This window comes from Cervus canadensis, chromosome 2, assembly GCF_019320065.1.
Source record: "Cervus canadensis isolate Bull #8, Minnesota chromosome 2, ASM1932006v1, whole genome shotgun sequence".
NCBI classification, from domain to species: domain Eukaryota; kingdom Metazoa; phylum Chordata; class Mammalia; order Artiodactyla; family Cervidae; genus Cervus; species Cervus canadensis.
The window spans coordinates 30,858,239-30,986,771 of record NC_057387.1 but is presented as its reverse complement, the minus strand read 5'-3'; the positions used below and the strand labels follow the sequence as shown (position 1 = coordinate 30,986,771).

Below are 128,533 nucleotides of genomic sequence, written 5' to 3'. Positions count from 1 at the left end.
TGGGGGGGTTGCCCAGTGAGGAAATCCCCATCCCTGTTCCCAGAAGGAGACAAGTGACAGGGCGTTGGAGGTGTCAGTGATTTATATCTCTTGCCCTTCACAATTCTCCCAGCTACCTGCGCTCTTCATCCACAGCACTGGGTGATCCAGTGCTAAAGATTGGCAGTTCCCGCCCCAGGGCGTCCTGTGTTGGCTTGAGCTGTCAAGGTCAGAATCCAAAGGTGGATTCTTGGCTGGAGGGAGCGCCCTGTCCTGGGTCCTGCCCTGGGAAAATCACCAGGGAAGTGAGGACCCTCTCAGCTGCAGGGCCCCTGGACTCCTAAGGCTGCTTGGTTCTGGCTGCTGGGGTTCCCTTCCAACCAGTCGATTTGGGCCACCACAGACTAGCCGGAGTGAGCTGCCACCATTTCCAGCAATGAGAAACAGGTGGGCCATACCCTGGCTAGAAAGAAAGAAAGTGAAGTTGCTCAGTCGTGTCCGACTCTTTGTAACCCTATGGACTATAGCCTACCAGGCTCCTCTATCCATGGAATTTTCCAGGCAAGAGTACTGGAGTGGCTTGCCATTTCCTTCTCCAGGGGCTCTTCCCAACTCAGGGATCGAACCCGGGTCTCCCGTATTGCAGGCAGACGCTTTACCGTCTGAGCCACCAGGGAAGGTGTTTTTAAAAAACCTCCTGGCTAGAAGCTCTGAGAACCCAGATGGAAGGCAGGAAGTCTATTGGACCAGGTGCTCAGACCTTGCCCATTATTCCTGACCATGGATGCTCACCTGCCCCACTCTTGTTCTCCTGTCTCTAGTTGCTCACTCCATCACCAGTTTTTTGTTTTTTTTAAATCAGCGTTATCATTTGGATCTGACAAGTGACTGTTCCAATCAGCTGCAGTATCTCACAAAACATGCACTGAAGAATACCAGTGGTTTGCAAACTGATAATAAACAGAACACATTTGGGGAAATGTATCCTATATTCATACTATGTGTAGGCCTCAGATTTGATTCTACATTTCTAGTAGCCAGTAAAAAATAGAAAAAGAAATTAGTTACACAATATATAATGTCTGAAAGATCAGAACAAACCAACAAGACAAGTCCAACTATTTTAGATTCTAAGAACAAAAACAGGCTTCTCCCCAGGATTTTCATAAAGAGAACACTGTATAACGGGAAGATGAACATCCTCCCAGTAAACACAAGGTCTTTTTTATAGACAATTGCCTCCTATGCTGCTGCTAAGTTGTTTCAGTCGCCTCCGACTCTGTGCGACCCCATAGATGGCAGCCCACCAGGCTCTGCCGTCTCTGGGATTCTCCAGGCAAGAACACTGGAGTGGGTTGCCATAGCCTTCTCCAATGCATGAAAGTGAAAAGTGAAAGTGAAGTCGCTCAGTCGTGTCCGACTCTCAGCAACCCCATGAACTGCAGCCTACCAGGCTCCTCCGTCCATGGGATTTTTTTCCAGGCAAGAGTACTGGAGTGTGATGCCATTGCTTTCTCCAATTGCCTCCTATCAGTTCAGTTCAGTTGCTCAGTTGTGTCCGACTGTTTGTGACCCCATGAATCGCAGCACGCCAGGCCTCCCTGTCCATCACCAACTCCCGGAGTCTACTCAAACCCATGTCCATCGAGTCGGTGATGCCATCCAACCATCTCATCCTCTGTCATCCCCTTCTCCTCCTGCCCCCAATCCCTCCCAGCATCAGGGTCTTTTCCAATGAGTCAGCTCTTTGCATGAGGTGGCCAAAGTATTGGAGTTTCAGCTTCAGCATCAGTCCTTCCAACGAACACCCAGGACTGATCTCCTTCAGGATGGACTGGTTGGATCTCCTGCAGTCCAAGGGACTCTCAAGATTCTTCTCCCACACCACAGTTCAAAAGCATCAATTTTTCGGCTCGCAGCTTAGTATCCCTCAAAAGAAGGGAAGGGCCTAAGTTGCAAATGCAATCAATCAGAGACAACCAATAGCAAGCCTGTAACATCAGAGCCAAACCTGGCCTTTCTGCTGGGCTCTCTGGAGATGGGCTGTCCAAAAATAGTAGCCATGAGTCACAGGTGACTACTCAGCACTTGAAACGTGGCTCATCCAAACTGAAATGTATATTTAAGCTGAAATACACACCAGCTTTGGAAGACTCACTAAAGGAAAAAAGAGTAAAATATCCGAGTGACTTTTATATAATTGACATAAATTAGTAGTCCCATGATAAAATGATATTATAGATCAATTAGATAAAATATTGTTAAATTAACTTTACCTGTTTCTTTTTACTTTTTTAATGTGGCTATTAAAAATTTTAGAGTTATATGTGGGGCTCCCAATATATTTCTATTAGACAGATGCAATATTACTTATACTATATTCTACATATAATGAATATAAAAATATATAATATGATATAATTATATATAATATATATGCACAGTGGTGTAATGAAAAGTTACATCTTACTGTTAATATATGTATGCTCTGGTATACAGATGTCATTTTGTTGTCACAGCACTACAGTGAAATACACAAATAAAAACTTAAATTAAAAAAAAATATATATATATATATGCAGCATTTCCCCAACATATTCAACCAAAGAACTTTTTTCATCTTGAACACAACACTCATTGACACAACTCTGAAGGGCCGTTGAGGGAACACTGGCCTAAACAATAAGTCTCACAGGACTTACCCTGGTCCTCAAGTCTCTTGTGTGGCTTGTAGTTTAACTCTGAAGTCTCTGCTCTTGCTGTTTCCTCCAACTAATATCTAAACCAATATTTTCACCAGATTTCAAGTCTTTATCCCAGACTTAATGAATCAAACCCTTTGAGACTACCCTTTTTATATCAGTTAACTTTTACTGCATGATAAACCTTCCTCAAATATAGTGGCTTATAATAGTGATCATTTTACATGCTACACCATGGGTGAACTTTGCGGAGTGAAATAAACCCATCACAAAAAGACAATGTATGTTTTCCCTTACAGGAGGTATCTAGAGTAGTCAAAAGTGTGGACACAGAAAGTAGACTGTGGTTACAGGGAACTGTAGGGAGGGGGAAATGGGGAGCTTTGTTCAGTTGGTATGGAGTTTCAACTTGGGAAAATGAACATTCTCTAGAGAGCTGTTATGTAACAAAGTGATTATAGTAAACACTACTGAACTGGACACTGAAATGTGGTTAAGAGGGTGAATATTACAGCACATGTTTTCTATCACAATTCAAAAAATTTAAATTAAAAAAAAAAACACCAGCAACAATGAATTTAGTTCTCAATTCTATGAATCAATGATTTGGGCTAGGATGGGCTGGGTATTCCTTCTACTGGTCTTGGCTGGGCTGACATATGCCTCTATGGTCAGCGGACAGTCAGCAGCCTGGCCCCATTGTTGGGGTTGCCTGGCTATCAGCTAAGGCCAGTAAAGTGACAGGCCACATGTTTCTTGTCTTCCCTCAGGCTAGCCCTGCTCACATGGCAGTCTCAGCATTCTAAGATTGTGAGAGAAAAAACCACATGGCCTCTTCAAAACTAGACCAGGAACTCACATTATTATCCCTCCAGCTGCTTTCTGTCAATCAAAGCAAATAGCAAGGCCAAATCAAATCCTGATGCAAACAGCTATAAACCAGCGTGGCTATTTTCACAATGGTCCACACTTGTTCTGTAGTCCCATTTTCCAGAATAATCCATTATTATCTGTTTCTTATGGTTTATATGTACAGAAGCACACTCTTTTGTATGTCACTTTTTTTGCTTTCTCAGACATATCATCTGTAGATTAGAGCTATTTAATTTTTTTAGTGGTGAATTTTTGCATTATCACTTTGTTAAGCTTCCCTTGCCCCCATCTTTCCTGGATCTCAGTAAATGCAGGATATTCTCAAGATGATCTTATCCAAATACATCTTATTGATTCCCTCTATCTACCTCTGTCCCTTTCCTTTGGAATCCTTAACTCCAGATGCAGAGCTGCCCACTCCTCAAGCTGGGCTCCCTTTTATTTGGCTCTAATAGTTGGACCCAATTAAATCCAGACCAATTTGTCTTATAGAACTTAATTCACCAGATCATAATTTCCCACTTATTTACCTATCTGTACCAGTGACAGTGAGCCCTATGTCTTGTTTACCTATATAACCAAGCATCCTCATGGTACCTGGCACAAGGTAGGCATTCGTTCAGTCGTTATTAAATAAATAAATGAACATTAATGAATAATTTGATACAGGTACAGACCCATGATTTTCACTGTGAGTACGGTGTCTCTCTACAAGGTTATAAGGGTTGGGAACTGCACCTCCTCCCTTTATTTCTTCCAACTTGTGACTAACCTTTTACTGGAAGAATGCCTTCTTTTAATACCTCTTACCTGGTTTCCCATATGCTCATTCCTATGGCAACACTTTCAGATTGCTGTGTACACATCTGTGAGTACCACCTGTTAGATTCTGTCTCTTTATCAGAATATTTCTTCTTTGGATGTACTTTAAATGATGGGAACTCTCTGGAAACAACTATCGCTACTCTCTTTATTCCTTCTTGTACACTTGGAAAGCATGATTGTGCAACTGTGGATGCAGTGATTTATGTATGCAAATTAGGTCAAATTTATTAATAATCCACTCAGATCTAGACACTGACTTTTCTATGTTCTGTTAAAGTGGAGAGATGCTTTAACATCTCACTGTGTATTGTGAACTGTCAATTTCTCCTTTCAGTTTTGTCATTTTATATATGATAGAGATTTTCAATTTTGATATCTTCTTGTTGGATCAATTATTATAATAATAGATCTAATATTTATTATTATTATACTAATTAATATTATATAATAATTCATAATAATTATAAAATGTCCTTCTTTATTCTCAAAGACTACTTATTATCTTAAAATCTACTCTTTCTGATAGCAATATAGCTATACCAACTTCCTTTGGCTAGTGTTTACATTGTATTTTTTTCCCATCCTTATACTTCAGTCTTGCTGTATATTTGTGGTATGTGTCTCATAAGCAGCATACTTTTAAGCAGTTTTAAAATAAGAAAATAAATGAACAATCTTTGACTTATGCCTAGAGTATTTAGCCCACTTACATTCACTGTGATTACTGATATAGTTAAGGTTTGCATGTGGCCTGCTAAGTCGCTTTAATCGTTTCCAACTCTTTGCAACCCTGTGGATTATAGCCTGCCAGGATCCTCTGTCCATGGGATTCTCCAGGCAAGAATACTGGAGTGGGTTGCCATGCCCTCCTCCAGGGGATCTTCCCAACCCAGGGATCAAACTCACGTGTCTTAGGTGTCCTGCATTGGCAGATGGGTTCTTTACCACTAGCGCCACCAGGGACGCCCCATAGTTAAGTTATAGTTAAGTTTAAATTTGCAATCCTTGTTTTTTGCTGCTCCAGTCAACTTAAAGGAAACTTTGTTGAGACCCAAGGCTAGTGGAATACCACCCTACTGAGCAGGAGGGGTTGTAATGGACCTTCTTCTTGAGGGGCAGGTTGTTGGTACAGCTTGTAACATTTGGCAGTGTAGGTGTGCAGATGAGGAAGCCCTTGGGACAGATTACCTTGTCAAAGTGATATTTCTGGTCTAACTAGTGGAAGTAATGCCACCTGGTAGGTGAAGGAACAAGTTCAGAGTGAATTTTTTCTGGATGTTGTAGTCTGAGTGAGTATTGAAACCCTCCAGCTGTTTGCCCATGGAAATTGAAAGCTGTTGGATAGGTGGGATGCCCTCTTTGTCTTGAATTTTGCCTTTGACATTCCTTTGACACCTTTGACATGGTCACTGGGCTCAACCTCAAGATCAAAGACCCCATCAGTATCTCAAAAAGATTTGCATCTCTGCGTCTTCTTACTGGCTGCCTCATTGAAGAGAAAGAGCTAAACCTACAATCTTTGTGACCCACATGCTTTATATTGTTTTCTTTCTCCATTGAGAAGAACAACAATTGTGAAAAGGGGGAAGCAAAGAAGGAAAATCTTCAGATTATAAACTTCATTTTCAGGCAGATGAATTCTAGTGGCAAGTACATAGGAAACTTGAGAATCTGGAATTTGTTCCATTCAAAAGTATTGTTAGATATTCTAGCATCAAAAGTGAAGGCACAGGGGAAAGGGAGACAGAGTGAAGCATGTTAATCTGCTTCTGGGACTATTAGTTGCTTCAGTCGTGTCCATTCTTTGCAACCACATGGATTTTAGCCCACCAGCCTCTCTGTCCATGGAATTCTCCAGGCAAGAATACTGGAATGGGTTGTCATTCCTTCTGAGAGGGACCATTGAGATAGTTTGCTACAAATGCGTGAGCTGGGAAGCCAGCAGGATTAAGTGACTTCCTCAAGTCCTCAGTGTTAGTGGTAGAGGTTGCACTAGACTTCTCGCAAATTCCAAGTCCAGGATGTGTTCTCATCCATTATACCTTGTACTTGGATTAAGGGTTTTACCTGCATATCGCCCTCCTCCCTCACCCTACCCCCATCTCCACTATAGTCCTAGTCCTTACAGTCCTTTGAGACTGCTCTAGAATCATACTCTGCTTTAGAATCATAGGCTGGCTTTACTGATGAAAAAAGGCCAGAATGAAAGAACATTAATAACCCTGTAAGGGCTTTCTCCTTTTTGCAAAATTCAGACTTAAATTGAAGAAAGTAGGGAAAACCACTAGGTCATTCAGATATGACCTCAATCAAATCTCTTATGATTATATGGTGAAAGTGACAAATAGATCCAAGGGATTAGCTCTGATAGACAGAGTGCCTGAAGAATTATGGACAGAGATTCATAACATTGTATGGGAGGCAGTGATCAAAACCATCTGCAAGAAAAAGAAATGCAACAAGGCAAAATAGTTGTCTGAGGAGGCCTTACAAATAGCTGAGAAAAGAAGAGAAGTAAAAGGAAAAGGAGAAAAGGAAAGATATAGACAACTGAATGCAGAGTTCCAAAGAACAGTAGGAAGAGATAAGAAAACCTTCCTAAGTGATCAATGCAAGGAAACAGAGGAAAACAGAATGGGAAAGAACAGAGATCTGTTCAAGAAAATTAGAGATGCCAAGGGAACATTTCATGCAAAGATGGGCACAATAAATGGTATGGACCTAAGGAAAAGAGAAGATATTAAGAAGAGGTGGCAAGAACACACAGAAGAATGATACAAAAAAGAAGATCTTAATGACCCAGATAACCAGGACAGTGTGATCACTCACCTAAAGCCATACATCCTAGAGTGTGAAGTCAAGTGGACCTTCAGTTCAGTTCAGTTCAGTCGCTCAGTCATGTCCGACTCTTTGGGACCCCATGAATCGCAGCACACCAGGCCTCCCTGTTCATCAACAACTCCCAGAGATTACTCAAACTCATGTCCATCGAGTCGGTGATGCCATCCAACTGTCTCATCCTCTGTCGTCCCCGTCTCCTCCTGCTCCCAATCCCTCCCAGCATCAGGGTCTTTTCCAATGAGGCAACTCTTTGCATGAGGTGGCCAAAGTATTGGAGTTTCAGCTTCTTTCACTTTCATCAAGAGGCTCTTTAGTTCTTCTTTACTTTCTGCCATAAGGGTGGTGTCATCTTCATATCTGAGGTTATTGGTATTTCTCCTGGCAATCTTGATTCCAGCTTGTGCTTCATCCAGCCCAGCGTTTCTCATGATGTTCTCTGCATACAAGTTAAATAAGCAGGGTGACAATATATAGCCTTGACCTACTCCTTTTCCTATTTGGAACCAGTCTGTTGTTCCAGTTCCAACTGTTGCTTCCTGACCTGCATATAGGTATCTCAAGAGGCAGGTCAGGTAGTCTGGTATTCCCATCTCTTCCAGAATTTTCCACAGTTTATTGTAATCCACACAGTCAAAGTCTTTGGCATAGTCAATAAAGCAGAAATAGGTGTTTTTCTGGAACTCTCTTGCTTTTTTGATGATCCAGCAGATGTTGGCAATTTGATCTCTGGTTCCTCTGCCTTTTCTAAAACCAGATTGAACATCTGGAAGTTCATGGTTCACATATTGCCGAAGCCTGGCTTGGAGAATTTTGAACATTACTTTACTAGTGTGCGAGATGAGTGCAATTGTGCAGTAGTTTGAGCCTTTTTTGGGATTGCCTTTCTTAGGGATTGGAATGAAAACTGACCTTTTCCAGTCCTGTGGCCACTGCTGAGTGTTCCAAATTTGCTGGCATATTGAGTGCAGCACTTTCACAGCATCATCTTTCAGGATTTGAAATGGCTCAACTGGAATCCCATCACCTCCACTAGCTTTGTTCATAGTGATGCTTCCTAAGGACCACTTGACTTCACATTCCAGGATGTCTGGCTCTAGGTCAGTGATCACACCATCGTGATTATCTGGGTCATGAAGATCTTTTTTGTACAGTTTCTCTGTGTATTCTTGCCACCTCTTCTTAATATCTTTTGCTTCTGTTAGGTCCTTATCATTTCTGTCCTTTATCGAACGTATCTTTGCATGAAATGCTCCCTTGGTATCCCTAATTTTCTTGAAGAGATCTCTAGTCTTTCCCATTCTGTTATTTTCCTCTATTTCTTTGCATTGATTGCTGAGGAAGGCTTTCTTGTCTCTCCTTGCTATTCTTTGGAACTCTGCATTCAAATGGGAATATCTTTCCTTTTCTCCTTTGCTTTTCACTTCTCTTCTTTTCACAGCTATTTGTGATGCCTCCTCAGACAGCCATTTTGCTTTTTTGCATTTCTTTTCCATGGAGATGGTCTTAATCACCTTCTCCTGTACAATGTCACAAACCTCCATCCATAGTTCATCAGGCACTCTGTTTATCAGATCTAGTCCCTTAAATCTATTTCTCACTTCCACTGGATAGTCATAAGGGATTTGGTTTAGGTCATACCTGGATGGTCTAGTGGTTTTCCCTACTTTCTTCAATTTAAGTCTGAATTTGGCAATAAGGAGTTCATGATTTGAGCCACAGTCAACTCCCGGTCTTGTTTTTGCTGACTGTATAGAGCTTCTCCGTCTTTGGCTGCAAAGAATATAATCAGTCTGATTTCGGTGTTGACCATCTGGTGATGTCCATGTGTAGAGTCTTCTCATGTGACAAACAAAGCTGGTGGAGGTGATCATGGAACTCCAGCTGAACTATTTCAAATCCTGAAAGATGATGCTGTGAAAGTGCTGCACTGCATATGCCAGCAAATATGGAAAACTCAGCAGTGGCCTCAGGACTGGAAAAGGTCAGTTTTCATTCCATTTGAAAAGAAGGGCAATGCCAAACAGTGTTCAAACTACCACACAACTGCACTCATTTCACATGCTAACAAGGTCATGCTCAAAGTCCTCCAAGCTAGGCTTCAACAGTACGTGAACTGAGAACTTCTAGATGTTCAAGCTGGATTTATAAAAGACGGAGGAACCAGATCAAATTGCCAACATCTGTAGGATCATAGAAAAAGCAAGAAAATTCCAGAAAAATATCTAGCTTTGCTTAATTGACTGTTTAGATCACAACAAATGGTGAAAATTTCTTTAAGAGATGGGAATACCAGACCACCTTACCTGCCTCCTGAAAAACCTGTATGCAGGTCAAGAAGCAGCAATTAATACTGGACATGGAACAACAGACTGGTTCAAAATTGGGAAAGGAGTACATCAAGGCTGTATATTGTCACCCTGCTTATTTAACTTCTATGCAGAGTACATCATGTGAAATGCCAGGCTGGATGAAGCACAAGCTGGAATCAAGATTACCAGGAGAAATATTAATAGCCTCAGATATGCAGATGACACGACCCTAATGGCAGAAAGCGAAGAGGAAATAAAAAGCCTCTTGATGAAGGTGAAAGTGGGGAGTGAAAAAGCTGGCTTAAAACTCAACATTCAAAAAATGAAGATCATGGCATCCAGTCCCATCACTTCATGGCAGATAAATGGGGAAACAATGGAAACAGTGGCAGACTTTATTTTCTTGGGTTCCAAAATCACTGAGGACAGTGACTGCAGCTATGTAATTAAAAGAAACTTGTTCCTCCTGGAGGAATCAACCTGACTTCAGACTATACTACAAAGCTATAGTCATCAAGACAGTATGGTACTGGCACAAAGACAGAAATATAGATCAATGGAACAAAATAGAAAGCCCAGAGATAAATCCACACACCTATTGACACCTTATCTTTGACAAAGGAGGCAAGAATGTAAAACGGAGAAAAGACGATCTGTTTAACAAGTGATGCTGAGAAAACTGGTCAACCACTTGTAAAAGAATGAAACTAGAACACGTTCTAACACCATACACAAAAATAAACTCATTTAACGATCTAAATGTAAGACCAGAAACTATAAAACTCCTAGAGGAAAACATAGGCAAAACACTCTTTGACATAAATCACAGCAGGATCCTCTATGACCCACCTCCCAGAGTAATGGAAATAAAAGCAAAACTAAACAAATGGGACCTAATTAAACTTACAAACTTTTGCACAACAAAGGAAACTATAAGCAAGGTGAAAAGACAGCCTTCAGAATGGGAGAAAATAGTAGCAAATGAAGCAACTGACAAAGAATTAATCTCAAAAATTACTTGTTCCTTGGAAGAAAAGCTATGACAAACCTAGACAGTGTATTAAGAAGTAGAGACATTACTTTGCCAATAAAGGTCCATAGAGTCAAAGCTATGGTTTTTTCCAGTAGTCATGTATGGATGTGAGAGTTGGACCATAAAGAAGGCTGAGGGCTGAAGGATTGATGTTTTGGAACTGCAGTGTTTCTAGAAGACTCTTGAGAGTCTCTTGGACTGCAAGCAGATCAAACTAGTCAATCCTAAAGGAAATCAACCCTGAATATTCATTGGAAGGACTGATGCTGAAGCTGAAGCTCCAATGCTTTGGCCACCTGATGCAAAAAGTCTACTTGGAAAAGACTCTGATGCTGGGAAAGGTTGAAGGTAGGAGGAGAAGGGGATGACAGAGAACAAGATGGTTGGATGGCATCACTGACTCAGTGGACATGAGTTTGAGCAAGCTCCGGGAGATGGTGAAGGACAGGGAAGCCTTGTGTGCTGCACTCCAGGGGGTCACAGAGTCACACATGACTGTGTGACTGAACAACAACAAAAGGCGAAGATGAGTCAGATAACTTGACCTTGGAAGTATGGGGAGTTCATGAAGTTACCATGGCAGAATCTATACCTAAAGCCAGGACTCTCAACCCCTACTGGATGATTCATTTTTGCCCTGAGTGAAATTACTCCTCAGGGAGATAGCTACAGCTATTAAATAGACATACACTATTATTCTTTCTATTTCCGTTTCCAAATGAGTAAAATGGGAGTAGTGGAGTAATGATAGTACCAACCACGTGGGATTTTAGCAACAGTTAATGAGTGAATTTAATTATTAATAATTTACTAATAATATTTATTTATTAATTTATTATTAATAATAATAATTTAATTATTAATAATTCAGAGCACTGCTTAGAACACAGCACATGCTGAGTAAGCATTAGTAATTGCTAATATTAGCATGTAAGGAAACTAGAGTACATTTAAATCAGAGTTTTCCAGTTTTAAGGTTTCATTTTAGCAAAAAGCATTGATTGATAAGGTTTAAAATTCCCTCTTGGAGAAACAGGGATACCTCTAAAAGATACCATCAGCCCTGAATTGCCTATAAATTACAGGTTTGCTGTAATACACAAGGATCTTATGCAGATCCTCCCCTTCCCTCTTCAGATTTAAACAGAAAAGTTATTTGGAAATATGTGGTTTCTTAAGCAATCTGCAACTCTCCAGGGAGCTTTCTCTGTGAGAGTTTCCCACTCTATTCCTTTGGGTAGTAGGTTCTGCCCACCAGCTGACCTACTACTTCACCTACTAGGCCAAGTACCTGCCAGGTCTGGGACACTTCAAGCTGGCCTCACCTCTGCCTTCATACTCATCTTATCTATGCCTTTGCTGGAACGTGGGAAATGAGATCACACCATCAAAAGAAAGGATGTGAATCTCTACCAAGCTCTCATTGACCTGAAAGACACGTAAATGATGAAAGGACTGTGAGTCAGAATCTTTTTACCTTCAAGAACAGGTTGAACAAAACCTTCCACAGCAGCCCCCAGGCAGAAATTCTAAACAGGCCAACAAGAAAGCACACAGATTCTTAGTATTTCCAGTACAGTGATGACTCTAACATAAGGGAAATTGCTGCCTCATAGGAGGTGGTTGTCAATTGAAATACAGCTCCATCGCCAAGGAAAATATAGAAAAGTCCAAGTGCCTGTGGACTCAGATGGAAACAATCTTCCACTCAGAATCCATCCAAAGCTGGCACTGATAAAGCACTCAGTGTCCTTAGTCATGGACTTCACTCCAAGGGGAGTAATTAGAACAGTAGAGACATTGAAACATAGCAACTTGAGGTCATCTACTCCAACCACTCTCACAATTTAGGAAATAAGGATGAGAATTAAAAAATCAGCATGAGAGGCAGTGTGAGACTCCTGGCTTTCCCATTACTCCAAAAGCTGATGTTGAAATGATCAGTCAATCTTTCTTTCCATTTGTTCTGATGCAGCAGTTTGCTTCTTTTTCCTCAGAAATAGACAAATGAACATTCTCCTGGCTCTTGGCAACTGGGGCTTTGGAACTGCTCCATTAATTTTTCAAGATGACTTTCTACTTTCATTTTACTACAAGGTGTTGGGGCCACCAAGTTCTTACCTTGCCTTCTTTGGGTTTCTCTTAGTTTTGCTGCCATGGTATCCACTCCTGAGAACCACTCAGACTTTTTTATTGGTTGGGTCATCAAATTCCTTCTCCACTACAAGTGTGAGGGGCTGGACTTTGGAAGCACCTTGACTCTTGTGGGAGTATTCTTTAGAATAATCATCTCTTCACTGTCCTGGTGCAGGTGAACTATGTTCCATATAATTTTGACTGGAAAGCAAACAATCAGTCACTTATGAAAGATCACTGAGACCATATAGAAAGCCTAAATCCCTACAATCTCAATTGGAGATGAAGGATCTGGAGACTCCATTCTGGTGAGAATGCTGAAGAATGAAGGATGGGAGAAATCAATGTAATGCACAAAATAGTAATGCAAGTCAGTTTAGAGTTGAAATTTATAGAATTTATTTTACTCACATACAGGAAATGTGTGAAGCTTTTGACTGGAAGGCTAAGTAGATCAACAAGCCGAAACTGATAGTCACCACTCCTGTAGTTGCTCACATCCTCACCAGCCAGTCAGCCTATGAGATTCCCCCTCCTGTCCCAGTGAACAATAACATGTCCCATAACTTCTCTGGGTATCGCTTATGCAGGAGACACTCACCTTGGGAGAGTTACACTGGAGAGATCAGCTGTCTCTACAAATACTCAACTGGAAGCAATGCCAACGTTAGTGTGATGAGTCCCTGCACAGACCAAAATACAGCCCAGGGATGTTATCAATTACATGGAGATACAGAGACAAAAGGGATCATAAATTTAGTGCAAGATTAACAAGATTAACAACCAGTGCATTTTTCATCTAAGAAAATGAAGTAACATTACTCATTTTTTCATAAATTATAAAATGTTTCTCCCACCTTTCCCTTCTTCCTGTTCCCTTTCTGCTTTGCCTATTTTCTGGTATTCTAACTCTTGGACATGTATGCTGTACAGACTTTCAGTCATTCACCAATGAATCATACCAGAAAAATTATGAAAAAAAAAAACCTTTAGTTCTTCTCCCATATATTTTTGGTGGGAAGGATATATCTAAAGTCTGTGTGTGTGTGTGTGTGTGTGTGTTAATTGCTCAGTCATTTCCAACTCTTGGTTTACATGGTCTGTAGCCTGAGAGGCTCATCTGTCCTTGGAATTCTCCAGGCAAGAATACTGGGGTGGGTAGCCATTACCTTCTCCAGGGGTTGAACCTGGGTCTCCTGCATTACAGGCAAATTCTTTACCATCTGAGCTACTAAGAAAGTCCAATAGCTTTTTGGTGCTTATTTGCTGGGAGTGCTTCCTAAGTAGCTTGAGTCAGGTCCAACTCTTTGTGACCTTATGGACTATAGCTCACCAGGCTCCTCTGTCCATGGGATTCTACACACAAGAATACTGGAGTGGGTTGCTATGCCCTCCTCCAGGGGATCTTCCCAATACAGGGATTAAACCCACGTCTCTTATGTTTCCTGCATTGGCAGGAGTGTTCTTTACCATTAGTGCCACCTGGGAAGCCCTTAGTGGGAAATTAAGCTGTTATAATTAATTAACTAGTTCTTATTTACTAAAAATTCACCAAATAATTACCCTGTACTGACAATTTTATCAGGTAAGAGACAAGAAAACAGCCAGTGCTTTTTTAATAAAAGAAAATGAAGCACAAACTCTTTTTTTCCCCATAAATTATAGAATGTTTCTTCCACCTCTCCTCTCTTTCTGTTCCCTTTCTGCTTTGCCTATTTTGTACCATTCCAGTTCTTGCACATGTACACTGTACAGAATTTCAGCCATTCACCAATGAATCATACCAGAAAAATCACTTAAAAAAAAAAAAAAAACACAAAACCCAACAAAACCCGTAGTGGGGGGTCCAACTAGAGCAGCCAATATGAGTGCTTATCTAGCCTCCCTGCCAAATAACCATGAGTGTCCTCTAGTAGCCTCAACCACTAGTTAAATGAACTAAGTCCTTCTCTTGTGTATTTTTGGTGCGAAGGGTATACCTAAATTGTGTATGTGTGTGTGTGTGTTAATTGCTCAGTTGTGTCCAACTCTTTGCTACCCCATGAACTGTAGCCCACAACTTTCCTCTGTCCTTGAAATTCTCTAAGCAAGAATGCTGGGGTGGGTAGCCATTCCCTTCTCCAGGGGATTTTTCTGATCCAGGGATCAAACCAGGTATCCTGCATTGTGGGCAGTTTCTTTACTGTCTTGAGCCACCAGTGAAGCCCCAAAGCCTATATATTGGTATGTTATTGTCCTTCCAGTAGTTCTTGAGGTAATCCAGCAATGGCAGGCAGCTTAGCTAGAGGCCCTATCCAGTTGATGGCCTAGTAATTAGGTATTAACCAAGCTTTTTGGTATAGCTTTCCTTGCTGTACAAATTTACCTGCTATAAAATACTTGCAATGCATTTTAGAGCATCACTGATGTAGCTCTTTTGAAATAGTATGCCTCTATCTCAAAAGGCTTCTTTTGATAACATAGCCACCCTACCAAAAAGTCTAGTTAATACCTAATTATTACTCCATCAACTGGGTGGGGCCTCAAGCTAAACTGCCTGTGATTGCAGGATTACACCAAGAACTGCTAGGAGGACAATGGGCCCCAGCTAAGAAGCTCATAGTTGGATTCCCAGTCTATGAACACACCATCATCCTGAGTATCCCTTGCAACCACAAAATTCATGCTCCTTCTGTTGGCCCTGGCTATCCCAGGTCCTCTACTAGGCAGTCTATGTTCTGGGCCTACTATGAGGTATGCTCCTGGAAACTATAGAGAGAAGAGAATAGGTGGGTCTCTCTTAGTTCTTAAATTTAACATGATAAACAATATTCAACACTTCTTGGTTCATTTAACTAGTGGTTGAGGCTACTAGTGGATACTCATGGTTATTTGGCAGGGAGGCTGGATAAGCACTCATATTGGCTGCTCTAGTTGGACCCCCCACTAAGGGCTCTCATAGGCTGGATTCCAAATAAGAGAAAGTAAGGAAAAAAGATATCATCAGTGAGATCATATCAATTTATAGATACTTCTAAGCAATTGCCAAGGTATTCTTTGATTTGAGAACTTCTCCCCAAAGTGAAAAAAATAATCCAAATATGAGAAAGAATCAAAATCCTAAATTAGCTTTGGTATTTTTTTCCTATTTCTAAAAAAAATGCCATTGAGATTTCAATAGGAATTACATTGAGTCTGTAGATTGCTTTAGGTAGTGTAGACATTTTAATACTACTAATTCTTCCAATTCATGAACACAGATGTGTTTATTTGTGTTTAATATCTTTCAGAAATGTTTTGTAATTTTCAGTGTACAAGCCTTTAGCTTCCTGGATTAAGTTTATTCCTCAATATTTTATTCTTTATGGTGATATTGTAAATGGGATATGTTTTCTTAATTTACTCTTCATGTTGCTTATTGTTCATGTATAGAAATGTAACTGATTTTTGTACATTGATTTTGTATCCTGCAGCATTGCGGGACTGGTTTGTTAGTGCTATTTGTGTGTGGGGGGGAGCAGTATTTTTGCTTCCCAGGTGCTTGTGGTAAAGAACCCACTTGCCAATGCAGGAGACAAAAGATTGAGGTTCAATCCTTAGATCAAGAAGATCGCCTGGAGGAGGGCATGGCAACCCATTCCAGTAATTTTGCCTGGAGAATCCCGTGGACAGAGGAGCCTGGTGAGCTACAGTCCATAAGGTCACAAAGAGTCAGACATGACTGAAGCTGCTTAGCAAGCACTCCCGGCAGATAAGTGCCAAAAAGCTATTGGACTTCCCTAGTGGCTCAGATGGTAAAGAATCTGCCTGTAATGCAGGAGACCCAGGTTAAAACCCTGGAGAAGGTAATGGCTACCCACCCCAGTATTCTTGCCTGGAGAATTCCAACAACAGAGGAGCCTCTCAGGCTACAGACCATGGTAAGCCAAGAGTTGGCTACAGTCCCATGGGGTCGCAAGAGCTGGACATGACTGAAGTGACTTAGCACACAGAAGGCATGTGGAATATTTTGGGTGGAAATATTGGGTTTCCTACATATAAGATTGTGCATCTGCAAACAAATAATTTTAATTCTTTCTTTTAAATTTGAATGCTTTTATTACTTCTTTTTTTATTGAGATATCATCAACACATAACACTGTGTAGGTTTAGAGGTCAAAGAAGGAGGGATGTGTGTGGTAGAAAACCAGCAGAGTCAGGTATCTGGAAAACCAAGGAAACAAATGTATTAGGAGAAGAAAGTGATCAATTGTGTCAAATACTACTGATATTTAAGTAAGATATTTAAGTAAGATGAGGTCTGAGAACTGACTGTTAGATTTAACAACATCACAATAAACTGTGGAAAATTCTGAAAGAGATGGGAACACCAGACCACCTGACCTGCCTCTTAAGAAATATGTATGCAGGTCAGGAAGCAAGAGTTAAAACTTAACATGGAACCACAGGCTGGTTCCAAATAGGAAAAGGAGTACATCAAGGCTGTATATTGTAACCCTGCTTATTTAACTTATATGTAGAGTACGTCATGAGAAACGCTGGGCTGGAGGAAGCACAAGCTGGAATCAAGATTGCTGGGAGAAATATCAATAAGCTCAGATATGCAGATGACACCACCCTTATGGCAGAAAGTGAAGAGGAACTAAAAAGTCTCTTGATGAAAGTGAAAGAGGAGAGTGAGAAAGTTGGCTTAAAGCTCAACATTCAGAAAACTAAGATCATGTCATCTGGTCCCATCGCTGCATGGCAAATAGGTGGGGAAACAGTGGTTGATTTTATTTTTGGGGGCTCCAAAATCACTGCATTGGTGACTGCAGCCATGAAATTAAAAGACACTTACTCCTTGGAAGGAAAGTTATGACCCTAGACAGCATATTAAAAAGCAGAGACATTACTTTGCCAACAAAGGTCCATCTAGTCAAGGCTATGGTTTTTCCAGTGGTCATGTATGGATGTGAGAGTTGGGACTATAAAGAAAGCTGAGCACCAAAGAATTAATGCTTTCAAAGTGTGGTGCTGGAGAAGACTCTTGAGAGTCCCTTGGACTGCAAAGAGATCCAACCAGTCCATCCAAAAAGGACATCAGTCCTGGGTGTTCATTGGAAGGACTGATGTTGAAGCTGAAACGCCAATACTTTGGCCACCTGATGTGAAGAGCTGACTCATTGGAAAAGACCCTGATGCTGGGAAAGATTGAGGGCAGGAGGAGAAGGGGACGACAGAGGATGAGATGGTTGGATGGCATCACCAACTCAATGGACATGGGTTTGGGTGGACTCCGGCAGTTGGTAATGGACAGCGAGGCCTGGCGTGCTGCTGTTCATGGGGTCACAAAGAGTCAGACACTACTGAGCGACTGAACTGAACTGAACTGAACTGAGGGTCATCAATAGGGCCCTTCCCTGGTGGCTCAGACAGTAAAGAATCTGGCTGCAATGCAGGAGACCTGTGTTCTATCCCTGAGTAGGGAAGGTCCCCAGAGGAAGAAATGGCAACTGACTCCAATATTCTTGCCTGGAGAATTCCATGGACAGAGGAGCCTGGCGGGCTACAGTCCATGGGGCAGCAAATAGACACAAGGGATCAACTCACACACACACACACACACACACACGCAGAGATCATCAATAAAAGTCAGTTTATTACATGGCTTGGTGGCAAAAGCCTGAGTAGACTAGGTTTAAGAGAGGATGAAAGTAAAAGGATAGAAGACAGAATACACAAACCTGTCTGAGTGTGTCTCAAAGGGAAGTGGTTAGAAGTAAAAGATAATGCAAACTAGAAGCTGAACTTACTGTTTTAACTCAGTTTTAAACAGACGAAAGATAAAAATTTAACACTTTTTCAATAGCTCTCACCTCCCAATTTTTATGTTACTATTATCATTCAGTCAAAAAATTTTAACATCACCTTTTTATGGTAGAGCTAAAGTCATATTTGAATTAATGTGTTGTCTCCCAGGGTCTTAGCAGCTAAAGAATATGCCCACCAATGCAGGAGAAAACAGGAGATACAGTTCAGTCCTTGGGTTGGGAAGATCCCCTGGAGGAAGGCATTGCAACCCACTGCACTATTCTTGCCTGAGAATTCCATGAACAGAAGAGCCTGTAGGCTACTGTCCATGGGATCACAAAGAGTCAAACGTGACTGAGTGACTAAACTTCCATGCATCACCAGTACTTTTACTACAGCTTCTTTAATACTGAATTCTCCCTTTGTTTTGGTTTTCTTTGCCGAGAAGGGTTTATGCTGCCTTCCATTTTTTTTTTTTTTTTTTTTTTTTGCATGTATGAAAAAGCCTGACTTTTGTCTTTTTACTTGATCATTAGTTTGTTGAACATAAAAGTTGTGGCTCACTTTTTTCCAAATTTTTTTTTCACAAGTTTTGTAAGTATTAATCCCCCACCCCCACCCCCCGGCATTACATATTAACTAGTTCTTTGTCTATGGTTGTTTTTGTTGTTTTTTTTTTTACTTTTTGTTATTGTTGTTGTTGACTGGTTTTGCAGTGAATAGTTTTCTTCAAATAGTGCTGCGGCTGCAACAGTCCTTGAGTTCATTCATATTTGAAACATCTTTCCCTTTATACTTGAAAACTTTCTGGTGGAGTCCAATAAGACAGGCTAATACTTTCTTTTCCTCAAAACTATTCTCTCTGCTTTACCCTTTACTTCAGCAACTCAGTCAGCAACCAGTTCTGCATAAGCTCAGTCACCTTTTGGAGTTGTAGACCTGTGTGTTGCACTTCTTGCTTCTCATCTTGGGGCTTCTCAGATACAGACTTCTACTGAAGCATGGACAACCTAGACGTCAGAGGAGTTAATGTCATTCCTGGGAGTCAGGGGAGCACGTTGTCTCCATCGTTCTTCCCTGATATTCTTAAAACACATTCCATAGGACGTCTAAGGGAATCCCAAGGGATTGAGCATCCTGCTATCCCAAATAGTGGCCAACTCAAAAATATACTTTTGTATTGGCCTTCCTTCTTCCTGTTTCATTCCTCTATCTATTCCTCCTGCTCCCTAAATTCCACTTTCAAATAATTTATTCTCACATGAGCTGCTTTCAGGTAAACTTGGTTTTAGACAGTAGGTGTTGGTCCATTGTGTTCTGGCATTGAATATAGTTGTGAGGATGTATGAGGCCAATGGATACTTACTATGCCTTTATCAATCCATATCTTCTAAATTATTAATACCTTTCTCCTTCTGGAGCCTGAGGAGTTACTTATTTATCCTTGAATTTCCATAACTCAACTAGGATACACTTTGATTAAGATAGTTCTTTATCAATTCCTCCTAGAAGACAGTTGAAAGGAAAGGGTTAATTTGATCAATACCCTGCAGTCTGGCTTCCTGGGAAAAAATTTAGCCTGCCACCTCTGAAAACCAGATGTAGCCTAGGGTTTGACACAATCTATCCTGTCAAAGAAGTGACATGTTAGACCAGGGCTTCAGCCAAGTTTCCACCAAGTAGCAGTGCTGTAATCCTAAGGGATATATTACACCAAGGAAAGGCCAAGGGTTCTCACAGTCAATCAACACTGAGACAGTGGGTAGAGCTGAAAGCCAAGGTTTTGCAACACCATTCTGCTATTAGGTTCTATCTATACCGTAATCTCACTAGGAAGACTTTGGTTTTTAAAAACTAAAAAGTTAAAAAATCACAGCATCCAAAGTCCAGGGTCTCCCTCTTAGACCTAGATTTGCTCTCCACTAGATTGTTGTGTGCTGCCTGAGAACAAGATGGTCACAGGAGGATCCATCACCTGCTGTTGCTTTAGTCTCTGGGTTTTCTGCCAATAAAAATCAGTTCCAGAAAGCCAGTTTACATGCTGCTTGATCAATCACCCTTAACTGCTTGACAGCTGGTGCAGAGATCTGGGTTTCTGCCTTGTGGCATCCAGCATGGCCTTCTAGAAGTAAACCAAGGGACTTGGGACTAAAAAAATCTGCTTGGAGTATTGTGGCCCATCACAGTCAAAGTTTTTGTGACGGTCATGAAGTCTAGTGTCCCAGATTTGAGGATCCAGAGAGATGAAAAGAGACTATGTAGTTAAGATCACGCAGCCTAATATTTGATGGTTGTTATTAATGATCTTGGAGGAAGTTGCTCAAAAGAGGCCTGAAGGAACCCTAAATTAGCATCTCTGATGAAATCACAACTTGAAATCTCTGATTAGTTAAATGTGAAATGGTTTCTTATATGGACATGTGCAGGTAGGATCAAACAAATAGGCCACTCCTCTGACTCTTTTCCTGTGACTAGTAAGGTCAATTTAAAATGGCATGGGTAATTTGCATGCCAGGGTGCTACACACCCCCAGTTAAATGGGGACAAAAGAGGGGACAGAATTACAGTATGTGACTTATATGATTAGTTTCCCACAGCAATTGAAGAATATAATCACAAGTAGGGGAGACTGAACCAACAGAACTTCTGGGTAATTTCCTACTGATATGTTACATCTTAGAAGCCTGTACTATTATGGCTTTTAAGTAAAGGGCTCAAGCACAATGAGTATTACGAAGGTACTGAAAGGTTGCTGCTGAACCATGAAAGACACCGGGATTCTTGCCCTCCGGAGGAGAAGAATTAAATCTGGGACCAGAGATGAGGCTTGATCACTCAGAACTTTTGTGTAATAGAGTTTTATTAAAGTATAAAAGAGATAGAGAAAGCTTCTGACATAGACATCAGAAGGGGGCAGAAAGAGTGCCCCCTCACTAGTGTTAGCAATGGAGTTATATACTTTTAATTAGTTATTACAGCGAATCAAAAGAATGTTTGGAGGTTGTAAAGACCTTACTAGACCCACTCCATAATTTACATTTTAAGATTACAGGATTAGCCAGAAGGTTTTTTCCAGAAACTGTCCTCAAGCAGGATACATTGTTGTTATATAATCCTAAGGAATGTAGAGGGAAAAAAACATTTGTCCTTTCTTCCTCCTTGAGAATTCCAGACCCCTCTCTCCTTGGGGACCCCCAGAGTTCTTATCAACCTGCCTAGGAATTGACTCTCTCTGTACCTATCCTAATTTATGGAAGAGAATACCAATTTGTCACCAAAGGGATGACTGCAACTGGGCTGATCACTTGGTGAAAAATAAGGGACAACATATCCAGAATACAGTAGTCCCTTCTTGTCTGTGGTTTCTCTTTCCACGTTGTAGTTTACTAGTGGTCAAGCATGGTATAAAGCTATTAAACGTGGAATTCCAGAAAAAACTATTCACAAGTTGTAAATTGTGCACCATTCCTCTTTGAGTAATGAACTCTTGTGCCTTTTCTCTTTGTCCTGCTCAGGATCCCCAACATCAACACTGTCTTCTCCTGACATCCAAATATGGACATTGTCATGGCTTTGAATTCAGGATCACCCCAAGCAGATAATCCTCTTTCTGACACATCATCAGAAGGTCAAGAATAGCCTAATGTTATTTCATTCACCACACTTTAGCTCATCAAGTAGGCATTTTGTTATCGCACACCATCACAAGAAGTATGAGTACAGTAAGATACTTTGAGAGGTCATATTTGCATAACTTTTATTCCAGTATATGCTATAATTTTCTATTTCTTTAATAATGTTGCAGATCTCTTACTGTGTGTAATATAAATTAAGCTTTACCATAGGAATGTAAGTATAGGGAAAAAAACAGTATATATAGTATTGCGCTCACTTCATATGCTAGCAAGGTTATGCTCAGAATCCTTCAAGTTAGGCTTCTGCAGTACATGAACCAAGAACTTCTAGATGTACAAATTGGGTTTTAAAGAGGCAGAGGAAACAGAGATCAAATTGCCAACTTTCACTGGATCATAGAGAAAGCAAGGAAGTTCCAAAAAAAAAAAAAAAAACCACCAAAATTCTGCTTCACTGACTACACCAAAGCCTTTAACTGTGGACCACAACAAACTGGAGAAAATTCTTAAAGAGATGAGAGTACCAGATCACCTTACTTGTCTTCTGATAAACCTGTGTGCAGCTCAAGCAGCAGCAGTTAGAACTGGTCATGGACATGGAACAATGGACTGGTTCAAAATTGAGAAAGGAGTAAGTCTAGGTTGTATTTTGTCACCCTGCTTATTTAGTTTCTATGTAGAGTACATCATGTGAAATGCTGAGCTGGATGAATCACAAGCTGGAACCAGTTGTGGCAGAAATATCAACAGTCTCAGATATATAGATGATACCACTTTAATGGCAGAAAGTGAAGAGAGACTAAAGAGCCTCTAGATGAGGGTGAAAGAGGAGAGTGAAAAAGCTGGTTTAAAACTCAGCACTCCAAAAACTAAGATCATGGCATCTGGTCCCATAGATTCATGGCAAATGGAAGTGGAAAAAGTGGAAGCAGTGACAGATTTTCTTTTCTTGGGCTCCAAAATCACTGTGCACGGTGACTGCAGCCATGAAACCAAAAGATGTCTGCTCCTTGGAAGGAGAGCTATGACAAACCTAGACAGTGTGTTAAAAGCAGAGACATCACTTTGCAGACAAAGGTCTATATAGTCAAAGCTGTGGTTTTTCCAGTAGTCATGTATGGATGTGAGAATTTAGCCATAAAGAAGGCTGCGCACTGAAGAATTAATTCTTTTGAACCATGGTTCTGGAGAAGACTCTTGAGAGTCTCTTGGACAGCAAGGAGATCAAACCAGTCAATCCTAAAGGAAATCAACCCTAGATATTCATTGGAATATTCTGTTGGATTGGTGCTGAAACTGAGTGGCCATCTGATGTGAAGAGCTGGCTCATTGGAAGACTCTGATGCTGGGAAAGATTGAGGGCAGAAGGAGAAGAGGGCAGCACAGCATGAATGGTTAGAGAGCATCACCAACTCAATGGATATAAATTTGAGCAAACTCTGGAAGATAGTGGAGGACAGAAGAGCCTGGTGTGCTACAGTCCTTGGGGTCACAAAGAGTAGACACAACTTAGCTACTGAGCAGCAACAACAGCAATATTTAAGATTTGGTATTATCTGCGATTTTAGACATCTGCTAGAGATCTTGGATTTTATCCCCTGTGGATAAGGGGCTATTTACTGGAAAGAATTATGAGGTATTCAAAATAATACCCTGTTTCTAAAAGATTGGTTGTAAAATGTTCGATCAAATGAAGCAGCACACTCAGGGACTGTCATAGTCAGGAATTCCCCGGCACCTCCTGACTTGATGATTTGGAGGCATTTGCTGTCTATTAGAATTAGTGTTCATTTTATGTATCAGCATTAAAGGGATAGTTCCATTATTGCAATGTTTACTGTGACCAGAATTGTGTCCCCCTAAATTTACATGTTGAAGCTCTAAGCCTCCTATGACAGTATTGGAGATAGGGCCTTTAAGAAGAGAATTAAGGTTAAATGAGGTCACAAGGGTGGAGCCCTAATCCAATAGAACTGGAAGAAGAAGAGACACCAGAGATCTCTCTTTCTCTCCACCATTCAAAGAAACAACCAGAAGGTGGCTGTCTGTAAGCCAGGAAAAGAGCTTTCATCAGAACCTAAACACTGTCAGAAATGTGAACTTTCCAGCTTCAGGAACTGTGAGAAAATAAATTTCTGCTATTTTAAGTTTCCTAGTCTATGGTATTTTGTCATAGCAGCCCAAGCAGACTAAGACAATGTCCAAACATAATCTGATGCTATTTCATGTCTTATTACCCACAGAGGATGGGGTCAAGGGAATGTGGAAAAGTTAGCCTGAACACAAACTGCTTAAGCCAGCTGTTTACTTCCAAATTGCCCAATGTTATAAATGTCCTGAATAGAGCCATCTCAGAAATAGTTGTTCTATTCTCCAGCCACCTACTAGGAACCTAGAAATCCGAGGACAGGAAGCTTTCTGGAGTTGAATAATTGAAATTTGGGGACCCAACCTAGGTCTCCCTTCCCACACATTCCATAATCTTTTTATTTCCCCAACACTGATTCTAGACAACTGTAAAATCAGGACTGCACTCTCTGCTAAAGGGTTGGTAGAGGCTAACCTGGATTACTATCTCTACCTGGATGTTGAGGGTCTACCCAACTGCAACTGTGCCCGTTGCTTTTACCCTGCTCTGGGTCCAAAGCTTACTGTGTGACACTGGGTAGCCATTCTTAGCTGGTGCTGGTACAAATGAAACCCTTCAATTATTCCATGACTCATGGGAATGGGCAAGCGTAGATGCAGGATTCCTACCTAGGTGATGGCTCCAGGTCTGGGTAAAATGACATAAATATTTATGGAAGAAGAAAACCCCTTGCTAGTTGGGAAGGAAGCATCTGAAACCTGAGCAGCTGGATGTGATGCATTTCCACTTTCACTAGATCCTCCCAGGACAATTATCACTTAGGTTGCCATGAGTTCTTTGATGCAACTCTCATAGGTTGTGGACGTCTCTGCTAATCTTTGTGATGCTACATCTACCATCTAGAATACAATGCAGTCAGGGAGAGCTAGCAACCCATTCTAGTGTCTCCTAGTGTTACTATCCTTCCAAAAGATTCTATTGGGTTACACCACTCACTACCTGCCAATATAACTGAGTGTCAGTGAAGGATCCTGTGTCCCAAGGCCAAGTAGTCCACAGAGCAGAAATTTTCTTCCTTCTGGGATAGTACTGGCTATCTGATCATTGGAACTGACATGGCACCAATGTTGTAGTCATTAGTCAGTTATTTCTTGACCTTTGTACTGCATCTTCCAATGATGGCTTTATTCAGTCCCTATAATGCTTATGTCCACTTGTAAGGAAATAGTCACTGATTGGTTGATAGAATACTGGGGTGGGTAGTCATTCCCTTCTCCAGGGGATCTTCCCAACCCAGTGATTGAACCCAGGTCTCCCACATTGCAGGCAGATTCTTTACCTTCTGAGCCACTTGGGAAGAACAATTCTGGATATATATGACAATTTCTGTTTTATGTAATGTGCCCATCAGGGGTTCTTCCTTATGAATGAACATCTTCCTCTATTGGCCTCAGGCAAATGAGATTTGCACCCTGCAGAAGATTCAGCCAATCATTCTTAGCTTTCCAGGACTCTGTGGCCATTGTTTGTCCTGATTCAAAGAAGTCACCTTTCTGTGGGATAGAAGTCATAATGCTCCTCACCTTTTCTTGTAGCCTCATCTTTGGATGATAAAATGCAGAAGAGTTAGCTTAATGTGATGTATGGCAATAGTAATTCTAGAAGATATTAATAAGATTGAACAATGGCCCAAGAGATGAAACAAAATTAAATAATCCAAAGCTCCTGTATTTCATTTACATTAAATTGAAATCATTTTACATTAGTTGATTAATTCTTTGCAAGGCCAAGAACTGTGCTAGTCACTAGAGATATAGAGATGAATAAAAAGGAACTTACCTGTCAGCAGGAGATGTGAGCTATAAACAAATGACTCAAAACACAATGCTGTGTATAATAAAATTTTGCATAAGGTTCAGTTCAGTTCAGTCGCTCAGTCATGTCCGACTCTTTGCGACCCCATGGACTGCAGCATGCCAGGCCTCCCTGTCCATCACCAACTCCTGGAGCTTACCCAAATATATATGTATGTTCTCTGTGTTAATCTGGTGGTATCTTATTCTGTCATTAGTAGCAGAAGTCCAGTTGAGTTTATTTTATGCTTGAAAAGTTTCAAATTTGTTGGAAGGTCAATGTCTGGCTCACTCCCTTTAGATGTATATGTTCAGCTTTTTCTTTAGAAATAGTTTCCTATGTAGAGAATAGCTAAAGGTACTCAGTTCAGTTCAGTCGCTCAGTCATGTCCAATTCTTTGCAACCCCATGAATCGCAGCATGACAGGCCTACCTGTCCATCACTAACTCCCGGAGTCCACCCAAACTCATGTCCATCGAGTCAATGATGCCATCCAACCATCTCATCCTCTGTTGTCTCCTTCTCCTCCTGCCCTCAATCTTTCCCAGCATCAGGGTCTTTTCCAATGAGTCAGCTCTTCGCATCAGGTGACCAAAGTATTAGTTTCAGCTTCAACATCAGTCCTTCCAATGAACACCCAGGACTGATCTCTTTAGGATGTACTGGTTGGATCTCCTTGCATAAAGTTATAAAAAGTCAATTTCCCAAGCACATATGAGCAAGAGTCCATTTTATTTTAGTCCATTTCATATACAGGCTCCACATGAAGCAAAACTGTGGTAAAGTTGCTGCAAGAGATAATAGTCTTAGGCTGCATTAGTAAAAATATTGAATTCAGCAAAACAATAAACAAATAAGTAAATAGAAAACACAGAACTAGGAATCAGAAGCTCTGAGCTCAAGTTCTGAATATGTATTTTACCATGTAACTTCAGCAAATTCTCTTCTCAGTTTCCCCATCTATTTATAGGAACAATAAAGAAACAATGAAGTCTAACTCTCCTCCCTACTTGCTGTTGATAGAGCAAACTGATACAACTACTTTGGAAAAGAAATGTTTAGCTAAGTAGTAAATTTTAAGATACATGTGCTATTTCACCCAGCAATCCCATTCCCAGGTGCACACACAAGAAATTTGAAAATATGTACCCAGAGTTGGATAGAGGAATGCTTACAGAAACATGTAAGGGGGGAACCTGGGTAAAAAAACACATGCTGTTCTAAACAGAAAGGATAAGAAAGTTGCAGCATATTCATATAATGAAATACCATACAACCAAGAAAATAAGTAAACAGTTTGCACATGTAACAACTTGGATGGATCTCAAAAACATAATGGTGAGCAAAAAACAAGAAATAGAAGAATATATATGATACTACTTCACTTACATAAAATTGAAATTAATGACTATATCAAAACTGAATAATAAACTAACTGTAATAATTATTATAAAACTAATTAACATATTTCTTAGGGATACATATGCATGTGTCATAAAATTATGGGTAAAGCAAGGAAATAGTTGGCATAAAATTCAGGATAATTGCTTACTCCAGGGAAGTAAGAAGCATCTAGTGGGGAAGAACATTACAGAATAATATTCAAAGATAATATTATCTCCTTCAAACTGGGTGTTGGGGAGTTCCCTCGTGGTCCAGTGGTAAAGAATCTGCCTTTCAATGCAGAGGACAAGTGTTAGATCCCTGGTCAGGGAACTAAGATCCCACATGTTGTGGGGCAACTAGGCCCACTTGTGCCACAATTAAGAACTTGCACTCCACAATGAAGACTCAGCACAGCCCCCCCCCCAAAAAAAGGAGCTGAAAAAAAAAGCCTGGGTGGTGGGATAGGTGTTTCATTTTAATATTTTTCTTTAAAGTGTATACCTAAACTCAAGTGTATGTTACATTGTACTCTAAAATTGGGGGAGACTAAACATAATACAGGCTTATTTAAAAAAAACTTGAATATGAGGAAATATGCAATGCCAACACTTTTAAACCTTTATTATTCTACAAATCTTATGTTGATGGTAATTTTTTCCAACACTCAAGTGCTTAAATGGAAGGAAAGTTTGACAGAGACTCACATTGATCTCCCAAGTAGCTACTAAGAAGGGCCGTTACATCTGCAGGTCTTTATACAGGGCCAGGGGAACCATATTCAATGGAAAATATCTCACTAAATCTAAACGGAGTTAGGTCTGATAGAGCCAGATACTAATAGGATAAATCTGGGACTAGTGGCCTTGCTGTTTTATTTTTTACATATCTTTGACATAAACTCAATTTGATACAGTTCTAGCTCTTCACCCCAACCATATTCCCCTGGGTACCTCATCCATAAGCCTCTTATCCTTATCTATCAGAGGGCAGACAGAAAGAAAACCACAATCACAGGAAACTAACCAAACTGATAAAGTGGATCACAACTTTGTCTAACTCAATGAAACTATGAGCCATGCTATGTAGGGCCACCAAAGACAGATGGGTCATGGTGGAGAGTTCTGACAAAATGTGGTCAACCAGATAAGGGACTGGAAAACCACTTCAGTATTCTTGCCTTGAGAACCCCATGAACAGTATGAGAAGGCGAAAAGATATGACACTGAAAGATAAACTCTCCAGGTCAGTAGTTGCCCAATATGCTAGTGGAGAAGAGTGGAGAAACAACTCCAGGAAGAATGAAGAGACAGATTCAAAGTGAAAACAACACCCAGCTGTTGATGTGACTGGTGATGGAAGTAGAGTTTGAAGCTGTAAAGAACAATATTGCATAGGAACCTGGAATGTTAGGTCCATGAATCAAGGTAAATTGGAAGTGGTCAAACAGGAGATGGCAAGAGTGAACAATGACATTTTAGGAATCAGTGAACTAAAATGGACTGGAACTGGCAAATTTAACTCAGATGACTGTTATACCTATTACTGTGGGCAAGAATCCCTTAGAAGAAATGGAGTAGCTCTCATAGTCAACAGAAGATTCTGAAATGCAGCACTTGTGTGCAATCTCAAAAACAACAGACTGATCTCTGTTCGTTTCCAAGGCAAACCATCCAGTACCACAGTAATCCAAGTCTATGCCCCAACCAGTAATGCTGAAGAAGCTGAAACTGAATGGTTCTATGAAGACCTACAAGACCTTCTAAAATTAACACTAAAAAAAAAAATGTCCATTACATCATAGGGGACTGGAATGCAAAAGTAGGAAGTCAAGAGATACCTGGAGTAATAGGCAAGTTTGGCCTTGGAGTACAAAATGAAGTAGAGCAAAGGTTAACAGAGTTTTGCCAAGAGAATGCACAGGTCATAGCAAACACCCTCATCCAACCACACAAAAGACGATTCCACACATGGACATCACCAGATGGTCAATACTAAAATCAGATTGATTATATTCTCTGAAGCCAAAGATGGAGAAGCTCTATACAGTCAGCAAAAACAAAACTGGGAGTTGACTGTGGCTCAGATCATGAACTATTTATTGCAAAATTCAGACTTAAATTGAAGAAAGTAGGGGAAATCATAGACCATTAAGGTATGACCTAAATCAAATCCCTTATGATGATACAGTGGAAGTGACAAATAGATTCAAGGGATTAGATCTGATAGAGTGCCTGAGGAACTATGGACAGAGATTCATGACATTGTACAGAGAGAATGAGCAAGAAAAAGAAATGCAAAAAGGCAAAATGGTTGTCTGAGGAGGCCTTACAAATAGCTGAGAAAAGAAGAGAAGTAAAAGGAAAAGGAGAAAAGGAAAGATATACCCATTTGAATGCAGAGTTCCAAAGAATAGCAAGGAAAGATAAGAAAGCCTTTCTAAGTGATCAATGCAAAGAAAGAGAGGAAACAATAGAATGGGAAAGACTAGAGATCTCTTCAAGAAAATTAGAGATACCAAAGGAACATTTCATGCAAAGATGGGCACAATAAAGGACAGAAATGGTATGGACCTAACAGAAGCAGAAGATATTAAGAAGAGGTGGCAAGAATACACAGAAGAACTACACAAAAAATATCTTCATGACCCAGATAACCACGATGATGTGATCACTCACCTAGAGGCAGACATCCTGGAAGGCGAAGTCAAGTGGGCCTTACGAAGCATCACTATGAACAAAGCTAGTGGAGGTGATGGAATTTCAGTTGAGCTATTTCAAATCCTGAAAGATGATTCTGTGAAAGTGTTGCACTCAATATGCCAGCAAATTTGGAAAACTCAGCAGTGGCCACAGGACTGGAAAAGGTCAGTTTTCATTTCAATCCCAAAGAAAGGCAATGCCAAAGAATGCCCAAACTACCACACAATTGCAATCATCTCACATGCTAGCAAAGTAATGCTCAAAATTCCCCAAGCAAGGCTTCAACAGTACATGAACCAAGAACTTTCATATGTTCAAGTTGGTTTTAGAAAAGGCAGAGGAACCAGAGATCAAATATCCAACATCCGTTGGATCATTGAAAAAACAGAGTTCCAGAAAAACATCTTCTTCTGCTTTATTGACTACGCCAAAGCCTTTGACTGTGTGGATCACAACAAACTGTGGAAAATTCTTCAAGAGGTGGGAATACAAGACCACCTGACCTGCCTCCTGAGATATCTGTATGCAGGTCAAGAAGCAACAGTTAGAGTCAGACATGAAACAACAGACTGGTTCCAAATCGGGAAAGGAGTACGTCAAGGCTGTATATTGTCACCCTGCTTATTTAACTTATTTGCAGTGTGCATCATGCGAAATGCCAGTCTGGATGAAGCACAAGCTGGAATCAAGTTTGCCAGGAGAAATATCAGTAACCTCAGATTTGCAGATGACACCATCCATATGGCAGAAAGTGAAGAAGAACTAAAGAGCCTCTTGATGAAAGTGAAAGAGGAGAGCGAAAAAGTTAGCTTAAAACTCAACATTCAGAAAACTAAGATCATGGCATTTGGTCCCATCACTTCATGGAAAATAGATGGGGAAACAGTGGAAACAGTGACAGACTTTATTTTGGGGGGCTCCAAAATCACTGCAGATGGTGACTGGGACCATGAAATTAAAAGACACTTGCTCCTTGGAAGAAAAGCTATGACCAACCTAGACAGCATATTACAAAACAGAGACATTACTTTGCCAACAAAGGTCCATCTAGTCAAGGCTACGGTTTTTCCAGTAGTTGTGTATGAGTGTGAAAGTTGGACTATAAAGAAAGCTGAGCTTTGAAGAATTGATGCTTTTAAACTGTGGTGTTGGAGAAGACTCTTGAGAATCCCTTGAACTGCAAGGAGATCCAACCAGTCCATCCTAAAGTAAATGAGTCCTGGGTGTTCTTTTAAAGGACTGATACTGGAGCTGAAACTCCAATACTTTGGCCACCTGATGTGAAGAGCTGACTCATTGGAAAAGACCCTGATGCTGTGAATGATTGAAGGCAGGAGGAGAAGGGGACGACAAAGGATGAGATGGTTGGATGGCATCACCGAATCTATGGACATGAGTTTGAGCAAGCTCCTGCAGTTGGTGATGGGCAGGGAATCCTTGTGTGCTGCAGTCCATGGGGTCACAAAGAGTCAGACACAACTGTGTGGCTGAACTAACTGAACCTCATAGAATCTCCTTTCCCAGTTCAACCTAGGACACCAACTAAACCACTTTATATAAGGAAGCAATGCAGAGTAAATATTAAGAGATATCCATTGTGCACACCCCTAGCCTTGGCATTGAATCCAGGACCTGGTGCTTAAGACTTGTTTGATCAATTTTCTCATCTGCAAAGTTGAGGTGACAGTAATAATCCTTTCACAGGCTAAATAAAATAATGATGTGGAGCCCTCTGACAAACATTAATTTTTTTTCCAGTTATGCAGTATTCACTCTCTGTTCTTTTAGAATTTCATTTTGTGGCCAATCCAGATGGAACTTTGAATCCAAGTGTCCTGTTCTTTCCTTAAGCAAAAGAGTGGCTCAAGCTCAAAGCTACACAATCAGACTATTTCTCCCAAGACTCGGATTCTTGTGTGGACTGACACATGAGTACAAAATAAAATTGGAGCTTATTGGTCCTAGGCTCACCTCCTACTTTGCTAACCTAAGAAATGTGATTTTTGCTGTTATCAGTGGCACATCCCATGTTCTTATCTTTGATTCTGTGAGCTTCCTCATATTCTTCTAATATAATGTTTTGTGCTTGGTAGAGTTGGGTTTTTGGTTGCTGTTTGTTTGTTTATTTTAGTCACTAAGTCTTGTCTGACTCTTTGTGACTCCATGGACTGTAGCCCTTCAGTTTCTTTGTCCATGGGATTTCCCAGGCAAGAACACTGGAATGGGTTGCCATTTCCTTCTCTAAGGGATCTTCCTGACCCAGGGATTGAGAGGGAAACAGGCAGGAAGGCCAGGGGTCTCCAAACAGAGGAAATAAGCTGCAAGTGTCAGACATTTTTATCTCTCTTAAGTGGCAGGAGGAAACAAACTAGCAATATTTTTTTCCTTCTCTATACAAATTTAAAAGGAGGTTTCTCTTAAAATATCGTGTTGCCATAATGACACCTGGTTTCACCTATTCTTAAACCTTGAGTTAACCAATACATTTTTCTTATGGAAATGTTTGTCTTAAGCTATGTTAATGTACTATGCATTTACCCCAGATGCTGTCTTCAAGTTGGTTCCTCCTACTTGACAAACCAGTATGTTATACTCAGATATTGTTTCCCTAATCTATGTAAATGAAACTGTATGGTGATCTGCCCTTCTACAAGATTCAAGTCAATCATTTTATGGCCTGGGATGAGTCATCTGGTGCCATTCTGAGTTTTAAGACATTCCTGTCTTTTCATTAACAGATGGCTAGTGACTATATAACATCCAGCTGAAGACTAGCAGGGAGGTACTCTTTCTGCCCCCTTCTGATGCCTATGTCAGAAGCTTTCTCTATCTCCTTTATACTTTAATAAAACTTTATTACACAAAAGCTCTGAGCAATCCAGCCTCGTTTCTGGCCCCGGATTGAGTTCGTCTCCTCCAGAGGCCAAGAATCCCGGCGTCTTACTGTTCAGCAACAACCTTTCAGGATCAAACCCACGTCTGTTATGTCTCCTGCATTGGCAGGTGGATTATTTACCACTGAGCCACCTGGGAAGCCCAAAGTTGGTTTTATTCACTTGCAAAAAATAAATTCTTAATAATATAAACATCAAGCATGATCTCTGGCATATATAGGTGCTTGTAGTATTTGTTGACATTATTTTTATAACCAAAATCCCTGGCAGTGCTTCTACCAAACTTTCTTTGGTCCTATGAGTGGGAACCAAACACCCAGGACCTAATCATCACTGGGTGAATGAATACAATTATTTAGTTTCTAAATGTGATAAAAATAAAAATCAGTCTATATCTACAGTAAATCTGCTAAGTTGCCGGCATCCCATGATGGGCACTCATATGTCCACCAACTGCTTTCCAGGTACTGTCATAAGACAGCATCATGGAAGCAAGCAAGGCAGTGTGCACTAGAGGACATAAGTATTTCAGAGGAAGGAGAGATCATTGAGCTTCAAAGAGAGGATCCGACCTGGGCTTTGAAGAACTGTAATACTGAGTTAGGCGGTGAAGAGTAGGTGAAGACATTACATGTAAAGTATGGAGAGACAGTGTGAGCAAAGGCATGCAAAACATGTTGGGGACAAAGAATAGATCATTTTGGCTGAAGCAGAAATTTTTTTATAGGATAATAGTAGTGCATAATGTTTAGGATGGTGGATTGGAATTAATTTTAAACAAAAATTTCTATAAAAGGTCACAATGCAAATATTTCTATTAAAAGAAACTCTTCAATATCATCACTATCATCTCTCCACAGCACAAAATATTTTTGAACGTTTTCTAGATGTAATTTGGACCTGTGGATTAGGGAGTTTTCACTGACCTCCAGAGGGTACATTTTGGGAACCATATGTTCTTAGATAAAATTACTATATAATCATGACTAAGGTTGCTCACATCGGGTGGCTCAGAGGTGAAGAATCTGCCTGCCAATACAGGAGACAGGGGTTCCAAACCTGGGTAGGGAAGATCCCCTGGAGAAGGACATACTTCCTTCTGGAAACCCACTCCAGTATTCTTGCCTGGAAAATCCCATGGACAAAAAGCCTGGTGGACTACAGCCCATGGGGTCACAAAGTGTCGAACATGACTGAGTGGCTGAGTACACATGACTAAGATCATTTCAAAGAACAGGTGTACATGGAATATTACTCAGCCATTAAAAAGAATTCATTTGAATCAGTTCTAATGAGATGGATGAAACTGGAGCCCATTATACAGAGTGATTAAGCCAGAAAGATAAAGAACATTACAGCATACTAACACATATATATGGGATTTAGAAAGATGGTATTGATAACCCTATACGCAAAACAGAAAAAGAAACACAGATGTACAGAACAGACTTTTGGACTCTGTGAGAGAAGGCGAGGGTGGGATGTTTCGAGAGAACAGCATTGAAACATGTATATTATCTAGGGTGAAACAGATCACCAGCCCAGGTTGGATGCATGAGACAAGTGCTCAGGGCTGGTGCACTGGGAAGACCCAGAGGGAGCGGGAAGAGAGGGAGGTGGGAGGGGGAATCGGGATGGGGAATACATGTAAAACCATGGCTGATTCATGTCAATGTATGAGAAAACCCACTTCAATATTGTAAAGTAATTAGCCTCCAACTAATAAAAATAAATGAAAAAAAAAAAGAAGAGGTGTGGGTAGAATGTTCATAAAGTAGCACCTAATAAGAAGAAAGTTCCTTAGACCCTGATTGTACAAATTACGTAAGACTAATGCTACAAAGAAAAAATATTTAAGAACAGCTAATACCTTCCAAGGATTTTTAGTGTTTACTTTCCAATAAATACATGCTTTGATGCCAGGCACGAAATATCCACAGCATAAATACCTAATCATAATGTTTAAATGGATGCTTATCAGCCCTGAGAACTGCCAAAAAACCTATCAGGCTTGTACTTTTCATGGTGATGGTCTCTACCACCCTGCTAGGAGACATGATGTTTTGTCCTTATTAAGCAGAGGAGGTGGTGGGGGAGTGCATGTTGGAAGTCCATGAGTGGTTGTTTGCAGGGGAGGAGATTTGTTGACTTACTGATTAGCTATGTACACATCTGGATTAGATGCTCCTTTGTGATGACCTGGTAGTCAGATGGTATAAAAGGCAAATCCAGGCTCTGCAAGAACAATACTGACAGCAACCATGGCAAAACTTATTCTCCTCACAGGTGAGTCTGTAATTGGAGATGGAGCCTTATTTTTTTTTTTTTTGTTCTTTTTTTTTTTTTTTTGGAGCCTTATTCTTACCTGATTTCTTTTCCTCTCTGGATCTGAAAGGCATGAAGTAGTCTTCACACATAGCTCTATATTTTTTTATTCTTCTTTCATCATTTCAAATTTCCAAGGGCATCCTGACATGCACAAATATGTCTGCTTCTAATTCTCTTCTCAATTGACTATGGCAGCATTTCTATCTTCACTGAGGCCATGAGCACAGTCCTGAAAGAAAGGCTAGTTTTCTCCCAATGTTTGTCTTACTCTCCCATCTCTTGTTGGGTTGTTTCCTTTTCTCTATTCATCTTTCTACACCAACTCATTTTAATTGGTATTATTTTTATTTACATGCTTGTGTTTTTGGTCTATCTTTTTCAGAGGTGGAAATCAGTAGAAACTGAGATACAGTTATGCAAGTTGTCTTTTTTCCTACTGTTTTCAGGATTATTCCTCTTTTATCCCTTACTGTTCTACTATGCCGCTGATATATTATAAAAATATCATAAATTCAATCATTTAAATGCGTAGTTTCAGTACCTTGTTTAGAGCCAAGTAGTATTCACAGCTTATTAGTTGCTCTAGAGCTGAGATTTACCAACTTTTTATAGCTTCAGCTTTTCCAGATGAGACCTCCAACTCAATTTATAAAACAATCAGATCAAAAGTGCTCTGGTAGAAGCCAGGGAATGCCATCTGGAATCTTGCCTCACAGTTCCTAGTTCTTCTCTTCTGCTATAAGTGTTCTTAAACTTGGTTTAAATAAATCCCAAGGCTCCCGGAGATACTGAGTTCACTGATTTAGAGGATGCTTTGTGTGTGAAGGCTGTATTCATCCAAGTTAAGGACAGTGAAACATGGATGGGTGTGTGGTCACTGAGTAAATTTTGGATAGTTTCAGTAAGTAGATCTTCCATAGATAGTAGACTTCCAACTCTGCATTCAATAACGTTTGTTACTGACATGGAAGTGGAAGAATAGGGAGGCATGCTCATTTTTGACTAAGAGAAAGGAAGTGCAGCTTTATTGTTTGTTGTCATTTAGTTGCTAACTTGTATCCTACTCTTTTGCAACTCCAGGGACTGTAGCCCACCACACTCCTGGGTCCTTGGGATTTCCCAGGCAAGAATACTGGAGAGGGTTGCCATGCCTTCCTCTAGGGGATCTTTCCAACCCAGGGATCAAACCCGTGTCACCTGCATTGGCAGGCAAATTCTTTACCATTGAGTCACCAAGGAATCTCTTTGCCTTCCTTAAAAAGCCTACTATTTGGCATAACCCCTGAGTGCCACTTGGGTTGTAAACATCTGTGACCTGTAGCATTGTACCCAAGGCCTCAGAATTATATTTGGCAAGATATAGATAACTGGTTCAGAATTCATGTTGTTTCTTTCTCTCTAGGTCTGGCCTTTCTGCTGAATACTCAGCTAGGTAAGTCATGGACTCCATATTTTATTCTTGACATAATGTTTCCCTACCATAGACCTCCAATCTCTGTAAATTACACAAAATGCAATTTTTGTCCGCTTAATGTATTAAATGTTATTTTTTCATATCCCAATATTACTTTAAAAAAATATACCAAGAGATAAGCTGTACAAGGGAAAGAAAGTTACTGTCTTCTTCACAAACAGATGGGTTTGATGCACTGGCTGCTACTGCTATCCTATTTGGCATGACCACCTGAGTTATACATTAGTATTCACTGGGCTTCATAGGAGGACTACCGGGCATCTTTTCTTAAGTGGTTCTCCAGCTTAGCCAAGATCACAAAGTGAATCTGTTAAAGTTCAAAATAACCAGCCTCAAGTCAGTGACTGGTTCCCACATTAGAAGCTTTGAACTCATTAGTGAAAATGTTCCTACTAACCAACCCTGCACAGAGAACAAGCATCTGAGGCAAAGGGAGGCAAACAGAGGCAAAGGTAACACTTACAGCACATTTCAGTGGTACCTAACTCAGGCCACTGTTCTTACTTCTCACTATCCTCAGGTTCTGCCTACCAGCTGGTATGCTACTTCTCTAACTGGGCCCAGTACCGTCCAGGCCTGGGAAGCTTCAAGCCTGACAACATCGACCCCTGCCTCTGCACTCACCTGATCTACGCCTTCGCTGGGATGAGTAACAATGAGATCACCACCATTGAATGGAATGATGTGGCTCTCTACAGTTCTTTCAATGACCTGAAAAAAAAGTAAGAGAAAGGGGAGATATCTGAATTAGTATCTTCCAGGCCAATGCTTCCCAGACATTAATTAATGTGCAAACAAGTCATTCTTAAAATGCAGTTCAGGTTCAGTGAGTCTCAGGTGGACACTGTATTTATAACAAGCTTCCCAGTGATGTTGATGCTTCTTGTCCAGGAACTGAACTTCAAGTATTGAGACTATAATAACATAAAACATTGCCTGCTTTACATAGTATTAAAAAATTAGTTCTGTTTCTCCCTTCCTTTCTCTATCAATATTTTTTTTAATTGCTCCTTTCAAGGCAAGTTTTTTGTTTTTGTTTTTTCAATTGGAGGCTAATTACTTTAAAATATTGTGGTGGTTTTTGCCTGACATTCACATGAATCAGCCATGAGTGTACATGTGTTCCCCATCCTGACCCTCCCTCCCACATCCCTCCCCATCCCATCCCTCTGGGTTATCCCAGTGCACCAGCCCTGAGCACCCTGTCTCATGCCTCGAACCTGGACTGGCAATCTGTTTCACATATGATAATATACATGTTTCAATGCTATTCTCTCAAATCATTCCACCCTCACCTTCTCCTACAGAGTCCAAAAGTCTGTTCTTTATATCTGTGTCTCTTTTGCTATTTCACATATAGGGTCACTGTTACCACCTTTCTAAATTCCATATGTATGCATTAGTATACTGTATTGGTGTTTTTCTTTCTGACTTACTTCACTCTGTATAATAGGCTCCAGTTTCATCCACATCATTAAAACTGATTCAAATGTATTTTTTAATAGCTGAGTAATATTCCATTGTGTTTATGTACCACAGCTTTCTTATTCATTCGTCTGCTGATGAACATCTAGGTTGCTCCCATGTCCTGGTTATTGTAAACAGTGCTGTGATGAATATTGGGGTACATGTGTCTCTTTCAATTCTGTTTTCCTCCGTGTATATGCCCAGCAGTGGGATTGCTGGGTCATATGGCAGTTCTATTTCCAGTTTTTTAAGGAATCTCCACACTGTTCTCCATAGTGGCTGTACTAGTTTGCATTCCCACCAACAGTGGAAGAGGGTTCCTTTTTCTCCACACCCTCTCCAACATTTATTGCTTGTAGACTTTTTGATAGCAGCCATTGTGACCATTGTGCGACAGTACCTCATTGTGGTTTTGATATGCATTTCTCTGATGATGAGGGATGTTGAGCATCTTTTCATGTGTTTATTAGCCATCTGGATGTCTTATTTGGAGAAATATCTGTTTAGTTCTTTGGCCCATTTTTTGATTGGGTCGCTCATTTCTCTGGAATTGAGCTGCAAGAGTTTCTTGTATATTTTTAAGATTAATTATTTGTCAGTTGCTTCATTTGCTATTATTTTTTCACATGCTGAAGGCTTTCTTTTCACCTTGCTTATAGTTTCCTTTGTTGTGCAAAAGCTTTTAGTTTAATTAGGTCCCATTTGTTTATTTTTGCTTTTATTTCCATTACTCTGGGAGGTGGGTCATAGAGGATCCTGCTGTGATTTACATCAGAGAGCTTTTTGCCTATGTTTTCCTCTAGGAGTTTTATAGTTTCTGGTCTTACATTTAGATCTTTAATCCATTTTGAGTTTATTTTTGTGTATGGTGTTAGAAAGTGTTCTAGTTTCATTCTTTTCAAGTGGTTGACCAGTCTTCCCAGCACCACTTGTTAAAGAGATTGTCTTTTCTCCATTGTATATTCTTGCCTCCTTTGTCAAAGATAAGGTGTCCATAGGTGCGTGGATTTACCTCTGGCTTGCTTTTTTGTTTGTTTGTTTTGTTCTTTCTTTCTTTTTTTTTTTCCATTTATTTTTATTCGTTGGAGGCTAATTACTTTACAATATTGTAGTGGTTTTTGCCATACATTGACATGAATCAGCCATGGATTTACATGTGTTCCTCATCCTGATTCTCCCCTCCCACCTCCCTCCCCATCCCATCCCCCTAGGTCTTCCCAGTGCACCAGCGCTGAGCACTTGTCTCATGCATCCAACCTGGGCTGGTGATCTGTTTCACCCTTGATAGTATACTTGTTTCAATGCTCTTCTCTCAGAACATCCCACCCTTACTTTCTCCCAAGAGTCCAAAAGTCTATTCTGTACATCTGTGTCTCTTTCTCTGTTTTGCATATAGGGTTATTGTTAGCATCTTTAAAAATTCCATATATATGCATTAGTATACTGTATTGGTGTTTATCTTTCTGGCTTACTTCACTCTGTATAATGGGCTCCAGTTTCATCCATCTCATTAGAACTGATTCAAATGAATCCTTTTTAATGGCTGAGTAATATTCCATGGTGTATATGTACCACAGCTTCCTTATCCATTCGTCTGCTGATGGGCATCTAGGTTGCTTCCATGTCCTGGCTATTATAAACAGTGCTGCGATGAACATTGGGATGCATGTGTCTCTTTCAGATCTGGTTTCCTCGGTGTGTATGCCCAGAAGTGGGATTGCTGGGTCATATGGCAGTCCTATTTCCAGTTTTTTAAGGAATCTCCACACTGTTTTCCATAGTGGCTGTACTAGTTTGCATTCCCACCAACAGTGTAAGAGGGTTCCCTTTTCTCCACACCCTCTCCAGCATTTATTGCTTGTAGACTTTTGGATAGCAGCCATCCTGACTGGCGTGTAATGGTACCTCATTGTGGTTTTGATTTGCATTTCTCTGATAATGAGTGATGTTGAGCATCTTTTCATGTGTTTGTTAGCCATCTGTATGTCTTCTTTGGAGAAATATCTGTTTAGTTCTTTGGCCCATTTTTTGATTGGGTCATTTATTTTTCTGGAATTGAGCTGCTTGTATATTTTTGAGATTAATCCTTTGTCTATTTCTTCGTTTGCTATTATTTTCTCCCATTCTGAAGGCTATCTTTTCATCTTTCTTATAGTTTTCTTTGTTGTGCGAAAGGTTTTAAGTTTAATTAGGTCCCATTTGTTTATTTTTGCTTTTATTCCCAATATTCTGGGAGGTGGGTCATAGAGAATCCTGCTGTGATTTATGTCGGATAGTGTTTTGCCTATGTTCTCCTCTAGGACTTTTATAGTTTCTGGCCTTACATTTCGATCTTTAATCCATTTTGAGTTTATTTTTGTGTATGGTATTAGAAAGTGTTCTAGTTTCATTCTTTTACAAGTGGTTGACCAGTTTTCCTAGCACCACTTCTTAAAGAGGTTGTCTTTTTTTCCATGGTATATCCTTGCCTCCTTTGTCGAAAGTAAGGTGTCCATAGGTGTGTGGATTTATCTCTGGGCTTTCTATTTTGTTCCGTTGATCTATATTTCTGTCTTTGTGCCAGTACCATACTGTCTTGATGACTGTGGCTTTGTAGTAGAACCTGAAGTCAGGCAGGTTGATTCTTCCAGTTCCGTTCTTCTTTCTCAGGATTGCTTTGGCTATTTGAGGTTTTTCAAATTGTGAAGTTATTTGTTCTAGTTTTGTGAAAATACCGTTGGTAGCTTGATAGGGATTGCATTGAATCTATAGATTGCTTTGGGTAGTATACTCATTTTCACTATATTGATTTTTCTGATCCATGAACATGGTATATTTCTCCATCTATTTGTGTCCTCTTTGACTTCTTTCATCAGTGTTTTATAGTTTTCTATATATGGGCCTTTTGTTTCTTTAGGTAGATTTATTCTTAAGAATTTTATTCTTTTCGTTGCAATGGTGAATGGAATTGTTTCTTTAATTTTGCTTTCTGTTTTCTCATTGTTAGTGTATAAGAATGCAAGGGATTTCTGTGTGTTAATTTTATGTCCTGCAACTTTACTATATTCATTGATTAGTTCTAGTAATTTTCTGGTAGAGTCTTTAGGGTTTTCTATGTAGAGGATCGTGTCATCTACAAACAGTAAGAGTTTTACTTCTTCTTTTCCAGTCTGGATTCCTTTCATTCTTTTTCTTCTCTGATTGCTGTGGTCAAAACTTCCAAAACTATGTTGAATAGTAGTGGTGAGAGTGGGCACCCTTGTCTTGTTCCTGACTTTAGGGAAAATGCTTTCAATTTTTCACCATTGAGGATAATGTTTGCTGTAGGTTTATCATATATGACTTTTATTATATTGAGATATGTTCCTTCTGTGCCTGCTATCTGGAGGGTTTTTTTTTTAATATCATAAATGGATGTTGAATTTTGTCAAAGGCTTTCTCTGCATCTATTGAGATAATCATATGGTTTTTATCTTTCAACTTATTAATGTGGTGTATCACATTGATTGATTTGCAGATATTGAAGAATCCTTGCATCCCTGGGATAAAGCCCACTTGGTCATGATGGATAATCTTTTCAATATGTTGTTGGATTCTGTTTGCTAGAGTTTTGTTAAGGATTTTTGCATCTATGTTCATCAGTGATATTGGCCTGTAGTTTTCTTTTTTTGTGGCATCTTTGTCTGGTTTTGGTATTAGGGTGAAGGTGGCCTCATAGAAAGAATTTGGAAATTTACCTTCCTCTGCAATTTTCTGGAAGAGTTTGAGTAGGATAGATGTTAGCTCTTCTCTAAATTTTTGGTAGAATTCAGCTGTGAAGCCGTCTGGTTCTGGGTTTTTGTTTGCTGGAAGATTTCTGATTACAGTTTCAATTTCTGTGCTTGTGATGAGTCTGTTAAAATTTTCTATTTCTTCCTGATTCAGTTTTGGAAAGTTATACTTTTCTACGAATTTATCCATTTTTTCCAAGTTGTCCATTTTATTGGCATATAGTTGCTGATAGTAGTCTCTTATGGTCCTTTGTATTTCTGTGTTGTCTGTTGTCATTTCTCCATTTTCATTTCTAATTTTATTCATTTGATTCTTCTCCCTTTGTTTCTTGATGAGTCTGGCTAATGGTTTGTAAATTTTATTTATCTTCTCAAAGAACCAGCTTTTAGCTTTGCTGATTTTGGCTATGGTCTCCTTTATTTCTTTTGCATTTATTTCTGCCCTAATTTTTATGATTTCTTTCCTTCTACTAACCCTGGGGTTCTTCATTTCTTCTTTTTCTAGTTGCTTTAGGTATAGAGTTAGGTTATTTATTTGATTTCTCTCCTGTTTTTTAGGTAGGTTTGTACTGCTATGAACATTCCCCTTAGCACTGCTTTTACTGAATCCCATAGGTTTTGGGTTGGTGTGTTTTCATTTTCATTGTTTCTATGCATGTTTTGATTTCTTTTTTTATTTCTTCCATGATTTGTTGATTATTCAGAAGAGTGTTGTTTAGCCTCCATGTGTTTGTATTTTTAATAGATTTTTTCCTGTAGTTGACATTTAATCTTACTGCATTGTGATCAGAAAAGATGCTTGAGATGATTTCAGTTTTTTTGAATTTACCAAGGCTAGATTTATGGCCCAGGATGTGATCCATCCTGGAGAAGGTTCCATGTGCACTTGAGAAAAAGGTGAAATTCATTGTTTCAAGTTGAAATGTCCTATAGATATCAATTAGGTCTAACTGGTCCATTGTATCATTTAACGTTTGTGTTTCCTTGATAATTTTCTGTGTAGTTGATTTATCCATAGGTGTGACTGAGGTATTAAAGTCTCCCACTATTATTGTGTTACTGTTAATTTCCCCTTTCATACTTATTAACATTTGCCTTACATATTGTGGTGCTCTTATGTTGGGTGCATATATATTTATAATTGTTATATCTTCTTCTTGGATTGATACTTTGATCATTATGTAGTGTCCTTCTTTGTCTCTTTCCATGGCCTTTTCTTTCAAAATCTATTTTATCTGATATGAGTATTTCGACTCCTGCTTTCTTTTGGTCTCCATTTGCATGAAATACCTTTTTCTAGCCCTTCATTTTCAGTCTATATGTATCCCTAGGTTTGAGGTGGGTCTCTTGTAGACAGCATATTTAGGGGTCTTGCTTCTGTATCCATTCAGCCAGTCTTTGTCCTTTGGTTGGGGCATTCAACCCATTTACATTTAAAGTAATTATTGATAAGTATGATCCCGTTGCCATTTACTTTGCTGATTTGGGTTTGAGTTTATAAACCTTTTCTGTGTTTCCTGTCTAGAAGAGATCCTTAGCATTTGTTGGAGAGCTGGTTTGGTGGTGCTGAATTGTCTCAGCTTTCTCTTGTCTGTAAAGCTTTTCATTTCTCCTTCATATTTGAATGAGATCCTTGCTGGGTACAGTTATCTAGGTTGTAGGTTTTTCTCTTTCATCACTTTAAGTATGTCTTGCCATTCCCTTCTGGCTTGAAGAGTTTCTATTGAAAGATCAGCTGTTATCCTTATGGGGATCCCTTTGTGAGTTATTTGTTGTTTTTCCCTTGCTGCTTTTAATATTTGTTGTTTGTGTTTGATCTTTGTTAATTTGATTAATTTGTGTCTTGGGGTGTTTCAATTTGGGTTTATCCTCTTTGGGACACTCTGCTCTTCTTAGACTTGAGTGGCTATTTCCTTCCCCACCTTAGGGAAGTTTTCAACTATTATCTCCTCAAGTATTTTCTCAAGGCCTTTCTTTTTGTCTTCTTCTTATGGGACTCCTATGAGTTGAATGTTGGGGCTTTTAACATTGTCCCAGAGATCTCTGATGTTTTCCTCATTTCTTTTAATTCTTTTTTCCTCTCTGCTTCATTTATTTCCACTATTCTATCTTCCATTTCATTTATCCTATCTTCTGCCTCAGTTATTCTACTGTTGGTTGCCTCCAGAGTGCTTTTGATATCAGTTATTGCATTATTCATTATTGGTTGACTCTTTTATTTTTTCTAGGTCCTTGTTAAACTTTTCTTGCATCTTCTCAATCCTTGTCTCCAGACTATTTATGTATAATTCCATTTTGTTTTCAAGATTTTGGATCATTTTTACTATCACTATTCTGAATTCTTTTTCAGGTAAACTCCCTATGTCCTCCTCTTCTGTTTGGTTTGATGGGCTTTTATCATGTTCCTTTACCTGCTGAATATTTCTCTACCTTTTCATCTTGTTTAGGTTGTTGTGTTTGGGTGGCCTTTCTCTATGCTGGAAGTTTGTGGTTCTTGTTGACTGTGGAGGTTCCCCCCTGTGGGTGGGGTTGGACGGGTGGCTTGTCAGAGTTTCCTGGTTAGGGAAGCTTGCGTCAGTGTTCTGGTGGGTGGAGCTGGATCTCTTCTCTTTGAAGTGCAATTAAGTGTCCAGTAGTGAGTTTTGAGGTGTCTATGGGTTTGGTGTGACTTTTGGCCACCTGTATTTTTGTGCTCAGGGTTATGTTCCTGCGTTGTTGGAGAATTAGCTTGGAATGTCTTGCTCTGGAACTTGTCGGCTCTTGGGTGGTGCTTGGTTTCAGTGTAGGTATGGAGGCTTTTAAATGAGTTTTTGTTGATTAATGTTCCCTGGAGTCAGGAGTTTTCTGGTGTTCTCAAGTTTTGGATTTGAGTTATGATGTGTGTGTGCATGCTAAGCCGCTTCAGTCATGTCCCACTCTTTGTGACTATAGCCCACCAGGCTCCTCTGTCCGTGGGATTCTCCAGGCAAGAATACTGGAGTGGGTTGCCATGCTCTCCTCCAGGGGATCTTTCCCACCCAGGGACTGAACCCACATCTCTTATGTCTCCTGAATAGGCAGGCAGATTCTTTACCACTAGCACCACCTGGGAAGCCCAAGCCCTTTCAGAGTGGTATTTCTTAAACTGTGATCTATTATTGATCTTGCATCAAAATCACATATGAGGCAGTTGATAAAAATCAGTCCCTAATCCAACTGAATCACAGTCTTTGAGAAAGGGGCTAAACACCTGAAATTTTAATGTTATCCTTCAACTCTGGTCCTTGTACTCTATTCTTATCTAATCTGATGCTTGAGAACCACTAGTCCAGACAATGTTCATGATTCTAAGCCAATTGATTCATATTCATGATCACAGAGTCTGAGAAAGTAATTATGTCCAAGCAACACTTACCATTTCAGCTGATAGGATAGAATGTAAGAATTCCCAGTACAATCCTATTTTTAAAAGACCTAGTCCTATGGAACAGGAACTCATAAATGAAGGTCTTAAAGAGCTTAACCATGAAGAGGGGGAGAATTTTACAAGACACTTACTTGCTGCGGTTTAGCCTAGGAGTACTGGAAGCAACTTCAGATGCAAATGCGCTTCCAACATTAGGCCCGAGAAGCAGAGAAGGAAGAGGAACTTTGAGAGCTTGAAGCAGGGATAGCTGTAGAGAACTTCCAGGACAAGATCCAGGAGATCCTGCTCACCCATCAAGTGCTGCCCTGAAATATCCATCCCAAGCAAAGTGTTTGCCCTAATAGTGTTAGTTGCTCAGTCATGTCTGACTCTTTGTGACCCCCCTGGACTGTAGCCTGCCAGGCTCCCCTGTCCATGGGATTCTCCTTGGAAAATTACTGGAGTGTGTTGCCATCTCCTTCTCTAGTGGATCTTCCCAACCCAGAGATCTAACCCGGGTCCCCTGCATTGCAGGCAGATTCTTTACCTTCTGAGCCACCAGGGAAGCTCTGTAGTTTCATAGCATCAACCTATTTTTTTTTTCCTCAGTCTTTTACTATAATATTTTAAACTATAGTATGCTTATATGTCTCTTCTATATGCTAAGTTGCTTCAGTCGTGTCCGGCTCTTTGCGACCATCTGGACTGTAGCCTGCCAGGCTCCTCTGTCCATGGGCTGCTCCAGGCAAGAATACTGGAGTGGGTTGCCATTCCTTTCTCCAGGAGGTCTTCTCTACCCAGGGATCAAACCTGCTTCTCTTATGTCTCCTGCATTGGCAGGCAGATACTTTACCACTAGCACCACCTGGGAAGCCCATGTTCCTTTTAACTCATGGATAAACTGTTCTTTTATTCTCAAGGGGAAAAAAAAAGTCTTCTAATTTAGATTTCTCTAAAGAACTCTGTGCATTCATAATGACAACACAAATAATTTTTATAAGAAAGTGTTCTGTAGTGATGGGAAATTGTTCTACAGAGTATCTTATCAAGACAACATTAAAGTTTATAATCAGGCCCGATACAAAGCATTATTTTTAAATTGAGGGATTCATGGATTTTGAAGTTTTTCTTTTCTCTATTTTGTTTTATAGGAACAGCCAGCTGAAAATTCTCCTGGCCATTGGAGGCTGGAACTTTGGAACTGCCCCTTAAGTCCTCTATGAGAGAGCTTGATGTTCATTTAATTTGCTATGGATAACAGGTTAGCCCAGTGTGACCCATGTCCCTTCAGATTTCATAATCCGCCACTGCTGCTAAGTTACTTCCGTCGTGTCCAACTCTTGTGTGACCCCATAGATGGCAGCCCACCAGGCTCCTCTGTCCCTGGGATTCTCCAGGCAAGAATACTGGGGTGTGTTGCCATTTCTTTCTCCAATGCATGCATGCAGGCTAAGTCACTTCAGTTGTGTCCGACTCTGTGTGACCCTATGGACAGCAGCCCACCAGGCTCCTCTGTCCACGGGATTCTCTAGGCAAGAATACTGGAGTGGGTTGCCATTTCCTTCTCCAGATTTCATAACCTAAGATGGGGTATTAAGGATGTACATTAAGCAAATATGCTACTTAAATAAATTACTACACCAGAATCTCAGTACTAAATAGAACACAATTTATTGTATATGTTTACATTTATATGGATATTCTAGGACTCCATTCACAGAGATTCAGTTACTGAGACTTCAAAACAATCTCTTCTTAAAGTATTTCAGAAGCACAATGCCTGAGAAGAGTGTCATAGCACTTTTCTCCATTTACCTTCTGGAAGAAAGAAAGAGAAAGTCATGAAAATAAATAAGGAAACTCTTTTAAGGGCATATGAACTTCAGAGACCATTTAGAGAGACAACACATTGAGCCAAAGTAGACAGGCATTCGAAGCAACAGGTCCAACTTGGAAGAAAAATCAGAGTTGGGTGGATAACAAAGTAAAGAGAATGTTGAGGTACCATGGCTGGCAGAGTAGTTATACAAAGAAGTACAGGAGAAAACCAGCAGTAAACTTTTATCTGGGCTTTTGGTCCTAGTGAAAAACTTTGAGGCAAAAATATAGGAGTTTGACTTTCCAACAAGATGTTGTGGCCACCAAGACCTCACTCTGCCTTCTTTGAATCTCTCTCAGTTTCACTGCCATGGGTGCCACTCCGGAGAACCGCAAGACTTTCATTTCTTCAGTCGTCCAGTTCCTGCGCCAGTATGGATTTGACGGGCTGGATTTTGATTGGGAGTACCCTGGCTCTCGTGGAAGCCCTTCTCAGGACAAGCATCTCTTCACTGTCTTGGTGCAGGTGAGGAGGAATGTGGCAGCGTCGAGCCCAAGAAAATCCAAAGAAGAATTCTTTGCAAGGAGAATATGGTGGTTCCAGAATGAAAGTAAACTGGAGTTTAGATTTATAGGATCTTTGCATCACAAAGATTCTTGGATATCATGCCTATATTCCACAGCCTTTGATAACAACAACAACATTACATGGGTTATGTGCCAGGCACAATTTTATAAGCTGTTTTTAAAGTTATAGCCCATTTCATCTTCATATGTACCTTATGATAAAGATACTATAAGTATAATAACCTTTATTTTACAAATGAGAAAACTAAAATATGAAGAGTTTAAGCAACCTAACATCAAATAACTAATAGGTGTCATAACTACCCATGTAGTCTGGGTACTACATAGGTACTAGTGAGTACTAATTTTTTTAAGGATTTTTTAGTAATCTAGAGATATGGCAAAACTCATGTTTTAGAAGGATTACTCTGACTTTAACCATGGAGGATGAATTAGAAGGAGGTAAGGAGACAGGGAGAGTGTTAGGATGCTATTACAATAACTCAAGCCAGAAAGGCTGAGGACCTGAACAAAGATCCTAACAGTGAGGACAGAAAGAGGAAGTATACAAGAGATATTAGGAGGGTAGAATCAATAGGATTTGGAGACCAAATGGAAGTGGGGAAAGAGAGAATTTCATTTTCTGTCCTTGAGAATTGATTTGACTCTGGTCCTCTTAACTAAGATGGTAAATACAGGAAGAAGATAGATTTGAAACAAGAAGAAAAACTCATTAATTTGTCTTTGAACATGATGAGAGAGAGGAATTTGTAGGGCACCATAAGAATGCCCAATAGACACTGGATGAATAGATATTGGATGAATGACAAACAGGTGTTCAGGACAAGAACTTGCTTTGATATATTGTATCGACATCATCAACAAAGTTAAATAATTAAGAGATCACCGAGGAAAAATGACTGGAGTGAGAAAAGCAAGGATGGCTTTAGATTTCAGTTCAGTTCAGTCACTCAGTCATGTCCGACTCTTTGCGACCCCATGAACTGCAGCACACCAGGACTCCCTGTCCATTACCAACTGCAGGAGTCCACCCAAACCCATGTCCATTGAGTCGGTGATGCCATCCAGCCATCTCATCCTCTGTTTTCCCCTTCTCCTCCTGCCCTCAATCTTTCCCAGCATCAGGGTCTTTTCAAATGAGTCAGCTCTTTGCATCATGGGGCCAAAGTATTGGAGTTTCAGCTTCAGCATCAGTCATTCCAAAGAACACTCAGGACTGATCTTCTTTAGGATGGACTGGTTGGATCTCTTTGCAGTCCAAGGGACTCTCAAGAGTCTTCTCCAACACCACAATTCAAAAGCATCAATTCTTCAGTTCTCAGCCTTCTATATAGTCCAACTCTCACACCCATACATGACCACTGGAAAAACCATAGCCTTGACTAGAGGGACCTTTGTTGACAAAGTAATGTCTCTGCTTTTTAATATGCTGTCTAGGTTGGTCATAACTTTCCTTCCAAGGAGTAAGTGTCTTTCAATTTCATGGCTGCTGTCACCATCTGCAGTGATTTTGGAGGCCAAAAAAATTAAATCTGACACTGTTTCCACTGTTTCCCCACCTATTTGCCATGAAGTAATGGGACCAGATGACATGATCTTAGTTTTCTGAATGTTGAGCTTTAAGCCAACTTTTTCACTCTCCTCTTTCACTTTCATCAAGAGGCTCTTTAGTTCCTCTTCACTTTCTGCCATAAGGGTCGTGTCATCTGCATATCTGAGGTTATTGATATTTCTCCTGGCAATCTTGATTCCAGCTTGTGCTTCATCCAGCCCAGCATTTCTCATGATGTACTCTGAATACAAGTTAAATAAGCAGGGTGACAATATACAGCCTTGACATACTCCTTTTCCGATTTGGAACCAGTCTGTTGTTTAGTGTCGTTATAACTGTTGCTTCCTGACCTGCACACAGGTTTCTCAAGAGGCAGGTCAGGTGGTCTGGTATTCCCATCTCCTTCAGAATTTTCCACCATTTATTGTGATCCACACATTGGCATAGTCAATAAAGCAGAAATAGATGTTTTTCTGGAACTCTCTTGCTTTTTCAATGATCCAGCAGATGTTGGCAATTTGATCTCTGGTTCCTCCTTTTTTGCTGAAACCAGCTTGAACATCTGGAAGTTCACCGTTCACATATTGCTGAAGTCTGGCTTGGAGAATTTTGAGCATTACTTTACTAGTGTGTGAGATGTGTGCAATTGTGTGGTGGTTTGAGCATTCTTTGGCATTGCCTTTCTTAGGGATTGGAATGAAAACTGACCTTTTCCAGTCCTGTGGCCACTGCTGAGTGTTCCAAATTTGCTGACACATTGAGTGCAACACTTCCACAGCATCATCTTTTAGCATTTGAAATAGCTCAACTGTAATTCCATCACCTCCTCTAGCTTTGTTTGTACTGATGTTTCCTAAGGCCCACTTGACTTCACATTCCAGGATGTCTGGCTCTAGGTGAGTGGTCACACCATTGTGATTATATGAGTCATGAAGGTCTTTTTTGTACAGTTCTTCTGTGTATTCTTGCCACCTCTTCTTAATATCTTCTGCTTCTATTAGATCCATACCCTTCTGTCTTTATTGAGCCCATCTTTGCATGAAATGTTCCCTTGGTATCTCTAATTTTCTTGAAGAGATTTCTAGTCTTTCCCATTTTATTGTTTTCCTCTATTTCTTTGCATTGATCACTGAGGAAGGCTTTCATAGATTTACCCTCCCCCAAGACAGACATTTTTCCTATACCATCTGTTATACCAGATTGTCTGCCAGTATCCAATAATTTCAACATTAAGTAATTCATTGGTTGAAAAATCAATCCACTTACTTGTTGATCAGCTCTAGTGATCAAAAAGAACATCTATATTCTTAGTCAAGGCATACTTCCAGTCACAATTAATAACTTCCAATCATTGGTTCTAGCTCTGTTCACTGAACTAACAAAGAATAAAGCTTCTCGCTTTGGTAATATATCGGTTGGTCCAATATTTGAAGACAGCTATACTATCTTGTTAATAATTTTTCATCTTCTAGTTAAATAACCTAGTTCATTTAATAAGTATATGTATGACAATCTTTAGACACATTCTTCACTGGAGCACACTTTGGTACACCCTAATGATGCAGTTATGAAAACTGAATTCAGTACTCAGGATGAGATTAGAGTCACACAATAAAAATGGATTAACCTCTAGCATTGAGTGGGAACCTATCACCTGGCTGTTAATAGCTTCCCCATTGACCAATTGAACTTTTCATTTGTTGGGATGTCAGTCCAATAAAGTAGCTCATTTACTGGACAAAGGAAAGCAAATTTCTGTATTGCTAAAACCTGGATATAAATTATTACAGCAACTATAACTTCATAGTGCAGTGATATAAGTAGAGCTCTGACTGATCATCTGGGACCTGGGTTTTGGTCATGACCCGGCTACTAACTTGCTGGGAGACTTTGGTGAAATAATCTAACTTGTACACATATTAGCTATAAAATTAATACCATCAATCCTGTCTACTTTATAGGGGTATTGAGAAACAGAAGTAAGATAAAATATGTGAAAGCACTTTGAAAAAGTAAAGCATTATACAAATATAAATTTATTAATAGTTAAGGAGTTGAAACCAGTTTCATAGATGCTTTACTATACTTGATTATTCTATAGGAAACACGTGAAGCTTTTGAACAGGAAGCCAAGCAAACCAACAAGCCCAGGCTGCTGGTCACCGCAGCAGTATCTGCTGGCATCTCCAATATCCAGGCTGGCTATGAGATTCCCCAGCTATCCCAGTGAGTGACTCACCTTATCCTCAAACCTCTTGCAGGCATCACTCTTGCAAGGTAGACTTGTCCTTTGTCTTGTTACCCAGGGACTTTGTTTATCGTGTTTTGGAAGTGGTATCTTTTGCTCGCTTAAATGTGGGATATAACTACTGTTGTTATTTAGTCACTAAGTCATGTCCAACTCTTTTGGGACCCTATGGACTGTAGCCCACCAGACTCCTAGGTCCATGGAAATTCCCAGGCAAAAATATTGGAGTGAGTTGCCATTTCCATCTCTAGGGGATCTCTCTACCCAGGTTCAGAACCTGTGTCTCCTGCATTGGCAGGTGGATTCTTTACTGTTGAGCTACCAGGGATGCCCACATAAGTGTGGGAAATAGCCATGGGAAATGCTTTACAACCCTTTATTCTAACCTCAGATACCTGGACTTCATCCATGTCATGACCTATGACCTCCATGGCTCCTGGGAAGGCTACACCGGAGAGAACAGCCCTCTCTACAAATACCCAACTGACACTGGCAGCAATGCTTACCTCAATGTGGTGAGTCTCCACACAGATGCAGATGCAGACCAGAGATGTTGTAAATTACATGCAGATTCAGGGACAAAACAAACATAAACTCTGCAAAAGTCTCATTTGGATAACTCTCCTAAGTGACCAATTTTATCTCATTAACTATAACCTCACCAAAATATTTTTGAAAAAGTACAAACTAATCTATGTCGTGAGCATCATTAAATTTTACCTGTTAGGTCAGTGGACTAGCATAACAAAGTGTGGGGTCTTCAGCTGGGTGGATCTCTAAGTCACCTGCTACCTTTTCAGGAATACGCCATGAACTACTGGAAGAGCAATGGGGCCCCGGCTGAGAAGCTTATCGTTGGATTCCCTGCCTACGGACACAGTTTCACCCTAAGAGATGCTTCCAACAATGGCATTGGTGCCCCCACTTCTGGCGCTGGTCCTGCTGGGCCCTATACCAGGGAGGCTGGGTTCTGGGCCTACTATGAGGTAGGTACGCTGGGCTGTACAATTGGAATTCTAGGAATGCCATGTTCTGTGCTGCACAGTAGCCTTAGGGCTAGAACCTGCAAGAAACTTGAATGTTCATTCTGTCCACTATTTACAAACTTTAACACAAATATTATTCCAAACGCTTCAGGTGTGTAAGTAACCTATTCATTTACCTAATCCACTATGAAGATTCATAGTGTGCAATATCCCTTCAAAGTACAATTGTTGTTGCTTGTTGTTTAGTCGCAAAGTCATGTCTGACTCTTTTGCAACTCCATGGACTAGCCTGCAAGTCTCCTCTGTCCATGGGATTCTCCAGGCAAGAAAACTGGAGTAGGTTGCCATTTCCTTCTCCAGGGGATCTTCTCAACTCAGGAGATTCACCTGCATTGCAGGTGAATTCTTTATTGCTGAGCCACCAGGGAAGCCCATTCAAACAACACGCTGCATACTTAAGGTCATTTATATTAACACATAAGGGGATTAAGTAACTATCTCCCATACTGATGTGGGTTCCCAAAATCAAGCACTAAGAATAAGGCTAACATCTGAGTATTTCAAAAACAACTTGTTCCTATTTACTGCAGGTAAAAGGCCGTAATTAGAAACCTGTGGACCCCAATTGGAGACATGACAGGAAAAAAAAATCAAAGAGGAAGGTGTATGTTTTATTTTTCATAGGAGTCATATTTAAAGGATTTTAATCTCTTGGCTTTTTAAAGATCTGCACCTTCCTGAAAGATGGAGCCACTGAGGTATGGGATGACTCTCAGGAAGTGCCCTATGCCTACAAGGGCACTGAATGGGTTGGCTATGACAATGTTAACAGCTTCAGAATCAAGGTAAGGTCAGCCCCTCCAATGTGCTGTCAGCTCAGCCCAGAGTCTCAAGAAATAAAATGATTCCTGGTGTCCTCAATCCTTAAATAGGCTCAGTGGCTTAAGGAGAACAACTTTGGAGGTGCCATGGTCTGGGCCATTGACCTGGATGATTTCACAGGCACTTTCTGCAACCAGGGCAAGTTCCCCCTGATCAACACCTTGAAGGATGCTCTTGGCCTGACGAGTGCAAGTAAGTGACAGTAGGGGAATGCCCAGGGTGTATAGATGCTCCTTTTCCAACTCAAGACAGCCTAACATCTTCCCATTCCCTTTGCCCCCAGGAGTCTCCTCATTGCTGTTGCCTGGCTGAGAGACAGGCACTTAACATTCTTTCCTCCTTAGCAGTTGTATGCTCTAACGAGAAACCAGGTCTGCTGGGAGGGTTTTCCAGGTCTATTAAGTGTTAAAGGTGTGGAAAAGCCTCAAGAAATTAGGCTGGCCTTTAATATTAGCATTTACTTTTCTACGAACCCCTTATTAAAAGTCTTATTCAGCCTGCCTGGGGAGACTGAATAACAAACCCTAAGCAGTACTGGGGTGGGTTTAGGGTTTAGTCGTTGTGTCCAGCTCTTATGACCCCATGGACTGACTGCAACCTGCCAGGCTCCTCTGTCCATGGAATTCTCCAGGCAAGAATACTGAACTGAGTTGCCATTTCCTTCTCCAGGGGATCATCCTGATCTAGGAATCGAACCCAGGTCTCCTGCATTGCAGGCAGATTCTTTACCAACTGAGCTAAGAGGGAAGCCCATACTGACATACTTCTAAACCTGTAATTCAGGGGAAGTACTAATTCTCTAAATTTTGTCCAGATTTTCTCTTATCTGCTCACCACTTAAACCCAAATCCTAGAAAAGCATTTTGCATATACTGGATGCTCAGTAAAAATTTTTAAAAATGATTTTAGCATCTTAAGAGAGAACTTTTAAAATTTAAAACCAGTCTGGCTTGAAATTAGGGCTGCTCTTAATTCCTAAGTATGGAGTTACCTTGTGAGCTTCTCAGGTGTCAGGACCCAGAGCGAACCGCAACCCATCTCCAGACCTCCCCTCAGGCCTGCTAGTTCTTCACCTCTAGGTGAACCTGGGAGCCTCTGCCAGGTCTGCTCTTTGTGCTGTTTCAGCCTGTAGCGCCCCCACTCAGACCAGTGAGCCCAGCAGCAATCCTGGAAACGAAAGTGGGAGTGGAAATGAGAGCAGCAGCTCTGAGGGTAGAGGATACTGTGCCGACAAAGCCGATGGCCTCTACCCAGTGGCAAATAACAGAAATGCCTTCTGGAACTGCGCCAATGGAATCACATACGAGCAGAACTGCCCGCCCGGGCTTGTCTTTGACACCAGCTGTCTTTGCTGCAACTGGGCATAAAGCTGACCGTGTCTCCATTTCCTAGGGTACAAGTCTCCTTTGCCTAGCACACCTCGTTCCTACCTATAGAGTTCTGCAATAAAACGCATCAGTTAAAACATGAGTGTCCCTGGTTTTAAGTGATTTGGGTAGAGACCTTTCTAGATGTGAAAATATAGGCTGTGCATGGGCTTGGAGTGGCAGAAGAGTGTGTGTGAGGAAGTCATGGCACCAGCAACCTCACAAGTCTTTTATTTGCTTAGGTTGATCTTTATGAAGGTTGAAAGCTGTCAGAAGGAAATTTATGCATATTTGGAATTGGCAGGGGATGAAGTCATGAAGAAGATAGGTCTCTAGTTTGGTGAGTGTCCTCGGTAGGGAGCCAAAGTGATTCTGGGAGTCTTAGGGACACAGGCCTGTTGACTTGCTCAAGGGACAGAAGGCCAGAGCATTCTCTCCATGCCTGCTGAAGTCCTGGAGCTGGTCCAACCCTCTGAATTGTCAGCATTGGGAAGGTCTGTGCAGTGGACTCCTCTGGGGATATGTGCTTTTCTCAGGAGTGAAAGAAGAGGTCCCTTCCTTGAAACCATATATAGTGGTCATTTGCGGCTATAATTGTACTGCATCACAGCCTCCCCTGGCCTGGCTGATTGACGGGGGTAGACATCAGACTCACAAGGGCTACTCAGATTATCACCCCTTGGAATCTACAACAGAGAACAACGAATGGCTGTCAGTGTCTGTGAGTGGCTTTGCCTATAATATATAAGTTCAGGCTCTATAGAGGGAAGTCGAGGAGAAGGGAAAGTTGCTGTGGATGCAGAGCAAGAAGATTAAACATTGGGGGTGGGAGTTACGGAGAAAATCCATGATGAGAGATGGAGAGAGAACATTTATCGATGGCTTTCCAACTCTTGATTCTAGCTCTTTCCTGAGGCCTAGAGGAATTCCTGCCTTTGGGTTCTGTGAAACACCTCTATAACTATATAATAAATTTCTCTTTGCTACATAAGCTGGCTTGTTTGTTTCTTCATTTGCAACTAAAAGGACCCTAACTAATAAAATAAGAATATAATGGCTCCTATTTTCTGGCATACTTGCTGAAAGTCAAACTCTATTCTAAGTGTTTTACATGTATTTTATTATTTAATTCTCCCAACAACTTAGTGAGGAAGAGAAGGTAACATTAATCTAAAACTGAATAACCCACCCAACATCTCACTTCTCATTAATTGCAGAGCCAGATTCAAAAGAAGTCACAGTCCTAACTATTATATTTCACTGCCTCCTTTGACACAGACCTCAGTGTTCTCAAGGCATACAGCAGTACTGGTGTTAATGATGAGGCACCTGCAGCTTTCTGGGTAATGAGTATTCATTTATGAGTCTACAACAATTCTTTATTATTATTATGTGCCAGATAATGTTCTAGGTACTAAAGACACAGTGGTAAATAAGATAAAGGGTTCATCTTTATGGGGATTATACTTTGCTGATAGGAATCTTAAGCAATAAATGAGCTAAAAAATAAAAAAGAGGAAAACAAAACAGTAATAGAAAGTGACCAAGGGAAGAGCCAACTTTAGTCTGAGCAGTCCAGGAAGGCCTCTCTGGAGAGATCCCATATGAGATAAGCCTTGATATTACAGGAGAACCAATTGTTTTGAGATCTGGGAAAAGTGCATTTCAGACAGAGATGCACCAAGTACAAAGTCCTTCAGGTGTAAATGGAGATGAATGTTAGAAAAAGGATCAGGGATGACGTCAATATCATGGTGATATGAGATACTCCAGTTCATCATCACTAAACCTGCCTTACAAGAGATATTGAAAACAGCTCTTCTAACTCAAACAAAAAGGCGAAAGAATTCAAAACTTTGAGTAAAGTGGTAAATAGAATCAGAAAATTGCAACTTCAGAACAGATTGTTAAACAGTTATAGAGTAAAAGTTAAAGGGAAAAAGCAGTAAAATTACTATACCTACTTTAATTTGGTAATGAACTCACAATTTTAAAAGGGTTAATTTGAGACAACAAAAACTTAAGAGAGGAAGAGGAAAAGGACAGAATCCATACAGGCAAATAAATTGCTATTAGCAGAAAAAGGACTATTTTACCTATGATATGTTTTATACAAACCTCATGATAACCATAAAACATCTAGAGCAGAGGAACAAAATGTAAGAAAAGAGGAAACTGAGAAACACGTCATAGAAAACTATCAAGCTAAAATGGCAGAGAGAAACACAAGGGAAAAGAAACAATGGAGATACAGATCAACCAGTAAACAAAAGATTAAATGGCAGGACTAAGTCCTCATTTGGCAGTAATCGCCTTAAATACAAATGAATTAAGTTCACCAATTAAGACACAGAGTGGCTGGATGGGCTAAAAAACAAGATCCAATTATATGCTGCCTCTGGGAGATTCAACTATTCCACTTTGGGGTAGTTATCTGAAGAATACAAAAACATAATTTGAAAAGATACATGCACGCATATGTTCACTGCAGCACTATTTACAATAGCCAAGATGTGGAAACAATCTGAGTGGCCACTGACAGATGAATGGATAAAGAAGGTGTAGTATATGTATGCTATATTAAATCGTGCTCTACCATTAAGCAAAAATGAAATCTTGCCATTTGTGAAAATATGAATGAAACCTAAAGATATCAACCCAAGTGAAAAAAGATGGAGAAAGACAAATGTTATATGATTTCACTCATCGTGGATATAAAAATCAAACCACATACACACAGAGAGCAAATTGGTGGCTACCAGATGGGAAGAGCAGGAAAGGGAGGTAAAAATGGGTAGAAAGGGTCAAGTGTGAGGTGATGAATGGAAACAAGACTTTTGGTGGTGGGGATGCAGAAGTATACACAGATGTCATACAATAATGTCATACACATGAAACTTACATAATGGTATAAACCAATGTCACTTCAGTTAAAAAAAGGGGGGGGGGGGAGACCAGTGTCGCCAGGGAACAACTAGGCAGTGGTCAGATCATGCAAGGTGTTGAAACATGGTTAAAAGTTTGGATTTTGTTGTAAGTGAACTGTGAAGTAATTTGAAGGTTATATCATGATCTAAATGGAGCTGAGATACGATTATAGTACATGGAAAAACAGCACTCATAATGATCGTAGCTGAGCACTTGCATGACCTGCCTTGGAGATTGAAGACATTGATATGGGGGACTAATGTCCTCAATGAGAAGGTAAAGGCAAAAACCAGTAAAATTTGGTTATTAATGTAATTATATTTCCAGCCAAAGATTGATAAAGCCTGGAATAAAATAGAACCTGATATGGAATAACAGACTGATTCAAAATTCTGAGAGAAGAATGAAAAGGATATGTATTGTCACTCTGCTTATTTAACTTTTATGCAGAGTACATCATGCAAAATGCTGGACTGGATGAATCACAAGCTGGAATCAAGATTTCCAGGAAAAATATGAACAACCTCAGATATGCAGATGATACCAATCTAATGGCAGAAAATGAAGAGCCTCTTGATGAGACTGAAAGAGGAGAGTGAAACAGATGACTTAAAACTCAACATTCAAAACACTAAGATCATGGCATCCAGTCCCATCATGTAATGACAAATAGAAAGGGAAAAAGTGGAAGTAGTCACAGATTTTCCTTTCTTGGGCTCCAAAATCACTTTAGATGGTGACTACGGCCATGAAATTAATAGATGCTTGCTCCTGGGAAGGAAAGCTATGACAAACCTAGACAGCATATTCAAAAGCAGAGACATCACTTTGTTGACAATAGTCTGTATGGTCAAAGCTATGGTTTTTCCAGTAGTCATGTACAGATGTGAGAGATGGACCACAAAGAAGGCTGAGTGCAGAAGAATTGATGCTTTCAAAGTGTGGTGTGTTGGAGAAGACTCTTGAGAGCTACTTGGGCTGCAAGGAAATCAAATCAGTCAATCTTAAAGGAAATCAACTCTGAATACTCATTGGAAGGACTGATGTTGAAGCTGAGGCTCCAATACATTGTCTACCTGATGCGAAGAGCTGACTCATTGGAAAAGACCCTGATGCTAGGAAAGATTGAAGGCAAAAGGAGAAAGAGGCAGCAGAGGATGAGATGGTTGTTAGATAGCATCACTGACTCAATGGACATGAAATTGAGCAAACTCGGAGATAGTGGAGGACAGAAAAGCATGGCTTGTTGCACTCCATGGTCCTGCAAAGAGTCAGACACAACTTGTCAACTCAAAAATAGCAAAAGAGAACACAGGCATTTTGGGGAGTCTTTTTGGAAGGAGTTTCCTATAATACTGAGGAGGGGATGTGAAGATGTGGAGCACTAGACTTGGTGAAGAGCATGTAGTTCAGTTCAGTTTAGTTGCTCAGTAGTGTCTGACTCTTTGTGACCCCATGGACTGCAGCACGTCAGGCTTCCCTGTCTGTCACCAACTCCCCAAGCTTGCTCAAGCTCATGTCCATTGAGTCAGTGATGCCATCCAACTGTCTCATCCTCTGTGGTCCCCTTCTCCTCCTGCCTTCAATCTTTCCCAGCATCAGGGTCTTTTCAAATGAGTCAGCTCTTCTCATCAGGTGGCCAGAGTATTGGAGTTTCAGCTTCAGCATCAGTCCTTCCAATGAATATTCAGGACTGATTTCCTTTAGGATAGACTGGTTTGATCTCCTTGCAGTCCAAGGGACTCTCAAGAGTCTTCTCTAACACCACAGTTCTAAAACATCAATTCTTCAGTGCTCAGCTTTCTTTAGAGTCTAACTCTCACATTCATACATGACTATTGGAAAAACCATAGCTTTGATTAGATGGACCTTTGCTGGCAAAGTAATGTCTCTGCTTTTGAATGTGCTGCCTAGGTTGGTCATAGCTTTTCTTCCAAGGAGCAAGCGCCTTTTAATTTCATGGCTGCAGGCACCATCTGCAGTGATTTTGGAGCTCAAGAAAATAAAGCCTGTTTCTCTTTCCATTACTTCCCCATCTGTTTTCCATGAAGTGATGGGACTGGATGCCATGATCTTCATTTTTTAAATGTTGAGTTTTAAGCCAGCTTTTTCACTCTCCTCCTTCACTTTCATCAAGAGGCTCTTTAGTTCTTCTCTTTCTGCCATAAGGGTGGTGTCATCTGCATATCTGAGGTTGTTGATATTTCTCCTGGCAATCTTGATTCCAGCTTGTGCTTCATCCAGCCTGGCATTTCACATGATGTATTCTGCATAGAAGTTAAATAAGCAGGGTGACAATATACAGCCTTGACGTACTTCTTTCCCAATTTGGAACTCGTCTGTTGTTCCATGTCTGGTTCTAACTGTTGCTTCTTGGCCTGCATACAGATTTCTCAGGAGGCAGGTAAGGTGGTCTGGTATTCCTATCTTTATAAGAATTTTCCACAGTTTGTTGTGATCTACATAGTCAAAGGCTTTGGGGTAATCAATAAAGCAGAAGCAGATGTTCTTCTGGAACTCTTTTGCTTTTTTGATGATCCAACAAATGTTGGCAATCTGATCTCTGGTTCCTCTCCCTTTTCTAAATCCAGCTTGAACATCTGGAAGTTCACAGTTCACATACTATTGAAGCCTGGCTTGGAGAATTTTGAGAATTACTTTGCCAGCGTGTGAGATGAGTGCAATTGTGTGGTAGTTTGAATATTTTTTGGCATTGCCTTTCTTTGGGATTGGAATGAAAAGTGACCTTTTTCATGAAGAGCATGACAAATACTGCTTAATTTGAGGAAAAGCATTTTTGAACAGCACAACAGCTACTGGCTAGATCAAAGTGGTTTCTTTCTAGACTAATGCTTTTTTCTAAACAGACATTTCTCCAAAGAAGACATACAGATGGCTAACAAACACATGAAAAGATGCTCAACATCACTCATTATCAGAGAAATGCAAATCAAAACCACAATGAGGTACCATTACACGCCAGTCAGGATGGCTGCTATCCAAAAGTCTACAAGCAATAAATGCTGGAGAGGGTGTGGAGAAAAGGGAACCCTCTTACACTGTTGGTGGGAATGCAAACTAGTACAGCCACTATGGAGAACAGTGTGGAGATTCCTTAAAAAACTGGAAATAGAACTGCCATATGACCCAGCAATCCCACTTTTGGGCATACACACTGAGGAAACCAGATCTGAAAGAGACACGTGCACCCCAATGTTCATTGAAGCACTGTTTATAATAGCCAGGACATGGAAGCAACCTAGATGCCCATCAGCAGATGAATGGATAAGGAAGCTGTGGTACATATACACCATGGAATATTACTCAGCCATTAAAAAGAATTCATTTGAATCAGTTCTAATGAGATGGATGAAACTGGAGCCCATTATACAGAGTGAAGTAAGCCAGAAAGATTAAGAACATTACAGCATACTAACACATATATATGGAATTTAGAAAGATGGTAACGATAACCCTATATGCAAAACAGAAAAAGAGACACAGATGTACAGAACAGACTTTTGGACTCTGTGGGAGAAGGCGAGGGTGGGATGTTTCGAGAGAACAGCATCGAAACATGCATATTATCTATAGTGAAACAGATCACCAGCCCAGGTTGGATGCATGAGACAAGTGCTCGGGCCTGGTGCATTGGGAAGACCCAGAGGGATAGGGTGGAGAGGGAGGTGGGAGGGGGGATCGGGATGGGGAACACATGTAACTCCATGGCTGATTCATGTCAATGTATGACAAAACCCATTTCAATATTGTAAAGTAATTAGCCTCCAACTAATAAAAATAACTGGAAAAAAAAAAAACAAAAAACAAAGTGGTTTCCTAGACTAATGCTTTTTCAGCCACTATTTTCCTGCAAGGATTAATCCTGTCACCATTTCTAGAATGCAGAAATCATGGCAACCTAAAAAATTGGTTTCTCCTCTATTTTTGTGCTACATTTATGTATTAATTAGTTATTCAAATTAATGTTTACTGTATACCTAATATGTGCAAGAAGAGGACAGGCAGAACCCAGCACCCATGACCACTCTAATCTCACCTCCTTTGATTATTCTTATTCCCTCTACTTCAACTATGTTGATATCTGTGCTGTTTCTCCAATAGTCCAGGCTTGTTACTGCTTCAGGGTTTTTGCACAAACTGAAATATTCTTTCCTGAGATTTCCATTTGACTTTCTACCTCACTACCTGTAAGCCTTTCCTTGAAGCTACCTTTCACCATTCCTGGCCATGAAACTCCCTTTTTCCTTCTTCCCTCTGATTCCTCTGTTTTTCCTATCAATACCTGATATCACATGCATTTTATCATTTTTATTGCCTTCACTGCTAGAATTAAGGTCAATGAGGATTAACCTCTTTGAGCCTCTGATCATGGCTATATTCCCAATGCCTAGAGCATATTATAAGAGTTTAGTAAGTACCTATTGAATGGATAAATCAATGAGGGCAGGAAGGGAGATGGTGAACAAGTTAAGTAAGCCAAGCACTGGACTGGATACTTTATATAGGTTATCTCCTGCATGGTGAATATTGTCCTGGTGTTACAGGTGAAGAAATTGAGGGAAAACTTGTCCAAGATGATGAAGTTATAATAAATGGCAGTTTATTTTCAAAATTGGGCCTTTCTGGCTTCCTCTACACCATAATTTTGCCTTGTAGAAAGCACTGTCACAATGACTTAAAGAGGTGACTTCCAGGGTGGGGCTGTTGCTTAGCAGCCAGTCTGAGTTATACTGTCCAAAGTCTTGGTTAAAGTCCACTTATAAAAGTTGTCACTAATGGAGTCAATACATGAGAGAGTCAGAAATTTTGAAAGTCCCTATAAGGAAGAGTTATGGTCCGGAGCTTCTCTGAGATTTTCAAAGATCATGCCATCTGGCTTATCCAGGAGCTTGAAGGAAAACATTATGCTACAGATCACCCAGCCATTCCTTTGGGGCTTTGATCATGGTAATCATATTCTTGAACTCTAGCACATATGTGAAAACTCATTCCTTCAGTATTGGAGTCTAATTGGAAAGCAATGGGGTAGGAACCTTGATCCCAGTGGGGACGGGGTCAGTGCTCCACTCAACAAATCATGAACCTTGACTAGGGGTGAGACCCATCCAGATAAAAGGGCACCATTAAAAAATTTGCACAAAGGTACCCTTGGAGTTAGATATAGCCCTGGCATGGGGGTGGTAGGTTGAAAATGCATTAATGTTTGTTAAATGCCAATTTTAGGTTAGTCTCTTGCTGTCATATGATCCAGCAAGTCCACTTCTGGGTATACAGTCAAAGAAAAGAAAAATACTAATTCAAAAAGACACATGTTCATAGCAGCATTATTTACAATAGTCAAGGTATGGAAGCAATACTATGCAGCCATGAAAAATAACAAAATGTTGCTATTTGCAAGAACATGGATGGAGATGAGGCGGTATTGTATTAAGTGAAATAAGTTGAATAGAGAAAGACAAATGTATGATATCACTGTATGATATCACTTAGATATGGAATCTAAAACATAAAATAAAATAATGAATATAACAAAAAAAGAAAGACTGAGATACAGAGAACAAACTAGTGGTTACTAGTGGGGAGAGGGAAGGGGGAGGCGCAAAATAGGGGTAGGGGATTGGGAGATACAAATTACTATGTATAAAATAAATAAGATACAAATATATGTCATACAGCACAGGGAATACAGTCAACATTTTAAAATAACTATAAATGGAGTATAATCAATAAAACTTTGAATCTTATGTTGTACACATTAAACCAATATAATATTATAAATCTACTATACCTCAATTACGACCCAGATAATCATGATGGTGTGATCACTCGCCTAGAGCCAGATATCCTGGAATGTGAAGTCAAGTGGGCCTTATGAAGCATCACTATGAACAAAGCTAGTGGAGGTGATGGAATGCCAGTTGAGCTATTTCAAATCCTGAAAGATGACGCTGTGAAAGTGCTGCACTCAATATGCCTGCAAATACGGAAAACTCAGCAGTGGCCACAGGAGTGGAAAAGGTCAGTTTTCATTCCAATCCCAAAGAAAGGCAATGCCAAAGAATGCTCAAACTACCACACAATTGCTCTCATCTCACACGCTAGTAAAGTAATGCTTAAAATTCTCCAAGCCAGGCTTCAATAGTATGTGAACTGTGAACTTCCAGATGTTCAAGCTGGTTTTAAAAAAGGCAGAGGAATTAGAGATCAAACTGCCAACATCTGCTGGATCATCGAAAAAGCAAGAGAGTTCCAGAAAAACATCTATTTTCTGCTTTATTGACTATGCCAAAGCCTTTGACTGTGTGGATCACAATAAACTGTGGAAAATTCTGAAAGAGATGGGAATACCAGACCACCTGACCTGCCTCTTGAGAAACCTGTATGCAGGTCAGGAAGCAGCAGTTAGAACTGGACATGGAACAACAGACTGGTTCCAAAAGGAACCAGTGGCAGAAAGTGAAGAAGAACTAAAGAGCCTCTTGATGAAAGTGAAAGAGGAGAGTGAAAAAGTTGGCTTAAAGCTCAACATTCAGAAAACTAAGGTCATGGCATCCAGTCCCATCACTTCATGGCAGATAGATGGGGAAACAGTGGAAACAGTGGCTGACTTTATTTTTTTGGGCTCCAAGATCACTGCAGATGGTGATTGCAGCCATGAAATTAAAAGACACTTACTCCTTGGAAGGAAAGTTATGACCAACCTAGACAGCATATTAAAAAACTGAGACATTGCTTTGCCAACAAGGGTCCATCTAGTCAAGGCTATGGTTTTTCCAGTGGTCATGTATGGATGTGAGAGTTGGACTATAAAGAAGGCTGAGAGCCGAAGAATTGATGCTTTTGAACTGTGGTGTTGGAGAAGACTCTTGAAAGTCCCTTGGACTGTAAGGAGATCCAACCAGTCCATCCTAAAGGAGATCGGTCCTGAGTGTTCATTGGAAGGACTGATGCTGAAGCTGAAACTCCAATACTTTGGCCACCTGATGCGAAGAGCTGACTCATTTGAAAAGACCCTGATGTTGGGAAAGATTGAGGGCAGGAGGAGAAGGGGACGACGGAGGATGAGATGGTTGGATGGCATCATCGACTCGATGGACATGGGTTTGGGTGGACTCCAGGTGTTGGTGATGGACAGGGAGGCCTGGCGTGCTACAGTTCATGGGGTGGCAAAGAGTTGGACATGACTGAGTGACTGAACTGAACTGAACTGATACCTTAATTTAAAAAGAAATGGAACATTGCTTTCACTCCAAGTGTTCCTCAAGTTCCCTTTTAGTTATTCCTTCCACTGTCCTTTACAAAGCTACCCCCACCCTGACTTCTAACATATAGATTAGTTTTGCCTATTTTTGAACATCATGTAAATTTGCTCATACAGTGTGTAAATATTCATGTCTGAATTATTTCATTCAACTCTGTGAGATTAATCTACATTATTAAATGTGCAGGATTTTATTCATTTTTATTCCTGTATAGTATTCATTTACATGAGTATAGCACAACATATTTTTCTGTTGTAATGTTAATGGACATTCTGTTGTTCTAGTTTGGGGAGTATTATCAGTAATGTTGCTTTTAATGTTCTTGTAATGTCTTTGGGACACAACTGTATGCATTTCTGCTGAGCAGATACCAAGGAGTAGGAATTATTAGATCATAGAGATGTCTATGTTCAGCTTCAGTAAATACTAGTTTTCAAAGTGAATGTATCAATTTACACTTATACTAAAAGTGTATTAAAAGTTTCTAGCTATTTCACATCCTTAGCACTCTTCTCTATCTTTATAATTTTAGCCATTAGGTGGGTATGTTATTGTGGTTTTAATTTGCATTTCCTTTTTGACTGTTGATATTGAGCAGTTTTTAATATGTTTACTAGTCATTTGGATATTCTTTTTGTCTATAGTGTGCATTCAAGCATTTTACCAATTTAAAAAAAAATTAAGTTGTTTTTCCCTATTGATCTGTAAGTGCTTTATTTCTAGAGATCAGCATTATCCAATGGAAATACAATTCAAACAATGTGTTTAAATTTTCTAACAGTTACATTAAAAAAAGCAAAAAGTAGAATATGAAGTTAACTTAAATATCTGTTTATTTAACCAAATATTATTATTTGTATATATGTTTATTTAACCAAATAACTATTGTCATTTCAACATGTAACCAGTATAACACTTATATCATAGTTTGTACATTTTGTTTTCATTCTAAGCTTTTAAAATCTACTTTGCATTTTATACTTACATACATCTCAGTTTGGACTAACCACATTTCAAGTGCTCAGTAGTTACATATGGGTAGTGGATAATTTATTGTACATTGCAGATTGGCAACCCACTTCAGTTTTCTTGCCTGGAGAATTCCATAGACAATAACCTGGTGGGCTAGAGTCCACGGGGTCGCAAAAAGTCAGACACAGCTGAGAGGCTAACACTTTCACTTGCTTATATTTTCTCCCATATCTTGGATTCCTTTCTCACCCATAATTATACATACATATTTTCAGCTATTATTTTGAAAGTTGCAAATCTAAAGAAAAGCTTCAAAACAGTACAAAGAATTCCCTCAGCCCCATTCACCCAAATTCCTCAACTGTTAAATTTTGCTTCTATTTCTTTCCATATATATAGATATATATATATATATATACCTTTTTTTCTGAAATGATTCCCCATCCCCTCTAAAAGCTCCACTGTTACCTTCCCTGAGATTCTCATAAATCATGATCAGAACAGCTCTTTCAATTTGAAAATCAGATTGATACACTATTCTTAAATCCACACACCCTATTCAAATTCGTTGTCCCAACAATGTACCTTTCCTATCTCGCACAGGATCTTATCCAGGATTAAATGTTGTATTACATTGTGTTCATCAGTATACCTTAATCCGAAGTATTTGCTCAGTTTTTCTATGTCCCTCATATCCTTGGTACACATACATTAACTTTGTTTTTGTTAGTCTTCATATGGAATATGTATTTCAACCTTTTACTGTTATTTATTTAACACTTAAAGATACTATTCCATTGTTTCCTAGTTTCTCTTGTTTCTCTTAAGAATTCATCCTCCAGGCTTATTGTTGCTTCTTTAAAAGTAATCTACCTTTTTTATCTGCTGCTGCTGCTAAGTTGCTTCAGTCGTGTCCGACTCTATGTGACCCCATAGACGGCAGCCCACCAGGCTCCCCGTCCCTGGGATTCTCCAGGCAACATTGGAGTGGGTTTCCATTTCCTTTTCCGATGTGTGAAAGTGAAAAGTGAAAGTGAAGTCGCTCAGTCGAGTCCGACTCGTAGCAACCCTGTGGACTGCAGCCCACCAGGCTCCTCTGTCCATGGGATTTTCTAGGCAAGGGTACTGGAGTGGGGTGTCATTGCCTTCTCCGATCTAGCCAATCTCAAATTTTTCTCTATTTTTCATACGTTTCACTATGATATGAAATTTTCTTTGTATTTATCTTGCTTTAGACTTGTATTTGTTAAATTCTGGTTAAATATTTTTCATCAGTTCTGAAATATTCTCAGCCATTATCTCTTCAACTCTAGCATCTGCCACATTCTCTTTCTCTCTCTCGCTGAAGTTCCTTGTGGAACTTCAAATACATGTGTTAGAACTTTTCACTGTTTCTCCTCTGCCTCTGTATTTTCTATCCTTGCCTCCTCAAGCTTCAGTCTGTATACATTCTTCTGATTCATTTTTCATTTCATTAATTTTTTTTTAACTTTTATAATCTTCTGTTCCCCATGTATTCAGTTCTTACTTTTGGTGATGGCACTTTTTATTTCTACAATTTTTATTTGCTTTTTTCTTACTGTTTCTAAAATTCTCCATCTTTTTGTTTAGTTTCTTAAATACAATGATCATTTTTACCATTTGCTGAATTGATATAATACCATTAAATCCAATATGTTTTAAAATGAGAAAAAATATATTTAAAACATTATACAAATGTTGAATTACTTATCCCCATTCAATTAGACCACTTTAACAGAGGAGGTGGTTTCCTAGAATTGTAATTCTTATTAATACAATGGCCTCATACATAGTCAAATGAGGAAAGCAGATAACTAACTCATAAGTCTATAACAGTCTCCATAAGCATCAGGCATCCCTTGATGCTATCATCATAGTTAGAAATGTACATGACAAGACCTGCTGAATTCTCTAAAAAGTCTTCATCAAAAGTGGCTACATATAAAATTTTGTCTATTATTCTGTTCCAAGCAGTTACCTGCAAAGTTTCATTTACACATGATCATCATTCAAAAAATCCATCATTTAAAGATTCAATAATTCTTGACAATCTTTAGAGCTACCTGAAATTCTGTTTAATTTCTCAATTTTACCATCACACAATTAGTAATACAGGAAATATAGATAAAATACAGTCTATCTTTGTACTATGTCTGGATTGGCTTTAATGAAAAGTTGATAAATTTGCATCAATCTGGATGTATGTAGACACTCTTGTGTGTTATATTAGTAACATAAGCATTAAGATTGGTGGGGAAAATTTTCTCTTTCCCTAAGTACACTGTAGTCTTTATTGACTTTGTTTTTAGAGTGTAATCTATATTTTTATTTTAGCCTCTTACCTCAGAAGCCAAGAATCTGCTTCATGATCACAAATTTCCTTGCTTTTCTTTTTTTTTTTTGCTTCCTATGTTCATGCTACAGTCTTCAGCCTTCTTGTAAAACCTGAAGCCAAGTACAGTTAAAGTCCACTCTTGATACTCCAATCTCTGGATTCCTTTTGGGTTTATATCTACCTAGGTGTTTTGTTTTGTTTTGGTATGAGAGGTTGCTTTATATTGAATGCTGAACATTTTGCTTAAAAATTATACAAATTATTTGGGGCTCAAATAATGCTATTGTACAAGATGATTTACTTTTGTTTTAGGTATGCAATAAGGGTAAAAATAGATTATCTTAATGGAGCTGGGGACTAGAGTTGATACAAAACTGAATTTCAGGATTTTGTTTTATTTTTTTGAGAGCTGCTCTATTTGTTTACTTTTATAGCTGAGTTGTATCTCTTTAGACTCCTAACTAAAAATCCAGGGTGTTTTCCAGTCTCTCCTCTGCCATGGTCAGCCTAACTTTTGCTCCCCATTTTTAGAGACTGTCTGATCAAAGTTCTGCTCAAATTCTCTGCTTCTCAGTGAGATTTTTAATTAGGGAATGTTCAAAGGGAACAACAGCACCAACTGATGGGTTCACCACTCTGGACTGCCCTCTCTCCAGGGTCTTGGCCCTTCAGAGTCTTTTTTCTTTGCTATATCTCTGATATCTTGAAATATGTATGTTTTATATGGTATTTCTATCTATTCTTAGCTGCAGAATTAGTCTGAAGCAAACCAACCTACCAATGAAGAATATGTTATAATTTCAAAGTACTTTGTGAGAACTGTTTCATGTTACCAATAATGTAAACACTAATTTCCAAGAAACACTGTGGGTACTACAAATATTAATATTCCTAAAGACAGTGAAATTAATACTATATCTATTTACATTTTGTTTACTATCATTGTTACTGCAATTATATTTTGAATAGAAAGGAGACTTGAAGCAAACTGCTCAACAATGTTGAGACCATATCGTTATTCCAGTTTTGTTTCTTTTAAGACTTTCTCCTATATTATTGGGCTTTCTGCATTACTTCTTAAAAAAAAAACTGTCTTTTTTGTATATATGTGAAATATAATTATTTTTTTCATAGAGGTCAGGAAGACATTAGAGTGTTATATGGGACTTAACACAATTCACTGTGCAATTGCACAATGAACTACAGGTATCTGGCCCTCCTGGTCCATTGACCAGGAGCATCACCTCAATAATGTTTAGCAAGGAAAAGGCTTCTGTGCTGTCATTTCCGTCATGTCTGACTCTTTGCAACCTCAATGGAATGTAGTCCACCAGGCTCCTCTGTCCATGGGATTCTCTAGGCAAGAATACTGGAGTGGGTTGCCATGCCCTCCTCTAGGGGATCTTCCCAACCCAGGGATTGAAGCCAGGTCTCTTGCGGGGAGCCGGCCTGCTCAAGGCCCAAAAAGGCCCTGGGAAAGCCTTGAAAGAGGCCATTCCCTGTCCCACCACCCCATGATAAAGAAGTAAAACATTTGCTGGGTCTCCTTTGTTCTTCCTTGAGAAAAACATAGTAGTGACCTTCACTTAGTAGTTTATCTTGGAATGCCAAAAACAAGATGTAAGCTTCTGCAATCACTTAAGACAAAGAATTGTATTGATATGACAAACACCAGATGGCATTTTTTATGAACTGTTTTCTGCTTGTACTAGTATAAAGGTAACTGTTTTACTCAATAAAATCACTGACTTGCCTAAAGAGCATTTCAGTCCTCTCGACCCCATTCTTTACTTTCAGTTCTTCTTTCTCAGGCTTCTGTGCCGTTGCGGTCGGGACTTGTTCTCTTTGCCGGCTGGTCCCGGCAGTCTCTTGTGTCTCCTGCATTGGCAGGCGGGGTCTTTATAACTAGTACCACCTGGGAAGCCCAAAAGACTTCTCTAAGTTTCCAAAATATCCTCTAGGACTCAGGATCAATTCTCTTGGAACCCTACATTAGAGCTATAAAATCATGCCTGTACACAGTGCTAACCCTGGGTGTGTGTGGATCCCAAGACCATTCTTAGAAGCCAAAGACAGAACGTACCAATCACACTGTGCTTTCTGACAACTCAGAAAGTTATCCTAAAATCAAGTGAGAACAAGTTAGGGCTAACATCTAGGACAAAGGTAAAGAAGTCATCATACACCCTGACATTTCTTCTTAGGTTAGGTGGGAGTACTCCTAAGCTAGCTAGATACTGTTGCAGTAATAAAAATCTCTCCTATTGTGACCTACCAAGCACTAGGCAATGACCCTCTTTAATCCTGTTTTCTTAACCTTCTCAACAACCCTATAAAAAGGAATTCTAGTTCCTAATTTAGAGATGAGGAACCTGAGACCTAAACATTTAAGTGACTGCCTCCAAATTTAAGCACTTCTTTTATTCCATTGTACTCTTACTGTTCTGCTTCAGGATTCCAGACCTTTTAAAGACTTGAGTCCCTCTTAAGGGTATAAGGGGGGTAACCTGATGGGAATGCCTTGAAGAAAAGGAAAAATGGGTCTAAAACAGGCCTAACACAGAACTGTCTAGGCTCCATTAGGTTCCCATCTCCCTTCTTCTGGGCATTGCCCAGGAAGCCCACCTCCATAGATCATCACTGCAGAGGCTGTGTTTTTCTACATTCCGGATCCTAGTAGCCTGGATTTCAGGGTATCCTGCACGTGGAGGAGTCCATCTTTCCTCAGTAGTGCATTTCCAATGGCCCAGCTTTCAAAGCTCCTCAGCCTAAAACTTGGATCCAGCAAACCCCCTACCTCCTGCTCAGCTTCAGAGTTCTCACTCGCCTGGGTTCCTGGCCTGGGAGGTGCAGTTCCTGCCCCTAAGCGGCTCCGCAGGAATCCCCTCCGCTGAGTAGGCTAGCTCAGAGCCCCTCCTCTCTGGGAGCTGGGCGGCTGCGGCTGCCGGCCCCGCCTCTGTTTCTTGGACAACGCAGTACACAAACTCTGGGCCTGGTGGCTCTCCTGAGATGTGCTTCCTTAAAGCAGGTGAGGAGGGCCGTAGTGGGGGAGTCTACAGGAGAGGCAGGAGGAAGAGTAGGAAGGCTGGGAAAGAAGGGCAAAGGGAGGGGGAAATGCAGTTCATCCCTTTACATAGATTTGAGCTACCCTTTACATGGACTTTTCTTAAGGGTCTGCCCTTAAGAGCTCTGTCCCACGGCCCACCCCCTACTCGCCCTGAAGCTCTCACTTAGACCAAAGGGCCTTTCCTCATGTGAAGTTTCTCTTCTTTCTCTATCTGCAGAGCCGCTGCTTAACTACTCCTTTGGAACATGTCAACATAGGAAGATCTTTCCTAACTTCCATCCTCCAAACTTGTTGGGAAACAAATTTCCCCCTATTAGAGGAGCTCCCAACAGAGGGCCTGGATGTTACATAGCAGAAGATGTGAGTATTCACCTTCCCTTCGATGGGTGTCAGTTCCCAGACTATTATCTAAGGAAACCCAAGTTTTCCCAAAGAAAAGCCCTATGGGATTTGTGACCATCAGGGTCCCAACATGAGAAAGTGCCCTGGTCCTCTACAATCAGAAAGTAAAGGGCCACTATTCCCCTTTGCCATCCCCACCAAATGCAAGCCTTGGCCTCATGCAGTTCCCAGTATTGTTCCTTCACCATTCAAGGTCACAAAGACCAGTGAATCAGTATCTCCTCTTAGTCCAAAGCTGGACTGTGGCTGTGCTGATAGGTAGTTTATGAAATTGTATAATCATACTGGTAGTTGAATTAGAGCAGATTCAGCTCGGTGGGACCCAAAAAACTGGATTCACTGGAATGCATAGAAATGGCATTCACTCTACCTATCTAGCCACATTCCTTTGTAGGAATGCAACTGTTTGTGTTACTTATGTAATTGTATGGTCATGCAGAAGAATCAAGAAAGAAAGAGTAACTTTGGCAGAGAAGATTCAGGAATACTTTTAAGTTCAGACTGTTTTAATAACTATAATGTTCTCTATATGTGTTTTTTCTTTGTTTGTTTTCTACATAACACCTGAAGAAGTATGGCTTTGCATACAACCTCTCTAAGATCCCGACCAGTAAAAAAGGATACACTCTTGGCGCCAGAACAGCCATGAGGTTTAAGCCAGTTAGCAAGGTTAGACATGGCTGAATGTGCTTAGATTTCACTGTGATCCATGTTGCTGAATGTATTTGCATTGGGGAGCATAACTAGAGGCTACCTAAAGAATATGCCCAAAATTCAAGACAAAAATGTTTTTTGGGCAAAAGCTACTAAAAAACCTATCTTAAAAGCATGGATGTTAACATGGCAAATGTGTGTGTGAATGTCCTGGGAGAGTGGAAAATAATCCTAAGAAGAAATAATACCAAAGCAAGGTTTTAGTCCTGAGACACTTGCTTGTAAAATACTAGAAGCTTTGTTTATACGCATCATATAATTATATGTAATATGTAGTATAATATCTTATCAGTTAAAACACCAATTCCAACTTCTTCATTTGTTTGTATAACTGGATTTATAGTCTTAATTATCATCTGTTAATCTCTTGTTGGGCTTTCTCATGACACTTAAGTTCAGGGAGAGGGATACTGGCTCCAAAAGAATCTGAGTGAGATGGTGGGATGGTGGGGGTAGTAACTGTAATAGGTTACCATGGCTCTACCTTCATAGGTTTGTTTCTACAGCCTAAGCCTTAGGTACCTTTATGTAGCTGAACCATACACTTATCTTGGTTTTCTACCTACTGTAGGCCATTTCTATAGATTGAGGTAGTTAAACCATAGCTGATACATGAACAGGGAGAGGATAATTTTGTTTTTTCTAATTAAAATGCTTTACATGTATATATCAACCTCTAAAATATTGATCTTTTTCTTGGAAACAGGATGTGACACCTTACCCAGGCATGTACCAGACAATCAATGTTCGAGAGCAACACAAGCCAAATTTTGCTCCATTTAATGCCTTGTTGCCTCGCTTTCGGACTTACTCAAAGGACTCTTATTATCCTGGGTATGTGCCCCTTTTTCTGCTGTACTTCAACAAAGAGCAATAGGAAAGGAAGTACAAAAAGGGGTTTCATCCCAACCATGCTGTCTAAATAAGAAACCATCTAGCTTTAAAGATTCAACCTCTTGCCTTCTAGGTCTCTAGAAATTATAGAGTGGTAGAGTGTAGGGGTTCATTCAATAAATATTTATAAAAGGCCAAGCAGTTTTGTGGGTTCCAAAGATTTTGCTTTAAACCCATCATGCAAGATTCCTCATTTCTTGGAGCTTACATTCTAGAGTCCAGACAGATGAGAAGCAAATAAACAAGAAAATATCAATGGTAATAAAGAGAGTGACTATATAATTTATTAGTCAGCACATGACACTTCTGAGACTTGAAATGGAGTCTTATTAATAATTATACCAAGACAGTAGCCGTTAGCTGGGGCTGTCATAGACACACTAGGAAGTAAGGTGACCTGGTGTTGTGCTGAATGAAACCAAAGAAGATGATGATATGATACAGAGTGGTGGGCTAGAATTTATATACTTTGGCAAGGATTGTCAAGATAGATCTTTTAGGGAAATGACACTTGATCTGAAATCATTATGACAAGAATGAGCTGGCCCTGTGAAAATGTAGGCCCAGAGTTTCCCAGGCAGAAGGAACTTCAAGTACAAAGGCTGTTGTTGGGAAGGAAATTGGTGTGCAGAAAAAAAGAAAGAAGGCTAGTGTGGCTATAGTATTGTGGGCAAGGAGGAAGTGAGAATGGGGTGGGGAAGGTGGAGGTGTTGGTGGCTATAGTACATAGGCCAGCAGATCAAGGGAGGCAGTCTCATTGCTTTAGGAAGCTGTTGAGAATGTGTGGAATGGTAGGGCATGGGGTCAAGGTCTTTTTTTTACTGGTGAGAATTTCAAAGATCAGAGAGTGAGTGTAACTTTTTCAAGGTTGCAGTAAGGAATAGAGATGTTGAATCTTGATTCTTATGTCCACTTTACATGTTATTTCCATAGCAAAGAGTTGATACCAGAAGAATGTTATGAACAAAGGCTATAATTAAATAATCCCATTGTCAAGGAATTTTACATGGTTCTATTTTACTGACCCCAGATCATTGATACTTTAAATTAGCACTTTTCTTTCTTCCTCAGTTTTACATCATGAGCAGTACTTATGCATCATTGTGTTAACTTTATTTTATCATCCACCATTTCTGGGATCTTTTGATCTCTCAGATAAGGAGACTGAACTTCCAGAAATATTTTAAACTGGAGTTGATTTTTTACTTTGTCAAGACTAGATACCTTGAACACTGAAACTTAATTAGAAATACTTTAGCAGGCAAAGGAATCCTATGTGAATCAGTAGACTGCCTTTTCCCAAAGGGTTAGGACTCTAGATCAGGGGTGGAAGGTTATATATGATCACTAACTCATTACACATAATGTTCTGTATTTTTATTTCTAGCCCTACCACATACAACCCAGAGATAAAGCCACCCAAGAGAGTCAGATGGCCAATGAAATTTGGATCTCCAGACTGGGCTCAGGTTCCATGTTTACAGAAAAAAACCCTGAGAGCTGAGGTAATAGGATTGGACTTCTCTGGAGTCCTTTACCTAATACTTCCATGTGTATCAGTGATTCTTAACCAGGAGTCTGTGAACAAGCTTCAGTTAAGTCCTTGTTCCCCTGAAATTACTAGCACAATTTTGTGTATATATATATGGGAATTTTTTTGGAGAGTTACCCAATTTCACTAGATTTTTAAAGGTGAGTGTGATGGAACAGAAGTCACGTTTTATTATTTAGTCCTCAAATAATCTTCTGTGGTTAGTCCAAAATAATTATCCTCTGTGATTGAGGAGGAAACTGAGGCTCAGATGGATTAAGTGGCTTGTTGAAGTTGCTCAGATAGAGCCTAGATCTGGTGACTCCTAAGCCACGGCTCTTCCCATCACACCACTTAGTGTTAGATCATCAAGAGCTGTGGATCATTCTGCCAAGAACATGGGTTTTAGGAACAGACTGCCTGGGTTCAAATTCTAGTTCCATATTTGCTTGCTGTGTGATTTTGTCTAATAATCTTACTTTTCTAAGCATCAGTGTGCTTAGTTTCATTTTTTTTCATTTATTTTTATTAGTTGGAGGCTAATTACTTTACAATATTGTAGTGGTTTTTGTCATACATTGACATGAATCAGCCATGGAGTTACATGTGCTCCCCATCCTGATCCCCCCTCTCACCTCCCTCTCCACCCGATCCCTCTGGGTCTTCCCAGTGCACCAGGCCCAAGCACTTGTCTCATGCATCCAACCTGGGCTGGTGATCTGTTTCACCATAGATAATATACATGTTTTGATGCTGTTCTCTCGAAACATCCCACCCTCGCCTTCTCCCACAGAGTCCAAAAGTCTGTTCTGTACATCTGTGTCTCTTTTTCTGTTTTGCATATAGGGTTATCATTACCATCTTTCTAAATTCCATATATATGTGTTAGTATGATGTAATGTTCTTTATCTTTCTGGCTTACTTCACTCTGTATAACGGGCTCCAGTTTCATCCATCTCATTAGAACTGATTCAAATGAATCCTTTTTAATGGCTGAGTAATATTCCATGGTGTATATATACCACAGCTTCCTTATCCATTCGTCTGCTGATGGGCATCTAGGTTGCTTCCATGTCCTGGCTATTATAAACAGTGCTGCGATGAACATTAAAATGCATATAATAATAGACTCTATCTGATAAAGCTGTAAAGATTGAGATATTGTAGAAAAGTATTGGTGCCATACTTGTAGCGTAATAAATGCTCAGTCCATGTCCGCTATCATAATTCCAGAGGTGCCCTTTATTCTCCAGTGGGGCTTGGGATTAATTCTGCAAGTATGTATGAAATGCCAAATGTATTAACATCATTGTGCTAGGGCCTATGGGTAACATTCAAGAATTAAACATATAATTTTTCTTTTCAAGAAGTTTACCAGCTATACTTTTAAAATAATTAATTATTTATTTATTTTTCATTGTGCTAGGTTTTCGTTGCTGTGCATGGGCAGGCTTTCTTTAGTTGCGGCAAGCAGGAGCTACTCTTCTTGCAGTGCTCTGGCTTCTTAATGCAATGGCTTCTCTTGTTGCAGAGCACAAACTCTAGACACACAGGCTACAGAAGTTGCAGCACATGGGCTCAGTAGTTGTGACTTGCGGGCTCTAGGGTGTGGGCTCAATAGTCGTGGTGCACGGGCTTAGATGCTCATGTCATGTAGAATCTTGCTAGACTAGGGATGGAACCCATGTCCCCTGCATTGGCAGACGGATTCTTATCCACTCTTACTACCAGGGAAGTCCTACCAGCTATACTTGACAATTTACCAAGTAGAAAATAATTCCTAGTATGACATTTCCAGAGTAAGATGACAAAGAGTAGATGTACAGAGCAATGCTGAGAGACTCAGTGAGGCCAGGTTACTGTGGGGTTGAGGTTTAGCTAGGCCACAACAGGTATAACATACATGCCTATTTCGCACAGCCAGGAAGACTAGAGGCCGTGGGTTCTCATTTGAATATTGACCTAGATAATGTTCTTTCATTGCAGCTGCCCACAGACAAAGACTTTAGAAAGCATCGGAACCGTCTGGCCTACCTAAGCCTGTACTATGGCTGAGAAGCTGTGACTCCCTTCACGTGCTCCTCCTGACCACAAATTCTCCAGGACAGAACAATGCAGAGCACAGAGGTGCTCTTGTCTTTCTGCATTGCTCTGACCTTCCTGTCTGCCAGCATGGGGCACAGGGAGGGGCAAGGGCCTCATAAATACTACATGACTGTGTAAAGACTAGTTTAGAATGCTCTTTCTCCTTGTGCTGGTTTGTTGTGTATTCATGTAGAAGGGTTAGAGGAGTTCCTACTGAGTGTTCAGCGGGGTGGCTTCACTTGACTGAAATATTATACTTGTGGGTCCTCGCCCTCTAATTCCCAGCCCCAAATTTTATGTTTTCTGCCACTAGCCCAGGGCTTCCCTGGTGGCACATCAGTGAAGAATCTGCTTGTGATGCAGGAGTTATGGGTTCAGTCCCTGAGTTGGGAGATCCTCTCCTCTGGAGAAGGAAATGGCAACCCACTCTAGTATTCTTGCCTGGGAAATCCCCTGGAAAGTGGAGCCTGACATGCTACAGTCCGTGGGGTTGCAAGAGTCGGACACGACTTAGCAACTAAACCACCACACCACTAGCCCTGGTGATAGGAGACTATTTATTGTTCTATACATGTCAAGGCTTTGGATGGCTTGCTGGGTCTTGTTTGGGGGCTTTTTGGATGCAGAGGACACTTAAAGGCAGAGTAAATGTTTTAGGAGTGCTTCAAAGTGTGCGAGTTTCCCAGCATGGAGTGGGAAGGTCCTGATTTGATTGCCTTTCTCTGTGCTGTGCTGAGTCAAGTCTGACTCTTTGTGACTCTGTGGACTATAGCCAGCCAGGCTCCTCTGTCCATGGGATTTTCTAGGCAAGAATACTGGAGTGGATTGTTGATTTGATTGCCTTTCTCAGGTCCTGATGCTGGGAAAGATTGAGGGCAGGAGGAGAAAGGGATGACAGAGGATGAGATGATTGGATGGCATCACCGACTCAATGGACATGGGTTTGAGTGGACTCCGGGAGTTGGTGATGGACAGGGAGGCCTGGTGTGCTGCAGTTCATGGGGTCACAAAGAGTCGGACACAACTGAGCAACTGAACTGAACTGAACTCAGGTTCACATAAAACTCAAAGAACCAATAATCCCCCCTCCTTTCCTATTACATCATCTATTTCGTCTGTCAGTCATCATCATACTGAATTCCAAACATGCATCAGGCAGAGTGGCAAGCACTGGGAAGCAAGTAGGAATCAGAATAGACTCATCTACTGGCTCCATGGCCCTGGACTGAAATATGAGAAGGACTTCCCAAGGAGGCTAGTAGATTGGATCTGCCCCCAACTTCCTATTTGAATGATACCCTAAAGCCTCACAAGTTGCTTAGGTGTGCCAAGGTCAGAAGTCATGAGAGCCATGTTCAAAGTACTTATCTAGACATTGCCTGGTGTGTGTTCCTTTGCTCAGTTGTGCTCCCACTCTTTGCGGTCTCATGGACTGTAGCCCAGTGGGATTCTCTGTCCATGGAATTTTCCAGGAAAGAATACTGGAATGGGTTGCCATTTCCTTCTCCAGGTGACCTTCCCCATCCAGGGATTGAACCTGCATCTCCTATGTTGGCAGGTGGATTCTTTACCACTGAGCCACCTGGGAAGCCCAGACATTGCCTGGAAGACAGGGCTTTTATTTCCAACACAAACCTTAATAACTCAAGTGTGGTTTCTTCAGAATGGGCATTAAGTGTATTCTAGCTGCTTGTATTGGGAAGGTCCTTCTATGCCCACTCAGCCTTCTTATTTATTCATTTATTTGGCTGTGTTGGGTCCTAGTTGTGGCACAGAGGGTCTTCATTGTGTCATGCAGGATCTTTCTTGGCGGTGCATGGACTCTCTAATTGTGGCATGTGGGCTCAGTAGTTGCAGCGTGTGGGCTCCAGAGAATGTAGGCTTCAGTAGTTGTGGAACTTGGCCTCTCTAGTTGTGGCACATGGCCTCCAGAGTATGCAGGCTCAGTAGTTGCGGCACACAGGGTTAATTACTCACAGCATGTTACTCACAGGATAACATGTGAGTTACTCACATGAATCTTAGTTTCCCTATCAGGGATCGAACCCATGTGCCCTGCATTGCAAGGTGGATTCTTAACCACCAGACTACCAGGGTAGTCCCCTACTTAACCTGATGGCAAGACTTCATGTATCTGGATAACAGAGTGAGATGCTGCTAGTGCCTCAAAAAACTATAGCCTGCTGTACTCTTCAAGGCCATCCCATGGTGTTAGCTGGTGAACAAGGCACTGGAAGGTGAAATCTACTAAATTATGCTGAGAGGCCTAATTCTTTAGGGGACAAGATCCTCTGAAGAAAATAGTAAAAGTTCACTGGAAATCAACTTAAAATATTAAGATAATGCTAGATACCTCAGCCTAAAAACATTTACTCCATTTAATCTGATGATTTAAAGATTTTTATTATCATGTTAGAAGTATTTTTATGACTTGAAATTAGTCAAGATTAACCTTTCTCACCTCTCTCACACACATCCCTTTCTTTTCTGCTTTGGAACCATACACATGCAGCTTTTTTCAGAGGTGGTAATTTAGCATTTATTATTTTTCTGACACAGGGTCTTGGGCCCCTTCTTTGGAGGTGTTGACAAGAGTGAGAGAATTTTTTCACACTGTTGTTTGGTTCACACTCTCGAGGCTTTTGCCAGGGAAGGAAACTCCCCTTTCTAAAACAGTAGTCTGATTTGATAAAAAGTAAAATTTTAGCTTCAATAAAAATAGCTTCTATTAACCTTCAGGGTCACTTGAAATGCTGAGCTATATATACAATTACGTAAGAAAAAATACAGATGATTATAAAAAAATAAAACATGCAGCATCATATTTATTTTACATATGGATTTGGTTCAAGGTGTTTATAGTTTTTTTAGGTTATAATGGAGTAAAACCTAATCATAATGCTGTTTTAGTAAGGTAGGGCTTCAAAATTGACAGATAGACTGATATAATATGTAGACAACATGAGTATTGGAAGATGGAGTTTGACATGCAGCATGAGAAAATCTGAAACAAAATAGAGTTTTTCCAATATTTTAAATTGAAGGCCAGTTACAACATGAGCAGGTTTGGTCGAACACCAGGCCTTGGTTACACTGGAAGTAGAAGGTCCTGCCTCCTGCACACTGGTAGAACTTGGTGTTATCTTCAGGATCGCTATAAATGCCATCTGCTTTACCAGTGCAGAAACCTCCATCTCCTTCACTGCCCCCATCACTGCCACCTTCTCCACCACTGTCTCCATCACCACCTCCTTCTCCACCAATATTGGCACAGAAACCTTCACTTCTGGGTATCACTTGTTGATGATACCAAGTCTTGGTGGCTGATGGAGTGCATTCTAAAAGAACAAGAAGATCACTTCAGAGCATCATCATAAGCTATCTTTGAGCCTAGAAGCAACAACTCTAGACCTCCTCCTGTGTTGGCTTTGTTCTCCAAGAACTTGAGCCCCATGAGAGTTCCAAACTGTGGCTGGCAACAATGCTACAAGGGGACAGATGTCCAAGCAAGGAGGAAGGGAGAACAGGGCCACTGGAGTCCTAGCAGTGGTCCAAGCAGTCATTGGCTTCTACTCTGTTTCCACTCAGGGGGAATGAACACAGCCCTGTAGTGACTGGATCAAGGATTTTATGTGGGAGGCTAATTAACACTTGTGTTAGCAGGGGAGGCTTATCTGTCCATTTTTCTGTCATAAGTAATACATCTGTATTTTTGTCATCTTGTTAACCTTAAGTGCTATATTTTGATTTTTGTCATCTTGTTATGTTTTGTTTCTTAGGCTTTATTTTTTGTTTGTTTCCTTTCAACATTGCCCTTTTGCTGTTTTTTTCCTCCCTCTGGCAATTCAGACATTTTATTTTTCATTTTACTCTATTGCTAGAACACTCTCCAACACTACAATTTGCTGCCTCTTACTCCCTCACTCTATAGTTTGAGCCCATCTTTTTTAAAAATTAATTTTATTTGTTTCTTTAGGCTGTACTGAGTCTTTGTTGTTGTGTGTGGGTTTTCTCTAGTTGTGGCAAGCGGGGTTACTCTCTGGTTATGGGGCTCTGTCTTCTCATTGCAGCGGGCTTCTCTTGTTGCAGGGCACAGGTTGTAGAGTGTGTGGGTTTCAGTAATTGTGGCACATGGGATTAGTTGCCCTGCAGCATGTGGGATCTTCCCAGACCAGGGAGTAAACCTGAGTTCCCTGGATTGGCAGGCAGATTCTTAACCACTGGACCACCAGGGAAGTCCTGAGCCCATCTTTTTGTAATTATCTTTTAACAGGTTTTACAGTTAAAACAAACAAACAAACAATGATTCTGTGAATTTCCTGAAAGCAGAGACATAAGGAACCCTATATCTTCTACTTCTTTACCTCTACCTCCACCTTTAGGCTTTCACCAGAGATGCTTAACCAAGGAACATACAAAGTCACACACTACTGAGTCAGCAATGTGAGTCTTTATCCCTGTTCTTCTTCAAGACCTACCTCCAACCCTCACCACTAGTAGCCATAGACAATATCCACCTTTAAGGCAGGTGGGAAGTGGCTAAGCCAGCCTGCCTATTTCTAAGTTAGGCTATGGTGTACAGAACTGAGAGAGATGCAGTTTACTTTAGAGAAAATGTTAGCACATGCATCAGACTCACTTTGAAGGTATCTGATTCTTCCTCCCAGACGAAGTTTTCCTGGGAAGAAAAGCCCATCTCTGAGGTATAAGGTATATTCAAATCCTTACCCACATAGCTACTGAACTTAGACTGGCCTCTTTGATGGAAGAATGCATTTCTAAAAAGCTTCTTCCTGTAAACCTGTCCCTTTTTCACATGTGAGAGTCTAGATGCTCTGTGGCTGCCTCATGCACTCTTCTTCCTCTGCAGTTGTCATTCTTGCAGCTTGACCTGCATCATCTTTGGAACAATGTGGTGAACTCAGTAGTGACCCACCTGAGGACAGGCCCAAGAGTGACTGCAGCTTGCGTATGAGTGGATATTTGCCCTCATTGCAGAAGGAGCCTAAGAAGTCATCCAGGTCAATGGCCCAAACCATGGCCCCACCAAAATTGTTCTCCTTAAGAAAGTCAACCTGTGGACAAAGAGAGCACTTGGCAACCAAAATCAAGTGGCACTTACACAACAAACAGTGGAGTACAGGGCGACAAGGTGACATTAGGGGAAAAAATATGGTGGGTTGAAACCCTGTCGGTATTTCTTTTATGAAAGGATGTGGTATGCACTTTGTGAATTCAAGGTTTGATGGGCTATCTCAACTCCATTCTTGTTTTCTTCCTCCAGTTAATAAATTCTTGCTGCTGCTGCGCTTCAGTCATGTCCGACTCTGTGGGACCCCATAGACGGCAGCCCACCAGGCTCCCCCATCCCTGGGATTCTCCAGGCAAGAACACTGGAGTGGGTTGCCATTTCCTTCTCCCATGTGTGAAAATGAAAAGTGAAAGTGAAGTCGCTCAGTCGTGTCTGACTCTTAGCAATACCATGGACTGCAGCCTACCAGGCTCCTCCGTCCATGGGATTTTCCAGGCAAGAGTACTGGAGTGGGGTGCCATTGCCTTCTCTGAATAAATTCTTAGGTATGTATATATATATGCATATAGTATATTAATAGTATTAATTAATATAATAATATATTATAGTATATTAATAGTATATTAAATTAGCTAATATATACATAGCTAATTTAATATATTATTAAACTAATACTAGTATTCTAGGCTAAGCTACATTTCATTTTAGCTTTCATTACTTGCTTAATCTTTACAGGAACTACTAGGTAGATCTTATTATTTCACAGGTTTGTGGGAACTCATCCTGTCTTTTGGGGCTTGAGGACCAGGTATATCTGACACCAAAGTCTAGATTCTTAACCATTGCACCTTACAGCTCTTTTTCTCCTCCATTCTGACCACCTTCTCCTGACCAGGATTCAATAAAGATGTACTGACAGAGCAGTGTTATGGAAAGAGCCTAGATTCTGAGCCAGACAACATGTTCAATTACTGCCTTTGCATTTTCCAGCTGTGAAACCTTGGATTAGTCGCAGCATCTATGAACCTCAGTGTACACATCTGTAAACCGGAAAGGCTATTTCTTACTTCACTGGATTGTGTAAAATCAAGTTAGGTGATGGTTGTAAAGCATTTAGGTAAAAATGTAAAAGATATTTTCATTATTGTCCATGAAAATGTTGGTCTTAAGCCTGGCTTATAACCATTTCATGGGAGTTAGTATAGATTAATTCTGGACAAAAATTGGGGAAATAAATTTTAACCACATTAGAATATTATACTATATGTTAGTGTATAGTAGTATATGCTGTACACTGGATCATTACATCTGTATTTAATCATATCATTTGCTCTGTCTTGAGGGGAAGGTAAATCACAATGAGGTTGATTTATTCCACTTTGTACATATTTATAACTTTGAAGCCACAGATCTTAGAAAAATGGGCTCGTGATGAACTTAGGATTTGAAGCTAGAATTGCATTTTTTTACACTGCTCATACCTTATATTTGTAGCTCTTAATATTGTCATAACCAACCCACTCAGTGTCTTTATAAGCGTATGGAACTTTTTGGTCTTCAATCCAGGCAACTGTGGCTTCACTTAGGAATGTGCAGATCTATGAAGTGAAGGAAGAAGGCAATGTTGAGCATGTCACAAATTATGTCATGTATTGCAGGAGGAAGGAGGGGAAAAATAGTAAGAAATGGAAGAGGGATGGAAAAAGTGGCATTGTGAAATACCTACATTAATTTCACATATTTCTCTAGAAAGTAACTTTGTATCATAAAACAAAGATACAAATTCCTATGAAACTGGGTACAAAGAAGTGAAATTCAAATTCTATAACCACAGTTTAGTTGGGAAATGGTAAGCATGACCATGAGTGCTAAGGTCATTCTTCTGAAAACACTTGAGTCTCTGGCAAAAACTGCTAGCTACTCTATCGGTCTGAATTTTTAACACAAGATTTGAGTAGTTGTTGTTGTTTAGTCACTTAGTCATGTCTGACTCTTTGCAACCTCATGGCCTGCAGCATGCCAGGCTTCTCTGTCCTCCACTATCTCCTGGAGTCTGCTCAAATTCATATCCATTTAGTCAGTGAGGCTATCTAACCATCACATCCTCTCCAGCCCTCTTCTCATTTTGTCTTCAATCTTACCCATCATCAAGGTCTTTTCCAATAAGTCGGCTCTTCACATCAGGTGGCCCAAGTATTAGAGCTTCATATTTGAGTAAATGCAATCAAATCAGATTTGAAAGAAGATCCAATTATTTGCCATCGCTGAGCTAAATTATTTAAATCCTTCTCCATCTATTTACATGGATGTAATAGAATTAAGTATAGCTTTGAGCTATAGAAAAGATGGTCCCATATACTTCTAAACCCAAAAGGAAATTCACATTGACTTTTTTTCAAGTGAAAAGTGTTCCTAAGCCATCAACCTGCCTTTCGACAGGCTATGTGCTCAGAGCTATGAGGAGTCAGGGTATAGGATCTCAAGAGCAGAAGGATAGCAAGATGACTTGGAGAGTGGAAGAATTTTCCCCAGGGCATTTTAGCCTGAATTAGCCATGGTGGTTACCTCATAGTAAGCCCAGAAGCCAGCCTCACGTATGTAAGGACCAGATGACCCTGCTCCAGAGATTGGGGCACAGACTGAGGTGTCAGAAGTGCTGAGCCGGAAGGTCCTCCCATAGGTGGGGAACCCCATGATGAGCTTCTCTGAAGGGACCCCATTGTCTCTCCAGTACTTCATGGCATATTCCTGCAGAAGCAACACAGACATTATTCCTCACCAGTGTTTGTCCCACATGATGAAAAAAGTCTAGCTAATTGTCCCACAAAGAGAAAGCCTGTTTTCCAACAACCAACACTCCTAATCTCTTCCCTGTCTTTCTTCTGCATATGATTAGAGGTTTTTCTTTCTTACACAGTTGAAGAAACGCATGTTGCCTTGATCCTTGGATCCTAAGTGCAGAGGACTGTTGTGTCCTGTACATGAGTCCCAGCCACCATGGAAGTCATAGGTCATCACGCTTATGAAATCAAGAAGCCTAGAACAAGAGAATTTGAGCCATCATGATACGGGCGCATTTTTTAATAGACAATTTAAGAGCAAGAAATGATAGCAGTGGAAATTCATGATGTCAAGTAGATATCCATATGATCCCATTAGTGTGGCTTCCCAGGTGTCTCCTGGTTATCTCCTGTGACTCCCGTGAGGCTAGACAGAAAGTCTCCTTTACTTCCTTGAAAGATTATGGGCACACCCAGAGCAGAAGATAAGGAAATATAGTTGTTAGTGTATGTGTCTCAGAAACACATGTCTCTAGGATTATGGGAACTGCAGGTGGAAAGCTCACCTATTGTTTTGTCAATAATAGCTTTCGATTTTACAGCTTTTCAAAAGAAACTGTCAGTGAAAATTGCTGCTATATATAAAGATTTTCCAAGGTCTTAAATCTTATTTCTCTTTCCCCTAAAGCCTACCATAGTGACAATATAAAGGGGTCACCACCTTTTCCCAGGACCACTAAATATTCAAACATTTTTGGCAATTGATGGTACCAACCTTCTCAACATTATGTTTACATAACTACTGGGAATGCTTTCTACTAAAATGTTTAGGGAATCTCTGCTCTGGGATGTGGAGGCCCTGCGAGGCTCATCGCACTCACTTTCCAATCTCTGCAATTTCATATCCTGTATCAATGGTCTCTTTGCCAGCAGACACAGCTGCTGTGATCAGCAGTCTGGGTTTTCCTGTTTCTTCAGCCTCTTCTTCAAAAGCCTGTAGCATTTCCTGGAGAGAGAACAGAGGGTGGATTTTAGAGGTTGTCTTCATTATCTATTCCCTATGGTGACTACCTCTTGAGATGGTTTCCAGCCCATAACTATTCCCTATTTCTTAAAATAGCTCATGAAATTTAGGGATAGATTCTGGTAAGGTATAACTTGGAATAAATTGATGCAAACATGGAGTCCTTGAATCTAAGTCTCATTTAATGACAATTCTACAGAAAAAGCCCAGGAATTCCTGGCAGAGGATCTAGGAGCTGTCCTCTCTATTGTGACTTCACCATCCCTCTTAAAGCTCTATTCTCTGCATTTGTGTATAGCCAGGCTAATGTCTTTCCCGCCTCTAGGCCTTTGCAAATGCTGTTTGTTACCACATCCTTAGAAAATTCTTCCCATCCTCTGTATTCCTGGTTCCTTTTACTTCATATTGCTGCTCAAATGTCACTTCCCTGAGAAGACTCCCCTGAGCATCTAACTTTGCTGCTATCATTGCTCTTACCACGATTGACATTTATTTGTTTATTTAGCTCCATATTCTCCACTATGCTGTAATCCCAAGAGCAGGAATCACATTTGTCTTGCTCACTGCTCTGTATCCAGTGTGTCTCGATCACAGAAAGCACACAACACTTGTTGAATGAATGACATAGTGAAATTCCTTCTTCCTGATTCAAAACTTTATTTGAAAAGAAGATTCAAGACGGAAGTGTAGAAAGACTCTGAACTGATTCCTTTTATGGGCACAGCAAATCTACAACTATATAAAAAAAAAAAAATCCCCTGAAAAGGACCTGAAAACCAGATGAATAGTGTTCTATTGAGACGGGTAGAAGAAACAGATATTCAGTCTCTCCAAGGAAAAGCCACACTCCAGCCACAGTGGCCCACAGTTGAGAAGTGTAAGAAAGGTACAGTTACCTGAAATTAACATGACATTGTAAATCAACCATACTCCAATAAATCTTTTTTAAAAAACAAAGATAGTTATTTTCCCTAAGGAATGAAAGTTTCAAGTTCCACATCATGCAAACCATCCCAAAGCTGCTTCTCAGGAGATAAAAGCACCCCCCTCCCCCCCAAAAAAGAAAAAAAATAAACTAGTTTGAAGACCAATATGAAATACTCCCAGGAAAACTATAGAACTACAGGGGAAAGAAAGCTCATTTTTAAAGGGTCCAGTTTCACTTGATCAAAAACCTGTATAAAATCACCAGATTGAAAAGTACGTGGAAGATAGATGAAGGAGCCCCATTCACTAATCCTGAAGCAGCTGCTAGAGAGTAAGGAGCAGTGGGATGATCCCTAGGAACTGAGACCCTAGTAGGAGCCGTTTTTGCCATCTCAGGCCACCTTACTAATAACGGCACTGGTGGCATCATATTGGAAAGCTCCATCTAACCTGTGGGTGCACATGGCCAAGAGTCCTGCCTACCCCTGTGCCTCAGAAGTGCCTCACAGTTAGCCAGGAAATAACCTTGCTGGGCACTGGTGGGTAGGGGCCCACTGCAGTTCTGAGGTGCAGACCTATCTCCCAGCACCTGGCATCCACTGAAAACAGACCATGCAGCCATTAGCGGGGCAGCCCTGCCCACAAGTCCCCAGAAGCCACCATGGATGAGTCTCACAGCCATTTTGGGGCCAGCTCACCCACTAGTTACTGGCAGCCCACCATGGCATTCCAAGATCCACCGCTGACCACCAGCATTCAGCAGCCACTGTGGTGAGACCCCAGAGGCATTCTGCAGGGCCAGCTTTGCACACAGGTGTGCTGTCACCGTAGCTGTGACCCCACCAAAACAGGAGAACATACACAGCCCACACGGGGCACATGGCTTGTGTACATTGCTCTTGTGGCCAGGTAGGATAGTATGCCTGAACCCCACAGGATATCTCCCACATAAAGCCACTCATCAAGACTGGGAGACGTGGCTGCTTTACCTAATGCATCAAAACAAACACAGAGAATTAGGAAAAAATGAGGAGACATGTTCCAGTCAAGAGAAGAAGACAATATCTCAGAAAAAGAATGAAATGAAATGGAGATAACCAATCTACCTAAGAAATGATCATAAAGATACTGAACTTAGGAGGAGAAGGGAAGAACACAATGACAACATCAACAAATGGCTAGAAAATATTTTTTAAAAAAACTAAACTAAACAGAAGTTATAACTGAACTGCAAAATACCCTATAGGTGTTCAACAACAGATTGGAAGAGGTAGAAAAATCAGTGAGCCAAAAGACACAGTAATGGAACTCACTCACACAGAGCAGCAGTTTGAAAAAAGAATTTTAAAAAGTGAAGATACTTTAAGGAATCTGGTACAATATCAAGTAGAACAGCATTCCCATTATACAGTTCCAGAAGTAGAAGAGAAAAGGGACATGAAATTATTTGAAGAAATAGCAGCTGAAGACTTCCTAATCTGGGGAAGGAAATAGACATCCAGGTCCAAGATGCTTAGAGAGTTCAAAATAAAATAAACCCAAAGAGACATGCCCCAAGACACATTGTAATACAAATGGTAAAATTTAATGAAAAGGAATCTGCTGCTTTAAGGAAAGCAGAAAGGGAAAAATAATTTGTTACTTTAAAGTGAAATCCCATTAGGCTATCATTAGATTTTTCTGCAGAAACCTTATGGGCCAGTAGGAAGAGGCATATTCTTACATATTCTTAGGCTACAAAGAAAGAAAGGGGATGAAGACTAAGTCCTGGGAGGAGGGTATTAGTTTCTCTTCCTATATATGAGATGACAGGGCTTCCCAGGTGGAGCTAGTGTTAAAAAAATCCGCCTGCCAATGGAGGAGACACAAGAGACATTAGTTCAATCCCTGGGACAGGAAGATCCCCTGGATAATGAAATAGCAACCCACTCCAGTATTATTGCCTGGAGAATCCCATGGACAGAGGAGCCTGGCAAGAAGCAGTCCATAGGGTCGCAGAGTCAGACACAACTGAAGTGACTTAGCATACACACACACACACACACACACATATATATATATATATACATATGTTTGTCCTAAAAGTCCATTTGGATCTTTCCGTAAGATGTTATAGGAATTCTACTCAGCCTTAAAAAAGAATGAAATCCTGCCATTTGCAACCACATGGATAGAGGTAAGGGTATTTTGCTAAGCGAAATGAGTGAGAGGGAGAAAAACAAATACCATATTATATTAATCATATGTGGAATCTGAGGAGAAAAAAAAACCCAGCAAACAAATAAAATAAAACAAAAGCAAATTCCTAGATACAGAGAATGAATTGGTGGTTACCAGAGAGGAAGGGGGTTGGGGGGTGGACAAAACAGATGAAAGACATCAGCTTCATGGTGATGGCTAATAACTGGATTTATAGTTGTGATCATTCTGCAATGTATACAGATGTTAAACTATAATGCTGTGTTACCAGAAACATATAATAAAAAAAGAATTTTTTCGTTGGATTCCTTCAGCTACCTATATCCTTCCAGTAAATTCTCTTTTGATTTAAGCTACCCAGAGAGTCTGTCTCTATGGCTTGCAACTCCCAAACACCTTCATAAGTGTACTTCTGAGGAGAGCAGCCTTTGCTATCCCCGAGAAACACAACTCTCACAGTCCATGAAGGCACTAGCCTCTCTACAAAAAGACACAGAGCTGGTGCTTCATTCCCACCTTAATCAGGATGGTGAATCGCTGTTTGTCCTCAGGTGGGCTTCCCCTGGACCCTGGATATTCGATATCCAAGTCAATGCCATCAAATTCATGTTGACGAAGGAAGTCAATGACAGAACAGATGAAGATTTTTCGGTTGGCAGCTGAGGAGACCATGGCGGTGAATCTAGGCAGAGAGTTTGTCTATGTTAACATCACCGATCCCTGAATCTTCCTTACACACTCAAATATCAATTTTATTATGCATTTTATAATAACTTCTGTTGGATTTTTACAGCTAAGGTGAATTCAAATTGGTAATGGTAATTAGTAGAAAAGTTTATAATTAAAATTTTATTTTCTTCAATATACCCAATGCATATTATTTTTCTGCTTATAGAATCAGTGGTATATGTGCATTTTACTTATTAGTGAGATCTTTCAGGGGCAGTGGTTTAGCCACCACAGTTCTTTCTTTGATCCTAAGATGTTTATTTTTCTATTTACTGTTTCCAAAATTAAAATGCGATTTATAAAATGTGAATACACTTAATGAAGCACTTCTGACCCCCAATATATGAATATATTGTGAGTCTTGTATTTGGAGGTGACTTAATATCTAGAAAAATTAGTGCCTCTGCCATAGTCAGCAATTTTATAGTCTATTAACACATATTCAAACCCTCTTGGTTAGTTCCTGATTATAAAAAGCCTGTGGTAAACCCTTTGTAAACTGGATAACAACCTCCTTAATTCATCTCCTTTTTTCTTTTCTTTTTGTTTTTAGTTCTGATATTCAATGGCTATACTTTTTAAAATTAAAATAAATTGACTAGCACAAACTGGGTAATCTAAAAAGTGAAGGGTAGAGATATTGTCTGGAGTTTGGGGGAATTGACCTGCAAAGATTTTCTTATTTAAGTTTGTGAGCAAGATAAGGAAAAGTTCTACTGGCAGAGTGGACTTGAGGTAAAAGAAATATTGGTCAAATGCTATATGTGAGAATTAGCTTTTTACCTGATAGGTAACTGCCAGAAGTTTCACTTGGCTATTAGAATGAGAATAAAAACACTCATTACATTTTGCTCCAACATTTTAAGCATGACTGGCTACCTCAGGAAAATTGTGGAGGGAAGGAGAGAGGGGCAAGTTACTTTTCAGGTCAAATAACTTTGTGCTGTCTAATTTTAAAATAATTATGGGAAGACATTGGGCTTCCCAGGTGGCGCTAGTTGTAAAGAACCCGCCTACCAGTGCAGGAGACATGAGGTATGGGTTTGATCCCTGGGTCAGGAAGATCCCCTGGAAAAGGGCATGGCAACCCACTCCAGTATTATTTCCTGGAGAATCCCATGGACAGAGGAGCCTGGCAGGCTGCAGTTCATAAGGTCACAAAGAGTGGAACACGACTGAAGTGACTTAGCACACACAGCACACGGGAAGACATCAACATCATAATTCAAAAAGTCGTTTACCACTGACTTGGACAACTTTCAACATACAAGTCAAGTCTAACCTCATCATCTCTTTTTCCTGACTCAGAGTCAAAAAGCCTGTGAGGTTACCACTCCTTTATTGCTGCTTCCCCAGAAAAGAGCCTATGACCCAGCCCAGGACTTATGCTCTTATGGGAGCCCAGGTGCTTCTCCGTCACCAAGCCAGTCTGTCTCACTCACCATTCTCTACCTTCTTTTGAGTGTTTTCCCATCATTTCCCCCATTCTACTGCTATTTCTCCAGGTCTGCTGTAGTCAGCCCTTCCCACGCACAGACAGTTTCTTCTTAAGAGCTGGCCTCTTTCCCCCTAGAACATTCATTTTCACCACCCCACTGGTATCTTATTTTCCCACTCCAGCTTGAGGGTTTCTTTCTTTTGCCTCCACCCTCATTTTCTGGCCATGGAAAGACTTACTTCTGAGTGCCAAAGTTCCAGCCACCAACAGCCAGCAAAGTGACCAGATCTTTGTTGCTGCAGAAAGAAACCAAGAGGCACATTTAAGTGAAAGCTCTGTGACCTTTAGGATAATATATTGCAGAAAACAACTCTTCTATCCCCATTCTTGAGTCTCTGGGAAATGGGCAACAGCCAAGTACAAGCTCTAAAGTTCCCATGGCAAGTGCTCCTCCCATCTGCCCACGTTAGTCTTTACATCATAGGTTACCACATATGCATCAGAAATCTGCAAAGGACTGCCTTTCAGAATCTTATGATATTTGGAAATGAACTGGGGACAGAACTTGGGCTCTCCACTCTCCCTCACTGATTCCCATTCACTTTGGATTCGACTCCTACTGACTGTTCTTTCAGGGCTTGGAACTCAGGATACAGGACATCAATATCATTCCATTCATAGGGAGCAATCTTGTTGTCATTCATGGTGGCAAAAGCATATATCAGATGTGTGCACAGACATGGGTCCACATCCTTGGGGAAGAAGTTGGCTGGTTCTGGTCGATACTGAGACCAGTTGGTAAAGTAGCACACTAGCTTATAGGCTGAACCTGCAAGAGAAAAACAGCAGTCATTGTGGGGCAGGGCTCCACTGTCTGTGTCGCTTGCTGATGAGCTCCTCAAGGGGAAGGGGTCCCTAAGAGTTCACATGGCAGATACCTAGTAGATACTGCAGTACCCTTTTCCCTCACCTGTGGAAGACCTGGCTAAACAGTCATGACACTTTTGTCAACAGAATCCCAGCAAGGTCTAAGCATATTTCTTGACCCAGAAAGTTTGAAATCATTTCATCACATAAAATAAAATAAATTTGCCATCATAGCAGCAAGTGGTAAGGTTAATGATGCTCCTTGCATAATTCATAATTTCAAAGATTACTCAGGTTCATTACCAATAAAACAAATATCTTTTGTAGATGGCATATGATGTGACTGATATTTTATTTAGAAGCTTTATGCAAATTGGTTTGCTTAAATTTTAATTCCCATACAGCCTAATGGGGGAAACATTCTCATTTTTAGATGAGACTCGGGACTACTCAAGGCTGAAAGTTTAAGATGAATTCCAATTCATTCATCCATTTATTCCACAAATACTGATTGTGCCTACACTACTTCTGGGCAGTCTTGCTCCAAAGCTCATGCTTTTTCCAGTCTCCTGAGTCCCCATATCTGGATTTTAGTCATGTTCACACCCACAGCCAGTGCCTAGTTATTAGAAATAATGTGAAGACATTTGAAGGGGGAAAAGACAAAACAAAGAAGAGTATAAACTACAAAGACAGTAAATACTTTATCAGTCTTGGCATCAGAGTATCAGTTTAAGTCCTGATTCTGAACAATCAAGGACAAATCACTTCCACCCTCTCTGCTTTAGTTTTCCCATCTATAAAGTGAATTATTCTGGATTAGATGAGCTATAGGCCCCCTCCCCATTGCTGGCTTTCTGAGATCAAGCAAAACAGGCTGGGAGCTAGCCCAAGTCCTGACATCACGAAACAGGTCCTAGTCCTGACATCATGGAAGGAGAAGGAAATTCAGAGTCAGAAGAAAGGAGGGAAAGAAGAGTAACCATCAGGAAAATTGGAGTGTGGAGAGGAGGTTGTGTTACTCCTTACCTAGTTGTACCTGCAGCAGAACAGCCAAGCCTGAAACAAACAAACAAGCAAAACTCAGAAACAAGGCATCCTTAGATGGGCTTCCCAGTTAGGACCTGGTGCTACCCAGGGGACTTTCAGAATATCAAGGGCCTGGGAGTTTTTGGATTTATCAGTGGTATTTCCCAGGACCCCATTTCATCATTCTCAGGCTTGGATCCCAAGTTCCTCTACACAGAAGCCAAGGCATGGGGGAATAACTCATGTAGAAGCTTCACTAAAACAGAAGCCCATCCTCCTCTGCATTCCCAGGGACACCCCATGACATGTGGGAAGGAAGAAGAGCAGAAGAGTGGGAGACTCACAGGCCCAGAGCAACATCCTCCCCATTGCGTCCGCACACCGGCCACCTGGGCTGCCTCTGGGCTCGGTCTTACGTAAGACGTTTATCTCTGAGGGAAAAGCGCAGTTGCCACCTCAGAGCACAGGCACCCAAGGCTGCCATGCCTGTCCCTCCACCTCTCAGGTTCACAGGAATGTGAGGGGGAGAGAGTCCCAGGAGTGTTCCCTCACCAGCCCAGGCCTGGACATTCTGACAGAATCCCTTACCACTGGAGGACTTAGCTCAGCACTGAGGCCAAGTCCATGAAAGCCCAGGGAAGGAGTGAAGGGCACGGTTCTGGAGACAGGGTCCCAAGCCAGAAAAACACATGGGGGGTTAGTTGTGATATTGAGCTTTCATTTAAGGAGTGTGATTTTCTTCCTACAGGACCAGGCCTTATCTTAAGGACAATGGCCAGCGTCCTGGAATGAACCTGATTCAGGGAAGGGGCAGGATTAGCCTCATCTTCTCCCCCTTGTCTCCTGGGGATTTTACGGCCACAGTTCTGGGGGGAAGGATAGGGGCAGACAGAGGATGCTGCAGGTGCCAGCTTTCCTCACATATTGGGATGGGGAGAGGGCATCAGCTGTCAGATAAACATGAACCTTATATCTCTGCCCCCTCATCCTCATTCTGGGTGGGATGGTGGCATCAGGGTGTAAGGAATATTTTTGATCTGATTGTTTTATAAATTGGGTTAGAGATCTCATCTGGACAAGCCAAAGCTATAAAAAGTTTGTAAATCTCAGCTCTAGAGCAACTAAAGAGCTGTGGATACAACTGGGCTCTAAACAATGTACTGAATCAACCCATTTAAATGATTGACTTCCTAACTGATATTTTTATAATGTATCAACAGCATAGTAGGACAGTAAGGGATTAAAAAGGAATAATCCTGAAAAGAGTAGAACAAAGGTAGCTAGCATAACTTTATCTCAGTTGCTACTGATTTTCATCTCTGAAAAAAGACCAGAAACACAAGCAGGTAAATAAAAATAATGCCAATTAGAGAGGTAGTGCAGGAATATGAATAGAGAAAAGAGAACCCAACAAAAGATGGGAGAGTAAGACAAGCACTGGAAGAAAACTAGCCTTTCTTTTAGGACCATGCTTCTAGCATCAATGAAGATAGAAATGCTGCCATAGTCAATTGAGATAAGAGAATTAGAATCAGACATATTTGTGCATGTCAGGATTCCCTTGGAAATTTGAAATGATGAAAGAAGAATAGAAAAGCTTAGAGCTCTGTGTAAAGACTACTTCATGCCTATCAGATCCAGAGAGAAAAGAAATCAGGTAAGAATAAGGCTCCATCTCCAATTATAGAGGGACATCTCTGATAGCTCAGTTGATAAAGAATCCACCTGCAATGCAGGGGACCCTGATTCGATTCCTGGGTTGGGAAGATCTGCTGGAGAAGGGATAGGTTACCCACTCCAGTATTCTTGGGCTCCCCTTGTGATTCAACTGGTAAAGAATTCACCTGCAATGTGGGAGACCTGGGTTCGATCCCTGGGTTGGGAAGATCCCCTGGAGAAGGGAACAGCTACCCACTCTAGTATTCTGGCCTGGAGAATTACATGAGCTGTATATAGTCCGTGGGGTCACAAAGAGTCCGACACGACTGAGTGACTTTCACTTCGGGCTTCCCTAGTAGATAAGACAGTAAAGCATCCACCTGTATGCAGGAGACACAGGTTCGATCCCTGGGTAGGGAAGATCCCCTGGAGAAGGAAATGGCAACTCACTCCATTATTCTTGCCTGGAGAATTCCATGGACAGGGGAACCTGGTGGGCTACAGTCCATGGGGTTGCAAAGAGTTGGACACAACTGAGCAACTAACACACACACACACCAATTGCAGACTCACCTGTAAGGAGAATAAGCTTTGCCATGGTTGCTGTCAGTACTGGTCATGCAGAGCCTGGATTTGCCTTTTATACCATCTGACTACCAGGTCATCATAAAGGATATCTTCCAAGCAGAGAGAATCTAACCCAGATGTGTATATAGCTAATCAGTAAGTCAACAGATCTCCTCTCCTACAAACACCACTCGTGATGCACCTCCAACCTGCACTCCCCCACCACCTCCTCTGCTCTATAAGGACAAAACATCTCCTAACGAGGTGGCAGAGACCATCACCATGAAAAGCACCAGCTTAATAGGGTTTTTTTTTTTTTTTTGGCAGTTCTCAGGGCTGATAGGCATCCATTTAAACATTATGATTAGATTCTTACGCTGTGGACACTTAGTGCCTGGCATCAAAGTATGTATTTATTGAAAAGTAAACACTAAAAATCCTTGGAAGGTATTAGCTGTTCTTAAACCTTTTTTCTTCATAGAATTAGTCTTATATAACTTATGCAATCAGTGCCTAAGAGAAGCTCATCTTTAGGTGCTACTTTATGAACCTTCTACACCTGTTCTTTGGAATGTATGTGCTCAGTTGCTCAGTCATGTCCTACCCTTTGTGACCCCATGGACTGTATGTAGCCCTCTGTGGGATTTCCCAGGCAAGAACGCTGGAGTACTGGAGTGAATTATCATTTCCTCCTTCAGAGAGGAAACCCAAGGATCAAACCCACATCTCTGTGCCTCCTGCACTAGTAGGCAGATTCTTTATCACTGAGCAATGTGAGGCAACCTTAGTCATGATTATACAGTAATTTTATCTAATAATACATGGTTCCTAAAATGTACCCTCTGAAGGTCAGTAAGAACTCTCTAATCCACAGTTCCAAATTATATCTTGAAAACGTTTAAAAATCTTTTGTGCTGCAAACAGATAGAAACGATGGTGATGCTATTGGGGTCTCTTTTAATAGAAATATTTGCAACTTGACCACTGATGGAAATTTTTGCTTAAAATTTATTCCAGTTCAGCTTCCTAAACATTATGTACTACTATTATCCTATTAAAAATGTCTGCCTCAGCCAAAATGGTCTGTTCATTGTCCCCAACAGGTTTTGAATGCCTTTGCTCACACTGTCTCCCCATACTTTGCCTGAAATGTCTTCTCCTTCTCCTCACTACCTGCCCCAGTATTACAGTTCTTCAAGGCCCAGCTCAGATCCTCTCTTGGAAGCTCAATGATCTCTCCTTATGTCCTCTAGTACATACTGCCTCAAGTATGTCCTCAAGTACATACTGTACTTGCTTCCATGATGCTGTCTTATGACAGTACCTGGAAAGCAGTTGGTGGACATATGAGTGCCCATCATGGGATGCCAGCAACTTAGCAGACTTACTGTTGATATAGACTGATTTTTATTTTTATCACATTTAGAAACTAAATAATTATATCCATTCACCCAGTGATGATTAGGTCCTGGGTATCTTGCTCTGACTAATAGGGCCAGAGAAAGTCTGGTAGAAGTGCAGCCAGGGAGGACTTCAGTTGTAAAGATAGTAATATCAGCAAACACTATGAGCACCTACTATACGCCAGAGATCATTCTGGTGTTTATATAATTAAAGAATTTATTTTTTACAAATGACTAAAACCAGCTCTGAGCTTCCCAGGTGGCCCAGTGATAAAGAACCCACCTGCCAGTGCAGGAGATGCAGGTTTGATCCCTGGGTTGTGAAGATCCCCAGGAGAAGGAAATCCAGTATACTTGCCTTGGAATTTCCATGGACACAGGAGCCTGAAGGCTGCAGTCCATGGGGTCACAAAAGAGTCAGACATGACTTAGCTACTGAAACAAACAACAAAAAATACAACTCTAAAAAGCACAAAAGAGCATATTGGGAGAATATGAAGAAGCTCACAGAATCAAAGATAAGAACGTAGAACCTGCCCTTGATGTGACAGAAATCACAGTTCTTGGGGAGCAGTGTATGAGGAGAACTGAGGACCAATAAGCTCCAATTTTACTTCTCATTCATGCATCAGTCCACACAAGAGTCCAATTTCTGGGAGAATTAGTCTGACTGTGAAGCTTTGAGTCTGAACCAGTCCCTCACTTAGGGAAAGGACAGGGCACTTGGATTTAAATTTCCATCCGGATTGGCCACAAAATGAAATTCTAAAAGAATGGAGGGTAAATACTGAATGACTGAAAAACAATCAGAGGGCTCTACTTCATTATTTTTTTAGTCTATAAAAGGGATTATTACTGTCACTTCAACTTTGTAGATGAGAAAGTTGATCAAACAAATCTTAAGCACCAGGTCCGGGATTCAGTGCCAAGGTTAGAGGTGTTCACAACAGAAATATCCTAATATTTACACTGCATTCCTTCCTCATATTAACTGGTCTCAGGTTGAACTGGGAAAGGCATTTCTATGCAGTGCCCAGAAGAATATGGTTGGGACAAAGAGCCAGAACTGTGCCAAATCAAGGTTAAGCCAAAGATATGCAAAAACAAGCAGTAAGACCACTAGTCCCAGATTTATCCTATTAATATTTGGACCTAACTTAATGAGAAATTTTCTATTGAATTTGGTTCTCCTGGCCCTGTATAAAGACCTGCACATAAAACATTCCTTCTTAATAACTACCTAGGATATCCACTGAGTCCCTGTCAAACTTGCCTTCCACCTGAGCACTTCCATGCTAAAAAGAATTACTATCATCACAAGATTTGAGAATAATAAATATTGAAAAATGTTGGCATTGTATATTTCCTCATACTGTCCAACTTTTTTCAATAAACCTGTACTATTTTTAGTCTTTCTCAATTTTATGGTACATGAGTTTAGGTATACACTTCAAAGAAAAATAATAAAGTGAAACCCCTGTCCCAGCACCCAGGCTTTTTTTTTTTGGCTGTGCTGGGTCTTTCTTGTGGAGTGCGAGTTTGTAGTTGTGGTACAAGGGGGCTTAGTTGCCTCATGGCATGTGGAATCTTAGTTCCTTGACCAGGGATCAAACCTGCATCCCCTCCATTGAAAGGCAAATTCTTTACCACTGGACCATGAGGGAACTCTGCCAAAACCCAGTTTGAAGGAGATAATATTATCTTTGAATATTATCTTATAATGTTCTTCCCCAGTTAGATGCTTCTCACATCCCTGGAGTAAGCAACTATCCTGAAGTTTGTGCCCTCCATTTCTTTGCTTTACTTATAAGTTTATCACATATGCATATGTATCCATAAACAATATATTAATTAGTTTATCATAATTTATTAAAATTTGTTTCTTATTTAGTTATAATATATTCATTAGTTTGTTTTTTGTATAAGTGAAATAATATAATGTATATTCTTCTTTTTCTTTTTTTTAGTCCAGTATTAAGTTTTTGAGATTCATTCAAGTCATTACAAGTAGAAACTATTTACTTACATTCACAGCTGTATGCTATTTCATTATATGAATATGCTGTGATTTCTTTATCCTTTCTGTTTAGAAAAACATGTGTTTTTTTTTTCCAGTTTCCCCCCTTACATGCTGCTGTAAGCATTCCTCTCCCCAACTCCAGGTACACATTTTCAGATTTCTTGTGTGTGCACCTGGGAATGGGATTGCTGAGTGACATAGCACGTGTATCTTAAACTTTACTACTTAGCTAAGCACTTCTTTTCCAAAGTAGTTGTATCAATTTGCTCTATCAACAGCAATTAGGGAGGCAAGTCAGACTTCATTGTTTCTTTATTGTTCCTATAAACAGAAGGGGAAACTGAGAACGAGAATTTGCTGAAGTTACACAGTAAAATATGTAGCCGAAACTCAAGCTCAGAGCTTCTGACTCCTAGTTCTGTGTTTTTATTTACTTGTTTGTTTATCATTTTTCTGAATTCAATATTTTTACTAATGCAGCCTAGGACTATTATCTCTTGCAGCATCTTTACCACAGTTTTGCTTCATATGGAGCCTGTGTATGAAATGGACTCAAGTAACATCTTTCTCATGTGTACTTAGAAAATTGATTTTTTGTAACCCTACGCAAAATTTTATTAGATACAGCACTGTGTTTTGTGTCATTTGTTTATAGCCCATATCTCCTGCTAATAGGTAAGTTCCTTGGAGGCAAATGCTATTTTATTCATTTCTATATCTCTAGCACAGTTCTTGGTCTTTCAAGGTAATGATTTCAATTTAATGTAAGTGAAATACAGGAGCTGATGATTATGTATTTAATTTTGTCTCATCTCTTGGACCATTGTTTCATCTTATTAATATCTTCTAGAATTACTACTGCCATACATCACATTAAGTTAACTCTTCTGCATTTTATCATCCAAAGATGAGACTACAAGTAAAGGTGAGGAGCATTATGATGCCTACTCCACTGAAAAGTGACTTCTTTGAATCAGGACAAATAATGGCCACAGAGTCCTGGAATGTTAAGAATGACTGGGTGAATCTTCTGCAGGGTGCAAGTCTCATTTGCCTGAGGCCAATAGAGGAAGATGTTCATTCACAAGGAAGAACCCCTGATGGGCACATTACATAGAACAGAAATTGTCATATATATCCAGAATCAACCCATCAGTGACTATTTTCCTTACTGATGGCATAAAAGTATTATAGGGAGTTGAATAAAGCCATCATTGGGGGATGCAGTACAAAGCTCAGGAAATAACTGACTAATAACTACAACATTGGTCCCAGGTCAGTTCCAGTGACCAGGTAGCCAGTACTATCCCACAAGGAAGAACATTTCTCCTCCATGGACTATTAGGCCTTAGGACCCAGGATCCTTCACTGACACTCAGTTAAATTGTAAGGTAGTAGGTGGTGTAACAAAGTAGAATATTTTACAAGACTAGTGACATTAGGAGAAACTAGAATGGCCACTGGAACTCCCTGATTGCATTTATTCTAGATGGTAGATGTAGTATCATAAAGATTAGCAGAGGAATCCACAACCTGTGAGAGGTGCATCAAAGAACCTAAGTGGTAATTGTACTGAAAGGATCCAGTGAAAGTGAAAATGCATCTCATCCAGCTGCCCTAGTTTCAGATGCTTCCTTCCCAACTAGCAAAAGATTTGCTTCTTCCGTAAATATTTATGTTGTTTTATCCATTCCTACCAAACCACCTGACCTGACTCTTGAGAAACCTGTTTGCAGGTCAGGAAGCAACAGTTGGAACTGAACATGGAACAACAGACTGGTTCCAAATAGGAAAAGGAGTACGTCAGGGCTGTATATTGTCACCCTGCTTATTTAACTTATATGCAGAGTACATCATGAGAAATGCTGGGCTGGAGGAAGCACAAGCTAGAATCAAGATTGCTGGGAGAAATATCAATAACCTCAGATATGCAGATGACACCACCCTTATGGCAGAAAGTGAAGAAGAACTAAAGAGCCTCTTGATGAAAGTGAAAGAGGAGAGTGAAAAAGTTGGCTTAAAGCTCAACATTCAGAAAACTAAGATCATGGCATCCGGTCCCATCACTTCGTGGCAAATAGATGGGGAAACAGTGGAAACAGTGTCAGACTTTATTTTTTGGGGCTCCAAAATCACTGCAGATGGTAACTGCAGCTATGAAGTTAAAAGATGCTTGGGAGGAAAGCTATGACAACCTAAACAGCATATTAAAAAGCAGAGACATTACTTTGTCAACAAAGGTGCATCTAGTCAAGGCTATGGTTTTTCCAGTGGTCAGGTATGGATGTGAGAGTTGACTATAAAGAAAGCTGAGCACCGAAGAATTGATACTTTTGAAATGTGCTGTTGGAAAAGACTCTTGAGAGTCCCTTGGACTGCAAAGAGATCCAACCAGTCCATCCTAAAGGAGATCAGTCCTGGGTGTTCATTGGAAGGACTGATGTTGAAGCTGAAACTCCAATACTTTGGCCACCTGATGCAAAGAGCTGACTCATTTGAAAAGACCCTGATGCTGGGAAAGATTGAGGGCAGGAGGAGAAGGGGATGACAGAGAATGAGATGGTTGCATGGCATCACTGACTCAACGGACATGGGTTTGGGTAGACTCTGGCAATTGGTGATGGACAGGGAGGCCTGGCGTGCTGCATTTCATGGGCTCGCGAAGAGTCGGACATGACTGAGCTCTGAACTGAACTGGAGCTATCACCAAGGTGGGAATTCTGCATCAACACTTGCCCATCCCCACGGGTCATGGCATAGCTGAAGGATTTCATTTGTGCCAGCACCAGGTAAGAATGGCTACTCAGTACCTCACAGTGAATTTTTGGACCCAGAACAGGGTAAAGGTAATAATGGACACAGCTGCAGTTGGGTAGACCCTCAACATCAGGCAGAGATAGCAGTAACCCAGGTTAGTCCCCATCCACCCTTTAGCACTGAGCACAGTCCTGATTTTACAGTTGCCTACAGTCAGTGTTTTCAGAGAAGGCAATGGCACCCCACTCCAGTACTCTTGCCTGGAAAATCCCATGGACAGAGGAGCCTGGTAGGCTGCAGTCCATGGGGTCGTGAAGAGTTGGACATGACTGAGCGACTTCACTTTCACTTTTCACTTTCATGCATTGGAGAAGGAAATGGCAACCCACTCCAGTGTTCTTGCTGGAGAATCCCAGAGACAACGGAGCCTAGTGGGCTGCTGTCTATGGGGTCGCACAGAGTCGGACACGACTGAAACGACTTAGCAGCAGCAGCATAGTCAGTGTTGGGGAAATAAAGAGACTGTGTAGGGGAGGGAGACCTGCATTGGGTCCCCAGATTCCAGTTATTCAACTCCAGAAAGCTTTTTCTCCTCAGATTTCTAGGTTCTCAACAGATGGCTGAGAACAGATGGACTGTTTCTGGGATGGCTCTATTCAGGACATTTATAGCACTGGGCAAGAAATTCAGTTACCCTACCACTTGGCAGTAAGCAGCGGGCTTAAGCTCTTTGTCTTCAGGCTGACTTTTCCACCTTCCCTGATCCCATCTTCTGTGGGTAATAAGACATGAAATAGCCATCAGATTATGTTTGGACATTGTCTTAGTCTGATTGGGCTGCCATAACAAAATGCCACAGACTGGGAAACTTAAAACAGCCGAAATTTATTTCTCACAATTCCTGAAACTGGAAAGTTCAAGTTTCTGAGAAGGCCCAGGTTCTGGTTAGAGGTCTCTTCTTGGCTTGCAGATAGCCACCTCTGGTTGCTTCTTTCAGTGGTGAAGAGAATGAGAGCTCTCCAGTGTCCCTTCTTCTTCCAGTTCTATTGGATTAGGGTCCCACCCTTGTGACCTCATTTAACCTTAATTATCTTCTTAAAAGCCCTATCTCCTATACAGTCACATGAGGCTTAGAATTTCAACATATGAACTTTGGGGGACACAATTGTGCTTATAGTAGACATTGCAATAATAGAATTACCCCTTTAATGCTGATACACGTGGATACTAATTCTGCTTAGAAAGCAAAATGCCTCCAACTCATCAAGTCAGGAGGCGCCAGGGAATTGTTGATTATGACAGCTCTCCCATGCTACCTCATTGGATCAAACATTTTACAGCCAAGCTTATAGAAATCTGGTATTACTTTGAATACTTCACCATTCTGTCCAGTAACCCACCTTGTCCACAGGGGATATGATCCAAGACCCCCAGTGGATGTCTGAAACTTCAGATAGTACCAAATCCTAAATATTGTTGTTGTTCAGTAGCTAAATCATGTCTGACTCTTTATGATCCCATGGACATCAGTCTCCTCTGTCCTCCACTATCTCCCAGAATTTGACCAAAGTCATGTCCATTGAGTCAGTGATAATCTCTAACAATGTCATCCTATCCCACCCCTTTCGCTTTTGCCTTCAAGCTTTCTCAATATCTGGGTCTTTTCCAGTCAGTTGGCTCTTTGCATTAGGTGGCCAAAATACTATAGTTTGGGGTTCAGCAACAGTCCTTCCTAGGAATATTCAGGGTTGATTTCCTTTAGGATTGCCTGGTTTGATCTCTGTGCAGTCCAAAGGACTCTCAAGAGTCTTCTCCAGCACCACAATTAGAAAGCATCAGTTCTCCAGTGCTCAGCCTTCTTTATGGTCCAATTCTTATATTCATACATGACTACCGGAAAAAACATGGCTTTGACTATATGGACCTTGGTCCAGCAAAGGGATGTCGCTGCTTTGTAATCCACTGTCTAGGTCTGTCATAGTTTTCCTTCCAAGGAGCAAGTGTCTTTTAATTTCATGGCTGCAGTCACAATCCACAGTGATTTTGAAGCCCAAGAAAGTAAAATCTGTTACTGCTTCCACTTTTTCCCCTCTATTTGCCATGAAGTGATGGGACTGGATGCTGTGATCTTAGTTTTTTTAATATGGAGTTTCAAGCCAGCCTTTTCGCTCTCCCCTTTCACCTTCATCAAGCACCTCTTTAGTTTCTCTTTACTTTTTGCCAAGTGTGGTATCATCTGCATATCAGAGGTTTTTGTTATTTCTCCTGGCTATCTTGATTGCAACTTATGATTCATCCAGACTGGCATTTCGTATGATGTACTCTACATATAAGCTAAATAAACAGGGTGACAATATGTAGCATTGATGTACTCTTTTCCCAGCTTTAAATCCGTCCATTGTTCCATGTCCGGTTTTAACTGTGGCTTCTTGATCCACATACAGTTTTCTCAGGAGACAGGTAAGGTGGTTTGATACTCTTATCTCTTTAAGAATTTTCAACAGTTTGCTGTGATCCACATGGTCAAAGGCTTTAGGATAGTCAATGAAGCAGACATAGATGTTTTTCTGGAACCCCCTTTCTTTCTCCAAGGTCAAACAAAATTTGATCTCTCTTTCCTTTGCCTCTTTAAAACCCAACTTGTACATCTGGAAGTTCTCAGTTTGTGTACTGCTGCAGCCTAGATTGAAGGATTTTGAGCATACCCTTGCTAGCATGTGAATATAATATATAATATGTTTTTTCCTATGCTTACATACCTATGATAAAGTTTAATTTATATTAGGCACAATAAGGGATTTACAACACTAAGAAAATAGAAAAATTATAGTAATATACTGTAATAAAAGTTATGCAAATAGGATCTCTTTCTAAAAATATCATATTGTATCCATGCTTCTTGTGATGGTGTGAGATGACAAAATGCCTACATGATGAGCTAAAGTGTGATGAATGAAATAGCATTAGACTACTCTTGACCTTCTGATGATAGATCAGAGGGAGGATCATCCACTTGGGGTGATCCTGAGTCCAAAGCTGTGACAATGTCCATGTTTGGATGTCAGCAGAAGACAGTGTCGATATTGGGGATCCTGAGTAGGACAAAGAGGTATGACACAAGAGTTCATTCCTCAAAGAGGAATGGTGCACAATTTACAACTTATGAATTATTTCTGGAATTTCCCACTTAATAACTTTAGACCAAGCTTGACCATCATGGAAATGGAAAGAGAAACACAGACAAACAGACTACTGTATTCTGGATTTGCTGTCCCTTATTTTTCTCTCCACCTAACTCCCTAAGGGGCTTTCTTGGTGGTTTAGATGGTAAAGAATCTGCCTGCAATGCAGGAGACCCAGGTTCAATCACTGGGTCAGGAAGATCCCTTGGATAAGGGAATGGCTACCCATTCCAGTATTCTTGCCTGGAGAATTCCACAGTCAGAGGAGCCTGCTGGCTACAGTCCATGGGGTTGCAAAGAGCTGGACATGACTGAGTGACTTTCACTTTACTCACTAAGTGATTAGTCCAGTTGCACTCATCCCTTTGGCAACATGTTGCTATTTTTTCACATAAACAAGGATAACTACCATTATCAATTTCGTCATGTTTGAGCCCTTTATTTAACAGCCATAGTCACATAGACTTCTGAAATGTGACATCAATAGGAATCTACCCAGAAGTTCTGTTGTTCAGTCAGTCTACTTGTGATTATCTCCTTAAATTGCTGTGGGAAACTAATCACATATCACATACTGCAGTTCTGTCCCCTCCTCTGCCCCAACTTAACTGGGGTGTGTAGCACCCTGGTATGCTAATTATCCATGCCATTTTGAATTGACCTTACTAGTCACAGGAAAAGAGTCAGAGGAGTCGCCTATATGTTTGCACCTACCTTATATGGCATATGACCATATAAGAAATCACTTCACATTTAACCACAGTTTTCAAGTTGTGATTTCATCAGAGGTGCTAATTTAGGGTTCCCTCAGTCCTCTTTTGAGCAACTTCCTCCAAGATCACGAATAACAGCCATCAAATATGAGGCTGGGTGATCTTAACCACCCAGTCTCTTTTCATCTCTCTGGATTCTCAGGAATTTGGGACACTAGACTTCATGACTGCCACAACAGCTTTGACTGTGATAGGCCACAATACTCCAGGCAGATGTGTTTAGTCCCAGGTCCCTTGGTTCACTTCTAGAAGGCCATGCTGGATGCCACAAGGCAGAAACCCAGATCTCTGTATCAGCTGTCAAGCAATTAAGGGTGATTGATCAAGCAGCATGTAAACTAGGCTTTCCAGAACTGATTTTCATTTGCAGAAAACCCAGAGATTAAAGCAATAGCAGGTGACTGATCCTCCTGTGACCATCTTGTTCTAGGCAGCATACAACAATCTAGCAGAGAGCAAATCCAGGTCTAAGAGGGAGACCCTGGACTTCGGATGCTGGGGTTTTTAAACTTCTTAGTTTTTAAAAACCAAAGTGTTCCTAGTGAGATTAGGGTATAGAACCTAATAGCAGAATGGTGTTGCAAAACCTTGGCTTTCAGCTCTATCCACTATCTCAGCATTGCTTGATCGGGAGAATACTTGGACTTCCCTTGGTGTGATATAACTGTTAGGATTACAGCATTGCTACTTGGTGGAAACTTGACTGACTTCCTGCTCTACCATGTCACTTCTTTGCCAGGATAGATTGTGTCAAACACTAGGTTACATCTGGTTTTCAGAGGCAGCAGGCCAAATTTCTTTCCAGGAAGCCAGCCTCCAGGGTATTGGTTAAATTAACCCTTTCCTTTCAACTGTCTTCTAGGAGGAATTGACAACCATCATAATCAGAGCATATCCTAGTTAAGTTATGGAACTTCAAGGAATAATAATTAACTCCTCAGGCACCAGAAGGAAAAGGGTGTTAAATAATTTAAAAGATATGGATTAATAAAGGCATAGTGAGTACCCATTGTCCTCAAACATCCTCACAACTATATTCAGTGCCAGAACACAATGGAGCAATACATACTATCTAAAACTAAGTTTACCTGGAAGCAGTTCATATGAGAATAAATTATTTTGAAGTGGCATTTAACGAGCATGAGGAAAAGATGGAGAAGTGTTACAGGAAGAAAGAGAGTCAGTACAAAAATATATGTTCAAGTTGGCCACTAATAGGGACAGCTGGATGTTCAATCCCTTGGAACTCTCTTAAAAGTCCTATGGCATGTGTTTTTAGACTATCCAGGGAAGAAAGGTGGAGACAACATGGTCCCCTGATCCCCAGGGATGACATTAACTTCTCTGAAGTCTAGGTTGCCCATGTTTCAGTATAAGTCTGTATCTGAGAAGCCCCAGGATGGGAAGAAAGAAGTGCTACACACAGGTCTTCATGAAGGTAAGTGAGCTTATGAAGAACTGGTTGTTGCCGCAGTTGCTGAAGTTAAAGGGTAAAGCAGGGAGAATAATTCTGAGGAAAAGAAAGTATTATCCTGTCCTATTGGATGCCAGAAAGTTTTCAAATATAAAGGGAACAAACAGATGTTCTCAAATATGAAAGAACTCAAGGACTGTAGTAGCCACAGCACTACTTAAAAAAACTATTCAACTGCAAAACCAGCCAACAACAACAAAAAGTAAATGAAAAAAAAAAAAAAAAAGTCAAAGAAATTGTTCAATATGTAACACCAGAGGGGGAAAAAAGAAGAAATACAAAATTTGTGGGAAAAAAACTGGAATAAAAGTGAGCCATGACTTTTATGTTCAGCAAGCTAATGACAAAGTGTCAGGCTAATAACCAAAAGTCAGGCTTTTTCATACATGCAAGAAAAAGACCATAACAACATAAGCCCTTCTTGGCTAACAAAAACAAAACAAAGAAAGAATTCAGTATCAGAGAAGCTGTAGTATAAGTACTGGTGATGAAGATCACATTAATTCAAATATAGCTTTAGCTCTACTATAAAAATGTAATATTAAAAATTTTGACTGAATGAAAATAATAACATAAAAATCAGGAGGTGAGAGATATCAAAGAATGTTATATTTTTATATTCCATATGTCTAAAATTGAGGTAAATCATAAGTCCAGCTTCTAGTTTGCATAATCTTTTACTCCTAACTTCTTCTCTTTAAGGTACACTTAGATAGGCTTGTGTTTTCTTTTTTCTAGTCTTTTCCTTTCATTCTCTCTTAAACCTAGTCAGACTTTTGCCACAGAGCCATGTAATAAGCTGACTCTTGTTGATGAGTTACATGTTGTTAAATCTAATGATCAATTCTCAGACCTCATCTTACTTGACTTATTAGTAGTATTTAACACAGTTGATCACCTTCTCCTCCAGAAACCTTTGCTTCCTTGGTTTTCCAGATACCTGACTCTCCTAGTTCTCTACTGCACATGTCTCTCCTCTTTGGTCCCTAATCTTACACAGTGTTACATGTTGATGATATCTCAATTTAAAAAAAAAAGAATAAAAGGCATTCAAATTAGAAAGAAGGAATTAAAAGTATTTGCTTGCAGATGACAGTTTTATACAATATATTACACACACACACACACACAAAGAGCACTAATAAACCAGTTCAGCAATATAGCAGGATATAAAATCAATATACAAAAAACCAGTTACATTTCTATACACGAACAATAAACATGAAAAGTAAATTAAGAAACATATCTCAATTACTCTCAATTACAATACCACCAAAAAGAATAAAATTTTTGGGAATAAACTTAATCAAGAAGGCCAAAGACTCATACACTGAAAATTACAAAACATTGCTGAAAGAAATTAAAGAAGGCACAAATAAACAGACATCTGTGTCCATAAACTGAAAGAATTAGTAGTATTAAAATGTCTACACTATCTAAAGCAACCTATAGATTCGATGCAATTCCTATCAAAATCTGAATGGCATTTTTTCTTTTTGCAGAAATAGGAAAAAATAGTAAAGTTTAATCCAAGATTTTGATTCTTTCTCACATTTGGGTTGCTTTTTTTTCCACTTTAAGGGAAAGCTCTCAAATCAAAGAATACCTAGGCAGTCACTTAGAAGTATCTATAAATTGATATAATCTTACTGATGATATCTTTTTTCCCCTGCTTTCTCTGTGTTTGGAATCCAGCCTAAAAGAGCAGAGGTCCAACTAAAGTAGCAAATATGAGTGCTTATCTAGCCTCCCTTCAAAATAACCATAAGTATCCATTAGTAGCTTCAACCACTAGTTAAATGAACCAAGAAGTGTTGGATATTGTTTATATTGTTAAATCTGCAGACTAAGGAAAAGCCACCTACCCCCTTCTCTCTAGAGTCTCCAGGAGCATACCTCATTGTAGGCTCAGAATCCAGAGTGCCTGGTATAGGTCCCAGGAGAGCCAGGGCCAGAAGGAGCATGAATTTCACGGTTGCAAGTGTTCCTCAGGATGATGGGCTGGGAATCCAACTGTGAGCTTCTTAGCTGCAGCCCCATTGTCCTTCTAGAAGTTCTTGGCATAATCCTACAAAGGCAGGCAGTTTAGCTAGAGGCTCCACTCAGTTGATGGCCCAGTAATTAGATATTAAGTAAACTTTATCATATGGTTGTTCCTAATTGCAATGTATTTTAAAGCATCACTGATACACCCTCATTTGAAATAGTATGTCTCTATCTCAACAAGCTTCTTTTAATAACATACCAATACATAGGCTTTAGATATACCCTTCTAATCAAAAATATATTAGAGAAGGACTAAGGCTTTTTTTCATGATTTTTCATGTATGATCCACTGGTGAATGGCTGAAATTCTGTATGGCATATGTGTATAAGAATTAGAATAGTATAAAATAGGCAATGAAGAAAGGGAACAGAAAGGGAAAAGGTGGGAGAAACATTTTTTGATTTATGATTAAATAAGTAATGGTACTTCATTTTCTCCTATTTAAAAAAAGCACTGGTTGTTAATCTTGTCTCCTATCTGATAAAATTGTTAGTGCAGTATTAATTAGTTGGTGAATTTTTAGTAAATAGGAACTAGTTAACTAATTATAACAACTTAATTTCCCTTTAAGAAAATTATTAAATTTATGATCCCTTTTGTCCTTGAATCTCCATATAACTTACAACATCTCTGGTCTACAGTTTGTTCTATGCAGGGACTCACCCACTGAGGTTGACATTGCTGTTGGTATTGCTTTTGGTATTTGAAGAGAGAGCTGATCTCTCTAATGTAGCCCTTCCAGGATCCTGGAGGTCATAAGTCATGACACGGATATAGTCCTGAAGGTACCTGAAGAAGGGTAAAGGATTTGAAACATTGCTGATTGTCATTTTCCACTCCTGTTGTTGTTCAGTCATTAAATCATGTTCTACTCTTTGCAACCCCATGGACTGCAGCACACCAGGCTTCCCTGTCCTTCACTATCTCCCCAACTTTGCTTAAACACATGGCCATCGAGTTGATGATGCCATCCAACCATCTCATCCTCTGTCGCCCCCTTCTCCTCCCACCCTCAATATTTCCAGCATCAGGGTCTTTTCCAACGAGTCAGCTCTTTGTATCAGGATGAATGTCTCTTATACAAGTGACATACAGAGGAATTACAGCACATGTTATCACTCACTGGGACAGGTCAGGGAATCTCATAGCCAGACTGGATGTTGGGGATGTCAGCAACTACCATCACTTTGGGCTTGTTGATCTGCTTGGCCTTCTGTTCAAAACTTTCACACATTCCCTATGCATGAGTAGAAGAAATTCTATAAATGTCAGCTCTAAGCTGACTTGCATTACTATCCTTCATTCTTCAGCATCCCCATTGGGATGGAGCCTCCAGATCCTTCATCTTCAACTGAGATTGTAGGGATTTAGGCTTTCCATATGGTCTCAGTGATCTTTCATAGGTAAATGATTGTGTGCTTTCCAGTTCACCTGCATCAGGATAGTGAAGAGATGATTATTCTAAGGAGTACTCTGACAAGAGCCAGGTGCTTCTAAAGTCCAGCCCATCAGACCCATACTGGCACAGGAATCTGGTGACCAAGGCAATAGAAAAGTCAGGTGATTCTCAGGAGTGGAAACCATGGCAGCAAAGCTAAGAGAGACCCAAAGAAGGCATGGTAAGACTTCAGTGATCCCAATACCTTGTAGTAAAATCAATGAAGAAAGTCATCTTGAAAACTTAATGGAGAAGTTCCATAGTCCCAGTTGCCAAGAGCCAGGAGACTTTCCATTTGTCTATTTCTGGGGGAAAAGAAGCAAATAGTTCCATCATAACAAAAGGAAAGAAAGATTGACTGATCATTTCAACATCAGCTGTTGGAGGGACTGGGAAACCAGGAGTCTCACACAGCCTCTCATGCTGATTTTCTTTATTATCATCCTTATTTCCTGAACTGTGAGAGTGGTTGGAGTATATGACCTCAAGTTGCTATGTTTCAATGTCTCTACTATTCTAATTACTCCCCTTGGAGTGAAGTCCATGACTAAGGACACTGAGTGCTTCATCAGTGCCAGCTTTGGATGGATTCTGAGTGGAAGGTTGTTTCCATCTGAGTCCACAGGAACTTGGACTTCCCTGAATTTCCCTTGGCTGTGGAGCTATGTTTCAGCTGACAACCTCTTCCTGTGAGGCAGCAATTTCCCTTATATTAGAGTCATCACTGTACTGAAAATATCAAGAATCTGTGTGCTTCTTGTTGGCCTGTTTGGAATTTCTGCCTGGGGGCTGCTGTGGAAGATTTTGTCCAACCTTGTTCTTGAAGGTAAAAAGATTTTGATTCACAGTCCTTTCATCCTTTATGTGTCTTTCAGGCCAATGAGAGCTTGGTAGAGTCTCATCCTTCCTTTTGATGGTGTGATCTCATTTCCCACGTTCCAGCAAAGGCATAGATCAGATGAGTATGAAGAGAGAGATGATTCCAGGCTTGAAGTGTCCCAAACTTGGCTGGTACTTGGCCTAGATGGTGAAGTAGTAGGTCAGTTGGTGGGCAGAACCTATTACCCAGAGGAAGAGTGAGAGAAACTCTCACAGAGAAAGCTCTCTGGGGAGTTTCAGATTGCTTAAGAAACCACAGATTTCCAAATAACTTTTCTGTTTAAATCTGAAGAGAGAAGGGGAGGATCTGCATGAGATCCTTGTGTATTGCAGCAAACCTGTAACTTACAGGCAATTCAGGGCTGATGGTATCTCTTAGAGGTACCTCTGTTCTTCTGGGAGAAAATTAAAAACCTTGTAAATCAGTTCAGTTCAGTTCAGTCGCTCAGTCGTGTCTGACTCTTTGAGAGCCCATGAACTGCAGCACACCAGGCCTCCCTGTCCATCACCAACTCCCGGAGTCTAAGCAAACCCATGTCCATGCAGCACACCAGGCCTCCCTGTCCATCACCAACTCCCGGAGTCTAAGCAAACCCATGTCCATTGAGTCAGTGACGCCATCCAACCACCTCATCCTCTGTCATCCGCTTCTCCTCCTGCCCTCAATCTTTCCCAGCTTCAGGGTCTTTGCAAATGAGTCAGTTCTTTGCATCAGGTGGCCAAAGTATTGGAGTTTCAGCTTCAACATCTGTCCTTCCAATGAATACCAGGACTGATCTACTTTAGGATGGACTGGTTGGATCTCCTTGCAGTCCAAGGGACTCTCAAGAGTCTTCTCCAACACCACACTTCAAAAGCATCAGTTCTTCGGCACTCAGCTTTCTTTATGGTCCAACTCTCACATTCATACATGACTACTGGAAAAACCATAGCCTTGACTAGATGGACCTTTGTTGACAAAGTAATGTCTCTGCTTTTTAATATGCTGTCTAGGTTGGTCATAGCTTTCCTTCCAAATGTCTTTTAATTTCATGGCTGCAGTCACCATCTGCAGTGATTTTGGAGCCCCAAAAAGTAAAGTCAGCCACTGTTCCCACTGTTTCCCCATCTATTTGCCATGAAGTTGAGAGGGTAACATGCAGGAAGGCCAGGGGTCTCCAAATGGAGGAAATAGGCTGCCAAGTGTCAGACATTTTTATCTCTCTTAAGTGGCAGGAGCAAACAAACTAGCGATATTTTTTTTCCTTCTCTCTACAAATTTAAAAGGAGGTTTCTCTTAAAATACTCTGTTGCCATAATGACACCTGGTTTCACCTGAAGCTAACTATTCTCAAACCTTGAGTTAACCAATACATTTTTCTTATGGAAATGTTTGTCTTAAGCTATGTTAATGTGCTATGCATTTACCCCAGACTCTGTCTTCAAGTCAGTTCCACAAAATGGCTTAGAACCTACTTGACAAACCAGTATGTTATACTCAGATATTGTTCCCCTAGTCTATGTAAATGAAACTATTTGTATGGTAATCTGCCCTTCTACAAGATTCAAGTCAATCATTTTATGGCCTGGCATGAATCATCTGGTGCTGGGAGCCGCACACGAGATCCCACCCATGACAAGATCATGAGGGAGAAAACCTGACAGGCAAGGCAGATCAGGTTTTCAGGGATTCCGAAAAGCTGCCCTCAGCACTCACCTTAAAGATGATATCTGTCTTTCTGATGCTTGCTTCAATAGACTACTCCCTAATTTCTGTGACATAGGCAGAAGGCCTTCCCCGATCTCTTCCCAAATAAGAATCAATTTAGAACTTTAATCAATAAGTTTCCCGGGTGGTGGTATTTTATGAGATTATCCAGGGTGAAAGGAGTGTTTTAATTTAAACTCCTTTGCTGGTATTTTAGTTTGTTTGGCAAATGCGTTTATGCCCTTGGTACTAATACACATGATTGCTTATAATACCCTAATCATAAAATAGCATAAAGAACCTGATCATATAAAGGCCCTAATAGACATAGAGCCTTTTTGAGGGGTGAAGGAGTCCTATTAGAAAACATAAGAAAATTTATTCTAAAGGTGGTTATTGGGTTGACGTTTGCTTGTTGTGTTTTGCTTGCTGTGTTTTTGCTTTTAATGTGCTAAGGTTGTGTTATAGAAACCATTGTTAGTATAGTTAAAGATCTAGAAAAATAAGAGCTTAGCCCTAGTGTGGTAACAATGAGATGGTTGTTAATTGTCAGCCAGGAGTGCTAGGCAGAAGCTGCCTCACCAAAGTCACAGAGTCAGTGTGGGGTAAACTTCTTAGATAAACGCAACTGACAACTTCTGCAGAAGGATTAATTTTTGTATTAACAAGGTTATACTTCCACTCTGTACTGTTGCCCTATGAGACTGCTACCTTTCAGTTCAGGTCACCATAGAAACAGAAAATAGGTTTACATTCACCTGACTTGCATAAAATGTTAATAGGCCCTAAGGCCAGAAGATAATGTACAAGACCCTCATAAACAAAGAAGTATGCAGAAAACACCCTGATTTCGTGATGGACAAGCTGATGTAATGTTAAACTATCTTCCCCTTAGAAATGTACTAACTTAGGGTATAAAAGAGACAGTAAAAAATAAAGCATGGCCAGACTCTGCCAGATCCTGCAAACACCCCTGCCTGGTCACTCTCTCTCTCTCTTTCTTGCTCTCCCTCGCAGACTTGGCCCTATCAAGGCTGGCCGCACTTGTCTTCTCTTGCCAACGCCGTTCATCCCGAGGGTACCCCCTGGATCCTGCTGAGGCTGGACCCCGGCAATCTGGTGCCAGGATGATCACAAAATGCAACTTATGGATGAGGGGCCTGGTGCCATTCTGAGTTTTAAGACATTCCTTTCTTTTCATTAACAGACTGCTAGTGACTATATAACATTCAGCTGAAGACTAGCGGTGTGGGGGGGGTGGGTACTCTTTCTGCCCCCTTCTGATGCCTATGTCAGAAGCTTTCTCTATCTCCTTTATACCTTAATAAAACTTTATTACACAAAAGCTCTGAGCAATCCAGCCTCGTCTCTGGCCCTGGATTGAATTCGTCTCCTTCAGAGGCCAAGAATCCTGGCATCTTATCATTTAGCAACAACCTTTCAAAGTGATGGGACCAGACGCCATGATCTTAGTTTTCTGAATGCTGAACCTTAAGCCATTTTCACTCTCCTCTTTCACTTTCATCAAGAGGCTTTTTAGTTCTTCTTCACTTCCTGCCATAAGGGTGGTATCATCTGCATATCTGAGATTATTGATATTTCTCCCAGCAATCTTGATTCCAGCTTGTGCTTCCTCCAGCCCAGCGTTTCTCATGATGTACTCTGCACAGAAGTTAAATAAGCAGGGTGACAATATACAGGCTTGACATACTCCTTTTCCTAATTAGAACCAGTCTGTTGTTCCATGTCTGTGCTTTTTGCTAAAATGAAAACTTAAAGCTGGAAAACTCTGATTTAAATGAACTCTTCCCTACTGTCTAGGTGGTAAAGAATCTGCCTGCAATACAGGAGACATAAGAGACGTGGGTTCAATTCCTGGGTAGGGAAGATCACCTGGAGAAGGAAATGGCAACCCAACCAATATTCTTGCCTGGGGAATTCCATGGACAGAGTAGCCTGATGGGCTATAAGTTCATAGAGTCACAGAGAGCCAGACACAACCGAAGCAACTTAGCAAGCATGCACACAATGCTTACTCAGCACTTGTCATGTTTCAAGCACTGCTCTGAGTAATTCTTAAATAGTTAAGTTCACTCATTATCTCTCACTATAACCCTATGTATTCAGTACTATCATTACTCCAATTTTACTCATTTGGAGACTGAAACAGAAAGGATAATAGTATATGTCTATTTAACATACTAGTATATGACTATTAAATAGTGTTAAACACTTGGAGCTGTTTCCCTGAGTAGTAATTTCACCCAAGGGGAAATGAACCATCCAGGAGGATCAAGAATCCTGGCTTCAGGTTTAGATTCTGCCATGATCTTCATGAAGTCCCTGTATTTCCAGAGTCAAGTTATCAGATGTATCTCTGCCTTAGTTAAGTGGTCTGTGAGATGGTGTGGTATACCTTTCCTGTTCACCCTCAGAGAAAAGTTGTTTTAAAGACTCAGTAAGATGACAGATTTTAAAATGCTTAAAAAGGCAGAAGACACCATGTAAAAGCCCTGCCATCTTACTTTTTATTGTTAACAATTTTTATATTTTTTGCAATTTTATTTTTATATGCAATCATTTTTAATCAAAGTATAATTGGCTAACACAGTTGTATTAGCTTCAGATGGACAGCAAACTGATTCAGTTTTACATATATATAAACTTTTATATTTACACATGTTCTTTTTCAGATTCTTTTCCATTACACATATTACAAGATACTGAACAGAGTTCCCTATGCTAAACAGTAGATCCTTGTTATTTATCTATTTTATATATAGTATTGTGTACATATTAACATTTATTTTTAAGACCCCTAGCTAATTAGTTTCAGCTTCAGGAGTTTTATATGAGTGATCTCAATTTTTAAACTTGGCTCAGTCAGTTGCTCAGTCATATCCAATTTTTCATGACCCCATGGACTGCAGCACGCCAGGCTTCCCTGTCCATCACCAGTTCCTAAAGCTTGCTCAAACTCATGTCTATAGAGTGGGTGATGCCATACAACCATCTCATTCTCTTGTTGTCCCCTTCTCTACCTGCCTTCAATCTTTCCCAGCATCAGGGTCTTTTCCAATGAGTCAGTTCTTCACATCAGGTGGCCAAAGTATTGGAGTTTCAGCTTCAGCATCAGTCCTTACAATGAACACCCAAGACTGATCTCCTTTAGGATGAACTGGTTGGATCTCTTTGCAGCCCACGGGACTCTCAAGAGTCTTCTCCAACAACACAATTCAAAAGCATCAATTCTTTGGTACTCAGCTTTCTTTATAGTCCAACTCTCACATTCATACATGACTACTGGAAAAATCATAGCTTTGACTAGATGGACCTCTGTTGACAAAGTAATGTTTCTGCTTTTTAATATGCTGTCTAGGTTGGTCATAGCTTTTCTTCCGAGGAGCAAGCATCTTTTAATTTCATGGCTGTAGTCACCATCTGCAGTGACTTTGGAGCCCCAAAAAATAAAGTCTCTCACTGTTTCCATTGCTCCTCACCTATTGCCATGAAGTAAAGGGACCAGATGCCATGATCTTGGTTTTTTGAATGGTGACTTTTAAGCCAGCTTTTTCACTCACCTTTTTTACTTTCATCAAGAGGCCTTTTAGTTCTTCTTTGCTTTCTGCCATAAGGCTGGTGTTATTTGCGTATCGGAGGTTATTGATATTTCTCCCAGCAATCTTAATATCAGTTTGCACTTCATCCAGCCTGGCATTTCACATGATGTACTCTGCATATAAGTTAAATAAGCAGGGTGACAATATACAGCCTTGACGTACTCATTTCCCAATTTGGAACCAGTCTGTTGTTCCATGTCCAGTTCTTACTGTTGCTTCTTGACCTGCACACAGATTTCTCGGGAAGCAATTCGGGTGGTCTGGTATACCCATCTCTTGAAGAATTTTTCACAGTTTGTTGTAATCTACACAGTCAAAGGCTTTGGCATAAGCAATAAAGCAGAAGTAGATGTTTTTCTGGAACTCTCTTGTTGTTTTTTTTTTTTTTTTTTTTTTTTGATGATCTAGCGGATGTTGGCAATTTGATCTCTGGTTCTTCTGCCTTTTCTAAATCCAGCTTGAGTATCTGGATGTTCTCGGTTCACGTACTGTTGAAGACTTGCTTGGAGAATTTTGAGCATTACTTTGTTAGAGTGTGAGATGAGTGAAATTGTGTGATAGTTTGAACATTCTTTGGCATTGCCTTTCTTTGGGATTGGAATTAAAACTGACTTTTTGCAGTCCTGTGGCCGCTGCTGAGTTTTCCAAATTTGCTGGCATATTGAGTGCAGCTGTTTCACAGCCTCATTTTAGTATTTGAAATAGCTCAACCGGAATTCCATCACCTCCACTAAGCTTTGTTCACAGTGATGCTTCCTAAGGCCCACTTGACTTTGCTTTCTAGGATGTCTGGCTCTAGGTGAGTGATCACACCATTGTAGGTATCTGGATCATGAAGATCTTTTTTTGTATAGTTCTTCTCTGTATTCTTGCCACCTCTTGTTAATATCTTCTGCTTCTGTTAGGTCCATACCATTTCTGTCCTTTACCGAGCCCATGTTTGCATGAAATGTTCCCTTGGTATCTCTAACTTTTTTGAAGAGACCTCTAGTCTTTCTCATTCTATTGTTTTCTTCTATTTCTTTGCACTGATCACTTAGAAAGGCTTTCTTATCTCTCCCTGCTATTCTTTGGAACTCTGCATTCAAATGGGTATATCCTTCCTTTTCTCCTTTGCCTTTAGCTTCTCTTCTTTTCTCAGTTATTTGTAAGGCCAGCTCAGACAACCATTTTCCTTTTTTCATTTCTTTTTCTTGGGAATGGTCTTGATCATTGCCTCCTGAACATTGTCATGAACCTCTGTCCATAGTTCTTCAGGCACTCTATCAGATTGAATCCCTTGAATCTATTTGTCACTTCCACTGTATAATTGTAGGGGATTTGATTTAGATCATACCTGAATAGTCTAGTGGTTTTCCCTACTTTCTTCAATTTAAGTCTGAATTTGATAATAAGGAGTTCATGATCTGAGTCACAGTCAGCTCCTGCTCTTGATTTTGCTCACTGTATAGAGCTTCTCCATCTTTTTCTTCAAAGAATATAATCAATCTGGTTTCAGTATTGACCATCTGGTGATGTCCATGTGTAGAGTCTTCTCTTTTGTTGTTGGAAGCATGTGTTTGGTATGACCGGTGTATTCTCTTGGCAAAATTCTGTTAGCCTTTGCCCTGCTTCATTTTGTACTCCAAGGCCAAATTTGCCTGTTACTCCAGATATCTCTTGACTTCTTACTTTTGCATTCCAGTCCCCTATGATGAAAAAGACATCTTTTTTGGGTGTTAGTTCTAGAGGGTCTTGTAGGTCTTCATACAACCCTTCAACTTCAGCTTCTTCAGCATTACTGGTTGGGGCATAGAGTTGGATTACTGTGGTATTGAATGCCTTACCTTGAAAACAGAGATCATTTTGTTGTTTTTGAGATTGTAGCCAAGTACTGCATTTCAGACTCTTCTGTTGACTATGAGGGCTCCTCCATTTCTTCTAAAGAATTCTTGCCCACAGTAGTAGATATAATGGTCATCTGAGTTAAATTCACCTGTTCCAGTCCATTTTAGTTCACTGATTCCTAAAATGTCGATGTTTACGCTTGCCATCTCCTGTTTGACCACTTCTAATTTGCCTTGGTTCATGGACCCAATATTCCAGGTTCCTATGCAATATTGTTCTTTACAGCATCGGACTTTCCTTCCATCACCAGTCACATTCACAACTGGCTGTTGTTTTGGCTTTGGCTCCATCTCTTCTTTATTTCTGGAGTTGTTTCTCCACTCTTCTCCAGTAGCATATTGGGCACCTACTGACCTGGGAGTTCGTCTTTCAGTGTCCTATCTTTTTGCCTTTTCATACTGTTCATGGGGTTCTCAAAGCAAGAATACTGAAGTGGTTTGCCATTGCCTTCTCCAGTGGACCACCACTTTTTTTCAGAACTCTCCACCATAACCCGTCTGTCTTTGGTGGCCTTACACAGCATGGCTCATAGTTTCATTGAGTTAGACAAGGCTGTGGTCCATGAGATCAGTTTGGTCAGTTTTCTGTGATTGTGGTTTTTATTCTGTCTTCCCTCTGAGGGATAATGATAAGAGGCTTATGGAAGCTTCCTGATAGGAGAGACTGTGGGGGAAACTGGGCCTAGTTCTGAGGGATGGGATCATGCTCAGTTCAGTTCAGTTGCTTAGTCATGTCTGACTCTTTGCGACCCCATGAATACCAGGCCTCCCTGTCCATCACCAATTGCCGGAGTCTACCCAAATCCTTGTCCATTGAGTCGGTGATGCCATCCAGCCATCTCATCCTCTGTTGTCCCCTTCTCTTCCTTCCCCCAATCTCTCCAGCATCAGGGTCTTTTCCAAGGAGTCAACTCTTCGCAAGGTGGCCAAAGTATTGCAGTTTCAGCTTCAACATCTGTCCTTCCAATGAACACCCAGGACTGATTTCCTTTAGGATGGACTGGTTGGATCTCCTTGCAGTTCAAGGGACTCTCAAGAGTCTTCTCCAACACCACACTTCAAAAGCATCAATTTTTCGGCACTCAGCTTTCTTCACAGTTTGACTCTCACATCCATACATGACCACTGGAAAAACCATAGCCTTGACTAGATGGACCTTTGTTGGCAAAGTACTGTCTCTGCTTTTTAATATGCTATCTAGGTTGGTTATAGCTTTCCTTCCAAGGAGTAAGTGTCTTTTAATTTCGTGGCTGCAATCACCATCTGCACTGACTATGGAGCCCAAAAAAATAAAGCCTGACACTGTTTCCACTGTTTCCCCATCTATTTCCCATGAGGTGATGGGACCAGATGCCATGATCTTAGTTTTCTGAATGTTGAGCTTTAAGCCAACTTTTTCACTCTCCTCTTTCACTTTGATCAAGAGGCTCTTTAGTTCCTCTTCACTTTCTGCCATAAGGGTGGTGTCATCTGCATATCTGAGCTTATTGATATTTTCCCCAGCAATCTTGATTCCAGCTTGTGCTTCTTCCAGCCCAGCGTTTCTCATGATGTACTCTGCATATAAGTTAAATAAGCAGGGTGATAATAGACAGCCTTGACGTACTCCTTTTCCTATTTGGAACCAGTCTGTTGTTCCATGTCCAGTTCTAACTGTTGCTTCCTGGCCTGCATATAGGTTTCTTAAGAGGCAGGTCAGGTGGTCTGGTATTCCCAGAATTTTCCACAGTTTATTGTGATCCACAGAGTCAAAGGCTTTGGCATAGTCAATAAAGCAGAAATAGATGTTTTACTGGAACTCTCTTGCTTTTTCGATGATCCAGCGGATGTTGGCAATTTGATCTCTGGTTCCTCTCCCTTTTCTAAAATCAGGTTGAATATCTGGAAGTTCTCGGTTCACGTATTGCTGAAGCCTGGCTTGTAGAATTTTGAACATTACTTTACTAGCGTGTGCTTCTGTTGCTGCTAAGTTGCGTCAGTCGTGTCCGACTCTGTGTGACCCCATAGACGGCAGCCCACCAGGCTCCTCCATCCCTGGGATTCTCCAGGCAAGAATACTGGAGTGGGTTGCCATTTAGCGTGTGAGATGAGCGCAATTGTGCAGTGGTTTGAGCATTCTTTGGGATCAAACTCAGTAAATCTTTAATCCAATTTTCTGTTGATGGGCAGGGCTGTGTTCCCTCCCTATTGTTTGACCTGAGACCAAACTATGGTAGAGATAATGAAGATAATGGTGACCTCCTTCAAAAAGTCCCATGCATGCACTGCCACACTCAGTGCCCCTGATCCTTTAGCAGGCCGCCGCCAACCCATACTTCCTCTGGAGACTCCTAGACACTCACAGGTACTGACTCCTGGGTCAGTCTCTTGTGGGGTCACTTCTCCTTTCTCCTGCATCCTGGTGCTCACAAGGTTTTTTTGTGCCCTCCAAGAGTCTGTTTCCCTAGACCGGTTTAAGTTCTGTAATCAAATCCCACTGGTCTCCAAGTCAAATTTCCTGGAGGTTCTCAGCCCCTTTGCCAGATCCCCAGGTTGAGAAATCTGTTGTGGGTCCTAGAACTTTCTTAACAGTGCAAGAATTTATTTGGTATAATTGTTCTGCAGTTTGTGGGTCATCTGCTCGGCAGCTCTATGGTAGGGTTAATGGCAACCTCTTCCAGGAGGGCTTATGCCACACCCAGGTCTGCTGCACCCAGAGCCCCTGCCTCTGCAGCAGGCCACTACTGATCTGACTGAGTCTCTGTAGGGTTTCCTGGTGTGCACAAGATTTTGTTTGAGCCCTACAAGCATCTCTGGCCGGTATGGAGTTTGAGTCTAAATGCGATTTCACCCCTCCTACCGTCTTGCTGGGGCTTTTCCTTTGCCCTTGGACGTGGGGTATCTTTTTTGGTGGGATCCAACCAACATTCTCCTGTTCAGCAGCGAGTTGTAATTTTGGAATTCTCACAGGAGAAGATGAATGCGCATCCTCCTACTCTGCCATTTTGAAACTTGGCTAGGGAATTTCAAACTCTTTAAAAATTAGTTAATAAAAAAAAATTAGTTAATATTCTTTATTCAAAGTAGAAGCACAGGGAGCTGTGCTGAGTTTCTGAACTGTGAGGATACAAATAAGAAACCATATGGTGGTCCATCCCAAGAGAAATACATACTTGTCTCAACTGTCAGCACAAAAAGCAGAGTTTAAAGCAACAGAGAGCAGCTAGAGGAACACATCTGTGAAAAGAATGGATTTTGTAAACTATTGCTTTGCATGCAGTGGGAAACTTATGCTATCTTTTATTTCCTTGAGCCCTTTTAATACTCTCTGTATACTCCCAACTGACTGAGGCTGATAAAACTTCAGAATTTCCTCCAGGAATCCCACTTCCCTCTGCTCCTACTCTCAAGACCATTGAGGTGCCATGAGCTGTAGGCTTGATGAAGGGAGGGAGATGGTAGGGTAGTGAAACATATTATCATGGAGGGAAACATGCCCCTGTTTACTTTAGTCAAAAACAATCAAGTCAGGTGATCTGATTTTATTTCAAGGGCAAAATAATAATAATAATAAAGAGGGAGAGAGTGACTCATAGGCACAAAGTTATGGTGGTTCCTGAATAGTGAGCTGGCTCATTTGCCTTGATGTAGAGGCTCCCTCATCCTGCCATTCTTACCTGTCTTTCTTATCCTCTTCCTTCTCTCTGGTGACTTATAATTTGCTTTACCATGATTGACTTGAAAGTAAATGTTAATGTTAGTAGTGCTAGCAAAGCTCAAACATATTTAAGAACCTATTGTCAACAGCAAAGCCATGCTCTCTTGATTTCACTTTATAGGAAGAAAAGGTTGGGCTCAAGCCTAGGAACCATTTTAATAAGCTCCATCATGGAGTAGCTTACATAATTCAAGATGGTTTATTTACAGTGGGCTATATTCTGTTTGGAGAGTGAGGCAACTAATTGGTTATGTCATACTCTTTTTGACAGTCAGAAGCATTAGCTAACTTTGCATTTATTTATTGGTTGCATTCATTCATTTAGTGTAAGAACAAAGGTCCCTCTTTAAGCAAAGACAGAGAAGGATAACCTACTCTTTATTATTATTATTATTATTTTTGCCCTCAAGTTCTTACATATATTTGTCCTATTCCCTTTCCTGTTCCTATTACTTCTACTTTGTCACAAACTACTACCCTTCACATGGCCTTAGCTTGCTTTCACTATGCTCAGGCTCCTTCCTCCTGTGCTACTTCCCTGGGTTCATATTCCTCAGCTGCCTCTAGCATGACAACCCTTGCCCCCAGACCCTGACCCTAATGGGTGACAATTTCCAGGTGGTTATCTCCCTCAGACTGGCACCTCTTCCTATTTCCCATATTTCTGTGAATGTTTCCAACATTTTTGTCACCAAGGCTCTTATCACAACATCCTTTGTGAATCATCTCTCCTTTACACCAGTAGTACTCCTCTCCTCAGTTCCCTGCATTCCACTCCCCACCACCACTGCTCTCAGAGCTTATCATCTGTGACAGTTTACAGAGACATTGTGGATTCAGTTTCAGACCACTGTAGTAAAGCAAATATTACAATAACAAGTTACACTATCTTTTTGGTTTCTTAGTGCATATAAAAGTCATGTTTACACTCATGTTTATTGAGTATGCAGTAGCATGATGTCTTAAAAAACAATATGTATACACTAATTAAAAATACTATATTGGGCTTCACTGGTGGTCCAGTGGTTAAGAATCTGCCTTGAAATGCAAGGGACACCAGTTTGATCCCTCGTCCAGGAAGACTCCACATGCCACCAGGCAACTAAGCCTGTGGGCCACAGAAACTGTGCCTGCACACTCTAGAGACTGTACTCCACAACAAGAGAAGGCACTGAAGTGAGAGGCCCATGCACAGCAACTAGAGAGTAGCCCTTGCTTGCCACAACTAGAGGAAGCCCGCATGCAGTGACAAAGACCCAACACAGCCGATAAATAAATAATTTTTAAAAACAGTTTATTGCAAAAATAAAAGCCCTAATCATCATCTGAGCTTTCAAAGAGTCTTAATCTTTGCTGGTGGAGGGTCTTGCCTTGATGTTGATGGCTACTGATTCCTCGGGTTGGTGATTGCTGAAGGTTGGGGTGGCTGTGGCAATTTCTTAGTATAAGACAACAACGAAATATGCTGCATCGATTGACTCTTCTTTTCATGAATGATTTCTCTGCGGCATGCAGTGATGTTTGGTAGCATTTTACCCACAATAGGGCTTCTTTCAAAATTGGAGTTGTCGGGGGAGTTTGTAATTTCCTCAGTTCTGTCTCACTGCAGCAAAAATTTGAAGTGATGGACAGACCAGTGTTACAGCTCAGTTTTATTTGGCAAGCAAAGGAAAATACATCCTCGAGGCCTGAGGACAGGCCCAAAAGAAGAGAAGAGAGGTCCCCCAGCTCAATTTTGGCTCCTCTTTTTATATGTTTTTTCTCCTCCCCAAAAGCCTGCCCTATGCAAATTGGGTTAGCCAGGTGGGCTGTTTGTTTTACCTGAGGTTCTCACTCCAGTCCTTGGACCTTCCTCTGTTCTATTTTCACGGGCTTTTTCCTTTCTTTGTCTTTGGACCACCACTATTATGGACTCCTTTTTCCTAGTCTAACTACGTAACACAGTAAATATAGTCAAATCCTGCCACTGCTTTATAAACTAAATTTATGTACTATTCTAAATCCCTTGTTGTCATTTCAACAATCTTCATAACATCTTCACCAGGGATAGATTCTATATCAAGAAACCACTTTCTTTGCTTATCCATAAGAAGCAACTCCTCATCCATTCACATTTTATGTGACTGCAGCAATTCAGTCACATCTTCAGGCTCCAATCCTAATTTCAATTTGTTATTTCTACCACATCTGCACTTACTTTCTCCACTGAAATCTTGAACCTATCAAAGTCATCCATGAGGGTTGAAATCAACTTCTTCTAAACTCCTGTTAGTGTTGATATTTTTACCTCTTCCTCAATGATCTTAATGGCATCTAAATATTGAATCCTTTCCAGAAGGTTTTTAATTTACTTCACTCAGATCCATGATAGAAATTACTATCTATGGCAGTTAGAGCCTTTAAAATGTATTTCTTAAGTAGTAAATTGAAATTACTCCTTGATCCATGGCCTACAGAATAGGTAGTGTGGTAGCAGGCCTGAAAATGGGTCTAATCCCATTGTATATCTCCATCAGAGCTCTTGGTGAGGAGGTACATTGTTAATGAGCAGTAATATTAGTATTTTGAAAGAAATCTTCCTTTCTGAACAGTGGATCTTAACAGCATGTTGAAAGAATTCAGTAAGTCATGTTGTAACAGGTGTGCTGTCACCTAGGCCTTATTATAGAGCACAGGCAGAGTAGATTTAGATAATTTTTAAGAATCTTTTAATTTTCTGTATGGTTAACTGAGCATTGGCTTTAACTTAATGTCACCAGCAATGTTAGCCCCTACCAAGAGAGTCAGCCTGTCCTCTGAAGCTGTGGAGCAGGCACTGACTTTCTTTTCAAACTATAAGTCATAGATGACATCTCTTCCCAATATAAGGCTGTTTTATCTGCACTGAAAATCTACCATTTTGTGTAGTCATCTTCATTAATTATCTTAGCTAGATCTTTTGGATAACTTTCTGCAGCTTTTGTGTTAGAACTTGCAGCTTCTCCTTGCATTTCCTTTATGGGATGGAGATGGTTTCTTTCCTTAACCCTCATGAGTCAGCCTCTGCTAGCCTCAAACTTTTCTTCTGCAGTTTCCACACCTCTCTCATCCTTCATAAAATTAAGAAGAGTTAGGGTCTTGCTCTGGATTAGGCTTTGACATAAAGGATTGTGGCTGGTTTGACCTTTTATCCAGACCACTATACCATTCTCCTTGTCAGTAAGAAGGTTGTTTTGGGTTCTTATCATTCATATCTTCACTGGAGTAGCACTTTTAATCTCTTCATGGCATTCACAATTTGGCTGTTTAATTCAAGAGGCCTAGATTTCAGCCTGTCTCAGCATTTGACATGCCTTACTCACTAAGCTTAATCATTTCTAGCTTTTGATTTAAAGTGAGACACTTTTCTTTTCACTTGAACGCTTGGAGACCATTGCAGGGTTATTAATTAGCCTAATATCAATATTGTTGTGCCTCAGGGAATGGGGAGGGCAAGAGGAGAGAAATAGAGAGATGGGAGAACAGTCAGTCGATGGAGTAATCAGAATACACACAACATTTATTAAGTTTTCTGTCTTCTATGGGCGCAGTTTATGGCATCCTAAAACAATTACAGAAGTGACATCAAAGATCACTGATAACAGATTACTATGATAAATAAAATAAGAATTAAAATTTTTGAAATACTGGGAGAATTGTTAAAATGTAAGACAGAAAAAAATTTTTTTTTTAAAATCTGTTGGAAAAATGGTGTCAATAGACTTGCTCAACACAGGGTTGCTACAAACCTTCAATTGGTAAAAAATACAATACCTGCAAAGTGAAATAACCAAAGTGCAATAAAATGAGGTATGACTGTACTGTAGCCTCATTTTCCTTTTAAATGGACCTGAGAGGAGGGTTTCAAAGGCTCCCATTGCCTCACGAAGAGAGACTTTGCTTCTTCACCTGTCAGCAAGACTCCACAATCTGGCCTCAACTCACCTTTCCAGGCTTGCCTCCTGCTAGCCCCTTAGTATACACCTTGTATATTAAATTATACTATTATCCATGATCCAAACCAGCCTCATCATGCTATTTCTGAAGCCATTCCCACTGTCTAGAATATAGAGTCTATTCCTTCTGTTAAATTTGCCATCATTAAAGCTCAAATGCATTTTGCCATGATACCGTCCCCAAACGTCCCAGCTGGAAGTGAGAACCTTCTTCATCTCTGCTCCCTGGCAGTTTCTCTGTGCCATTCAGAGAACTCATTGCTTATTTTTATGGACCATTTGGGAAGAAGTGTGGAACTAGCAGAAGGGCCACACAGACTGAAATCTAAATCTTTTCTATAATTCCACTTTCTAGATAGGGGGAAATGGGAAGTTTAATCTCAGTTTAATCTTAGTTTAATCTCAATTTAATCTCAGATTAATCTTAATCTCAGTTTCCTAATATGCAAACTTGGGTTATAAATGCTTACTTTTCAAGGCAGCTCTTAACATTAAACAAAATATATGTAAAAAATCAAGTGCACAATAAACACCCACAAGTTTTAATTGGCATTATAAAATACTGCACATCTGCCTTATCTCCCCAGCTTGACTTAATGCTCCTTAAGAACATCAGACAAACCTATGTCAATTTCATATCACACCTAAAATCTACTTCCTATGCAAAATAGGCCCCATGGATAAACATTCACTGAGTACCAAATGAATGAATTTTATGAAGACTAACTGTCATGAGTATTCTGTATACAAGAACTGGCTGGCACAAAGATATAATTTTGGGTAGGGATGTTCTGATCTCCTTCAAGTCACATCATGTAGAAGGCTGTCCAGACACACTGCAAGACACACAAGCACTAGAAATTGCAGGGTGGATTGTTTAGTCTTATTGCAGTCTGAGGGGGTTGCTGTGAAACGTGGAGCTGTGTGAATGAATACTGAGGCATGTGACGCCATGAAAAGTAAGTATGGTTTCTCTCATCTTGTAGCCCAGCCCTCTCAGACGATCGTTAGCTCCTCCTGTGTCTCCCAAGCTATGTTTCAGAATGCTCAAAGCATCTCTCTCTCTCTTAAAACAGGTGAGCTAGCGCGTTCTAGCAGTGAAGTGCTTTGCTGGTGCCTGTGGATCTGGTCACAGACCCGTCTGTGGTTTGTTTTGGGTTCCCAATCTGTAGAATGGCGCTGAGGTTCTGACCTCTTACTCTTGGGTCATAAGGCTCTCAGGGGAGTTCAAGAAAGTTCATGGATCTTTGTGCTAGTTCAGCTGGTTTCTTTGAAAGTCTCCCAAGCCTACTGTGTGTTCCTAGAAGGCCCTATAGGGCTATTAATGTTCTTTCATTCTGGCCTTTTTTCAACAGTAAGGGCAGACCGCAGCCTATGACTCTAGAGCAGGAGTATGCTGCCCCTATCCCTCAAAGGACTTTAAGGAGTAAGACTACAGTGGAGATGGGAGTAGAGTGAGGGAAGAGAGCAAAAGGCAGATACAACCCTTAACCCAGGTACAGGGTATAATGGATGAGAATACATCCTGGGCCTGGTAGTCAGGAGAAATCTAGTTTGAGCTCGACCACTAACACACTGAGGGGGCTGGGAAAGTTGCTTAATCCCTCTGGCTTCCTAGCTCATGTGTTTGCAGCAAACGATTTCAGTGGTCCCTTCCAGAAGCAGATTAACATGCTCACTCTGTCTCTCCCCAGTGATTTCACTCCTGATGTTAGAATATCTAACAACCCTTTTGAATCAAATAAATGCCCAGATTCTCAAATTTCCTTTGTACTCTCTGCTAGAATATCTGCCTGAAAATTAAGCTTACAGTCTGAAGATTTTCCTTCCTTGCTTCTGTCCCCCCCGCCCCCACCCCCCCCACACACAGTTATTGTTCTCAATGGAGACAGAAAACATAAAGCATGTGGGTCACAAAGACTGTAGGTTTAGCTCTTTCTCTTCAATGAGGCAGCCAATCAGGAGATGTAGAGATGCAGATCTTTGTGAGACCCTGATGGGGTCTTTGCTCTTGAAGTTGAACCCAGCAACACTGTCAAAGGTGTCAAGGGAATGTCAAGGCAAAATTAAATACAGGGAACCATTGAGCCAGCAGCTTCTGACTTTCATGGGCAAACAGTTGGAGGGTGGCTGTACTCACTCAGACTACAACACCCAGAAAAAATTCACCCTGAACTTGGTGCTTCACCTACCAGGTGTCATTACTGAGACTTCATTCCACCATCTAGCTCAGAAATACCACTTGGGAGAACGAGATGGCAGAGAAGTAGGTGGACGTGGAGTACATCTCCCTCCACAGATACATCAAGAATATACCTTCAGACACAGAAGTGCATGCAGAA

The 128,533-nt window shown here is 40.5% G+C and overlaps 3 protein-coding genes across 5 annotated transcripts; 2 read left to right on the top strand and 1 right to left on the bottom strand.

Moving 5' to 3' along the window:
* Positions 1 to 35,248: 35,248 nt before the first annotated feature.
* CHIA (chitinase acidic) lies at positions 35,249 to 54,974 on the top strand. Of its 2 annotated transcripts, XM_043447032.1 has the most exons (11): positions 35,249 to 35,313; positions 36,758 to 36,787; positions 37,350 to 37,551; positions 46,582 to 46,638; positions 47,609 to 47,774; positions 51,490 to 51,614; positions 52,028 to 52,151; positions 52,437 to 52,622; positions 53,348 to 53,467; positions 53,555 to 53,696; positions 54,630 to 54,974. In XM_043447032.1, the coding sequence occupies exons 1-11, from the start codon at positions 35,289 to 35,291 to the stop codon at positions 54,869 to 54,871; spliced, it is 1,419 nt and encodes a 472-aa protein (XP_043302967.1). In that variant the 5' UTR covers positions 35,249 to 35,288; the 3' UTR covers positions 54,872 to 54,974. The 2 variants fall into 2 exon arrangements, with proteins under 2 accessions (XP_043302967.1, XP_043302977.1); XM_043447042.1 differs by lacking the exons at positions 35,249 to 35,313; positions 36,758 to 36,787 and adding an exon at positions 40,006 to 40,007 and having other exon boundaries at positions 37,479 to 37,551.
* Positions 54,975 to 71,417: 16,443 nt separating this feature from the next.
* Positions 71,418 to 77,401, top strand: PIFO (primary cilia formation). 2 transcript variants are annotated; one of them, XM_043447013.1, is made up of 6 exons: positions 71,418 to 71,438; positions 71,695 to 71,837; positions 72,450 to 72,548; positions 73,300 to 73,427; positions 74,875 to 74,992; positions 77,005 to 77,401. In XM_043447013.1, exons 1-6 carry the CDS (start codon positions 71,420 to 71,422, stop codon positions 77,071 to 77,073), a joined length of 576 nt encoding a protein of 191 aa, XP_043302948.1. In that variant the 5' UTR covers positions 71,418 to 71,419; the 3' UTR covers positions 77,074 to 77,401. The 2 variants fall into 2 exon arrangements, with proteins under 2 accessions (XP_043302948.1, XP_043302955.1); XM_043447020.1 differs by lacking the exon at positions 72,450 to 72,548.
* A 4,393-nt stretch (positions 77,402 to 81,794) lies between these two features.
* LOC122427478 (acidic mammalian chitinase-like) lies at positions 81,795 to 95,385 on the bottom strand. Its single transcript, XM_043447000.1, has 10 exons — positions 95,361 to 95,385; positions 93,129 to 93,158; positions 91,857 to 92,061; positions 91,472 to 91,528; positions 89,582 to 89,747; positions 85,797 to 85,921; positions 85,049 to 85,172; positions 84,701 to 84,883; positions 83,617 to 83,733; positions 81,795 to 82,178 (listed from the first exon to the last, which is right to left on the bottom strand). Exons 1-10 carry the CDS (start codon positions 95,383 to 95,385, stop codon positions 81,930 to 81,932), a joined length of 1,281 nt encoding a protein of 426 aa, XP_043302935.1. The 3' UTR covers positions 81,795 to 81,929.
* Between the last annotated feature and the right edge of the window lie 33,148 nt (positions 95,386 to 128,533).

Coding starts and splice junctions, on each gene's coding strand:
- CHIA (XM_043447032.1), top strand. CDS start 35,289: ATGGCAAAACTTATTCTCCTCACAG. Junction 47,775..51,489: donor TCTTCACTGTCTTGGTGCAG/GTGAGGAGGAAT, acceptor ATTATTCTATAG/GAAACACGTGAAGCTTTTGA. Junction 51,615..52,027: donor GAGATTCCCCAGCTATCCCA/GTGAGTGACTCA, acceptor TTCTAACCTCAG/ATACCTGGACTTCATCCATG.
- PIFO (XM_043447013.1), top strand. Junction 73,428..74,874: donor AAGGACTCTTATTATCCTGG/GTATGTGCCCCT, acceptor TTTTATTTCTAG/CCCTACCACATACAACCCAG. Junction 74,993..77,004: donor AAAAAACCCTGAGAGCTGAG/GTAATAGGATTG, acceptor CTTTCATTGCAG/CTGCCCACAGACAAAGACTT.
- LOC122427478 (XM_043447000.1), bottom strand. CDS start 95,385: ATGGCAAAGCTTATTCTCCTTACAG. Junction 92,062..93,128: donor TCTGCTGCAGGTACAACTAG/GTAAGGAGTAAC, acceptor TTTCTCTTGCAG/GTTCAGCCTATAAGCTAGTG. Junction 85,173..85,796: donor GAAATTGCAGAGATTGGAAA/GTGAGTGCGATG, acceptor CTCTTGTTCTAG/GCTTCTTGATTTCATAAGCG.